We start from the raw sequence: 144,179 nt of genomic DNA, 5'->3' as shown, positions 1-144,179 counted from the left end.
TCGGGCAGCACATCCGGTTTGTCGAAACCAATGCAAGTTTCAGACGATCCAACAATGAAACACCACAGAGTCAAGGTGTGGTTCTGCCTTTTTCCAAGTAATCCATGAGTATTATTCTTTGGGAATCCCAAGAAACAGTGATGACCATCTCCTTACCGGCCTACAAAATGGTCCTTGCCTTCTTTGGTGCACTTTCAGCAGCTTTGTTCATTGCTTTGACAGCCATTTTGACTCTGGTGTATAATGATGGATCCAGGTTTCATCAACAGCCACAAATCGGAGGAAACAGTCTTGCCAGATACCCTACTGAAGTGGTGTGTCTGATACACTTTTGGACGACTAAGAGCAACCGCGGCAGCTTTCCCGCACACAGCTTCTTCATAGCCAATTCACAGAGCACAATATTATACACTCGCTGACTTGAGATGACTACAGTCTCACCAATCTCACAAATTTTTATTTGGTGGTCTTGCATTACCATATCGTGGATTTTGACAGTGGTTTCCTTTGTGGTGACCTCAATTGGACGGCCTGAGCGAGCGTCTTCTTCGGTGCTTGTCCGACCACGTTTGAACACATTAATCCAAAAGTAAATGATCTGCAATGATGGTGCAGCGTCCTCGTCAACTTCATACATTTCTGTTTTGATTCGTGGAGCAGTTCATCTCGTCAAATGAAAATGTTTAATAATAGCACCACACTCGGTTTTCTCCATTTTCAGTCGCATTCGACACACTGACTAATTCATACGGCAGTCCACAATGAAGTCTGCACATTGCTGAAATTCTTCATACGATATCCTTTATGTAATCAAGCTGACTAACGTGGAGGCACAAAAATGTTCCGTTCTGTCTCGAAAATTTACCAGACTTACCGAACCCGCTCGTAGAATCGTAAAAGTCATGTCACGGACTTCCATCTCGGAGTAAATAACAGGTGCTGTTTATTTGTTCCCACGACTGCCAAAGATACGTTCCAAGTCTGTCATTGTACTCTTCGGGGTAAACTTAAATATTCTTTTATATTCTAGCAGTAGAAAAGCTGTTGGTCTTGTAACAAAAAAATTTAATTCGACCATCATATTCCAAATTTAAGGAGTCAGAAATATCGCCAACATTTCGTTTTTCTTAACTTCAAGATACAGTGATAAGAAATACCACTTTATTTTCCCTACGGTTGCGTAGGCCATAAACTACATACACTCCTGGAAATGGAAAAAAGAACACATTGACACCGGTGTGTCAGACCCACCATACTTGCTCCGGACACTGCGAGAGAGCTGTACAAGCAATGATCACACGCACGGCACAGCGGACACACCAGGAACCGCATTTTTTGCCGTCGAATGGCGCTAGCTGCGCAGCATTTGTGCACCGCCGCCGACAGTGTCAGCCAGTTTGCCATGGCATACGGAGCTCCATCGCAGTCTTTAACACTGGTAGCATGCCGCGACAGCGTGGACGTGAACCGTATGTGCAGTTGACGGACTTTGAGCGAGAGCGTATAGTGGGCATGCGGGAGGCCGGGTGGACGTACCGCCGAATTGCTCAACACGTGGGGCGTGAGGTCTCCACAGTACATCGATGTTGTCGCCAGTGGTCGGCGGAAGGTGCACGTGCCCGTCGACCTGGGACCGGACCGCAGCGACGCACGGATGCACGCCAAGACCGTAGGATTCTACGCAGTGCCGTAGAGGACCGCACCGCCACTTCCCAGACCATTCGCAACCGTCTCCATGAAGCTGGGCTACGGTCCCGCACACCGTTAGGCCGTCTTCCGCTCACTCCCCAACATCGTGCAGCCCGCCTCCATTGGTGTCGCGACAGGCGTGAATGGAGGGACGAATGGAGACGTGTCGTCTTCAGCGATGAGAGTCGCTTATGCCTTGGTGCCAATGATGGTCGTATGCGTGTTTGGCGCCGTGCAGGTGAGCGCCACAATCAGGACTGCATACGACCGAGGCACACAGGGCCAACACCCGGCATCATGGTGTGGGGAGCGATCTCCTACACTGGCCGTACACCTCTGGTGATCGTCGAGGGGACACTGAATAGTGCACGGTACATCCAAACCGTCATCGAACCCATCGTTCTACCATTCCTAGACCAGCAAGGGAACTTGCTGTTCCAACAGGACAATGCACGTCCGCATGTATCCCGTGCCACCCAACGTGCTCTAGAAGGCGTAAGTCAACTACCGTGGCCAGCAAGATCTCCGGATCTGTCCCCCATTGAGCATGTTTGGGACTGGATGAAGCGTCGTCTCACGCGGTCTGCACGTCCAGCACGAACGCTGGTCCAACTGAGGTGCCAGGTGGAAATGGCATGGCAAGCCGTTCCACAGGACTACATCCAGCATCTCTACGATCGTCTCCATGGGAGAATAGCAGCCTGCATTGCTGCGAAAGGTGGATATACACTGTACTAGTGCCGACATTGTGCATGATCTGTTGCCTGTGTCTATGTGCCTGTGGTTCTGTCAGTGTGATCATGTGATTTATCTGACCCCAGGAATGTGTCAAAAAAGTTTCCCCTTCCTGGGACAATGAATTCACGGTGTTCTTATTTCAATTTCCAGGAGTGTAGAAGAGTTTCTGTCGACCTTAGTTTTATTGCTAATTATCGCAATAAACATTAATCACATGTTACTGAACACTTCAGATTTGTTTTTATGTCAAACTGAGAAACACAACGAAAACAGTGTCATTGATTTTTGCTAAGCTTACCACAATACGATTGTCTTTACCAACGGCAACAAGCCATCTAGTAATGTCTTTTGGTTGTCAGTTATGAATGGATGCGTCGAACAGTTCAGTATAGTCATCCAGATGAATACTGTAAAAATTTCCAGTTTCTAGTTTTGCTGCTGTTCTCACAAGTGTAAAATCCGAATGTGTCATATTTTATACGACTATCCACTGACGACAGGCATGGAATTCCGGTTGGACCATTCTCGTAACACTTCATAAATGAAGGCCCAAAATGTCCGTTATGATCGGTGTCGACTGATTCTTGTGAATACGACATTAGCTTTCTACAGACTACATTGTCTACCGGTCATAGAAAATTAACAAAACGAAAAGAAAAGAAACAGAACCGCTGCACACTTCACTTTTCTAAAACAGTGGAGCCTATCACTCACAAGTTGGCAGCGTTGGTTTCTCTCTCTCTCTCTCTCTCTCTCTTTCTCTCTCTCTCTCTCTCTCTCTCTCTGTCTATCTATCTCTCCCCTTTATGTCCCCCATCCACTGTGTCTGTGTCTTTAATAAACTCACTATTGAAGATATGGCAAAGCGAAAGCAAATAAGAAAAAGTGGTAAGAAAGACAATTCATTTCTAATATGCACACTGAACAGATAATAAACTTTGTAACTCAATGTCCTTGGTATTGGGAGACGGGTAAATTAAACCTCCTGGGTGGGTCCTGTTATCGAGAGATTCTCTTCCCCAGTTTTTCGTACCACGAGGCCAGCGTTCCAAGGGAGATGCCCGAGAGGATAATAACTTCCTTTTTACTCATAATCTCGTGGAAAATTCAAGCGCTTCTCGATTCGGTCAGCGATATTACAAGAGTACCAGGAGGGTATTGATTTCCATAATGAAGACACTGCTGTTATTGAAATATGTCGACTACTGGAGTAACCTAACGTTCCTATATAACTCAGATTAAGAAAAAAACGATACTTCTCTGTCTCCTCTTAGTAACTGCACAGTGATAGCAAGATAATTACTAATAAAGACAGGTAGTTATTACTTTTCAGATTCCATAAAAATCTGAGAATACACTAATGGTGTCATTCTCAAAAATATTTCCAAACCTGCTATTACAAATAGTTTCATTTTATCCACAATTCAAACGCGCAGACGCTAATGCACTGAAATAAATACAATGAGAAGTCCCTACACTCACAAAGATATGTGTAGTATTATGTGAATCCGCGTTCTTTCGGCCTTATGACAGAGGTTGCATTATGGCATCAAACCAAAAATAAACACACTACAAATCATCCTCAGCAAAGCGGCACGTAAGCCATTTTGTCTATAATTTATTCGTGTCACTAATAGTAATAATTTCCGACCTACTAGTAGCACCTCAACAATTGCCTGTTTTTCCACCGTATCGCAGTACCCAGTACTGGGTTAGTTTGCCATCGACAAATTTACTGCACGGAGAACTGTTAGCGGGGTGGAAGCCTTCCTTGGTCGTTAACAATTAATCTGGCGTAATTACTGTGTTCTGAGTTAACTGCTCCCCAGGGCTGCAGCAGTAACACGGCTGCAGCGTGATTCTTGCAGCGCGATGTTCAAGGACTGTTATAATCCATTCACCGACATCAGTTGTTAAATCTGTTACTTCTTGCTTGCGTATAAATACCTTATTTAGGACTAAACCGTTTATCAGTAACTACGGCGGCAAAGAAAAACGTTCTCGGCCTCCTAAAAACAAGGGGTTGATGTCAATGAAATTAAATTTTTGTTATGGTGATACATGTTGCACACTAAAGCAAACCAAATAACTTGATCTGCGGCTCGTGAAAAATTCTGGATGAGACAGCGTAATTTAAACTTCACTGTACTTCTCCGGGAGGTAATCCGCGTGGAAGACGTTAAAAGTACTAACCAAGAAATATAAATGGAAGTGTTTGTAATATGGTACTGAAGGCTCGACTTTTCTGTTTTTCATCAGTCTGCTGACTGATAAAGATGTGGCTTGCTCCCCGAGAGAATCTCTTCACCTTGACGTAGCACTTACATCCAGTTCTTCAATTATTTGTTGAGTATACTCCAGTCTCCATCTTTCCCTGGGTTTTACCTCTAGCACCAGGGAAGTTATTCCGTGATATCTTAATACAAATCATACGGTCCCTGCTTCTAGTAAGTGTTTCATATTTATTTTTTACCTCCCCTGTGCAGACCTCCCCATTTCTCAGCTTGCGAGTGCACTCAGTTTCCAGCACCCTTCTGAAACGTCACCAATCAAGCATTTCGTTTCTCTTCATTTCTGTTGTTCCCCGTGTCCACGAACTACTTGCATACGACACTGCGTAATATTCTACAAATTTATTGTTTCACAAACTGGTTTCGGCTGTTACGCCCTTGTCAAAGAACAAAGATGAATATGTGGTGTTACGAAACTTTTTATGGGATCAAAGATTTCAAACTAGTGAATGCTCAGACATCTAAATTGGTTTCCAAAGATGACAATTTATAGCATAGTAGGATTATAATGAGAGAAATTATTTCCGTAGAAATGTTATGTGAAGTTATCTGGCTTAGAAAATACGCGTGACACATTAAATAATGAGCTACATGATAGATTACGACGCCGGCCGGGGTGGCCGAGCGGTTCTAGGCGCTACAGTATAGAACCGCGCGATCGCTACGGTCGCAGGTTCAAATCCTGCCCCGGGCATGGATGTATGTGACGTCCTTAGGTTAGTTGCGTTTAAGTTGTTCTAAGTTCTAAGGGACTGATGACCTTAGAAGTTAAGTCCCATAGTGCACAGAGCCATTTGAACCGTTTTTTGAACAGATTACAACAAGTGTTTTCAGAAGACAAGCAGCGCTGTTTTAGGCTCCATGTCAAGGATTGCGCGGCCCCTCCCGCCGGGGGTTCGAGTTCATCCTCGGCCATGGGTGTGTGTCTTGTTCGTAGCATAAGTTTGTTTAAGTAGTGTGTAAGTTTAGGGACCGATGGCCTCAGCAGTTTGGTCATTTAAATTCACGTACATATTTTTAGAAGAAAAAAATATACTAAAGAAACAAGGACTCAGCATACAGAACCAACAGCACAAGCAGACTTGGAAGAAACACCACCAACACTGACAAACACAGCCAGTACGGCATATACCAGCTTACTTGTAACTGCTGTAAATCTGCATATGTGGGCCAACTATGCAGGAATTTCATAACCAGATATACAGAACACCTCAGAGCACTGAAAATCAGTAGCTCACACTCGACATTTGCAGACCACATGATAGCACACAATCACCACCCAACAAACATAGAAACTGACTTACACATCCTTAAAACTAGTAGCAGCTTATACCAAAAATTAACCATAGAGGAAAACTATCACATCCAAAAATTAATAGCCCAAGGAAAGAAAGTACTCAATGAATATACATCTCTGTGCAATGAAACCCTCTTCGCCACAACAGAAGAACTATGCAAGTAACACCCAAACCAAAACTACTCGTGGGGAAAAAATCTTTCTCTCTTTCTCTCTCTCTCTCTCTCTCTCTCTCTCTCTCTCTCTCTCTCTCTCTCTCTCTGACCAGTCACAAACACACCCACACACATACACACACACACACACACACACACACACACACACACAAATGAATACACTTCAAACGTGCCCGCCTCATCCAGCCAAACACACTACCAAATAAATGAATACCACACAGACATAACAACATGTAATGACGGCGAAAACTCTGCCTATGTTTTGAAAAAGTGCAGTGTTAAGCAACCATAGGTAACGAAAGCAGCCTATTCACTTCGCCAACAACATATGAGGAAATACCACAATATCAAAATCGTAAGTTACACACAGAAAACGTGATATATACTCATTTCTGTTCGTAAATGCATAATAAACAGAAAAACAAAAAAAATTGTGTTTTGCTGTTTGCAGATGAGAAGTTGTAGACTATGCAGCAGAATAGCTACCAAAATAAACGGGCAATAGCATTATGTAAGGTATGTTAACTAATGCATACATCCACTTTTCGCCACTTAAGCTATAAATAGAACTTTAACATATGTTATAAACAATAAACAGCGCATCAGGTCATTAATACATATCTCAACTGACAACTATGAACAAATGATGTATAATATTTTTTACATCAATTATTCATTCACAGTTGTAAATAATATGTAACAAAAGTTTCGCTAAATGTTAATATGTAACAACAATTTTTCAGTTGTACCCACTGAAGTTAGCCCAAAAAAGGGCCGAAACATGTCTGGGTGAATCAAAACAGAAAAAAGATGTCTTGCATAAGGCTGAATTCATTATTGGCTCTGAGCATTATGGGACTCAACTGCTGTGGTCATCAGTGCCCTAGAACTTAGAACTACTTAAACCTAACTAACCTAAGGACTTCACACACATCCATGCCCGAGGCAGGATTCGAACCTGCTACCGTAGCAGTCGCACGGTTCCGGACTGCGCGCCTAGAACCGCGAGACCACCGCGGCCGGCAATTCCTTATTTTTGTAACAAGCACGGACATAACAAGAAGAACTGCAACACCACAAATTAAGAAAAAATAAGTTGAATAATAAGAACTTCAGTGGCAGTTTGTAAGGGGCTGTCTGAACAAGAGTAATACCGTCCTTAGCTGGTCCATTATTAAAGATTAGAAAAATATTGCAAGTGAGACCAAAGAGATAAGTGAGATAATTGTAATTATACAAAGTAAAATAGTAACCGGGCAAGTGAAACTACAGGAAGAGGAATAAAGGGTAACTGGGACATTTCTACTGCAAGCTCTTTGTTTTTCATACTTTTGGAGGAGATACTACGGAGCAAAACAAGAAAAAGCTGTTTAGTAAACATGGGCTCTAAAATGCATACCTTAAGACCAGTGAGCACTGGTTCTGTAGAAGATACGTGTCTCACAATAGTGTAGGTGACCAAGTGCTCATGGCTCTTGAGGTATGCATTTGAGAGCCCATGGTTAATACACTTTTTTTTATTATTTTGGTCCATACTACAATCTCTGGAAGTTTGTCGGGAAGTTATGGTTCACCCTATGTAGTCACATTTTCTGTGTTATGTTTATTGTTAATCTCACTTCCGTTGCTTCAAAATGCCTCTTCGTTCTTTGGGAAAATTTCAGCCCATATTCTTTTCTTCAGCAGACAATTCTATTCAACTAGAATGGAAATCTTCCGTTGATACTCTTTCATCATAAACTTTAATTTCAGTTTCGTTTTGATTCCACCGCCATATCAGAAGCAACGGACGATAAATTTTACATGTAGAATTAACTACCAGCTCAGAAATGCTTCTGTCAGGCAGCAAAAACCCGATATGCTGCTCTTTAAAAGTCTTTTGGCGTGCGAAAATGTTCGCACTCTTGTACCATATCTCCCTTTCACTGCCACTGTCTCCTTTTTCTCCCACTGACACCTTCTCCTGTCTGTCTCTCCCACTGTCACTGTATTCATCCCTTTCTGTTTCTCTTCCTTACCACTGTCTTCTTCTCTGCAACTTTCATTGTCTCTCTGTCCCACTTATATAGGACCCAGTCTTTTTATCCCGTATTGCCACTGTCTCACTGTGTCTAGCTTATAGTCTGCTATTTTTCTCTTCAACCACCATTATATCATCTTCACACACCAGTCTGTAGGGATGGTTTCCTCAGGGTTTTGGCCTGAGGACCGTGAAACTTTAACGTGTAGGTATAGAGGGATGGAAGAAACTGGGCGAATTTTTTCGTGGTAAAGATCGCTGGTCGAGGGGAGGGGGGAGGTGTCCAGAACCCCCCAATCCTATGTTTGGTCTACACTCACGTCCCTTTTTCATTTCCATTGGCTTCTCTCTCTTTTTCTCCCACTGCCACTATCTTCATCCTCATTGCCACATTCTCTCTCCTACCATCACTGCCTCCTCTCGCTTTCTCTCTCACTGGCACTGTATCCGCTCTCTTCTACCGTTACTAACTCTCTTCTACTCTCCTGCAGCACAAAAGAGCGCGAATATGTTCTCACGTCAAAAGTTTTGATGAGAAATGCGGAATGAGGCATCTGGTTCCTCACTTTCCTGCCAGATCATTTTAAAGAGAAGCATAGTCACCTTTTTCGTGCTCTGACAGAAGCATTTTTCAGCTATTTGTGGTCCGCAGCTCGTGGTCTAGTAGCTAGCGTTGCTGCTTCTGGATCACGGGGTCCCCCTTTCGATTCCCGGTCGGGCTTGGGGCTTTCTCTGCCCGGGGACTGGGTGTTTCTGCTGTCCTCATCCTTTCATCATCATCATTATCATCATTCGTGACATTGGCTGGATGGGACTGTCTAAAAAAATAATGGACTATATAAACATTGAGATTTTTTATGGGCGCTGATGACCACGCAGTCGATCGCCCCACAATCCAAACATCATCATCAGCTATTTCCTTCCTTTTCCCTGTTGCAGAGGGGTGTGCTGCAAATACAAAACGAATTTGTCAGTTAAGTTTTGGTAGTTTATTTATATACTGTGACACATGTATATGCCTTGATACATATAAACAACAAGTAAGTGCGCTTAATATAAAATTAACATAAGGTTTTCAGGCTACACCTACGGTGTACACTAAACCAAAAAATACGGTATTTGATTTGCAAGTACAAAGATTTTTGTATGACGAAATAATTATTTGTGAAGTGTTTATGTGGCCAGGTGGTACCATCGAATAATTTCCAATTCAAGACAGGCTGCATAGGCAGGAAGTGGTCGTTATAAAGAGACAGTGCAACATGAAATTTTATTGCTGAAAAATCGGCGACCAGAAACGTATTTTGGTTGCGATGACCCCAGAATCTTTTTCATGTGTTCACTAGGTCAGTTAAAACTACATTGACGCTTCAAAACGGATTGTACGTGCATATTTTAAGTGCTTAAGCACGATAACTTTGAACCTCTGTATCTCGGTAAAGTATACAGACACCGAAAAATGTTTCTAGTCTTCCCAGGAACAACGTCTTAAGAACATATTGAAAAAATGTCGACGATTTATTATGAATAGAAATTACAGAAGTTGCAAACACCCGCAATGGTGCTTTTGGTACCCAAAAATCATGGTTTTTCGGGGTTTTCTCAGGAACCTCGCAAATGGAGCTTTGAGACGCTGCTTAAGGTCTGTCCTTGACCACACCTAATGCAAAAAATTGACCGGTTTGCTCAATTTGCCTGTGCTGGAGGAAGTGTGTAATGTTTAAATTTTGACCCTGTACTTGAGGATAACCCCATGATGTCCCAGTCTTCCGACAGGTAAACAATATGCTGGTAGCCCAAGGGCTATCCAAAATACTTGAACCTTTATCTCTGTGAACCCGAGAAATGACCTCCCGAAAAATCGCACTTTAGCGCGTTGATTTGTGGAACATATTGGTATAAAATAGGTATTGCATTTATTAAATACTGGCTGGAATTAAACGCAATAACGAGTGGCTGAACCGTTTTAAAAACTGTTCAACCGATTTTGGGCGCCACTTTGTTTTTGTATAACACACAAATCTGCCACTTAACGTCAAACACTAAAGACTAGTCAAACCAATCGGTGGAATGCTGTGACCCGCTCCAGTGACGGATACAGGATTTTGGTGTGGAAGAGGTTTGACCCAGCCGAGAGTAGCCTTTATCAGGGTAAACACTGAAACACTATAAAAGCACACATAATTTTATTTTGCTCATTTACCATATGGCGAGACTGCTAGGATAACTTTTCCAAATTCTTCAGTTACCTCGACAGATTGTAGGCTGTCAGAAGTATCGGTGAATACACACGGCAGCCAAACTTTTCATCCCGCCTTTCGTCATTGTCGTACGGGGATACTGTTTTATTAGTTTACGCGAAAAGAAGCCGCGCTCCTTGCCACAGGTAATGTAGCGAGAATTTGTAAAGTAATTTTCATATTTGGGCAAAAACACATTTGTCTCTTCATGCTCCTCTGCTGCTCTGCACCTTCCTAAGAGTTATTTCTCCCGATAAGGAGAGAGGATGAAGCAAGTCGCTGCTGTAGACACGTGGAGCTCCCACTACGGAGCTGAGTTGTTCTGTTTTTACGATAGCACTTACTATAAGGCTCAGCAGGTCCACAATTGAAGAGTGCTCTGCTCTCGAAAAGCGACTCTTGAACTGTCCCAATACAAAAGCGACCAAAAGAAGGAATAGATCCAATTTGGAAGTTACATACGTACTAACCTACTCGACCAAAATGTACGGGCGGCCGCTGTGGCCGAGCTGTTCTAGGCGCTGCAGTCCGGAACCGCGCTGTTGCTACGGTCGCAGGTTCGAATCCTGCCTCAGGCATGGATGTGTGTGATGTCCTTAGATTAGTTAGGTTTAAGTAGCTGTAAGTCTAGGGGACTGATGACCTCAGATGTTAAGTCTCATAGGGCTCAGAACCAAAATGTATGAAACTGTGGATTTCTGTTCGCGATTTCGAAGGTCTCATAGTAAAAGTCGTTCTTATCAATCGGTACTTTAGACCCTTGAAAGGTTATTGGTAATTTTAGGTAAATAAAGTGGTATAAAAGCATGGAATTCACTTAGGTGGGCGCACGAAGAAAGTTTAAAAATAATTCAGAACCGAATCTACCCGGTGATAGATACTATATTGCATTAATTACGTTAACTATTACTTCACGATGTCCCTTGTAGAGCAGGCAGAGAGAATCGAGTGCCCAGTGTCCATTCCACAGCTACCCACACCACAGCGAGCGAAAGTATCACAATTGGTTTCTATGATAGTTATCAATATTTAAAAAGTCTACTACATGTATTTTACCTAACGTGTTTTATCACATAATGTTTTTTTGTGTAAATGATGACTACGTCTAAGCCCACAGTAGCGACATCGAGGTAGGATGCAGGCAAACAGATTTCTGGTAGCTACTCTACTTGAGTAGCCAGTAGCAAATAATGACTGTGTGGACGATGTGGCCTATTATACACCTTATTGTAGATCTACAGGGTCTTACAAAAAGGTACGGCCAAACTTTCAGGAAACATTCCTCACACACAAATAAAGAAAATATGTTATGTGGGTATGTATCCGGAAAAGCTTAATTTCCATGTTAGAGGTTATTTTAGTTTCGTCAGTGTACTTCCACCTACGCTCAATGGAGCACATTATCATGATTTCATACGGCATACTCAACCTGTGCTGCTAGAACACGTGTCTTTACAAGTACGACACAACGTTCATGCACGATGGAGCTCCTGCACATTTCAGTCGAAGTGTTCGTACGCTTCTCAACAACAGATTCGGTGAGCGATGGATTGGTAGAGGCGGACCAATTCCATGGCCTCCACGCTCTCCTGACCTCAACCCTCTTGACTTTCATTTATGGGGGCATTTGAAAGCTCTTGTCTACGCAACCTCGGTACCAAATGTAGAGACTCTTCGTGCTCGTATTGTGGACGGCTGTGATACAATACGCCATTCTCCAGGGCTGCATCAGCGCATCAGGGAGTCCATGCGACGGAGGGTGGATGCATGTATCCTCGCTAACGGAGGACATTTTGAACATTTCCTGTAACAAAGTGTTTGAAGTCACGCAGGTACGTTCTGTTGCTGTGTGTTTCCATTCCATGATTAATGTGATTTGAAGAGAAGTAATAAAATGAGCTCTAACATTGAAAGTAAGCGTTTCCGGACTCTTGTCCACATAACATATTTTCTTTCTTTGTGTGTGAGGAATGTTTCCTGAAAGTTTGGCCGTACCTTTTTGTAACACCCTGTATGTGACGATGCTGTGCTGACTATATCAGTCGTCCTTTGGAATTTTTATTGACAGATCTAGATTTCAGCTAACAACTAGCCATTTTTCAATGCACTGTCCATTTTTTGGTCAATGCACGTAATGCCTGTTGGTCTGGCTTTGTGCACAGTTCATGGAATACCATTATGGCCTTATCACTTTAGGACATGGTGCAGAAAAGGAACGTTTTACCGTATTTTATCTGTACATTCCCCTCGTTTTATGGCATTATATATTGTGATATGTATCGCTGTTTTGTGTTGAAAGACACACTGCTCACTAGGTGTATATATTTGTATATAGTAGATCTGAGGATGGTCATTACGGACTGAAACCGGTCATCGTCAAAATAATTGATATTGTGATATAAAACTGGAATAAACAACATTTGAAAGATCAATGAACTTAGCCCAATGAAAAATCGCAAACACAACCAATACTGTTTACTTAACTTCATTTAAATATATACAGTATTATAAGAAGGATGTATCTCATCAACTTGGAGTCGAGAACGATAAGTCACCGAAATTGTTTCCAGGTAATTTTGGTTCATTTTCGCTCGATCCGTCCTCTTCTTTCTCACATTTCAGTAAAGAAAAAAAAAAAGTATGAAGACCTTGTTTACGTTTTGGTGTCACTTTTTTTTTAATTTAATAAAAGCAAACAAAAGCACACCATGCTAATAACAACAAACACGTAAATAGCGCATTCTGTTGTGTTTGATTGCAAAAACCATAGTTTAGGGCAGCACGCCGCGTGGCCTCGCAAACGGCACACCGTTATCTCAAGACACACGCGCGATCCCGGCGCTGGAGGGTGGGTGACAGTGGTGGGTGGAGTGCATGTGGCTGCATCTCGAATAAGGCGCACAGGCACGTGAACACCTTCTTGTAGAAATTTAAAATTTGAAAACATACTGCAGCTTCTCAAATGGATTGACTAAGTGATAAAAAAAATTCTGGAAATAGTACAGTACTAAGAAGGGTAAGATAATATCAAGTTTCAGATTTGTCAGGTATGGATACAGATACTATTTTTGGGGGGGGGAGGCTGTGGGGGGGGGGCTTGAGCCCGTTGGCCTATCTCTGTACTCGCCACAGACCTGCACCAACCCAGAAGAAGTCGATTTGCTTTCAAGTACCTGCCACTGACAGACAGCCTGACACCAAATGAAAGAATAAGAAGCACAGAAATAAGCAATATCAAGTATGAATATTACGTGTAAGGGTACGCGATCGTTACAAGCAGGAAGTTGCGAATAACTTGGTGAGCGTGAAGGGGGACGCGAGAAGACAAGCACGTAAAGCTCCTTCGCTCTGTCTGCAGAGCTGGTCGCTTACGGGCGCCATGCCGAGTTTCACGGCAGTCGCCGTGTCAACAAAAGTAGAGAGTGAAACCGTTCCCAGACAGATCAGCAGCTTTGTTGCAAATTGCAGAGGGGTGGTAACATCTGTATTAAATGAGAGTATTCTTACCGGAAGTCGGAAAGTTACGAGAGAACTGCCGGTGTTCGCAAATAAAACTTAATGAGGAAATGAAGGAGATGAAAGCGTCCCGAGGAAGGAGCCGCGGCTTTTCATATTTCTCAAGCACCTGCTCAAGCGTATCATCTTTAATGCAAACATGCCGGCGTGATTGGAAAAGTTGGCGGCGGCAGAACCCGATGGTGGAGGGGATGGCTGGTGCGGGGAGCGCCGATCGAGAGCTTGCCTGCCCTTGGATCTGGCTCCGCCAGTGAGGGAGGACAGACAGTGGGCTCCACGACGAATGCTTAGGGAGCCACTACTGGTTGCTGACCCACCTGTTAAGCTCGTCTCACACGGAGTAAGATGCGCAGCAAGTTTGTTATGTGGCGCACATGACTGCCGGCTAGCAGGATGGAGTGACGTCTACATCGCGTGCTGTACCTCTCACACGGTGTTTGATTCGGCGCGGAAGCTAATCATCTGGCTTGACTACGTGAATGGCAAGGAGCAAAAGCTCCCGCAATCTTTCTCAGACGAGTTTAAAGAAACTATTTGATGAAAAACTTGATATTCGCGCATCGTATAGCTACAGTCGTCAGCTTCATGACAACTGCCTATCATTTCCTTGTTGCCAATATTTATTGAGATACTTTTTCTACAACATATCAGTGTCTGTAAAAATTCCAATGCAGATGAAATTGCAACAGAATCATAAAACTAAAATTGATGGAAAGACAAGACAATAGTTGATGAAATGCCCGTACTCAATACTAAAATAAACTTCACACATCAAAAAAAGTTTTGCCATACCTCGGTTCCGAGAGTTCCGGAACCTGTACAGAAAATTGGAATAGAGGTCAAAAACATCATTTCTGCCCTTTTTATTGCTCATGGAAACCACACAATGCATGTTGTACCACCATACAGCGCGACCTTCAAAGGTGGTGGTCCAGATTGCTGTACACTCCAGTACACCTAATACCCAGTAGCACATCCTCTAGCAATGATGCATGCCTGTATTCGTCGTGGCATACTATCCACAAGTTCATTATGACGCTGTTGGTCAAGATTGTCACACTCTTCAACGGCTATTCGGCGTAGATCACTCAGAGTGGTTGTGGGTCACGTCGTCCATAAACAGCGCTTTTCAATCTGTTTCAGGCATGTTCGATACGGTTCATGTCTGGAGAACATGCTGGCCACTCTAGTCGAGCGATGTCGTTTTCCTGAAGGAAGTCATTCACCTCCGCAACCGCGCTGCTGCTACGGTCGCAGGTTCGAATCCTGCCTCGGGCATGGTTGGCGTTATGTCCTTAGGTTGGTTAGGTTTAAGTAGTTCTATGGCACTGGCTCCCAGAACCAAAGTACAGGCATGTCCAGAAGGCTATCGTTCGAGCCCATCTGTCAGTTTGAAGTGCATCTGAATACGTGATGCATTATTTTGTTCTTCCGTTTTTTTCATCGTTAGTTCAAATCGTTAACACAGGTGTATTCTAGAAGGCACTGACTCCCGGAAGCCGGCTGGTGTGGCCGAGAGGTCCTAGGCACTTCAATCTGGAACCGCGCAACCACTACAGTCGCAGGTTCGAATCCTGTCTCGGGCATGGATGTGTGTGATGTCCTTAGGTTAGTTACGTTTAAGTAGTTCTAAGTTCTAGGTGACTGATGACCTCAGATGTTAAGTCCCATAGTGCTTAGAGCCATTTGAACCATTTTGAAGACGATTCGTTGCCAATATGCTGCCGATATGGTTGCACTATCGGTCGGAGGATGGTATTCACGTATCGTACAGCCGTTACGGCGCCTTCCATGACCACCAGCGGCGTACCTCGGCACCACATAATACCACCCCAAAACAGCAGGGAACCTCCACCTTGCTGCACTCGCTGGACAGTGTGTTTAAGGCGTTCAGTCTGACATGTTGCCGCCAAACACGTCTCCGACCATTGTCTGATTGAAAGCATATGCGACACTCATCGGTGAAAAGAACGCGATGCCAATCTTATGCGGTCCTTTCGGCATGTTATTGTACCCATTATTACTGCGCTGCGTTGTGTCGTGATTGCAAAAATGGACATCGCCATGGACGTCGGGAGCGAAGTTGCGCATCATGCAGCCTATTGCGCACAGTTTGAGTCTTAACACGACGTCCTGTGGCTGCAAGAAAAGCATTATTCAACATTGTGGCGTTGCTGTCAGGGTTCCACCGAGCCATAATCCGCAGGTAGCGGTCATCCACTGCAGTAGTAGACCTTGGGCGGCATGAGCGAGGCACGTCATCGACAGTTCCTGTTTTGCTGTATCTCCTCCATGTCTGAACAACATCGCTTTGGTTCACTCCGAGACGCCTGGACACTTTCCTTGTTCAGAGCCCTTCCTGGCACAAAGTAACGACCCGGACGCGAACGAACCGCGGTATTGACGGTCTAGGCATAGTTGAACTACAGACAACATGAGCCGTGTACCTCCTTCCTGGTAGAATGACTGGAATTAATCGGCTGTCAGACCCCCCGTCGTCTAATAGGCGCTGCTCATTCATGGTTGTTTACATCTTTGGGCGGGTTTAGTCTCTGAACAGTCAAAGGGACTGAGTCCGTGATACAATATCCACAGTCAACGTCCATCTTCAGCAGTTCTGGGAACTGGGGTGATGCAAAACTTTTTCTGATGAGTGTATAATTTCTTCACATATATTGTTCCAAACGCACAGTAATTCTAGTTTAATCAGCTATCGATGGCGCTTAAATACTACATTATTTCATTGAAAAAATCTGCAGCCGTTTCAATATCACAGTAGATATGGAAGTTTCGTATATGAGTTATATGGCGAAATAATCTCCTCTATGCGTACTATCATTTGCCAAAATCTTGTTTCGATATCTGAAATCGTTTAAGAGATAAGAGGAATTTTGTGACTATTTCACTCTGCCTTTTCGGTTGCACGTGAATTTGGAACGAAGCGCTGTACGTAAGATCCATTTTCTCGAAATTGGCGATAGAAAGCAATATCCTTCAAAGCTTAAAGAAAAATGCAATACGTTAAATACATTTCATGTGCAGAAACAAATGACCTAACATGAGCCAGACGAAAATTCATAGCGACCTTCATCATCTTTCACTAAAAACTTTCCGGAATTCTTGCAGTAGTTACGTTAATCCTGAAATATCACAGTAACTATCACCATTAACGAAATGATAGGTAGTTTATCATGAATCTGATTAGTGAAGCTGCAAGATGTGCTAAAATCAAATTTTTTATCTAATAGTTTCTTTACAATCGTTTGAGAAAGATAGCAGATCACCCAGTGGGCGCATGACGTCCTGCTTGGTATCGAGGATTAGCTGGCGTTGTCACAGTTCGCGCCCTGTAGGATGTGATGTCAGTCGTACAAGCAGGACTCCTGATTGGGCAGGGCAGGTAACATTCATAGAAAACGCACAGCTCCCTCCAAGGCAGTCGCCTAGCAGATGACAATCCTCAAGGGAGCTGTAGAGCGAGTCACCTAAGTAAGCTTCAGTGAATCTTGCTCCGTGAGACGACCTTTCTGCCGATTTACACTATAAGACGATTGGCTACATTTCAGATACTAAAACGACACAACACACTGCCACAAACTTTTCCAAACACATAGCTGTGGTACAAATGTATCCAGAGTGTTCAAACTGTTTCGAGACTAGGTTAAATAAAAAGTAGAGAAACGTTAATATGTGGTGTTCATGCTACAGGTATTCTGCTGGGTCACCCTCCATATGAGTACAACGCACAGAATGTTCAAACAACAATGTGAAACTGTCAGAAAACTCTTTCTTTCGGATGTTGTTCAGCTCCCGTGTCACATTGGCTTGAATTCCGATTATGTAGTCTCAGATTCTTTATGGGAATTTCTGCACTTTCTCGTGAAGTCTGCTATTGATAACACCAAATCTCATCAGCCCTGATGATTATTCCGAGAAAATAACTGTCTGCGTTTTTTTTTTTTTTTCATTTCAGTCACTTGATGTCCATGATACAATCTCTTTCAGAAGAATGAAAAGAATTAGAAAATCTTTTTCTTTGTATAAAAGTTCAACTACTGTATACTGAAAGACGTAAAAAAATCTTGGAAAATTCTGAATGGTTGTAGTTAGCGTAGTAGCTTTTCTTCTTGAGAATGGCGTACAGTTCTTTAGTACTTTGAATAACGCAGTGGCTGTACAGCATGCTGGGAAATCCAGATGGCTGCTCGTTGATGAAACTGCAATTACTTGGCGAAAGCCGAACCCTCACGGAAAGTCATTACTTTCTTACTACAGATCGATGGAATCCATAGATGTGTCATGACAGCAAATTAAATGAAAAAGATGAGTGTTAGATACGCAAACAAATTTTGCTAATTAGTTTAGAAAAGAACAACAGTCTTTTTCCAAATAAACTTGACCTTGTCTGCAGATTCATATCATCAATCCTCTTTCCTTTATTCCGGACGACCTATAGGACGCCGTAGTACTTCATAACATGTAATCCAGACTTCGATGAAAGTAATCACCAACACGTACTGTTTTGATTATAAAGCAGCTTGAATTCTTCAGACAAATTCTAGTAATGATTCTTTAGTATCCATGATTCAGACTTCCTTGAGATCAAAATTTCCATAATGGCGACTTACAATAATGTCTAGAATTTATAAAGAATATCTCTTTGACAGATCCGCTCAATTCTTCGATGTCTCACTCAAAAGCGTCTGCTGCGTTCCAGCGTGCTGTCAACGTCTATAATTCAGAATAATGCTACGAGTCTAAGATCACTGAAAGTACTCGCCGGCTTTTCTCTTAGCTCGTTACACCTCTCTGCCGCACTTCAGGTCCTACGGATCACTGTACACGTCAGCAAAGGCTTCAACACCGCCAATTCGACTGCTGCCGTTTTTCTGACTTGCAGAGCGCCTACGACAAGATCTGGCAAGATAACCTGGTAGACAAAATGCAGGCACAGACCCCTATACCGGATATTTATGTCAAGATCGTGTATGAACTTCTTCGCAGTAGTGGCTCAACGGGGAATGCATTCGCCAATTGTCGGCTGGCATTCCACAAGGATCAATGTTATCTCCCATCCTTTTTAATAACTATTTGCATGATATGTCAGTCATCCCCGAATGCCACCTAGCACAATATGCTGACGACACAGCACTATATACCACCGGTCACATTACTGACACCGTAGTCGTCTGCCTCCAGCGAAAGGTCACCTGGTGACAAACAAAATAGCTCTCAATGACGCCAAAACTACGGCAGTGTGTTTCACCATACGGCGCCCAGTCCTCCACCGCAATATTTCGATTGCAGGCGTGCAGGTGCCCTGGTCCCCAACAGACACCTATCTCGGAGTCCAGATGGACCACAAGTTGCTCTTCCATTCTCATGTAGAGTATGTTGCCAACAAGGGGCAAAAGCTGACCAGGGCTTTGTACCCACTCTTCCGCAGTAGGGAACCTAACCTGCATACCAAGCTCCGCATGTGCTGAACAGTTATCCTGCCTGCCCTCACGTATGGCTTTGCTGCGTGGGCCACAGTTAGTGTCACCAGGATGCGGACATTGCAGCGCCTGCAGAACAAGGTGCTCAGGTGGAGCCTGCACGCCCCGCCACTCACCAGAATTGTCACTCTCCACGAGGAAGCGGATATCGTGCCCCTCAAGACGACCATACGCAACAACGCGCGGCGGCTCTGTGAGAAAGTGGATGCCCTGCAGGACACTGTCCATGGGTTACGCCACGCTGGGACCACAATTACACGCCGCTGGCATCGATACCCGGTTCCCCTAACCATCCTAGAGGAATCGGATTCTGAGCATGGCTAACGATAGGCCTAGCACACCCACCATGGGTGCATCCTTTGGCGGGACTAGCCCACCATTCTGCGTCCCACCCTATCTGCCAACGTTGGTCTAAGTTTTTCTGTCTGACTGCTGTAGTACTGTCACCGTCGGAGGGTGGTACGGGACTCCAAGTCCCACCACCATACCAAATGCTGCTCCATTACAGTTGGTGACAGAACAACGTTAAGGGGACATGCTTGTGCAAATGACCAAAAATTTGAAAAGAGCATTTCATGCTGATTTCAAAAATGTATAGTTTATGGGCATATCATTTTCCATTCGTTCTAAAATTGAGGTTGAACGTAATGTTGCACAAGGGCCACGCCCATCTGCCAGTCTGAAGTGCGTCAGAATACGAGATGCATTATTTTGTTCTTCCGTTTTTTTCGTCGTTAGTTACGAATCGTTAACACAGGTGTATTCGAGAAGGCACTGACTCCCGGAACCAAAGTACAGGCATATCTAGAAGACTATCGTTCGAGCCCATCTGTCAGTTTGAAGTGCGCCAGAATACGTGATGCATTATTTTTTTCTTTCGTTTTTTCGTCGTTAGTTACAGATCGTTAACACAGGTGTATTCTAGAAGGCATTGACTCCCGGAAGCAGGCCGCTGTGGCCGAGCGGTTCTAGGTGCTTCAGTTTGGAAGCGTGCGACCGCTACGGTCTTCTCGGGCATGGATGTGATTTTCCTTTAAGACCCATAGTCAGTGCCATCAATTCTCCCACTCATGAAATAGCAAGATATTTAACAACTTGTTTACAACCATTTATTGGAAAAACGGACTCATATATCAAAGACTCGCGTCATTTTATTGAAAAACTAGAGGGACTAACTCTGGCCCCTGAAGATATTCTTGTAAGTTTTGACATTGTTTTCTTATTCACAATGATTCCTGTTAACAAAGTTATGATTTACATAGCGGATATTTTTCCAGAAGACTTGACTGTTCTTTTTAGACATTGTCTCACATCAAGTCAGTTCCAGTGGGATAATGAATTTTATGAACAACTTGATGGAGTAGCAATGGGTAATCCATTAGGCCCTGCGATTGCCAATCTTTACATGGAGAGATTTGAACAATCAGCTCTAGAAAAAGCTACTAACAAACCATCTCGTTGGTATCGATATGTAGATGACACATTTGTGGTTTGGCCCCATGGCAGAAAGGCCTTGGACGATTTCTTTGATTATTTAAATAAAATTCACCCAAAAATACAGTTTACCATGGAAATAGAAAAGGATAACAGAATATCTTTCTTTGATGTCTTATTTATGAGACGGCCCGATAGAAGCTTGGAATATAAAGTTTTTCGGAAGGCAACACATACGGACAGATATTTACATAAAAATTCTAATCATCATCCACAACAAAAAAGGGGTGTCATAAAAAGTCTTGTCGATCGAGGGCAACGGATATGTATACCTGAATATTTGGATGCTGAAGTGAAACATCTGAAGCAGGCTTTTGAAAAAAACGGCTAAAAAAAAGAGATAAATAGAATTTTGCGTCCAAGGAACAGAAGACCAAAAGATAAGAATGAACCACAACGACAGAAAAATACAGTAGTTCTCCCTTTTATTAAAAAAGTAACAGATCGGATCGGTAAGATTTTACGAAAACATGACATAACACCGGTCTTTAAACCAACAAAGAAAATAAGTCAAGTACTACGATCTGTGAAGGATAAACGCCCTCCTCTGTCGACATGGGGTGTGTATAAAATTCCATGTACCTGTGGGAAAGTTTATATTGGTACTACCAAAAGAAGCGTAAATACGCGACTGAAAGAGCATAAAAGTCTTTGTCGACTTGGAAAAATAGAAAAATCAGCTGTAGCGGAACATGCTCTTCAACCAGGAAACCACCAAGTGAAGTTTTCGGATACCGAAGTTTTATCTACAACGTTAAATAACTATCCACGCCTATACAGAGAAGCTATTGAAATTTATAAACATCACGATAATTTTAATAGGAAAGAGGAGGCTATGAAACTCAGCAATATATGGACAGTGGCTCTTCAAAATTGCTAACAATTTTTATCTTGACAAGGTGGTAATCGACAGTCAACCTTATCTTTGCTATGGATTATCACTGCTCATCACGTGTCACCTGAACCACGCCCCCCTTTCTCACAATATATAAGTCGCTCTCAGACACCCGACCAGTCAGTCGGCAAGACTCAGCGGAGCAGCGCCTCTGAGGAAGTCCAGCGCAGTCCTGGACGAAACGTAAGGAGCAGAAAAAGTTCTTGGACCACGACCTCACATCCCGGAAAGTATATCAACAGCCATTTTCCATGCAAGCTTGTTAAGTATGATTTCATTGAATACAACATCTTTATTCGCTCTTCGTTTGTATACAGTGTTGCCTGTTGCACTATATACTAGAATCATCCTTGTTTTAAATTTACAAACACTCTTTTCATGTCTTCAGAACACCCCATTAACATTTTTAGTGGCAAGCATCCACTACCAAGCTTTTATTCACGCATAGATCGCATTTCAGTTTCATTAGAGGTCTAGCCAGCATTTCCTAACTCATTTAGGTTGGATTTAGATGCAGGAACGTAAGTTTTTAAGGTTGATGTGATTCCTACCTTACTCTTTCGATCGATCTCGTCTGCTCTCTCTACCCGGCCTCCCGCATGCCCACTATACGCCCTCATTCAAAGTCCGTCAATTGCACATACGGTTCACGTCCACGCTGGCGCGGCATGCTACCAGTGTTAAAGACTGCGATGGAGCTCCGTATGCCACGGCAAACTGGCTGACACTGACGGCGGCGGTGCACAAATGCTGCGCAGCTAGCGCCATTCGACGGCCAACACCGCGGTTCCTGGTGTGTCCGCTGTGCCGTGCGTGTGATCATTGCTTGTACAGCCCTCTCGCAGTGTCCGGAGCAAGTATGGTGGGTCTGACACACCGGTGTCAATGTGTTCTTTTTTCCATTTCCAGGAGTGTATATTCGAAATTCTGAGAAAAATAGGGGTAAGCTACAGAGAGAGAGACGGGTCATATACAATATGTACAAGAGCCAAGAGGGAATAATAAGAGTGGACGGTCAAGAACGAAGTGCTTGTATTAAACAGGGTGTAAGACGAGCATCTAGTCTTTCGCCCCTACTGTTCAATCTGTACATCAAAGAACCAATGACAGAAATAAAAGAAAGGTTCAGGAGTGGAATTAAAATTCAAGGTGAAACGATATTAAATGATATGATTCGCTGACGGCATTGCATCCTGAGTGAATTACATGATCTGCTGAACGGAATGAACAATCATTAGATTGAGTACAGACAGACATGAGTACAGAATATGGTCTGAGAGTAAATCGAAGAAAGATGAAAGTAATGAGAGGCAGCAGAAATGAGAACAGTGATATTCTTAACATCAGGATTGATGGTCACGAAGTAGATGAAGTTAAGGAATTCTGCTACCTAGGCAGTAAATTAACAATGACGGACGGAGGAAGGAGGATATCAAAAGCAGACTAACAATGGCAAAAAGGGCATTCCTGGCCAAGAGAAGTCTAGTAGTATCAAACATAGGCCTAAGAACGTACATCTGGAGTATAGCATGGTATGGTAGTGAAACATGGATTGCGGTAAAACTGGAACAGAAGAGAATCGAAGCATTTGAGATGTGGTGGTACAGACGAATGTTGAATATTAGTTGGATTGATAACGTAAGGAATGAGGAGGTTCTGTGCAGAATCGGAGAGGAAAGGAAAATGTGGGAAACACTGATAAGGAGAAGGGACGGGATGATTGGACATCTGTTAAGACATGAGGGCATGACTTTCATGATACTATAGGGAACTGTAGAGGGCAAACACTGTAGAGGAAGACAGAGATTGGAATACATCCACCAAATAATTGAGAACGTGGGTTGCAAATGGTACTCTGAGATGAAAAGGTTGGCACAGGAGAGGAATTCATGATGGGCAGCATCAAACCAGTCACAAAACTGTTTACCCAAAAAACAAGAACTGCAGATGGACGATCTGAGCCTAATAACTTTCCAGAGCATGGGATACATTCCTCCACACAGCCCTTCTGCACATCCAACTGCGGATCTTGTCTGGCCTACCAGTGAAGTATCGTTGTTGGCAGCAGTACCACATGTACAAGTAGACAGTTGCGGAAATGACAGGCATGGTGCTTGCATAAGGCAAAGCGGATTTCAGTGGGAGAGTTGCTTCAAGATCGTATACGGAACGTTTTCCAAACAGATGTACCCCACATCATTCCACGTTCGTGACCATAAAAAGATGCCCCAGAGATGCCGGGAAGTTGCTGTGTCGTTTCTATAGTAAAGTAGTAGCATTTTCTGCTTAGTACTTGTGAATACTATCCCCGTTCTATTGATTGTCCTGTGGTATGTGCCGAAACGTGAGGCACATCGTCCACGCTCAGCTTGAATACTACAGTTGAAGTAGGACGTGCTGACGATGTTTGAAGGGGACCTAGCCGCCAGCACTCGATACGTGGCACAGGTGCTGCACACGGGTAAAAGTGCCGAGTAGCATGTTCTCCATGGAAAGCGACTCCAACCGTACCGTCTGCAGGAAGTCCAGGCATTACGGAAGGAGGACTATCCACGACGGGTACAGTTTGCACAGTAGTATTTACAATAATGACCACCAACACAGGGTCGGCATTAATGTCGGGGCCGGGATAATGGGTGAGAATATCTACTACCAAACCAACTGCATTAATGTCAGGGCCGGGATAATTGGTGAGCATATCTACTGCCTAACAAACTGACAGGACCGATCTACCACCCATTTGTTAGTGATGTTTTGCCTGTTAGGCATAGTGCCATTATATGTTCGGATGGATATGTGGCTACAATACAATGGAGCTCCAGCGCACTTTCTTGTCGACATGCGGAATCACCTTGTGGACCACTACCGCGGCCATCACAGTCACCAGATTTGACACATCTTGACTATTTTCTGTGGGGTAGTATTAAGAGAATGGTGTACAATCTGCCTATAACATCAGCAGAGAACCTTATTGTTCAAGTCCATGGAGCGATTGAAATGCTTCGAAGACAACCGCACGTATTGGCTCACGTGCGCGAGGTTCAAGTGTGAATCCCTAGGTTTATTGATGTAACGTCGAATGCACACCCATCTCAGACTTCGCAGTTCTCCAGCCCCCAAGCCGCGAATTTTCGGATATGGGTTCCATCTTGAAGATCGATCAGTCTGCCTTGCTACACGACATTCTAAGCGTTGTCGGTGTTTCTCGCACACCCTGTATATAATCCTCCTCCATTCCGTGAGTTGTCAGGAGAAACATTAGACATAAATGCTCAAATACATACATACCAAAGTTTCTACAGCGCTGAAAATGATAAAATATGTGGTTGTTGTTTGTGAAACAATAATGTAAATCCCGAGGCGGTATCAAATCTCCAAATCAATCATAGTACAGACTTTATTTCGATTTTTCTTCGCTCATGCCACTGAGTGAAACCCATGGCCTCCCTCAACGTCTAAAATCACAATTTCACATTCTTCCGTTTTCTGTTATAGGGCTCGATAATGCATTGTGCATGAACACTCCACGAAATCTTGAGAAGTGGAACTTCGTGAAGTATTTAAGCACATCTGCATTTGTGAGAGGCCTGGAGCATTTATTTTATTAATGAACAACCCCAGCCCATGTCAGTACGGTTTTAAATAGAGGCGATTCCCAAAACCTACAGTATCTGTGTCTCTGTTCGGTCTTTTAGACTTGTCAAGCTCTTCTTCTTTGCTTTTGATGTTTTTTACTGTCGGTTAAGGCATCTCCCTCCCCCCCCCCCCCATCCCTTAGACCCTCCACCCCCCTCACCGCACGCACACACACACGCAACGACCCGATGCCTGCAAGGCCTACCAATCCGGGTATTAGGAATATGAGAAATCAAAAAATGTTCAAACGTGGGTGAAATCTTATGGGACTTAACTAATAAGGTCATCAGTCCCTAAGCTTACTCGCTACTTAGCCTAAATCATCCTAATGACATACACACACACCCATGCCCGAGAGAAGACTCGTACCTCCGCCGGGACCAGCCGCACAGTACATGACTACAGCGCCTTTAGACCGCTCAGCTAATCCCGCGCGGCTATGAGAAATCCTCGAAAGTTTTGGCTTGCTTTTTTAATGCTTTAAGGAATAGTTTAGCTGCTGCCAAAGATGAGCATACTGTTAAACACCCTTTGGGGTGTGTTTGACAATGAGCGACACTCATAACTCGTCAAGAATATATCTCAACGCCCAATTAAGTTTGGCATACGTTATTTTTTACATAAAAGAAATGAATTTCCGATATGAGTCCATGATAACTGTGGATATTTTGTAAATAAAACTGCCTAGACATCTATAAAAATTTTCTTTCTCTATTATGCCATTTTGGCTACTCCGATCATCAGATATCTGCAGTTAACATTAGAGGAACATAAACAGCGATTGGTATTTGTCACACAAAGGCAAGGTACAAAAGATGAAAAAACAAAAAATTAAAAAAGTTAAAAATATTTTTAAAAGTGCACTCACCAGTAAAGTTAGTATTTGGAGAAAAAGGTTCAGCGTCAATATTAAAACGTATGCCTAATTGGGGCATCAGCTAACAGTTAGCACTAAAACTTGGACAAAAAATGTAAGTTCAAGCCACCAAATGGCGCAAGGCAATCTATCTTTTTATGTGAAAAGACATAAAAGTAATAAAATGAACTTTGAAGGCCATGTCTTACGCACTAATGCCACTTGGTGGATAGAACTAACGTCAATGTACAAATTTTTGAGCCAGTTGTTAGGTGATACAGAATCTTGTTCTGCAAGTTGTGAGCTTTCTGGTGAGTGTATTTTTTTTAAAAAAAAACGTAACTTCTTTAATTGTTAATCTTTTTACCTTGTATAATAAATGCCTGTTACTCATATGTTCCTCTAATCTTAATATGAAGATATCTGATGTTGGCAGTGGCAAAACCGCGAAAGAAGCAAAGAAAATTTTAATAGCGATCCAGATGGTTTTATTCAGAAAATTCAGTATTTTATGAATATCTAATACCGCAGGATGCTATTCAATGCCAATATTCCTTCTTTTGCGTATCTTCTTTGCTTTATCAGCTGAAATTCGATCTGCTATCTTCAGTTACGGTCTATGCTATGTCACACTGTGTACAAGCCTTATCCAAAGGATTAATCCCATCATCACCTCGCGCCGATCGTATCTGTAGCTTTTTTCTTGTTCCACAATAGTTATATGCTGGAAAATGTAATTCTACTGCTAGTTTGTCAAGTACTTATACATTGCCGGTATTCTATTCGATGCACTTCGTTTGACTCATGCTAAGCATCGGCCCAGTTCGCAGTTTTAGTTTTCTTGTTTCGTATAAGGTCCTCGACATCAGCCCAGCTCTTGTGCGGTGATGGAAAGCCAAGTCATTTAACCAACACCCTTTTTCGTTTTCGCCTAATGAGGTACTCTACAAAAAACATCTCTATTTCGCTAATATTCATTAGTTCTTATATGTAGGAACTGCTTCTTATTTCACTTTCTCTGCTGTCTAAATATGACCAAAATGACTCACATAAGTTTGCCGTTTGCAAGGCTCTGTCTTTTTAATGTGGCTGTATAGTGTATTTAGAAACTTAATAGCACTAAAGTCAATTGGTTTCAAATTTATTGTTGGACGTATGGTTCGATTATCTAGATCAGTTATTTGTGGAAGAATGCCAGTCCATTTACATGATCTGCAAATACTGAATTGCTTCAGCATGTAATTTTTTGTTGCTCTGTTAGCTCACCCCACGATTGATGCTTTCAGTTATGAGAATGTGGAGTATGGTTCTCGTCCGATCCATTAAGGCCTCAAGTACTCATTATAAAACTCTCCACCACGATCAGCCTGCAGGTTCAATGGTGACCGATTCATATGAGTTTGGGTCAACTGTTTAATCACCAATGCAACAGCCTTCCCCATTTTTGTTTAGACAGGTAATGCCCAAGCAAATTTTGAGTATTTATCTATGATCATAAATATATATTTGAAACCTTCATCCTCAAATGCATACAGCACCACACCTATAACATCTGCCTACCATAAATCGACCAAACGTAGAATCATAACACGTCTACGCATGAATCTTTTTGGTGTAATTTTGTGAAATTCTTCAAGAACTTTTTTCATAATTACTCAATAATGTGTTTTACACGAAGTTTAGAAATAATTAAAATGATTTCTTTCATATTTCCCACAGATGTTGATGCAATCTAGATTATCGTAATAGTGTCCTTAGGATTGTCATAATTATTTACTGCGAAAATCGATTGTTTAAAATCGATTATTCATTTTCTTATGCTGAAAGTCGATTCCGGTACCCTTACTACAAGTACCATCCAAAGTAGGTTTAATAATGCGAATTTATTTCTTAGCTGTGATTGTTTTTCCTGTTCCTCTCACTTCTCTCATTTCCCTTAGACATCCATAGTATTTCTACATACGCCTTTACATCTTCTGGTGAATAGTTACTAAGGTCAATTTTTTTTTAAGAAATTAGGCCTAGTAAACCATGTGTTCATTCTGACTCTCTGTCTCCAATATGTACTGCAGTTCCAGTATATATAACATTTTATTGGACATGTACCTAATCTATATGGTCATGGGCTACTAATGCCATATGTCATACCTAAACTGGTATTTCTGTGTCATTTGATGAAATCGTCTGTAATATCAAAACCTTCTTGACCATTCGCTTTATTAACTGTTTGCCAGATTTGTTAGATAGATTCAGTGACTTGTCAAAAAGTCTCTTTGAGGTTCTGCACCTGAGTCAATTGTCTGGCTCTTAGAAATCTTAATTTTGTGCCTCTGTAACTTTCTATTTTGTTGCCATGTTTCTGTGTACTAAACAGATTTTGAGCCTGCATGCAGCTTATACACGCGCCTTCAGACTAATTTCGGGAGTTTTTTTCTCTTTTCCTTTTCAATGTGGATTCAGTTTCATCAATCCTTGTACTCAGCGTATTGGTTGTCCTCTCAGTTTCATCAAAATTTGCGGCCAAGTATTTTGCAGCCTCAAAATAAATTTATTATGTGTATTGACCTCTTTCAGGCTTTTATTAAACCACTGAATTCTTACATCTACATACAGATAAATATTCTATTTCTGCACAAACTTGTCCGTTGTATGATGTCTAATGATGTATTTGCCTTAGTGTTTTGATATTTATACCGAAGCGTATCATATCTACTCTATCAAGAACCTCTGGAAGTTTGCCGCTGATGACACATCAGAAATCGCCCTATTTCTCTAGCGAATATTCTTAACATAGCACACTGGACAGATCCACATTGTTACAAGACTCTGGAAGCAACGAAGCCTCTCGGGGTAGCAACACGGTCTAATGTCAAGGTTCGTGTGGCTCTCCCCGCCGGAGGTTCGAGTCCTCCCTCGGGCATGGGTGTGTGTGTTGTCCTTAGCGTAAGTTAAGTTACATTAGATTAATTAGTGTATAAGCCTAGGGACCGATGACCTCAGCAGTTTGGTCCCATAATCCTTACCACAAATTTCCGAATTAGGAAGCAACGAGTTAGAGTTCACAGACCTTCTCTAGCGAATATTCATAATTGGGAATCACATGGAAAGTTCTTGCACATTGGGCATATCCACAATGTTGTGAGACTCTGGAAGTGACACGACAGAACTCGCCACTTTCTCTAGCAAATGTTCTTAACGGTCTATCGTACAAAATGGGGTGTGTCACCAGTTCACTTCGGCACTTTAAGAATAATCATAACTCAGCTCCGATTTGTTTAAATCACTGAGTTATTTATCCATACTTATTCCTGGTGTACTATTTTCTCACATGCTTATATAGTCTTTTGTTTTAAATGCTCTTGTAAAATTCGCCTGTTTCAGGCTCTAAAGTGGTTTGAGAAAAACATCTGTGCATATAATTTGGAAAATACTTCGAGATTGTATGAAGTTTTAGAGAAAACGGAAATGTATATTTCACTTTCAGACATTTTAATGTGGCCTTTATATTTTACGACTGCACAACGAGAATTAACTGCTTCTTTCTCACCCTGTGTAGTACTATCATCAAATGTTTTAGAATACACTACTTTCTTTAAATTTTGATGAACATCTTTGTTAAATTCATTGTCATATTAAAGCATAAAAAATGTCCACTGTCATTATATGCAGCAGTAATGTTCGTTAGTATAACACATCACACGTTCTCATTAACGGATTCAATGCTGGTGCCACAGGATTTAATTCATCATCGCCTCCTCTGTGAAGTGCAGCCGCAGCAACAACGTCAGTCCTGTTATTTCACTGATGGATTACCCAGAAAGGCATAACGATTACAGTGAAATTTCCAGGCTCGTGTTGCCTTTCGCTGTAATTGGTTCAATCGATCCTGTGATCTAATATTTTTCTGGCAACGAAATTTATGATCGTATCACAAATTGGCGAATCAATAACCACGTTTTCCCTCTCTGCTGCAGAGTACGTAAACCTATACTTACAACCAAAGGGATGAGAATCCCTTTATCAGATTACTGAAGTAGTTATAGTGCAGCGTCACCGTTTCAAAAAGTTCACATTTCAATCAATTCTCTTTGACATCTGATGAATTATTCCTAATTTAGAGACACCGTTTATCAGATAGTGCTACCTTCATGTGAAATAAAGTGTTTACTGAGCAGCAGTTGGCACTTGGTGTACGAGAACAAAACCCACACTTTCAGTGAAATCATATTAAGCAAGATACAGTTTTCCAGTTCTCTGTATAAAAGAGATTACCATGTATGTAGGGAGCCAGCACGTCTTTCGACACGTTCCTCCCATATGGAAGTCTATTGAAACAATCTGGAACTCTAGGTCATATTTCGAGGTGTACTGATAAATCTCAAATTCCATTCTTCGGGAACTTTTTACATTGTTACGAAATTCTGTAATTTCTTTTCCGTGATCGCATGAAATATTGGGGCTTTGAAAGTGGCACCATGTGTCTCATGTGCTGTTTCTTCTCAAAAAAATGGTTCAAATGGCTCTGAACACTATGGGACTTAACTTCTGAGGTCATCAGTCCCCTAGAACTTAGAACTACTTAAACCTAATTAACCTAAGGACGGCACATACATCCATGCCCGAGGCAGGATTCGAACCTGCGACCGTAGCGGTCACACGATTCCAGACTGTAGCGCCTAGAACCGCTCGGCCACACCGGCCGGCGTTTCTTCTCATTTCTGTTTATAGGTAACTGCTTCAGTTGCTTCGGATTCATACCAACCCACTGAACTAATTCTGTAGTGTCAGTGAAGTAGCTGTAGTTGATTTTGAGCGTAGTTGAACGATAATAAGTGTAATTACATATATACTAGGATTCGGTTACCAGTTATTCACATTATTTTTACATAGTTACGACATATCTGTTTGTTCTCAAACCTTGCCTTGTCGCATTGTTCCAGTAACAATGTGCAAGACGTTCCATAGGCACATAAATATTATAAGATTAACAGTTACGAACAGCAATATGCTCATGTTCTAGAGCACTCCAATCAGACAGAGTCGGCGGACTAAATACATTGACGGAAAAAAACAACACCAAAACAGATTAATGTAGAATAATGAAATTTTGGGAGTACGTTTGTCTAAGTAACATGTTTAAATGATTAACATTGTAAGATCACAATTCAGTGTCAGCGCGAAATAAGCCATTGCAAATTTGAAATGCTGGACAACAATAGCCAGTCTAACCTCCAGAATGTTGTTGGATGTCAGTTTGAGGAATGGAGTTCCATTCCTATTGCACTTGTCAGTCAATACAGGGACGGTTAATACTATTATTGGGTGACGCTGGAAATGTCTCCCGATGACGTTCAATAAGTGCTCGACTGGAGACAGATTTGGTGACTGCAGGCCAAGGCAACGTGTCGACATTCTGTAGAGCTTGTTGTCAACAGCGGTATGTGGACGAGCGTTATCCTGTTGGAATAAATCCACTGGAATTCTGTTCATGAATGGCGGCAATCATCAGATTGAAGTACAAACTTGCAGTCAACGAGATTACTAAATGACAGGTAGAGGTCCAAAGTGTCTGGCATGCAAGCAGGTTTGTTGCAGGCTCTCAAGTGGCCTCTTCTAACGAAAACACGGCCATCACTGGCACCGAGGCAGAACTAACTTTCATCAGAAGACACAACAGACCTCCATTCTGTCCTCCACTGAGCTCTCGCTTAATACCACTGAAGTTGCAGATGACGGTGGTTTTGGATTCAGTGGAATGCACGCTATAGGGCGTCTGGCTCAGAGCTGTCGTTGAAGTAATCGATTTGAAACAGTTCGAAGTGTCACAGTGGTGCCATCTGCTGCTCCAATTGCTGTTGCACGTCCAGTGCGATGCGCCAGAACCAAACGCCGAAGACGTTGTCTTCCCTCTTGGTACTGTCACGTGGCCGTCTGCAGCCTGGTTTTCTTGCGACTGTACATTTCCGTGGTCACTACTGCGAGCAATAATGTGCAGTGGCTACATTCCTGTCAAGCCTTTCCTCCATATCGCAGAAGGTACATTCATCTTCTCGTAGCCCTATTAGACGGACCCATTCAAACTCACTGAGGTGTTGCTAAGGGCGTCTTTGTCGCCATGAAGGCTTTCTTGACTAACGTCGACTCAGCATGTCCAGTCTCAAATATTACAGCATGTTTTTGGAGGATGCTTGATTTGCATCCCCATAGTGGCTCTACTAGCGCCACTCTCATGTGGCTGGCGCAAAATCTGAGTAGACATCATCTTTAAGATGTAGAGACGCACCTACCGACTTGCGTTTATGTCGCACAACTTCTTCTTGATGTTGTGATTTTTTTTCTGTAAGTGTATTAATCGCCCCCTTCAGACAGCACACTGGACGCTTTGAAGCGCATTAGATGTACAAGTGGTACCAGACTGTCATGCGGCACTAGAACATTGACATAAGTTGTGGCTCTGAAGAAGTGTGTATGGGCCAGTTGCTTGCATAAAATTAGTCCAGTGAGGTGGGTCGAAGTGAAGACTTAAAAAATTGCTGTTGTGTATGGACTTAGTCGTCATTACTCTGTGAATAATAACGATAGTAATTTCGTGTCGCTCAGTGGCTTAGTGCAAGTCTTTCAATCGCGCGTCGCTTCGGGGACTTACTTTATTGTGAACGGCAGAGTAATCACGTACGCTGCTGGTCATTAAAATTGCAACACCACGAAGATGACGTGCTACAGACGCGAAATTTAACCGAAAGCAAAAAGATGCTGTGATATGCAAATGATTAGCTTTTCAGAGCATTCACACAAGGTTGGCGCCAGTGGATGACACTTAGGCGTGCTGACTTGAGGAATGTTTCCAACCGATTTCTCATACACAAACAGCAGTTGACCGTCGGTGCCTGGTGAAACGTTGTTGTGATGCCTCCTGTAAGGAGGAGAATTGCGTACCATCATATTTCCGACTTTGATAAAGTTTGAACTGTAGCCTATCGCAATTGCGGTTTATCGTATCGCGACATTGCTGCTCGCGTTGGTCGAGATCTAATGACTATTATCAGAATATGGAATCAGTGGGTTCCGGAGGGTGTTACGGAACGCCGTGCTGGATCACAACGGCGTCGTATCACTAGCAGTCGAGATGACAGGCATCTTATCCGCATGGCTGTAACGGATCGTGCAGCCGCGTCTCGATCACTGAGTCAACAGATGGGGACGTTTGAAGGACAACAACCATCTGCACGAACAGTTCGACGACGTTTGCTGCAGCATGGACTATCAGCTCAGAGACCATGGCTGCAGTTACCCTTGACGCTGCATCACAGACAGGAACTCCTGCGATGGTGTTCTCAACGATGAACCTGGGTGCACGAATGGCAAAACGTCATTTTTTCGGATGAATCCAGGTTCTGTTTACAACGCATATTGGAAGCGTGTATCAACCGACGTGATGATATGGAGTGCCATTGGTTACACGTCTCGGTCACCACTTGTTCGCATTGACGGCACTTTGAAGATTGGACGTTGCATTTCAGTTGTGTTACGGCCCGTGGCTCTACCCTTCATTCGATCCCTGCGAAACCCTACATGTCAGCAGGATAATGCACGACCGCATGTTGCAGGTCCTGTATGGCCCTTTCTGGATACAGAAAATGTTGGACTGATGCCCTGGCCAGCAGATTCTCCAGATTTCTCACCAACTGAAAACGTCTGGTCAATGGTGGACGAGCAACTCGTCACAATACGCCAGTCACTACTCTTAAACTGTGGTATCGTGTTGAAGCTGCATGGGCAGCTGTACCTGTACACGCCATCCAAGCTCTGTTTGACTCAATGCACGGGAGTATCAAGACTGTTATTACTGCCAGAGGTGGTTGTTCTGGGTACTGATTCCTCAGGATTTATGCACCCAAATTGTGTGAAAATGTAATCACATAGTAGTTCTAGTATAATATATTTGTCCAATGAATACCCGTTTATCATCTGCATTTCTTCTTGGTGTAGCAATTTTAATGGCCAGTAGTATAACCTCCATCTTTACAAATTTCCTTTTTCTGGCTGACACACGTCCAGATCGTCCGCTTATAGCAACCTCTCAAAGCTCTGGTATCTCTCCACATCCACTACTGCTGGCGGCTCATCTCCAACTGCGCAACGCTACGTGCTGTTCACATCCAACTGCCCAACACTACAATAGCGAATATTCCAACAATGCCAACCAGTCACAGACTGCACACAGCACAGTCAGTGATTTTCATACTAAGCGCTACGTGGCGTTACCAACATAAAAACCTAAACAGCCTACTTACACACCACTTCCGCCAACAGCCTTTATGTACTGTGGATACCCGCAGAACGGATGGACAGGCGTCATTGATGCCTTCCTTAGCCACAACTTGAAGACGACCGCACTCTGCACCCTGCTTAGCCACAGGCAGGGTCTCCTTCACATCTGGGATGAGGTCCCCAGTCGACATACCGAGCGCACATTAGACTTCTTTCCAGCCCTGTGCGCTGTATCACTAAGGTGCTCCACAATGCGACTAACATTGGAGATCTTAGTATCTAGGAATTTACCCTTAACAGCAATTCATTTGGTGGGAAAATCAACTAAGGTAACTGTATTCACAAAACGTTTGGTCTGAACTGTAAAACGCGTGTTTCATACTATCTCCAAATATCTTAAGTTTAACGATTTTTGCATTGCAGACATCATGCTTAGCAGAAAAGTCTCAACATTAGTTTCACCTGTTCTCCATTTATTAACCTCTTATGTCATAATATTCGGGGACAACTTTTCTCCAAGAGAGAAGACGTCATGAGGCTAGATGTGCGTATGAGAGATACAGGAACTCTACGTGAGATCAAGCTGATGACTAATCTCACTTACGTACACTGCGGCCAGATAATATGGGCGATCATTGTGGTCTCAGCAGTTGGAGACAATCTTAAGATCCACAACAACATAAAACACATGACGGTATTTTTTTTTTTTTGATCAAATGTTTGACTGAAGCGAAAACAAGACTCTCTATGAATTACACAACGGTTATTGTCTGAATTTTCACATTCAAATGAAGAGTCAAAATGGACAAACAGAGTATGAAATTGATCATTGTCAGGTCTAGTTTCGCAAAAAAGAGTTTAATTCGTTGAAAGTTATCAGAGTAATTAAGAAAAAGGTAATTAGTGATTTGGGAAAACATTTTGTTCGTATTTTCGGAGATTAAGTCATAAATAGGCAAATGTGGTATCAAATTCACGAGCATGAGATCTAGGTTGCTTGAAAGTACTGTAATCGGCGTAATTAAGAAAAACATAATTAATGATTTGAGGGAAACTTTTGTCTGAATAATCGCAGCCAAACGAATGATCGTAAATGAACAAATTGACAAGCGAGAGGTCTAGGTCAGCAAAAAACAAACTTAATTGCTTGGAAGTAGATTAATTAAGGAAAACGTAATTAATAGTTTGAGCGAAAATTTAAATACTTCAGAAGTAGCTGCTGCCAGCTAGTAAATGGTCCATAATTTCATCTCTTCAAGGCCTAACTACTTGTCTTCAAGGCTTAACTACTTGGAGCATGAAAAGCTACATTGCTATAGTAATTGTTGAATTCTTTCTTTCGTTTTGAAAAAATAAACTAAATATCAAATTCAACGAAAATTGAAACTTGTCTGCTGTCTCTTTATCTATAAACCTTTAACAGTTATGGAACATCGATCGATTCTAATATATGTTATACATCATGCCTTCTGAACAAACCTTTAAAGTAGAGAGAAGTTTTGAAAGAAAAAGGTGAAGTATTTCATGAAATGATTTTTCTAAAAGTAAGAAATAACATTGATTAGAGAAATGTTTGATTTGTCTCATTTGCTGTATACGGTCTCAAGCATGATTCAAAGGTGCATCAAATATTCCTCATATGTATTATATTTCTTACTTTTCGACAAATCATTTCACGAAATGTTTGACTGGTTTTCAAAACATTTTTTAGCAAATTTTGTAAGTGTCCTACTGTATGATTAAATCTATACGATTGTCATCTAATAATTGCGTAAAAGACTCCTCCAGACCTCTCCACTCATTAGGGTCTACTGGCATATGATCATGAATGTTGCTCTGTCATGTTTTTTACTGCCATCCAACCACTTTCCGTTAGGTCCTCTAGTTGGATTTTTCTTATCACGTTCATTCATCCTTGGGTTATCTAGCGCCTGTTCATTACTGTGCCCTGCCCACTTCTATTCCATATCCATTTCACTTCAATCTTCAAACCCACTTTGTTCCCTAATCCATTTGTTTGTTTGTATTGTCTTTCCCATAAATTTTCAACGTGATTTCTCCATTGACTTTTGAGCAACGTTTAGTTTTTTTACTGGTTTGTGCTTTCAGATCTCACACTTTACTGACGTAATTCAAAGCTGAGTGTAAAATCATTACAGCTTATCGCTTTGGAGCTTAGCTCTGGAATCTCAAAGTTATCACTTTTCTCTTTAGCCATACATTGGCAAGCTATTCGATGTAATGAGCAACTTGTTACGGCCACACTGGAAGTTAATTAAGAGGTGATGGATTTACTTTGTTGCAGTTTGACAAGCTAATTTATGTTAATTAAAGTTATATATTATAAACAATTGAACTTGGGCGCAACGTTCGCTGTCAAAATCAGATTAAAAGATCAGATGCGCCAGCTGCAGAAAAACAGTTAAAATACTACACATTTGCTTGTATTTCTACAAAAATCTCTCTGTTTTGGACAATAGTTAAAATACTTGGAGTCACACTGTACGAAATTCATTTTCAAATGGACAGCGTCTCCCCAGTATACAATAATATATGAATAAAACAGTAATATGCTCAGTACGTTAATAGTTATCTCATGGTCTCTTTCCTGGATTTTGGTTACGAATTTTTAAAAAATAGAACGTCGGCTGGTGACTTTACTTGCTGCTTATCATTACCCAGAGCATGGATAGTGAGTTGATGTCGTTTGTTTCAGGCACTGCACACACGGGTTGCCAGTATCTCCAGGTGGTAGGTGTGAATCCGGTGCCCATGAATGTCAGCAGTTGCACCCCAGGCTGGACGAGACTTCCTGAGCTTGCAGCAGAGACTCTAACTGGCTAGCACTGCTTGTGCCCACAGTCAAAGGGCTGGGACCTCTCGACAGGCGTTACGTTCCTCACGTAAGACCTCACAGTGGTGTGCCCCTCATTAGGAGGGTCTCTTCATATAGTCCTGCAAAATTTTCTCTGGATGTATCAGTATGTGTGACCGGCCTTCTCTGTTATTTATGCTCACGAATCAAATTATTTTTTATTCACTTACGTTGCCGTCGTGTAACGTCCTTCCACCCCCTCCCTGCCCACCCCCTCCCAGCTCGCAATACCTGCAAAACTCTGTGCCTCACTGTGTCATAAACCTTGTCAGACACATTTTGTACAAGAAAAACATCCACCGAATAGCTACAATTTCATTTTTAACTTGAACCGCAACATTTTCTTTCATTGTAAATGCAGGAAGGCTAAATTTATCTTGACACTTTTTCACAAAGTGGACTATGTGGATGTGGTCCACAGATGTATAATTTACACTACTGTCCATTAAAATTTCTACACCAAGAAGAAATACAGATGATAAACGGGTATTCATTGGACAAATATGTTATACTGGAACTGACATGTGATTATATTTTCATGCAAATTTGGTGCAAAGGTTCTGAGAAATCAGTACTCAGAACAACCACCTCTGGCCGTAATAACGGCCTTGATACGACTGGGCATTGAGTCAAACAGAGCTTGGATGGCGTGTCCAGGTACAGCTGCCCATGCAGCTTCAATACGATACCATAGTTCATAAACTGTAGTGACTGGCGTATTGGGACGAGCCAGTTGCTCGGCCACCATTGACCAGACGTTTTCAAATGGTGAAAGACCGGGAGAATGTGCTGGCCAGGACAGCAGTCGAACATTTTCTGTATCCAGAAAGGCCCATACAGGACCTGTAACATGCTGTCGTGCATTATCCTGCTGAAATGTAGCGTTTCGCAGGGATCGAATGAAGGGTAGGGCCACGGGTCGCAAAACATCTGAAATGTAACGTCCACTGTTCAAAGTGCCGTCAATGCGAACAAGAGGTGACCGAGACGTGTAAACAATGGCACCCCATACCATCACGCCGGGTGATACGCCAGTATGGCGATGACGAATACATGCTTCCAATGTGCGTTCACCGCGATGTCGCCAAACAAGGATGCGACCACCAAGATGCTGTAAACAGAACCTGCAGTCATCTAAAAAATGACTTTTTGCCATTCGTGCACCCAGGTTCGTCGTTGAGTACACCATGGCAGGCGCTCCTGTCTGTGATGCAGCGTCTAGGGTAACCGCAGCCATGGTCTCCGAGCTGGTAGTCCATGCTGCTGCAAACGTCGTTGAACTCTTTGTGCAGATGGTTATTGTCTTGTAAACCTCCCCATCTGTTGACTCAGGGATCGCGATAGGATATAATCCGACCTTTATCAAAGTCGGAAACGTGATGGTACGCATTTCTCCTCCTTATACGAGGCATCACAACAACGTTTCACAAGGCAACGCCGGTCAACTGCTATTTGTGTATGAGAAATCGGTTGGAAACTTTCCTCATGTCAGCACGTTGTAGGTGTGTGAATGCTCTGAAAAGCTAATCATTTACATATCACAACATCTTCTTCCTGTCGCTTAAATTTCGCGCCTATAGCACGTCATCTTCGTGGTGTATCACTTTTAATGGCCACCTTTGAACATTATTAAGGTAAATACATTGTTTGTTCTCTATCAAAATCTTTTATTTGCTATCTATGACTATCATTAGTTAGTGCCTTCAGTAGTTAGAATCTTTTATTTAGCTGGCAGTATTGGCGCTTGCTGTATTGGAGTTGTTCGAGTAACGAAGATTTTTGTGAGGTAAGTGATTGATGGAGGTATATGTTATTGTTAGTCAGGGCCATTTTTTTGTGGGCATTATTGAAAGTCAGACTGCGTTGCGCTAAAAATATTGTGTGTCAGTTTAGTGATGATCAGAATAAGTAAAGAGAGAAATGTCTGAGTACGTTCAGTTTTGCTCAGCTGTTTGAAAATCAAATAACGTAGGAGGTTTTCCAGCACTGTAATTTTTAATTTTTTCTGAGGGGACGTTTCAGGCGAAGGCTGCCAGCCTCGCTCGCGAGGTGCAAGCAGAGCTCGCGATCTGTGCCACCGTACCCAGAACTGATCGGTGCCCTTGGATTGGGAATCGAGTAGTGGGCCTGATCCAGAGCGTACGTCGATTCTGTGTCGGCCTTGATTGTAGTTTTCTGTGCGTGCGTTATGGGATGGAGAATACTAGGGTTCTCCTCGATAGGTCAGGGGTACACTAAACAAAGAAAGAAGGTACTCGGCTAGTAGAGTACTTGTGGAGGGCACAGGAGGCTTCTCTAAGCTAGGCAATACTTTCTAGTTTATAGACTACTGCTGGGGTGTCGGCGTTTCCCATCATGTCGGTTTAAAGGAAGACATCCAAGCAATTGAGAGACGTTTTGCAATGGGTGTGTGTAACACAGTGGTAAGTTCGACCAACACTCGAGTATTAAGAAATTGCTTTGTGAACTCAAATGGAAATCCGTGTAGGTAAGACAACGTTCTTTCCATAAACTACCGCTGAGAAAATTTAGAGAACTGTCATTTACGGCTGAATGCAGAAGTATTCTACTACCACCAACTCACATTTCGCGTAAGGACTGCGAGGATAATTTAAGAGAAATTAAGGCTCGTACTGAAGCATATAGACGGTACCTTTTTCCTCGCACCATTCGTGAGTGGAACAGGAAAGGAAATGACTCGTAGTAGTACAAGGTACGCTCTACCATGCACCATGTATTAGCTTACGGAATATGTATGTAATTGAAGTAGATGTATTGCTGTCTTGAAAGGCTTGAGCGTGCTTTCACAATAGTTTTTGACACTCGTCTGAGCGTGTGTTAGCAAGGTTGTGAGCAACTCCGATTTGCACATACATATCATACATTTATTTTTCAAGAAAATGCACTCATATTGCTAGGGCGCCACCAAAGGAAAAGCTCAATTGTATGGAATCTGTTCACATCCATACACACGCGCTAGTCATTTGTTCTTACGTTACTGTGACGTATCGCTCGACATAGCCAACTACGCTGCTGAGAACCGACTAGGTCGCTTAACAACGGACAGCTACGCTTCAGTACAGAGTGTGCATTCTGTTACCTCTGAATGCAAGCACTAAAATTTATAACCTGTAGTTACTCGTACCTAAGAGTTTGAGCGCGGAGCGATTTAAAGCGGAAAACGAGAACCTAATTGCGCAGAAAGCGGATGACAGGCCTAGATGCAATGGAAGAACCCCAGTAGGATAAAACTCAGCGAAGAAGGAGTTAGCTTAGGAAACAGTCTGTTGTATCGGCTAAACGCCGAGACCATTTTCCACAAGACAGTGGTTCTCGAAGGAGACCAAAAACAAGTGCAACGGAAATCTAACATAATTATGTACTTCATTTTTTGAACAATGGGGCTGCAAGCTTAAATTATGTCTGTAGGGAGAATTTGTGCTAGAAGCAACTAGGCAAATTTAGATTCTAATATGAAAATATACGAGTATGTTGCAAACATTTAGATTGTAAGGGGAAACTTTTGTTAAGCTGACAGCAAATAGTTTACAGACGAGGGTTATAATGCTGCAGCCAATGGAAGTAAGAAAAATCCACGAGCTTCGCGGTTGATCGAAAGGATCTGCTGACTTGTCGGCATTTGACAAAACATTGAAGGATTTATCTACAAATAACGCAGCCTGCATCAATGCGATACGTGAGGATTTGCTGAGTTATGGAAATATAAGATTACTCAGTGCAGCAACAACAGGATTATTCAGTTTAACTGTTATCAATGTGATCGGTTAAAATCACTGGGTATTTCTGCAAATAGAGGATTATTAAATCTGGTGTTCAAAATCAATTAAACGCAGGACTTAGCATCGGAGATCCAATGACAGAATTTCAATCGTCCAACCCATGTGGCAGTACAGCTTCCCGCTGATGAAAAACATACAAACTCTGTTAACGTAACGCCGGCGTACTTTGGCATGTGGAAGCGCGTTGATATATTACTATTTCTCCATGTAGGGTTGGTGGATAGCGTCTGCCCCGTTTGTGTTTACTTCAGCCTCACCTTCGAAGAGCTACGTCTACTGGAACTGAACCGTATCATCCTAATGAATTTTGTGATTAAAACGACTTAAACGATCTTGACCCCAATACAGTGATTGCAAAACCTTAAACTAATAGTATGTTGAGATATTCAGCATATGTTAAGATACGATATAGTGTTTTGAACACCTGAACAAGATCCAGGAAGTGAAAGCACTTATGTTTAGAAGTGTTCATATTGTCCGATGAACTTTGTGCAACGTGGTGCTAGGGAGAACTGGAGATTTTCTTTTGCGGTTCAGGTCACCTCTAGCATATTTTCGATCCCAATGGTCTAGAAGAGTTTGACATTATCCACTAATTTTTTATTCAAGTTCTGGAAGTAAGTGGAAAAGAATCATAAATTTTTCATCAAAACACTGACATAAGGGCACTGGCTTCCATCATCCATGACCTTCTTTTCTTTTTGGGGATGGGGGGGGGGGAGGAGTACGATGAATAAATATTGTTTTCGCTTCTTTGGTTTCAACTGCAGTTTCCTTCAAGCCCACATTTCTTTCATCTTTCGAGAACGCTGTTCTTTCTCTCCTTGCACCCACTTTCTTCCAGTTTTTGATTTTTTTTCCTGTCTTAAAAGCCCACCTTTTCTACTGCATCTATGAAAAATGTTCTGTTTCTCATTGCGTCTATGTCGACTCCCACATTTTCGATATTTTATCCTACTTCTCCCAGCCATACGAGTTTGTATTTGTACTCGTTTCTTTACATAAAATAGTTCGCCCTCTTTCTTTAGATATGGAAATTTGTGGTAAGGTCTTATGGGACCAAGGTCATCGGTCCCTAAGCCTACATACTACTTAATGTAACTTATACTAACTTACGCTATGGACAACACGTACACCCATGCCCGAGGGAGGATTCGAACCTCCGACGGTGGGACTTTAGATAAGGTTATGGCATCAGCTATTATTACACCTTTAACTACCGATAATCCAACATTACATGGAGGAATTCCACTATATTTCGATCTGTACTATCAATTTTGAGACATCCTTTACATCGACCATCTTCATGATAAATACGACTATGTCTGTATTCAGTAGCTCATTTATAAACTTACGAAATGAAGGATCTGGCTGGTTGTATAACTTCGACAACTTTGGCTGAATTTTCATTGGCGAAATGCCGTCCAAAACGAAGACTCTTCGACGGTATAGTAGCCGCATTTATAATTTGAACGAGACACACAACAATGCGACTACTTTAGAAACCCAAACGGAAAAGCTATGCTGCAAATGAAGTCTATTCATGACTTCTATTTTTCAACGCGTATCAGAATTTTACAGCTTGCCTCCGTATTTGGTTCAGACAAAAGAACCTTGATAACCACCTTAATTAGGCGAGGAAGACGGTCCACAGGTTTCTTCAGATACGCCATATTCAGCCGCAGTGACTCGTTGATAATCAGATTCTGAAGGGCCATTAAACTGAGCGGTATTCAGCGGGGCAGTGGGTGTGTTATAAAAGTCTGAGTCTTCGTCAAACCAGGGACATAGGCGTGCAGCTCTGTGAAGATGGCTGTTCTATTTTGGAAGAGCAGTGTCCACAGCGTACTCATCATGAAAGGGTAGAAGAAAGGACAATGTTTGGCCGCCGAAAATGTTGACATATACAGATTCATGTTCACGGTAACCTTTATGAGCAAGCTCGAGTACCAAGAACACACCGACACACTGAAAAAGTGAAAGAGCCTGCAGTTGAACTCTATCCACCTTGCATAATTTGTAAACATACTTAATCGACACTCCTCAAACAACACTACGCTCCTCTAGTTAGGTACTGGCTATTTTTGTGTTGTTTGGGCCGTTGCACACGTGCAGTCTTATGTACCGCTGCGGGTAATGGCATCTTGTGAAGTACCGGACTCCAAATGTCCGTTACAAGCAATTTCTTGCGCAACGTTCGCTCGGAAACTGGTTGAGATGAGCCTGCACTCACTGACTGCGGCAACCGATTGAGAAGGCGTGATTCTGTTCTGCTGTCCCTGTCGGTTACGATCTTTTTACGATCGCGTTTCTTACGCTGTATTTCACAGCTGCGAGTGGTGGGCCATTGTTTGTACACTCGTTAGATCAGGGGTGGCCAAGATTACGACTCGCAGGCCTGGGCACGAGTGCCAAAGCACTCAACCTCCCTGAACATTTCCCCCACCGCCACGCAACGCTGTCTGAGCGCGAAGAGGGGGAAACGGCGAATGCATCGCATTTCAACGGCTGTGCAGTCACGCAGCCTACGGTTTGCTTTTAATTTCACGTTTCTCAACAACACAGATCACAAACAAAACAAATTTTCAGTGGCGCGCTGAAGACATAATACAATTTTTATCTGGCACAAACTGTTGGCTTACGGACAGACACGGACAGTTTCAGAGTTTTGTACTCAAGTTCTCATGTAATTGTGACTTACTTGGGTTTACACTTGCAGAAAAGATCTTTCACGCACATATGTCGATCGAAATATTTTAGCACTGTTGCTACCTCGTTATGGAGAGATAGAAACTCTTATGTGAGGAAATTATGTAGAGATCTTGGACAGTTTTGATATGAAAATATTGTAACATTCATTCAATTATTCAAATACTTAAATGAATGCCTGAACTGGGAATGCATACAAAACTGGAGTTAACGTGTAGCGTGTTGTAACTACAAGTGATGGGCTTACTCTGTGTTATTGTTATCAAAACTATATACGAACTGATAGGGCAATGCAACTCCCAACACCACCTAAAGAAAAGCAGTCACTGCAAAATACATTCAGCCCTTTGGGTACTGAAGCCACTGTCCCTGTTCAGAACTGATAACTTTGGTCCCTGTACACATAACAAATAAATAAAATCGTCTTACCTCCAAAGCAGCAACGGTGAATCGTATTATATACTGCTCTCTAGCTACATGCTCAGCGGTGTGCAATGCTGGCCGTAATATTTTGAAATATACATGAAATTATTTTGGCTGATACATGAAAACGTTTAAGAAAAATTCAATGTCTTTAAAAAACATATGACCTGGACAGGGAGGAGTGTCGCAACACGAAATGGGATGGACTCGACTAATGTCTGAAGTAGGGCTGGGGGGGGGGACGGAACCATGAATCTTTCAGTGCTGTCCATAAATCCGTAAGAGTATGAGGGGGCTGAGATCTCTTCTGAACAGTATGTTGCAGGACATCCCAGATATGCTCAATAATGTTCATGTCTGGTGAGTTTGGTGACAAGCGGAAGCGTTTAAACTCAGAAGAGTGTTCCTGGAGTCACTCTGTAGCAAATCTAGACATAGAGGGTGTCACATTGTACTGCTGGAATTGCTCAAGTCCGTCGGAATGCACAATGGACATGAATGAACAGAGGTGATCAGACAGGATGCTTACGTACGAGTCACCTGTCAGAGTCGTATCTACATGTATCAGGGTCCCACATCACTCCAACTGCACACGCCCCATACCATTGCAGAGGCTCTACCAGCTAAAACAGTTCCCTGCTCACATGCAAGGTCCGTGGATTCATGAGGTTGTCTCCATACCCGTACAGGTCCATCCGCTCGATACAATTTGAAAGGAGACTCTGCGATCAGGCAACATGTTTACAGTCATCAATAGTGCAATGTCGGTGTAGAAGGGCCCAGACGAGGCGTAAGGCTTTGTGTTGTGCAGTCAGCTAGGGTACACGAGTGGGCCTTCGGCTCCGTGATGTCCGGATGATGTTTCGTTGAATGGGTCGCACTCGGAGACACTTGTTCTCTTATATGGGCGTTGCCGACTGCAGCAACTTATTCTGACTGTTTACATATCTTTGTATTTGAATACGCATGCCTATACCATTTTGTTTGCCGCTTCAGTGTATTTCTTGCTGTACGAGTTGCAGCTTTCACTGAGTCAGTGCGATTCGCACACTTTTATATGTGTTTCACGATAACTCACGTCTGTTGGTAACGTATTAACGCATGGAATGCAAAAATATAACTACTATTCTGTTAGTTAAGCAGAAAATAATTAAAAACAAAGATTATTCTTATGACGCACGTAACAGTCTGCTTTCTGCTAGAGTCGCTCCAACTGTTAAAACTATGACAACTTTCGCGCCACAGAGTGTCGTGACTGTATTTATTAGACTTTGGTAAAGGTGAATTATTTACAATGGCAAAAACATCTGAAAACGTTAGAATATCGACTGCTACGACGTACTTGAATAGAAGAAGATCACACGACCGTCTGGTAGAAGCTCTAAACGATCTACAGCGCGCCGTACCTACGAATGTGCCGTTTTAAGTGAGTGATTGATATTTAGTTTCACAGGATTAGTCACGACTACGCATCATAGCTGAACGCTGCAGCGTCAACTAGGTCACACCCACGGGAAACCGGACACGTTTCTGCATCTCTTCGACCGGAAATTTCCGCACGGCCTCGTCCGGAAATACACTACTGGCCATTAAAATTGCTACACCATGAAGATGACGTGCTAGAGACGCGAAATTTAACCGACAGGAAGAAGATGGTATGATATGAAAATGATTAGGTCTTGACAGCATTCACACAAGGTTGGCGCCGGTGGCGACACCTACAACGTGCTGACATGAGGAAAGTTTCCAATCGATTTCTCATACACCAACTGCTGTTGACCGGCGTTGCCTGGTGAAACGTGGTTGTGATGCCTCGTGTAAGGAGGAGAAATGCGTACCATCACGTTTCCGACTTTGATAAAGGTAGGATTGTAGCCTATCGCGATTGCGGTTTATCGTATCGCGACATTGCTGCTCGCGTTCGTCGACATCCAATGACTGTTAGCAGAATATTGACTCGGTGGGTTCACGAGCGTAAAACGGAACGCCGTACTGGACGCCAACGGCCTCGTATCAGTAGCAGTCGAGATGACAGGCATCTTATGCGCATGGCTGTAACGGATTGTGCAGCCACGTCTCGATCTCTGAGTCAACAGATGGGTACCTTTGCAAGAGAACAACCATCTGTACTGACAGTTCGACGACGTTTGCAGCAGCATGGACTATCAGCTCGGAGACCATTGCTGCAGTTACCCGTAACGCTGTATCACAGACAGGAGCGCCTGCGATTGTGTACTCAATGACGAACCTGGATGCACGAATGGCAAAACGTCATTTTTTCGGATGAATCCAGATTCTGTTTACAGCATCATGTTGGTCGCATCCATGTTTGGCGACATCGCGGTGAACGCACATTGAAAGCGTGTATTCGTCTTCGCCATACTGGCGTATCAGCCGGCGTGACGGTATGGGGTGCCATTGGTTACACGTCTCGGTGACTTCTTGTTCGCACTGACGGCACTTTGAACAGTGGACGTTGCATTTCAGTTGTGTTACGACCCGTGGCTCTACCCTTCATTCGATTCCTGCGAAACCCTATATTCCAGCAGGATAATGGACGACCGCATGTTGCAGGTCCTGTACGGGCCTTTCTGGATACAGAAAATGTTGGACTGCTGCCCTGGCCAGCACATTCTGCAGATCTCTGACCAACTGAAAACGTCTGGTCAATGGTGGCCGAGCAACTGGCTCGTGACAATACGCCAATCACTACTCTTGCTGAACTGTGGTATCGTGTAAAAGCTGCATGGGCAGCTGTACCTGTACACGCCATCCGAGCTCTGTTTGACTCAACGCCCAGGCGTATCAAGGCCGTTATTACGGCCAGAGTTGGTTGCTCTGGGTACTCATTTCTCAGAATCTATGCACCCAAATTGCGTGAAAATGTAATGACAAGTCAGTTCTAGTATATTTGGATAATGAATACCCGTTTATCATCTGCACATCTTCTTGGTGTAGCTAGTAGTGTATTAACCTTCGCTGTCGTAGCACTGTGTGTACCGAAGGCAGCGGGAGTCCCCCGCGAAGTCCAAACAGGCGGCGCGGCGCCCGATCGATAGCGGCTGCACGGCGCGCGGCAGGGAGCGCCGCCGGCATTGTTCGCGGCCGTGACCCGCGCGCCATCATTATTGCATCGGCCGTCTCGCCGCTGCATCGACTCAGCTGTCTGCTGGGCTCCCCTGGGCTGCGTGCTGTCCGGGCAGGCCGGCCGGCCAGCTGCGCGCAGCACCAGACACACCCACGCGTGTCCTCACGGCGGGCGCTGGGCTGCGTTGGCGCCGTTTGCAAGGGGCAAGGGGCCCAAAAAAATGCATCCACTGTTTAAACGTCCATAACTGGCAAACTAATTAAAGGAGTTGTCTCATCTTTGGTAGTGTCATAGTTTGTAGTTCCGACAATCGCCACACAACCGTTGCATTGCGTTGTTTTGTTTTGTCAGATGACAGTCGCCAGATAGTCAGTATTTTGTTCTTGGTTCCACCTAGTTACTCGAGTAAACATGGCTGGCGCAAGGCTTACACTCGATGAAACGAAGTCAGTTTTGAAGTGGTATTTTAAGTACGAAAACATTAATGAGGTTCAACGGCAATGGCGAAACAGAGCCACCGACACATTTAACGATTCGTCGCATTCGAGAGAAATTTGAAGCCGAAGGCTGTGTTAGAGGTGTACACAAACAACGATCTGGACGACCTGTAACAGTAACAAGTCCAGCTAACTCCCGTCGTGTGATACAACAATTCACTCGCTCACCACAGAAGTCTGTGAGAGAGTGTGCCCGTGAGACTGGAGTCGCTCAAGTGTTTGGCAAATTTTGAAGACAGCAAAGTGGAAGTGCTACATCCCACGACTGTTACACGCAATGAACGAGGACGAACCAGATCGTAGAATGGAGTACTGCGAGTGGTTTACTAACATGGTGCGCATCGTTGAAGAGTTTTCAGAGATGATTGTGTGGTCTGATGAGGTACGGTTCAAACTCAATGGCACAGTAAATCGCCACAGTTGCATCTGCTGGACGCCGAAAATCCGAACGTCCATGTAGACAAAGCCGTGAATTTGCCAGGAGTAGCCGGCCGATGTGGCCGTGCAGTTCTAGACGCTTCAGTCTGGACCCGCGTGACCGCTACGGCCGCAGGTTCGAATGCTGCCTCGGGCATGGATGTGTGTGATGTCCTTAGGTTAGTTAGGTTTAAGTAGCTGTAGGGGACTGATGACCACAGATGTTAAGTCCCACAGTGCTCAGAGCCATTTGAACCATTTTGCCAGGAGTAAATGTGTGGTGTGGGTTGTCTTACCGGGGCTTGATGGGGCCATTCTTCTTTGACGGCACAGTTACCGGTGAGGTGTACCTGCAGAAGCTTCAGACATCCATTTTGCCTGCCATCCGAGACTTGTATGGAGACGGAAGATTTACTTTCAACAAGATGATGCCCCAGCCCACTACCAAAATCGTGTTAGGACGTATCTCAACGAAAATCTACCAGGAAATTTGTATAGGCCGTAGAGGTGCTGTGGAGTATCCACCGCGTTCTCCAGACCTAACTCCTCTGGACTTTTACCTGTGGGGAACACTAAAGGACGTCGTTTATCGACAAAAGCCAGGCACACTCGATGAACTTCGAGAATCCATCGTACATTCATGTGCAAATATCCCACTGAACACGCTGCAGTCAGTAGTTCGTGCTGCAGTTCGGCCTCATCGTTTGTGTGTGGATGTTAATGGCGACCATTTCGAACACCTACAGTGATATCTTTAAGTTGGATTTTAAGCTACACATTCACCAAATATGAAACTACTCCGTCAATTAGTTTGCAAGTTATGGACTTTTAAACAGTGGATACACTTTTTTGGACCCCTCTGCATATTTTTTTTAAAATTAGTGACAAACATAAAAAATGCACCAAAATTCATAGAAACACAAATCGGTAAAAAGAGTCATCCATTTCCAAAACCCATTAAACACCTTTCTTCGTATGTCAAAAGAACACACTTGATACAAGTTCCAGACTCCGTAACATTCACGATGGCGGCAGTTCTAATAAGACAATGAATCCTGAAAATAATACTGGACCTAAAAACCGTTACGTTCAGTGCATATTTAATGCTCTGAAGGAGATACTTTTCTCAGACCCGTTATTTCATATTTTATACACTTATCAAGCCGTGTTTGGAATACATTTTTAACATTATATTAATATATTTTGTGAGCTAAATTTATTTTCTTTATGTTTCTGTATTTTATATTTTCGTATTGGTATACCTGTAAGGTTGGCTTTTGACGGAAATTCATATTATTGAGTAAATCTGGTTGGCAGAAATTAAAACGAATTATTTTCAAAAATCACTATCTTGAACCCCAGTGATTATTATGACATTATCGGAAACTTAGGACTATCTGCAAACCTGCAAAAGATGTATATGTTTCTGACTGTAACACATCTCTTAAATATAATGTGAAACCTCACTTCTACCCTTCAAAGAAGATGTTAATAAAAAAATGTCTGAGCCACGTTACTATTCAAGGGGAACAAAGCTATAACTCTGCTCTAGGATGTCGTAAAAATAAAGTACATGCAAGAAGGGTAACTTCCGGATGGGAGTAAAACCACCGGCGATAGGTAAAGGTGTTACGGTAAAATGAGAAAAAATCGAAGACATGACAGTCCTTCTACATAACCACTTGGACGAGGTTAGGAGGACATTAACAAACTTTTATTCTACAAGAATATTATCAAGGAGCTGTCTGGAACGAAATTGCATGAAGAATCTGACGTCGGAGAGCTACCCGGCGAGACTGAAGAGAAGATCAAATGGTTCAAATGGCTCTTTTACTTTGGTACTTAACTGCTAAGTTTATCAGTCCCCTAGAACTTAGAACTACTTAAACCTAACCAACCTAAGGACATCACACACATCCATGCGCGAGGCAGGATTCGAACCTGCGACCGTAGCGGTCGCGCGGTTCCAGACTGTAGCGTCTAGAGCTGTTCGGCCACTTCCGCGGGCAGGTGATCAGTATCTGATTTAAAAACCATTTAACTCATAATAAGTTGTTTAAACACAAAGTTGATGGCAATTGTTCAAAAAAATTAATTAGTAGGTATGTACTACGTTATTCTTTCTAGTGGTCACTAATAATTTTGTAGCAGGAATAAATGGAGTATAATGAAATGTTTATGTTATTTTCATTTGTTCCCGTCATTTTAAAACCAAAACATTTCCAGAAACAATTATGTCGAGATTTGCAGTTCTAAAAGTCGCTCTATTCAAAGCAAAATATTTATTTTAGTTGAATACATTTGGTGTAATGAATGAAAAGTACAAATATTAATTCATAAAACAAATGAAAACTGTAATAAAAAAGAATAACAATGAAAACGAAATAATAACAGTCACACTCTTTCTCGTGTCTGAAAACTTCTGTCACATGGCGATAACGGACTTTGGAAACGGTCAACAATAATAGAGCGAGTAGGTAAATTCAAATATCTTGGAGAAACTATACAACAGAGTAGACTGGACAAATTTGCAGTATGTATAAGAGTTAACAAAATGGTGAGAGCATATGGTTTGACAAATAATATTCACAAAAAGAAATGCGTATCTAGAAAAACAAAACTAAAACACTATATCACAGTGATACGACCATAATGTTTATATGTATGTGGATGCCTAAGAACTGAACACGATAGAAATACTTGAAAGAGAGATAATCACAAAATAAAGAGTGAAATACGAACTACAGATGGCTCAAAAATGCGAAATAGTTAGGAGATCTACAAAAATGTAAAGAAAATATCAAAGTAATGGCTAAAACAAGAGTAGTCCTTTTTGGACACCTCTACCGAATGAATGAGAACATGGTTTCGAAACAAATATTCTTTCATTTTTTTTTTTAAAGAAGAAGTCGACAATAGCATGGATTACAGAAATGAAGAAAGATAGAATCGGAAATAACAGACAGAAATATTTTGAGGAATATTAAATTTAGAAGGCTTTCAATGCAGAAGAAATAAGAAAACGGTAACAATATGGAGAGAAGAAAGGAAAAGACAACATGGGGAGAAGATGAATGAACACTGGAAAAATAGAAAACAACAAGAATAGAAGAGCGACTGAAGTTGCTACATGGTCCTAGTTGCTCAAAATCAGCTACCTTTTGGGGACTAGCATGAAATTAAGTCTCCAGAAAAGTAAAGAAATGTAGAAATTGCAAGTCATGTTTAGCACAGAATACTTTTCACTTATTTGGTTTAAAGGCTAGTATACGTCTATGGGTTATGCAGAAAGCACTCCAGTCAGGTAAAGGCTGACCGAACCTGCTGTCCAATAAGAGAAAATAACAGAAAAGGTGAGTCCTCGAAAGTTGGCGGAAATAACAAAGAAACAGAAATCCCCTCATTTAGATAGCCATTGTCCGCAGAAAATTGTACACAATTCCACTGGTTGAAAACTGATAGTAAACTTCGATTTCATATTGTCAAAGGTGTGAGACCTCTCAAATTTTCCGACAAATGCCTTTCAGATACTTTTTTTCTCTGAACAACTGTTTCTGATCTAAGCAAAACGTTCTTAATATCATTATCATATTTCGTCATTTTATTAAAAATTATTACTAAGATTTTTAAAGGATTTTATATAGTTTATTGTTATTATTATTAAAACTTAGGCACCTATGGCACATCAAGAACTGCAGCCGGGATGTTACACTTCCATGGAAGGGGAGGGAGCTGGGAAGGGGGGGGGGAAGATCCAGCAATAAATTGTGAATCCCCAGAATAAAACCCTGGATCGATGCTGGGTTCATAGCATGAGGGAACTTAAAACAGATTCATTAATAAACTTATCATTAAATAAGATCTGGTTTCGAACACAAATTTACCTTAATTGCTGACAAGTATGTGGATGATACAATGTTAGGGCTCTTAACAGCACTATTATTAAGTTTTTCATAACAATTTCTATGGGAATTTTATGAAAAAGTTTCCGTTTTTCAAATGCCGAATGCACACAATCCCTAAAATCGCATGTCTCTTTCAAAATTACTAGTTTATATGTTAATGACAAGTTGAAAATATTTATATAAATGCAGTACTATTTTCTAAGAATATTGTCTGACGTATTATTAGACACTTCATTCAGCACAGTTCCGAAGGGTGGAACAATACACAGACACACAGTGTGACAGAAGCGTACAGAGGCCTACGTGTTATTCTCACTAACCAGAAAGTAAAGAATGGGAATACTCTAGTTGAAATCACTTATCAACCATAAAAAAGGATATATGTCTGTGTATCTTCAACGTTTCCTCCTAGCCAATGGGTCGATTTCAACCATTGATAAAAGTACCACTTATTGTCTAGAAAGAAGTATTGTGGAGGTAAGAACTACCTAGCTCTCATGGGTGGGAGTGAAAATGATATCTCAGCTGGCCTGCAGCACCAGTGTGTTGTGCAGTTAGTATAGGAATGTGTTCCTCACGCTACATGCTCACACATTAGAGTGTGGGAGGAGGAAAATGTCAGAGGTACAGGGGAAGAGAAGATGGACAGAAAGAGGGGAGGGGGAGGAGAAGAGAAGCAGACAGAGGTGGAAGAGGATGATGGATAGAGAGAGGAAGTAAGAGATTGACATAGAGAGATGGGAGGAAGGACAAGCAAGAGAGAGAGTGGCGAGGAAGAGATGATTAGAGAGAGGGGGAGGAGGAGATGGACAGAGAGAGAGAGAGAGAGAAAGAGAGAGAGAGAGAGAGAGAGTAGGAAATCGATGTAGAGAAGTTGAAGATGTAGTGGAAAGAGACAGGCAGAAGGAGGATAAGTACAAAGAGAGGGGGGGAGTAATGAGTAGAGAGGGGGAAATGGTGATGGAGAGACGGGTGGGGGAGGGGGGTGGGCAAGGAGGAGGTGGATAGAAGGTGAAGCGAATAGGAGATGGTCAGAGAGACAGGGCTAAAGGAGATGAACACAGAGTAGGGGCCAGAGGCGATGGACAGAGAAGGAGGAAAGGGACAGAGAGAAGGAGGCGGAGAAGATGGACATAGAGAAGGGAGAGGAGGTGACAGATAGTGAGAGGTCGGAAGAAAAAATGGTTCAAATGGCTCTGAGCACTATGGGACTTAACTACTGTGGTCATCAGTCCCCTAGAACTTAGAACTACTTAAACCTAACTAACCTAAGGACGTCACACACGTCCATGGCTGAGGTAGCGGTCGCGCGGTTCCAGACTGCAGAGCCTAGAACCGCTCGGCCACTTCGGCCGGCTGGTGGGAAGAGGTAATGGCCAGAAAGAGGGGGGGAGAAGATGGTCGCAATATGCGACACACGTGTGCGCGGTCTAAGCCCCAGGTAAGAATCTAATTATTTCGTATATGTGCATTGTGTTGTTTCTGAGTATCACCGACGAAGAAAGCTGAAACTATTTTTAAATAATAGTTTATTATTCTGTAAAAATAAATCATTATGCGGATTATTGTTGTTTTTTCTCATTGCTACTTTCATTGAACTGCCAATTGGATGTTATAAGTGAATGTTGCTTACGTGAGAAAAGCCTTACAACATTTGCTCGTATCTAGGTTGGCCCCTGTACATAACTGCCGTCACGCAACAAGAGGAAGTTGGCTGATAATGTGACAACGCATTACAATTCGCATTATGACCGGTTAGTCAGAAACGTGTGCGCTCCAAAAAAGTGCTTGCATACATTAAAATGTATTGCTTTCACTATACTAATGTCTCTACAAAAGCATCAGCATAGTTTTGCAAATATGAGCACTTCCAATACGCTGCTGGTTTTAACGCGTCTCATACTAATTTTATTCACAAAAATCTCACAATTTTAAGGGACACACAAATGTCTTAAATTGTGGGGGTTTAGAAGTCTAAACACCTCTACCACCTACCAAGATGACATGCGACTCAGCCGTTAGTAATACAGTTCACCACGTCTCGTAGTAAGTTATAGAGAATCCTGGGCAAATGGCGCCTTCCGCCATGTCATCACTTCTTTAAGCCAAATTCTCATTCAAAATGGTCGAAAATTCGACTTTTTTAATTGCATTTTCTGAAAGGTATGTGTGTCTAGAAAGTTGGGAGAAGATCTGTACTTCCCGAACAGCATCACCCACCTCAGTGTGACCTTGGTCAAATTGTTGGCACAGTTTCACTACGGTTGGACTCGATATTGCATTTAGCAGATATATCGCCAATAATTCACGTTTTGTTCACAAGAATAGTACTATCCTGAGTACTTTAACTTTGGAGAACGTTTCCAGGTGTAGCGGCATTTTACTTGTACGTTGTCATGAACCTATTTCCAGAACTGCAGCAGATCTGGGTCTGCAGGAAACCTGAGACATGTACTGACAGCTGGCAATTTTTTGTTCCGCAATGCTCTTAGTGTGGGACGACGTTTGTATCTTACTTTCTGAAGTCCTTACTAAATTTGTCTCCTCACCTAGCAAAATAAGACACTGCAAAGTTTGATTACTAATGGTTCCATGGTTCCATTTAGTAGTTCAATTAAATAGTTGCCTCCTATCGAATCTAGGACGCCTCTCTTCAGTCTAAGACAAGTTGCAGTACCAATACTGCCTAGATGTTTAACAAACTCTAATTGATCTGCCTGGATTTCAGCTTTTATCAATCTTTCAGTTCTTCTGTAAATAATTCGTGTCAGTATTTTGTAATAATGACTTACTAAACTTATCTGCATACATATTCCGCAAGCCACCGTACGGTGCGTGGCAGGTGGTACCTTGTACAAGTACTAATTATTTCCTTTCCAGTTCCAGTCACAAATAGACCGAGAAAAGAACGGCTACTTGTATGCCTCCGTATGGGCCCTAATTTTTCTTCTCTTCGTGACCCTTAACGCGAACTTTACGTTGGTAGCAGTAGAATCGTTCTCAAACAACATAAAATGCTGGTTCTCTAAATTTGCTCAACAGTGTTTCCTCGAAAAGCTCTCAGTCTTCCTTCCTAGCATCCCCATTTGAGTTCCCAAAGCATGTCCATAATACTTGCATGTTGATCTAGCAGTCCGCCTCTGAATTGCTTCTATGTCTCCCTTTAATCTGAACTGGTGGGGATCCATACAGTCGAGCAGTACTCAAGAATCGGTCGCACTAGTGTTCTATACCACGCTCCTTTACAGATTAAACTCACTTTTCCAAAATTCTCCTAATAAACCGAGGCCGACAATTCACCTTCCCTACTGCAGTCCTTACATGCTCGTTCCATTTCAGTCGCCTTGTGACGTCACGCCTGGACACTTACCTGACATGGCTGTGCCAAGCAGGACGCCACTAGTGTTGTATTCGAACATTACAGGTTTGTTTTTCCTGCTCATCTTCACTGACTTACATTTTTGTACACTCAGCACTAGCTGCCGTTCATCATACAACTGGAAACGGCGAGACGTTCACGTACGCCACAGCATCATCAGCAAAACCAGCCGCAGATCGCTGCTCAACCAGTCCTCCAAATCACTTATGCATTTAGAGAATAATAAGGCGGCCCTATCACGCTTTACTGGGGCACTCCTGACGATATTCTTGTCTGTGATGAACACTTCCCGTCTAGGGCAACGTAGGGGGTTATATTGCTTAAGAAGTCTTCGAGCCAGTTCCGAATCTGGGACCCTATACCGGATGCAAGTATCTTCGTAAACTTATGCTTCTGTGATATTCACTCCTGTCAGCTCTTGTCTTCCTTGGAATAGGAATTATTACATTCTTCTTGAATTCGAGGGTATTTCGGCTCTCTCATATATCTGCATATCATAGTTTTGCCGTGGTATGTTCTCCCAACGATTTCAATAATTGTTTAGGATTGTCGTCTACGTCAGGTGCCTTGTTTCGACTTTGGTCTTCCAGTATTCTATCAAATTCTTCTCGCAGTATCGCATCTCGTCTCTTGTATCATCTTCTTCCCCTTCCATTCCCATAATATTTTCTTCATATCCAGTTTCCTTTGTGTAGCCCTTTTATGCACTCTTTCAACGTTCAACCTTGCCTTCTTTACATAGTACTAGCTGATCACCAAACTTCTTCATGTTCATATGGCAGGTTCTCTTTCCTCCATTATTTATTTCTCCATTATTTATCCAATATGCCGCACCTACATTTCCCATAGTCTGGCATGCTTCAACGTATTTGCACATCTCGTCAAGCTATTCCTGATTTGCCCACTTGAACTTCCCGTCAATCCCATTTTTAGACCTTTTTATTCCCTTTTGCTGTTACAATTGGTTGCTTTTTACATTTGCTGCTTTTGTCAATTAAATTCAGCATCCTCAATCCATTCCTGCATTGCTCATATGCAGTTCCTGTCAAAGCCATTTTTGTTTATCTGTTTTCCCTTTCGCCTGCTTCATTTGTTACATTTTTATAATTTATCTTTTCGGCAGTGATAAAATATATGCAAAAAATACATACACACATCAAAAAAAGCTTTGCATCACCTCGGTTCAGAGACTTCTGAAACATGTACATAAAATTGGAGTTCAACATAAACATCATTTCCGGCCTTTTTATTGCTCACGAAAACCACACATTGCATGTTGTACCACCATACAGCGAGACCTTTCAGAGGTGGTGGTCAATGTTGCTGTGCACGCCAGTACCTCTGATACCCAGTAGCATGTCCTCTTGCATTTATGCACACCTGTATTCATCGTGGCATACTATCCAGAAGTTTATCATGGCACTGCTGGTCCAAATTGTCCCACTCCTCAACGGCGATTCGGCGTAGATCTCTCAGAGTTGTTGCTGGGTCACTTCATCCATAAACAGCCCTATTCAATCTATTTCAGTCATGTTCGATACGGTTCATGTCAGAAGAACGTGCTGGCCACTCTAGTCGAGTGATGTCGTTATCCTGAAGGAAATCATTCACAAGATGTGCACGATGGAGGCGGGAATTGTCGTCCTTGAAGACGAATGCCTCGCCTATATGCAGCCAATATGGTTGCACTATCGGTCTGAAGATGGCATTCATGTCCATACAGCTGTTACGGCGCCTTCCATGACCAGAAGTGGCGTACGTCGGGCCCACATAATGCCACCCCAAAACATCAGGGAATCTCCACCTTGCTGCACTCGCTGGACAATGTGTCTAGGGTGTTCGGCCTGACCGGCTTGCCTCCAAACACATCTCCGACGATTGTCTGGTTGAAGGCATATGCGACACTCATCAGTGAAGAGAATGCGATGCCAGTCCTGAGCAGTCCATTCAGCATCTTGTTGGGACCATCTGTACCACGCTGCATGGTGTCGTGGTTGCAAAGATGGACCTCGCCATGGAAATCGGGAGTGAAGTTACGCATCATGCAGCCTATTGCACACAGTTTGAATCGTACCACGTCCAGTGGCTGCATGAAAAGCATTTTGCAATATGGTGGCGCTGCTGTCAGGGTTCCTCCGAGCCATAATCCGCAGATAGCAGTCATCCACTGCAGTAATGGCCCTTGGATGGCCTGAGCGAGGCATGTCATCGACAGTTCCTGTCTCTCTGCATCTCCTCCATGTCCAAACAACATCGCTTTCGTTCACTCCGAGACGCCTGGACACTTCCCTTGTTGAGAGCCCTTCCTGGTACAAAGTAACAATACGGATACGATCGAACTGCGGTAATGAGCATATTGAATTACATACAACATGAGCCGTGAGTACTGGGACAAAAAGAATACAAGCCCACTCTGCATCATTGCCAGATGTATTCAAGATGGCGGCGATGACGTAATCCAAGGTGGCGTCATGTAGATTTGGCAACAGCGCATGACGTCATCCTAGATGGCGGCTGTGACGTCATTAAAGATGGCGGATTTTGGCAGGAAGTTTGAATTTTGGCGGGAAAGTGCCATGGCCCCCTCTCCTAGAAGAAATGGCGGGAAGTTCAAATTCAAACAGTATATTGCATCACACCCCAGTTATATCTACTAAGCAAAGAAAATCATGGGAAGATAGCTCACTTGGCCTCTCTCCACTTACCTAAGTCACCCAAGTGCTACTTACTTCTAAGAACTGGCGCCAAGTTTGAATTATGCCGGTGAACAAAGATCACTTGGGGTTTTGCTACTAAACTAAGAAAATCGTGGGAAGATAGGTCACTTGGCCTACCTCCACAAACCTCAGTCGCCCAACTGCCACCCAGAAAAATGGTAGAGAGTTCAAATTCCAGCAGGATAATCACCACACTGCGATTATCTCTACTAAGCTAAGAAAAACCTGGAAAGATGGCTCACTTGGCCTACCTCCACTAACCTAAGGCACCCGACTGCCACTTCTTCCTATGAACAGGCACCAAGTTTAAATTTGGTAGTAAACAAAGGTCTATATGCATATGTCTACTAAGCTAAGAAAGGATACGTGTACTAACCTCAGTCTCCCGACCGCCACCTCCTCCTAGGATTTCATGGGGAAAGGACTTGGACATAAGTCTTTATTTAATCATTTTCATGCTGTACAGCCATCCAGTGTGTTCAACACGGGTTCCAGACGCCAACTGACTTAGTACACATCGCACCACCAGAGGCCACTCTCATCTGTGACGTAATCCAAGATGGCGGCAAACAGTGTGTTCACCATGCAGTTTGCACTCAAAGTGACATAGTACACAGTACTGGTACCAGAGGGCCCTACTGTGACATCAGGTGATGACGCAAGTGCCGTTATCCAAGATAGGGGCATACATGTGTTCGCCGGCCGGAGTTGCCGTGCAGTTCTAGGCAATACAGTCTGGAGCCGAGCAACCGCTCCGGTTGCAGGTTCGAATCCTGCCTCAGGCATGGATGTGTGCGATGTCCTTAGGTTAGTTAGGTTTAATTAGTTCTAGGTTCTAGGCGACTGATGACCTCAGAAGTTGTCGCATAGTGCTCAGATCCATTTGAACCATACATGTGTTCACCACGAGGCCTAGTACATATTGATACCACTAAAGTGCACTACTGTGGACTTGGAATGAATTTTCGCGAATACCCCCCCACCTGGACTTGGAAGGAAATAGTTAAAGTCTCCACCACGATCCTCAAGCGACCACCACGTCCTCTTACCAACCTATGTTGTCAGGCTAACGTGTAGTAACGTGTACTGAAGTGTACTAACGTGACATAATTGAAGATGGGTCGAAATAACGGGAAAACGACTCAGCCTATGATGGACATAGTTTTTATTTTGCAAGCATTGTCTCCATCACGAGAGCTAGACTCACTGACCTAATACACATTACTGCCACCAGACGGTACTGTCATCCCTCCTGACACCTAATTCCAGATGGTGGTCTGTAGGGGGAAAATGGCGCGAAAATGACTCAAGCTATGCTGGGCTGCTGGTGAGAGTAAGGAAGGAGTGCACTCTATTCATTTTGGAACATTTTTATAGGTATGGCGTATATTTATCACACTGACACAAAACACACTGATGTCCTTGGGGTTACAATACACAGTCAGCAAACACGAAAACAACTCCTAATTTTCCGAAATAATTTTAGTACAGACCTGCAAACTGCACCTAAATAATGCAGCACAGTGCTGTGCAGACACGCTCTGTACTCGTACGCTCTCCAAATAGTGCATGGCACAGCCTACAGGCCCGCTCGCAAAATAATGCAATCAATGCGCGCAAGCACCGCTCCCCAACACCCTGTCCACTAGAGCGCAAAGCTGTCAAACTATGCACAGATGTCCACTCACATGAGACGGGGACATCCCTTTCGTACTTGACACCAGAGAAATTCCTATCCAAATACATAATCACCTAGGCGCCGTTGATGACATGATTGGACGGGAGCAAAGACTTATTTACAGAGCGCAGACGCTCCAATCTGGGCCACGGGCTTGGTTTCATCGCTACCCTCCTTCTAACTTCGATCCGGCGAAGATGCTGCAGAAATCCATTCCAGAACAGCACAAGCGTGACAAGTGGCTGAAGCATCGCCACGAGTACCTACTTACCATCGCAAGCGCATCTAGCAATGTTCTCAACGTTATACTGAAGCCACTTTGCTATCTAAAATAATAAACAAGTCGAACTCTAGTAACTTGCGTAGTGTCCCAGAAATACTTAACGTGCACTTTTGTAGGAGTTTTCGTGATGTCTCAGCTTGTATGCACGCAAATTCTTGTCCTAACAGAACCAGTTTACGAAAATAGTGCAGAATAACACCGAATGCACTCTTCCCAGCGGTCCTAACGTGATACCTCAGTCCTTCTGGTGTTACCCTCCCTGCTTTCAACACACAAAACCGTTCCCACCGATATGTAGAGGCTTCTATATCACAGCACAATGAATGTGAATGAATCGAGCATTGTGATTGGCTCTTATGGAATTTACCTGTGGAATTACTGGCACTGCCGATATTGTAGCACTGTCCACCTTTTCTCAGTCTGCAGATCAGACTTTCAGAGGTTATTTTACACAGATAGCCATATTGCACTGACAATTAAAATATACAAACTACCAAACATATTGTCAAATGCTGTAACACTCTTATGATAGAACACACAGTCATCCTCTCTAGGCATGTCATAACATAAACCATAGTAACTTTACAATGCTATATATATACATTTTACACAACCTAAGCCACAGTAACTGTACAATACAATATATACACATTTTACACAGACAGCGTAGTTACCTTTTATATTTGTACAGCACCCAAAAAAATTATGGTATGCATACCCTCGCACAGGCTATACGTCACTGTGTTCCCAAGTCCTACGAAAGCACCATCAGCCTTTTCTTTCTTTCTACAGATGTGACATTCAGCGCCATACAAAATCATCCCTTTTATATCAGTTCACCCTTAGCGGAACGAAGTCGCTCTCAGAACTCTTCTACAATTTCGAGATCGTTTCCCCTCGGCTTAAACGCATTACTGTTTCTGCTCCGAACCTGCTCGCTTTTATACAGACAACTCCAGACTCGGGGATTACAAGAACATATGTATTTTCGCATGGTTTACCATAATATTATACCATTTTCGCGGTACTTCTCGATATCAAGCACTAGGCAGCATCCTACCGATCGCTAGCGCAACATAATTCCCAAGATATGGAATGGAAATAATTTCTCTACAAACCCCAAATTTTAAGCGAGGTGCAGCATGCTGTAAATCACTGAGTAACTAGAAACAAATAAACTGATATTTCTACTCTCAAATACCGATCTCGGTGATATAACAGATTCCAAACCACTCTTATAATCCACAAGCCAAGTAAGATCTTACCGATTTCTAGATAACAGGCAAACCTGTCTTCCACATGCTAGAAGCACACACCACAATCGATCTTCACTCAACTAAATAAAGGCATCAAATGTGCAGAAAGCAGTCAACCGAACAATTTATATGGGAGGGAATAGCAGTCCAGAGCAAATGCACTTCCATACACAATCTCAAATTTCAACTTGATCACTAGAGCCTCCCAACACACACTAAGTATTACACTCCTGGAAATGGAAAAAAGGACACATTGACACCGGTGTGTCAGACCCACCATACTTGCTCCGGACACTGAGAGAGGGCTGTACAAGCAATGATCACACGCACGGCACAGCGGACACACCAGGAACCGCGGTGTCGGCCGTCGAATGGCGCTAGCTGCGCAGCATTTGTGCACCGCCGCCGTCAGTGTCAGCCAGTTTGCCGTGGCATACGGAGCTCCATCGCAGTCTTTAACACTGGTAGCATGCCGCGACAGCGTTGATGTGAACCGTATGTGCAGTTGACGGACTTTGAGCGAGGGCGTATAGTGGGCATGCGGGAGGCCGGGTGGACGTACCGCCGAATTGCTCAACACGTGGGGCGTGAGGTCTCCACAGTACATCGATGTTGTCGCCAGTGGTCGGCGGAAGGTGCACGTGCCCGTCGACCTGGGACCGGACCGCAGCGACGCACGGATGCACGCCAAGACCGTAGGATCCTACGCAGTGCCGTACGGGACCGCACCGCCACTTCCCAGCAAATTAGGGACTCTGTTGCTCCTGGGGTATCGGCGAGGACCATTCGCAACCGTCTCCATGAAGCTGGGCTACGGTCCCGCACACCGTTAGGCCGTCTTCCGCTCATGCCCCAACATCGTGCAGCCCGCCTCCAGTGGTGTCGCGACAGGCGTGAATGGAGGGACGAATGGAGACGTGTCGTCTTCAGCGATGAGAGTCGCTTCTGCCTTGGTGCCAATGATGGTCGTATGCGTGTTTGGCGCCGTGCAGGTGAGCGCCACAATCAGGACTGCATACGACCGAGGCACACAGGGCCAACACCCGGCATCATGGTGTGGGGAGCGATCTCCTACACTGGCCGTACACCTTTGGTGATCGTCGAGGGGACACTGAATAGTGCACGGTACATCCAAACCGCCATCGAACCCATCGTTCTACCATTCCTAGACCGGCAAGGGAACTTGCTGTTCCAACAGGACAATGCACGTCCGCATGTATCCCGTGCCACCCAACGTGTTGTAGAAGGTGTAAGTCAACTACCCTGGCCAGCAAGATCTCCGGATCTGTCCCCCATTGAGCATGTTTGGGACTGGATGAAGCGTCGTCTCACGCGGTCTGCACGTCCAGCACGAACGCTGGTCCAACTGAGGCGCCAGGTGGAAATGGCATGGCAAGCCGTTCCACAGGACTACATCCAGCATCTCTACGATCGTCTCCATGGGAGAATAGCAGCCTGCATTGCTGCGAAAGGTGGATATACACTGTACTAGTGCCGACATTGTGCATGCTCTGTTGCCTGTGTCTATGTGCCTGTGGTTCTGTCAGTGTGATCATGTGATGTATCTGACCCCAGGAATGTGTCAATAAAGTTTCCCCTTCCTGGGACAATGAATTCACGGTGTTCTTATTTCAATTTCCAGGAGTGTAGTTCACTATTTGGTAGTCTAGAGAACGGCAAAGTCAACTCAGATACATTCCTACACTCAAACAGGCCTCTGCATTCAGACAGCTGCTGCCATTAACGGGAAACGTGAATCATTCCCACCACAGGCCATGCATACACAGAGTTATTCCAGAAAACTGGTCACATATATGTTTTATCATTATAGTTACAGTTAAATGTTATGATCGCAGTCTCAGTTGGATGGCATTCGACATTAAGTAAAGTATCGGAAATACACCCTGCTGTCGGTAGTGGCTCTGGAAATAGAAATATCATTACCCTTCTTATGACTTGACATACTCTTCCCTTTGCTATCACAGTACTCCAAGTCAAATCCATACCCTCCTTATGGCTGGGCATAGTCATTTCCGTTCCACAAACACATACTTTATAAATCTGGTGCTCAAATGTGAACATTTCACGCACCCACCACTACTACTAAGTATAATACTTCGCCAATAACTGATTGCCTACGATACGAAATAATACTGAGCGAAAATCAACGAAGGGTGGGCATGTCTCATGTTTTTCTTGCAATTGCTACCACTGTGTCCTAGAAAGAGAGACGTAATTGGCCAGATGTTAAAGAAAAACCCAATTGAAGCAACTACCATATGTTACTGTCACAAGCGATCTTGGTTCTAGAGGTTATCCAGGTTAAAAGCTATACTCGCTTTACGAATCGAGATACGACATAACCACTGAATGAGGTGGCTTTTTCCGGACAAATATCGTGATGGTGATCGCAGGAGTGTGTAAGCCCATGATGCACTCTCGCGATAAAATTACCGCATTTTGAAAATGATTCGGCTAAGGAACGTAGTATGTAAACGCTATCTGCGACTCCCTCACACCGCCCCAGCTAGATAATTCTGTAGTATTTCTAGAACATTCTGTCTCGATACCATGTCAGACCTTCTGCTATATATCCACTGAGTTATAGGCGATGACTGATTGAGCAGGAAGACAAACAGTAGTATCAGATGATGTGCTGATTGAGGCTGTATGAAATGTACACTAGCTTTTTCAGATCTCTAGTGTTACGCTATCCACTATAAATGATGTCCATGAATTGGAAACGGGGCTTTCCACTCAAGCACATACCTGCATCAGGTCACACCCACAACTGAATCATATTTCTGGCACTCTCATATCTCAAAACGAGTCACCTTCCTCGAACCTGTGTGCTACAGTAAAATTACAACCTGGTTTTAGTCACCACCTACATATCTTGCAACTGCTCCTATTTATACAGCTTTCCACACGTGATCGTTCCAATTTAAGTCGGAACTGAGCAGAAGTCGGAGAAACCATACCCACCGCCTTCTGCAACCCGTTTACAAACACAACGGCCTGAGTTAGTGCAAGAGCACAAAGTTTTGCCCACTCGGCAGAAATGCGCGCAATGTGGTACATCCCCAAACTGCATACAAGTACTACAGATCGGCGTCCATTCAAATCAATCAGCCCAACATTCTATCGTCGTTAATTTATAACCTCCAACAGAAAAAAATTACGAACTATAAAAACTCATCCGATTTAGAAGTCACATAGGCACCGATGCTGGTGTAATGACGTAAAGCTGCCGTGCAGTCCAGCAAGGAGAAAGAGATTTTTGCAATACACACCCCAGAATACCGCAGCCTGCAGCCATCCAAGCATTCCTAACGGTATACCAAGTCCCTCACCGAATTTACACATCAAACTGCTACTGCTACTGCTGCTGACTGTGTGGCACGATCGTATTAAATATACAGGCACTGCAGAGACCACTTTAAAATTTGATCACCCATACTCTAGCCGAATGATCGTATCCCACAGACTGTAGTACATCGCATTAGACGCTCCCTCTAGTCCTGTTTAGTTGTTTCAAACACTGTTTTCTAACATGCTTTTGTACAATGCCAAACATTTCGTTTTTCTGCCACGACTTCGAGGCCAGTGACAGGTTCTAAACTGGCATTAAGAAGTTCTGATACAGGAAACTAGACACTGCACGGCGTAAATCATATTCTTATGGTGGATAGCATAACACGCCATTCATCGATTGAATTTTAAAAAAAGGACAGATACAACATAAGCAAACTGGAAGAGTATTTCAGCGGTGGCATAGGTTTCCAAACTACAGTCCGAAGGTGATTCATAAGCTCTACATTTTGAGTCGTCTCTCACACTCACACGATAGCCGATGACTCTGCATTCCCTTTTGACTGATTCCTCATACTGCACTCATGTACGCGACAGTGTTTCACAGCTACCAACCCCAGAAGATGTCACCCATAAACAAAACTCGTTCCCCAACTCAAACAAGCGTTGTCAGTCAATCATTATGTGGTAACCAACAGCACACCAACGCACAGGTGGGATGGAAAAGACAACGCCAATGTACTGTAACAATAAGCAACACATCTGACAGTGCGAAGAATTTTAGCAATTTTACAGTAACTCCAACACTGACCAATTATGTGACAGCATGTCTCCCCAAGTTTCAGTATCATAGCTAAACCAACCCTTCTCTACTTTGCGAGTATCATTGCGAATGTAGATAGATGACTGCTCAGTACATCCATTCAGTGTTAATTCTCGAAACATAATTGATCAAAGTATTCCCCCCATGAACCATGGACCTTGCCGTTGGTGGGGAGGCATGCGTGCCTCAGCGATATAAATGACCGTACCGTAGGTGCAAACACACCGGAAGGGTATCTGTTGAGAGACCAGACAAACGTGTGGTTCCTGAATAGGGGCAGCACCCTTTTCAGTAGTTGCAGGGGCAACAGTCTGAATGATTGACTGATATCGCCCTGTAACACTAACCAAAACGGCCTTGCTGTGCTGGTACTGCGAACCGCTGAAAGCAAGGGGAAACTACAGCCGTGATTTTTGCCGAGGGCATGCAGCTTTACTGTACGGTTAAATGACATCCTCTTGGGTAAAATATCACAGAGGTAAAATAGTGGGCCATTCGGATCTCCGGGAGGGGACTTCTCAAGATGACGTCGATATCAGAAGAAAGAAAACTGGCGTTCTACGGATCGGAGCGTGGAATGTCAAATCCCTTAATCGGGCAGGTAGGTTAGAAAATTTAAAAAGGGAAATGGATAAAGTGAGATATAGTGGGAATTAGAGAAGTTCGGTGGCAGGAGGAACAAGACTTTCGGTCAGTTGAATACAGGGTTATAAATACACTCCTGGAAATGGAAAAAAGAACACATTGACACCGGTGTGTCAGACCCACCATACTTGCTCCGGACACTGAGAGAGGGCTGTACAAGCAATGATCACACGCACGGCACAGCGGACACACCAGGAACCGCGGTGTTGGCCGTCGAATGGCGCTAGCTGCGCAGCATTTGTGCACCGCCGCCGTCAGTGTCAGCCAGTTTGCCGTGGCATACGGAGCTCCATCGCAGTCTTTAACACTGGTAGCATGCCGCGACAGCGTTGATGTGAACCGTATGTGCAGTTGACGGACTTTGAGCGAGGGCGTATAGTGGGCATGCGGGAGGCCGGGTGGACGTACCGCCGAATTGCTCAACACGTGGGGCGTGAGGTCTCCACAGTACATCGATGTTGTCGCCAGTGGTCGGCGGAAGGTGCACGTGCCCGTCGACCTGGGACCGGACCGCAGCGACGCACGGATGCACGCCAAGACCGTAGGATCCTACGCAGTGCCGTACGGGACCGCACCGCCACTTCCCAGCAAATTAGGGACTCTGTTGCTCCTGGGGTATCGGCGAGGACCATTCGCAACCGTCTCCATGAAGCTGTGCTACGGTCCCGCACACCGTTAGGCCGTCTTCCGCTCACGCCCCAACATCGTGCAGCCCGCCTCCAGTGGTGTCGCGACAGGCGTGAATGGAGGGACGAATGGAGACGTGTCGTCTTCAGCGATGAGAGTCGCTTCTGCCTTGGTGCCAATGATGGTCGTATGCGTGTTTGGCGCCGTGCAGGTGAGCGCCACAATCAGGACTGCATACGACCGAGGCACACAGGGCCAACACCCGGCATCATGGTGTGGGGAGCGATCTCCTACACTGGCCGTACACCTTTGGTGATCGTCGAGGGGACACTGAATAGTGCACGGTACATCCAAACCGCCATCGAACCCATCGTTCTACCATTCCTAGACCGGCAAGGGAACTTGCTGTTCCAACAGGACAATGCACGTCCGCATGTATCCCGTGCCACCGAACGTGCTGTAGAAGGTGTAAGTCAACTACCCTGGCCAGCGAGATCTCCGGATCTGTCCCCCATTGAGCATGTTTGGGACTGGATGAAGCGTCGTCTCACGCGGTCTGCACGTCCAGCACGAACGCTGGTCCAACTGAGGCGCCAGGTGGAAATGGAATGGCAAGCCGTTCCACAGGACTACATCCAGCATCTCTACGATCGTCTCCATGGGAGAATAGCAGCCTGCATTGCTGCGAAAGGTGGATATACACTGTACTAGTGCCGACATTGTGCATGCTCTGTTGCCTGTGTCTATGTGCCTGTGGTTCTGTCAGTGTGATCATGTGATGTATCTGACCCCAGGAATGTGTCAATAAAGTTTCCCCTTCCTGGGACAATGAATTCACGGTGTTCTTATTTCAATTTCCAGGAGTGTAGTTCACTATTTGGTAGTCTAGAGAACGGCAAAGTCAACTCAGATACATTCCTACACTCAAACAGGCCTCTGCATTCAGACAGCTGCTGCCATTAACGGGAAACGTGAATCATTCCCACCACAGGCCATGCATACACAGAGTTATTCCAGAAAACTGGTCACATATATGTTTTATCATTATAGTTACAGTTAAATGTTATGATCGCAGTCTCAGTTGGATGGCATTCGACATTAAGTAAAGTATCGGAAATACACCCTGCTGTCGGTAGTGGCTCTGGAAATAGAAATATCATTACCCTTCTTATGACTTGACATACTCTTCCCTTTGCTATCACAGTACTCCAAGTCAAATCCATACCCTCCTTATGGCTGGGCATAGTCATTTCCGTTCCACAAACACATACTTTATAAATCTGGTGCTCAAATGTGAACATTTCACGCACCCACCACTACTACTAAGTATAATACTTCGCCAATAACTGATTGCCTACGATACGAAATAATACTGAGCGAAAATCAACGAAGGGTGGGCATGTCTCATGTTTTTCTTGCAATTGCTACCACTGTGTCCTAGAAAGAGAGACGTAATTGGCCAGATGTTAAAGAAAAACCCAATTGAAGCAACTACCATATGTTACTGTCACAAGCGATCTTGGTTCTAGAGGTTATCCAGGTTAAAAGCTATACTCGCTTTACGAATCGAGATACGACATAACCACTGAATGAGGTGGCTTTTTCCGGACAAATATCGTGATGGTGATCGCAGGAGTGTGTAAGCCCATGATGCACTCTCGCGATAAAATTACCGCATTTTGAAAATGATTCGGCTAAGGAACGTAGTATGTAAACGCTATCTGCGACTCCCTCACACCGCCCCAGCTAGATAATTCTGTAGTATTTCTAGAACATTCTGTCTCGATACCATGTCAGACCTTCTGCTATATATCCACTGAGTTATAGGCGATGACTGATTGAGCAGGAAGACAAACAATAGTATCAGATGATGTGCTGATTGAGGCTGTATGAAATGTACACTAGCTTTTTCAGATCTCTAGTGTTACGCTATCCACTATAAATGATGTCCATGAATTGGAAACGGGGCTTTCCACTCAAGCACATACCTGCATCAGATCACACCCACAACTGAATCATATTTCTGGCACTCTCATATCTCAAAACGAGTCACCTTCCTCGAACCTGTGTGCTACAGTAAAATTACAACCTGGTTTTAGTCACCACCTACATATCTTGCAACTGCTCCTATTTATACAGCTTTCCACACGTGATCGTTCCAATTTAAGTCGGAACTGAGCAGAAGTCGGAGAAACCATACCCACCGCCTTCTGCAACCCGTTTACAAACACAACGGCCTGAGTTAGTGCAAGAGCACAAAGTTTTGCCCACTCGGCAGAAATGCGCGCAATGTGGTACATCCCCAAACTGCATACAAGTACTACAGATCGGCGTCCATTCAAATCAATCAGCCCAACATTCTATCGTCGTTAATTTATAACCTCCAACAGAAAAAAATTACGAACTATAAAAACTCATCCGATTTAGAAGTCACATAGGCACCGATGCTGGTGTAATGACGTAAAGCTGCCGTGCAGTCCAGCAAGGAGAAAGAGATTTTTGCAATACACACCCCATAATACCGCAGCCTGCAGCCATCCAAGCATTCCTAACGGTATACCAAGTCCCTCACCGAATTTACACATCAAACTGCTACTGCTACTGCTGCTGACTGTGTGGCACGATCGTATTAAATATACAGGCACTGCAGAGACCACTTTAAAATTTGATCACCCATACTCTAGCCGAATGATCGTATCCCACAGACTGTAGTACATCGCATTAGACGCTCCCTCTAGTCCTGTTTAGTTGTTTCAAACACTGTTTTCTAACATGCTTTTGTACAATGCCAAACATTTCGTTTTTCTGCCACGACTTCGAGGCCAGTGACAGGTTCTAAACTGGCATTAAGAAGTTCTGATACAGGAAACTAGACACTGCACGGCGTAAATCATATTCTTATGGTGGATAGCATAACACGCCATTCATCGATTGAATTTTAAAAAAAGGACAGATACAACATAAGCAAACTGGAAGAGTATTTCAGCGGTGGCATAGGTCTCCAAACTACAGTCCGAAGGTGATTCATGAGCTCTACATTTTGAGTCGTCTCTCACACTCACACGATAGCCGATGACTCTGCATTCCCTTTTGACTGATTCCTCATACTGCACTCATGTACGCGACAGTGTTTCACAGCTACCAACCCCAGAAGATGTCACCCATAAACAAAACTCGTTCCCCAACTCAAACAAATGGTTCAAATGGCTCTGAGCACTATGGGACTCAACTGCTGTGGTCATTAGTCCCCTAGAACTTAGAACTACTTAAACCTAACTAACCTAAGGACATCACACACATCCATGCCCGAGGCAGGATTCGAACCTGCGACCGTAGCAGTCCCACGGTTCCGGACTGCGCGCCTAGAACCGCGAGACCACCGCGGCCGTCAACTCAAACAAGCGTTGTCAGTCAATCATTATGTGGTAACCAACAGCACACCAACGCACAGGTGGGATGGAAAAGACAACGTCAATGTACTGTAACAATAAGCAACACATCTGACAGTGCGAAGAATTTTAGCAATTTTACAGTAACTCCAACACTGACCAATTATGTGACAGCATGTCTCCCCAAGTTTCAGTATCATAGCTAAACCAACCCTTCTCTACTTTGCGAGTATCATTGCGAATGTAGATAGATGACTGCTCAGTACATCCATTCAGTGTTAATTCTCGAAACATAATTGATCAAAGTATTCCCCCCATGAACCATGGACCTTGCCGTTGGTGGGGAGGCATGCGTGCCTCAGCGATATAAATGACCGTACCGTAGGTGCAAACACACCGGAAGGGTATCTGTTGAGAGACCAGACAAACGTGTGGTTCCTGAATAGGGGCAGCACCCTTTTCAGTAGTTGCAGGGGCAACAGTCTGAATGATTGACTGATATCGCCCTGTAACACTAACCAAAACGGCCTTGCTGTGCTGGTACTGCGAACCGCTGAAAGCAAGGGGAAACTACAGCCGTGATTTTTGCCGAGGGCATGCAGCTTTACTGTACGGTTAAATGACATCCTCTTGGGTAAAATATCACAGAGGTAAAATAGTGGGCCATTCGGATCTCCGGGAGGGGACTTCTCAAGATGACGTCGATATCAGAAGAAAGAAAACTGGCGTTCTACGGATCGGAGCGTGGAATGTCAAATCCCTTAATCGGGCAGGTAGGTTAGAAAATTTAAAAAGGGAAATGGATAAAGTGAGATATAGTGGGAATTAGAGAAGTTCGGTGGCAGGAGGAACAAGACTTTCGGTCAGTTGAATACAGGGTTATAAATACACTCCTGGAAATGGAAAAAAGAACACATTGACACCGGTGTGTCAGACCCACCATACTTGCTCCGGACACTGAGAGAGGGCTGTACAAGCAATGATCACACGCACGGCACAGCGGACACACCAGGAACCGCGGTGTTGGCCGTCGAATGGCGCTAGCTGCGCAGCATTTGTGCACCGCCGCCGTCAGTGTCAGCCAGTTTGCCGTGGCATACGGAGCTCCTTCGCAGTCTTTAACACTGGTAGCATGCCGCGACAGCGTTGACGTGAACCGTATGTGCAGTTGACGGACTTTGAGCGAGGGCGTATAGTGGGCATGCGGGAGGCCGGGTGGACGTACCGCCTGAATTGCTCAACACGTGGGGCGTGAGGTCTCCACAGTACATCGATGTTGTCGCCAATGGTCGGCGGAAGGTCCACGTGCCCGTCGACCTGGGACCGGACCGCAGCGACGCACGGATGCACGCCAAGACTGTAGGATCCTACGCAGTGCCGTAGGGGACCGCACCGCCACTTCCCAGCAAATTAGGGACACTGTTGCTCCTGGGGTATCGGCGAGGACCATTCGCAACCGTCTCCATGAAGCTGGGCTACGGTCCCGCACACCGTTAGGCCGTCTTCCGCTCACGCCCCAACATCGTGCAGCCCGCCTCCAGTGGTGTCGCGACAGGCGTGAATGGAGGGACGAATGGAGACGTGTCGTCTTCAGCGATGAGAGTCGCTTCTGCCTTGGTGCCAATGATGGTCGTATGCGTGTTTGGCGCCGTGCAGGTGAGCGCCACAATCAGGACTGCATACGACCGAGGCACACAGGGCCAACACCCGGCATCATGGTGTGGGGAGCGATCTCCTACACTGGCCGTACACCTTTGGTGATCGTCGAGGGGACACTGAATAGTGCACGGTACATCCAAACCGTCATCGAACCCATCGTTCTACCATTCCTAGACCGGCAAGGGAACTTGCTGTTCCAAAAGGACAATGCACGTCCACATGTATCCCGTGCCACCCAACGTGCTGTAGAAGGTGTAAGTCAACTACCCTGGCCAGCAAGATCTCCGGATCTGTCCCCCATTGAGCATGTTTGGGACTGGATGAAGCGTCGTCTCACGCGGTCTGCACGTCCAGCACGAACGCTGGTCCAACTGACGCGCCAGGTGGAAATGGCATGGCAAGCCGTTCCACAGGACTACATCCAGCATCTCTACGATCGTCTCCATGGGAGAACAGCAGCCTGCATTGCTGCGAAAGGTGGATATACACTGTACTAGTGCATGCTCTGTTGCCTGTGTCTATGTGCCTGTGGTTCTGTCAGTGTGATCAAGTGATGTATCTGACCCCAGGAATGTGTCAATAAAGTTTCCCCTTCCTGGGACAATGAATTCACGGTGTTCTTATTTCAATTTCCAGGAGTGTACAAAATCAAATAGGGGTAATGCAGGAGTAGATTTAGTAATGAATAAAAAAATAGGAGTGCAGGTAAGCTACAACAAACAGCTTAGTGAACGCATTATTGTGGCCAAGATAGAGTCAAAGCCCACGCCTACTACAGTAGTAGAAGTTTACAGTGTGTCCAGAAAAGGGCTCCCTGATTTCAAAATTAAATATCTCCAAAACAAAGTTCGATAGACGAATCCAGTAAACGGTATGTTTATTGTGAAAGCTGTAAGAAGTTTATACAGCAGTTTTAAATAATAGTTACAAAAGCTGCTAACAAATGGCGCTGTATGCTGTACAGCTCATATCAGCATACATAAGTGAAATAATCGTATGTAAACAATCTTTGCAAACAATCACATCACAATGTTTTCAAAATGTTCACCATTGGCACTACAGAGGTGGCGCAAACGAAAAATGAAATTCGCCATCACATTTCGTAGTGTCTCAACCGAAATGGATTCACATGCCACAGAGATCGCCGATTCAAGCTCGTCCAGCGTGGCGGGATGCTTCGGGTAGACCATGTCTGTCACTGTGCCCCACAAAAAAAAGTCACACGGAGTCAAATCCGGCGAATATGGAGGCCAATCCATGCCTGCACCTGTAAATTTGGGATATTCCAAAGCAATGACTCGATTCCCGAAGTATTCCTCAACAAAGCGAAACACTTGCTCGGTCTGATGTGATCGGGCTCCATCTTGCATAAACCATTTAGTACCTGGTCGATCCTCTAACGCTTGCTGTGTGGCGACAAATTGTTCCAAAATTGCAACTTAACGTGCACCAGTGACCGTTTCTCGAATGAAAAAAAGGCCAATTATGCCTCTGCTGCATACTGTAGCCTACACAGTAACTTTAGGAGAATACAGGGGTTTCGCTTCACACCAATATGGCTTTTCGGAGCCCCAAAATCGCCAGTTCAGCTTATTCACATATCCATTGAGGTGGAAGTGTGCTTCATCTGTAAACCAGATGCAGCCAACATCAAATCCTTCACTAACAATAATTGTGAGCATCTGATTAGCAAAGGCAATCCTTTGTTGCACAGCTCGTACGGGTATGGCCTGGTGCGCTTGAATTTAGAATGGAAACACGTGTAGGCTCTTTCTCAGTATTTTCTGCGTGCTGGAACACTTCAAACCAGTCTCAGATGCAATTCTACAGACAGATGACATTGTATTTCGCTGAATAATTCCAGAAACTGTGGCGATATTTTCAGGCGTAACTGCGGTTTGCTAGATCATCAGTTACGCTGCCTGTTCGTTGAAATTTTGCGAATAGCGTGCGAATGGTTTTCGCATCGGGTCCTTTTGGAACATTTATTCGTGCTTGAAAATTTCACCTTGTTGCCGTAGGACTCTCTTCTAACCTGTGGTACTCTAGCACCAGAAAAACGCGTTGTTCAATGGAGTACATGGTTTTAATCTCTGCCTTCGGTACGCTAATCTCCTTTCACGTTTCAATAGTGAAACTGATCGCTCTGGCCTTCGGATCACTATTTATACTAGGCATTACGTATGGCGATTACAGCGCCATTTGTTAGCACCTTTTGTAACTATTATTTCAAACTGCTGTATAAACTTCTTACAGCTTTCACAATAAACATACTGTTTACTGCATTCCTCTACCGATCGTTGTCTTCGAGATATTTAATTTTGGAATCAGGGAGTCCTTTTCTGGACACCCTGTATATGCCAACTAGCTCTGCATATGATGAAGAAATTGATGAAATGTATGATGAGATAAAACAAATTATTCAGGTAGTGAAGGGAGACGAAAATTTAATAGTCATGGGTGACTGGAATTCGACAGTAGGAAAAGGAAGGAAACGGTGAATATGGAGTCGGGCTAAGAAATGAAAGAGGAAGCCGCCTGGTAGAATTTTGCACAGAGCATAACTTAATCATAGTTATCACTTGGTTCAAGAATCATGAAAGAAGGTTGCATACATGGAAAAACCCTGGATATACTAAAAGGTTTCAGATAGATTGTATAATGGTAAGACAGAGATTTAGGAACCAGATTTTAAACTGTAAGACATTTCCAGTGGCAGATGTGGACTCTGACCACAATCTATTTGTTATGAACTGTTGATTGAAACTGAAGAAACTGCAAAAATGTGGGAATTTAAGGAGATGGGAACTGGATAAACTGACTAAACCAGAGGTTGTAGAGAGTTTCAAGGAGAGCGTAAGGGAACAATTGACAGGAATGGGGGGAAAGAAATACAGTAGAAGATCTTAGGGATGAAGTAGTGAAGGCAGCAGAGGATCAAGTAGGTAAAAAGACGAAGGCTAGTAGAAATCCTTGGGTAACAGAAGAAATACTGAATTTAATTGATGAAAGGAGAAAATATAAAAATACAGTAAATGAAGCAGGCAAAAAAGAATACAAACGTCTCAAAAATGAGATCGACAGGTAGTGCAAAATGGCTAAGCAGGGATGGCTAGAGGACAAATGTAAGGATGTAGAGGCTTAGATCACTAGGGGTAAGATAAATACTACCTACAGGAAAATTAAAGAGACCTTTGGAGAAGAGAACCACTTGTATGAACATCAAGAGCTCAGATGGAAACCCAGTTCTAAGCAAAGAAGGGAAAGCAGAAAGGTGGAAGAGTGTATAGAGGGTCTATACAGGGGAGATGTACTTGAGGACAATATTATGGAAATGGAAGAGGATGTAGATGAAGATGAAATGGAAGATACGATACTGCGTGAAGAGTTTGACAGAGCACTGAAAGACCTGAGTCGAAACAAGGCCGCGGGAGTAGACAAATTTCCATTAGAACTACTGACGGCCTGGGGAGAGCCAGTCCTGATAAAACCCAACCATCTGGTGAGCAAAATGTATGAGACAGGAGAAATACCCTCAGACTTTAAGAAGAATGTAAGAATTCCAACCCCAAAGAAAGCAGGTGTGAACAGGCGTGAAAATTACCGAACTATCAGTTTAATAAGCCACAGCTGCAAAATTCTAACACAAATTCCTTAGAGACGAATGGAAAAACTGGTAGACGCCAACCTTGGGGAAGATCAGTTAGGATTCCGTAGAAATATTGGAACACGTGAGGCAATACTGACCTTACGACTTATCTCAGAAGAATGGTTAAGGAAAGGCAAACCTACGTTTCTAGAATTTGTAGACTTAGAGAAAGCTTTTGATAATATTGACTGTAATACTCTCTTCCAAATTCTAAAGGTGGCAGGGATAAATACAGGGAGCGAAAGGCTATTTACAATTTTTACAGAAACGAGATGGAAGTTATAAGAGTCGAGGGGCATGGAAGGGAAACAGTGGTTGGGAAGGGAGTGAAACAGGGTTGTAGCCTCTCCCCGATGTTATTCAATCTGTATATTGAGCAACCAGTAAAGGAAACAAAAGAAAAATTCGGAGTAGGTATTAATATACATGGGAACAAATAAAAACGTTCTGCACTTAAATGTATATAATGTTAGATCGCATGCATTTCAGACCTATCAGATGCATGGAATGTAGCATTGTTAAAATGCTATTGGAAGAAATATATTTCAAGTGCATGACATACATCCTTCTTCCCAGTTTCTCTACGATAAACTATGCTATCGAACAGTAAGACGAAAAACAAACCACTTCCGTAAAACACTTGCTCTGTGTGATATGAGCACAATATAGTTTTCCGGAGACGTATAGTGTCCACTTTTCACAACCCATCATGGTACAGAAATTATATGATGCCTGCATCAGGCCTACATAGAATGATCGTCAATAGGGGGGGGGGGGGGAATACATCCTACAAGGAACAGATAAACGCATAGCAGCAGCGTCCGACATGTGAAAATTACAAGTCATTCCCTCACTAACTATGTAAACAGCACATCTGTCGGGCAATTGTGTACACGGAGATTGCAGCGCCTCGCAAGCTCCTATCGCTAACTTTGTTATGACACTCAAGTCTCGATTTTACATCCAAGATGCGACAGGGCGGGGGGGGGGGGGGGGAGGAGGGGGAATCGAGTACCTCGCATATATCAAAGTTAGTTTAGAGGAATGTGTCAAGTTTCATCACACATGAGATGGAAGTCCTCTGATGACCGACCGGTTTAGCAGTAACGATCGCAAGTAGACAGCGCTTTAAACCACATACAGGACAGGGCTGTATCCCAGTAGAATGCAGGCTATGTCACACGACTGATGCATCCGGGCAGAACACTATAATAAAATTGACCTGCAGCAACTTCTCCTTCTCCAGAATGAATAAATCAACCATTAAATGGTACTTCGTTTCAGCTCTATCTCAGTTGATCACCCTGTCCACTCTCTGTTATCCTTTAACGCAGATGCAAGTAAGTTTAGAGGTGAATGGTTCTCTGTCCTTCTGAAAAGCGTCAAATACAGTAATCAACTCGCGTGTGTCACTGGTATCTGAATAGGCACACAGTATAATACTGCCTCAACATAAAAAAAATTGACTACCTCCCTGGTTCCCTTCATTTCGATGGCGACATTTTGCCGGATTCCTCTTGTTGCTGCGTACTTGTTCCCATGTTCAAATTGTTCAGTGTGAACCAGAAGACATGCGAGTACTTCCTCAATTTCCCCACATTTCAATGTATGTTGGGTCAATTTATACCTATTCCCACATCATGTTTCGCACTTCTATCGATTTTAGGTCCGATCTATCCATGCGATCATTGCATAACATCTCGTTCTGTGTTCTAAAATTGCCTGTAAATGTAGCACAGCTGCCAACACCTAGCCCAAATACACTGATCGGGAGGTATAATATAGCACTGTACTCGACTGTATTCAGTCACCTCCCCATTTGGAGAGCGTTTTTTCTGTGGGAGAGGGGCGTGGCACTTTCCTACCAAAATTCAAACTTCCCGCCAAATTAGCCATCTTGGATGACGTCATCGCCGCCATCTTGGATATATCTGGCAACAATGCAGTGTGGGCTAGTACTTTCTTTCCCCCAATACTGCTGTGTACCTCCTTCCTGGTGGAATGATCAACTGTCGGATCCCCTCCATCCAATAGGCGCTGCTCATGCATGGTTGTTTACATCTATGGGCGGTTTACGAACAGGAGCGTCCCAGAAACATCACATACTGACGAGTTCTGTCGATGGAGGGCAGCCTAAAACTCCTCATGTTTGTTCTCTGTTCACAGTCGAGTTACGCTTGTACTGGACATCAGAGCGGGATGATGGGTGCATGGTGGACTTAATCAACTGTAGTTTGACCATCACCCACAGCTTAAATGAGATATGTGCCACGTTATACCGTGGACGACACTGTGTATCATTATAGACAAAGAATCTTGAAAACGATTATATTCGGCCTGCCTTACGGAAGTATAGCAGGATTACCGACTTCCGTAAAATACATAAACGATATTGCATGATGGTACAACTGCCATTTGACTATAAACAATTCATTATGGTGCGCTTAAAAACTGTGTGATAAAGAAAAGTGCATACTAGTAAACAGCAGAACACTGTGCCATTTTGTGGTTCGTACTGATACAGGTAATCATAAGCTCTGTAGAAATGAAAAATGGAGAACTGAGTGTAATCTTTTGCAGCTCGTATCATTCTCGTCTGTTCATGATGAATGCAAAACAACAGGAAAGAAAAGGCAGTGCGTGTACTGTGCTCCAGGTAGTCCTAAATTACTGCGTTTTGCTACCAAGTATACATATAATTTTTTTGGACTGCAAGTGAAGATCCTTCCCCAACACAAAGTTTGATATAGCTTTAGCATCAGATCGGTGGATAGTCAGTGACATCGATATATTTTGCGTAAGTGCTCTAAACATGGAATAAAAAATAATTTTGGATTGTTGCATATTGTGAAGGTCCCGAGAAGAAAGCTACTTACGAAACATTGCTGTTGCACACTCTTGAGTATTAGTTGATCTATCTCGTACGTACAGCTGTTATTTCAAACGATGCGTTATATGCCTAAAAACTAGACTCCACAGAAAACTATCACAAGCAATTACGCAGTCGTACCTAGAAACCGACAAGGGTCACAGCGATCAAAATAAGAATTTAGTAAGATACTCTTCTGTCGAAAGAGCGTGTGTGTCTAGTAACGTCCGATCGGCTTTTTATATATTTCTGTTAATTCTTGGCGCACTTTCTCGATCTAATATCGGTTGTAAACACTCGAACGACAGCTAATATATTGCTTCTGGCAAAGTGCAATTTGTTCACAGTTACTGAAGTTCTTATGTTATAGAGCTGATCGTAATGTAACACAACCGACATTCTCGGCTTCTACACAGGTCTGCAGGTAAATGTCCATGTCTTTTCACACCAACAATTTTACCGATTTCTATTCAAATAAAATTTTAATGTTCGTTTATTCAAAATCCTAAATTCAGAAGTTCTTCACCTATTGCTGTGAAATTTTGACGGAATATTGTCAGCAGAAATCTCGGAAAGTTCTTGACCTACTTACTTCAAATTTTTACACAATAATCTAATAAACATTAAGACGAACATAAGATATATATTTTTTAAACAACAATGTACAGGTTAAGCCAGACTGCCAGAAAGAAAATGCCATGATATGCAGAACTGTGAAAATGTGTGGTTTCGTTTTCATTGTCGTAGTCAGTTTAAACTATGATAGCAGGGCAAGTAGACCATTGGACAAATTGCTTCTCTCGTGTATATTCTTTTTCCTTATACATAATCTTAAACAAAAAGTATATCCACTACTATCTGCTGTTATGTTTTCTTCCTCGGAGTCGATTTTCCTAGTAAACGTGGAATTAGTGTTTAAGACTTATCTGCCTATGAACAGATACTACTGTGGAATCGGAATTGACTAAAACTTTGTAATACCGGTACATACCGTTCGCAGACTAAAGCAATGCTAGGTACTGTCATTGAAGCTACTGTGCTCACAGATACAGCACCTGGAGAGGTCTGTCATACCGCGTATACCACTGATTCCAACCTATTTATTTTAAGATATTTCAACTCCCAATCAAGTTTTGTTGGTGATAACTAGACTCAGCCAAGATCATGAAAGGGAGTGAGGGAAAGAGATAGACAGAGGGAGGCGGGAGTAAATGGACACAGACTGGGTGAAGGAGGAGACGTATAGAGAGAGAGGAACGAAGAGGTGGAGAGAGATAGAATGAAGAGAACGACAGAGAGAGAGGCCATTAGGTAATGAATAAAGAGAGTGGAGGAGACATAGACAAAGAGAGGCGAGAGGAGGAGATGAGTAAAGAGTAGGGGGAGAAGGAGATTAGAACGTATATCCAGTTTCATACATATTTAGGAATTGCGAAGCATTGCGGGTTTTTCTTGTATTTACGCAGATTTCATGGTGTGATTCAAATGCTTGTGCTTGGATGGCCAGCATTACTAATATTTCTTGGAAGTAAGACCACCTCTTATTCAGTGACATAATGAATGAATGAATCCCACCAAGGATTATACGGAAGCACTACTCAACATTCTTTTACACTTCCTCTAAAAAGCATATTGGTGCAATTGATGAATCTCAGTCGAAATGCTTTGATTCATATAACTAATTTCATAAAAAAAGACGACGTTTAAATTGATATTAATTGAAGATCGACAAAACTGCATCGATATCAGATTTGCATTCTTCTAATTAAATACAGTCATTTGATATACTGTGCATAACAGTAACTTTCTATTTATTTATTTATTTTGGAATTTTTTGAGTGATTTTTATTTTTCTGAATGTTTTAGCTTTTGTTCTTTAAGCCTGGTTCAATCGATACATTACAAACATGATTTACTTCGAACATAACCGGCAGTTTGTGAGGGACCCTGAGTTTTATGTTGACCCACTGAATATTGCTTAAAATTGTCCATCAGCATAATTTGAAATCACAGGGAAGATCATTCGAATTAAAAGACTTTTGTAACTCTTTCCTGGCCGGTGCCCTGTATTCGGGTAATGCCAGGTCGGGATTGGTATAGTACGTCTCCTTATTCGCGATCATACCCGTGTATAGGCTACTATTACGATGGGGTTGTCATTCTGAAAGGTACTGCCAGCTTTTACTGGGCAGCAATCAGCCTAATCCTTCTGCATGCGTCTAGTGCACTCGCATAGTCAAAAGAGGGATCGTGTTACAAAGTGTTCGAGCATAGTGTACATGAAACGGGACGTGGGAACCAACCCGGTATTCCCTTAACCACCTAAAAACAACACACAGTCCAGCCAGCTTACCGGGATCCGTTCGTTAAATTTCTATTTTTTTTTTTTTTTTTCTCCTCGGCATTTTGTCTGGGCGGACGTCACGTGGCACCTCTTCAAGGTCATCGTTGTATACTTCACTAAGTTTTTTTTTCTTATTGCAGAGGGCAGCCAACCCTCTGACAGAAGACGCAAAGCTACCGTGCCGACGTACTAGGTTATCAGGGTGGATACATTTTGCAGTTAAGACTTATAACGTGGTTGACGCCATTACAAATTAAGGTGCACCAGCTGAATTGCGGGCAGAGTTTGCCAGACTGTCAGAGAGTACTGGTAGTGACGATCAGTAGTGGCTAATCCCACAGCGTCACTTCAGGTAAACTTCAGTTTTGGGCAACTGTATGGTGGCAAAGTGAGGACAGCCATGTTGGAGCGGTTGAGATATGTTTTGTTGGTGCTGGACGTCGATGATAAACAAAAATTCCATAAAGTTTTTGTTTGTTAAATGAGATTTTCTGCAGCAGAGTGCGCGTTGATAGGAAACTTCCTCGTGGGTTACAACTGTGTGCCGAACCGAGACTCGAACTCAGAATCTTTATTGTCCCGCGGGCAAGCGCCCTGCGTTTTTTTTAGGGACGCAAGTTTCTCAGGGGAACTTCTGTAAAGTTTGAAAGGTAGGAGACGAGGTACTGGCGGAAGTAAAACTGTGGCGAGGGGTTATGATTCGTGCTGGGATAGATCAGTTGGTAGAGCATTTGCTCGTGAAAGGCAAAGTTCCCCACTTTGTGTCTCAGTCTGGCATACAGTTTCAATCCGCCAGGAAGTTATTGTTTTTATTCACTCCCCAGTATCACCTCAGACGCCAAATGAAGCCATGGACCTGTAGCCAAGCATAAAATTACACCAGCTGAGATAAGTATATCCACGCGCGTTGATAATGATATTTGACTTATGGGGTGCTCAACTGCGCGGTTATCAGCGCCCGTACTAATTCCTAATCTTTTCACAGTCCAGTCATGCCACTGTTTCCGAATGAGTATGAAATGATGAGGACAACACTCAGTCCTCGGGTGGAGAAAATCCTCGACCCGGCTGGGAATCGAACCTGGGACCCGTGTTCTAGGGACAGCAACGCTAACTATTAGACGCGAGTTGTAGATTTAGTTATCTCTTTATGGGGGCTTAAATAAATGCGTTATAAAAGATACATGGGTCCATCTCAAGCTCATTGTTTGTAACTAGTTTCCGAAGTTTCAAAATCTTAACAAACTCTCACATGTGCCCAAATGACTATCGGACTAATTCATCATGTTACTAAGTTAACTCTAGCCAGAAGGAAGCGTCTCACACTAGCAAATGTGCCTCAGTGTTACTCATAAGCGTTCATATAAAACACTAAATAATGCAGTTGGTTCAGTAACCTTTTTTAGCCGGATCTAATTAATCGTTGTATCTGAATACTGAAGAAATGTTTTCAAATCAGTACAGGTACTGTTAAAATAGGAAGGAAGGAAAATTGGGTTTAACGTCCTGCCGACACCAAGATCGTTAGAGATGGAACACAAGGTCGCATTGTGTCAAGGATGGGAAGAAAAATGGGCGTGTCCTTTTACAGGAACCGTCGCCGCATTTGCCTGGAGAGATTTAGGGAAATCCCCGAAAACCTAAATCTGGACGGCTGGACGCGAATTTGAGCCGTCGTCCTCCCGAATGCGAGTCCAGTGTGGTAACCATTGCGCCAGCTCGTTCGGTTAAATAGTGATGGCAGCGTGCGGACGCTATCATGACAATAAAGTAAAATGCATGTATGTTCAGATAAGATTAATACAAAGCATTGATAATTCGAAAATATGCAAGCAATGTTTTTCACCTCTACGGCAGAACAGCACTCAACGACAATGTGTTGGGGCTTTGGTTTTGCATTAATCAGTTCTGATCCTTGTCAGACAGATGCCGAAATAGAAATTTTGTAATCTTAAACATATTAACAATACATGTTTCATCAAAGAGGAGAGGTTGTAGTAGAACCATTAAATTGTTATCGTAGTATTCTTGTACTGCATTTCGACTGCCAGCCTTAATTACTGGGCATATATTTACTGCATCCCTAAAGAACTGTATTCTCGGTCTCCTTACAAGTTTGTTACTGCTGTTGTTTGCTTAGCAAAAGCATTCGCGGTCGTTAATCATTCTCTCAGTCATATACTTCTTTAGAACTATCTGACACTGATAAACCCTTTCGTAGGCTGGAAATACAAGAAATATTTGGGGTTTGTGTTTGGGCTGAGACTTTAAAATGCCCGTGAGTCTACCATCCTGTAATTTGGAAACGGCTCTTGCTGCAAGTAACGTATGAGGCTATTTGAATCGAATATAACTCCTCAAAACAATAAATTAATTAGAAACAGGAACCAAAAACTCATACGACACTTATGATACCAGTGTTTTACTCCTTTTCTACACTTTAGGACGACTCTTCACAATTGCTTTGTTGACACGTTTTTGTTTCGTTCTAAGCGTACAAAAATGGTTCAAATGGCTCTGAGCACTGTGGGACAACTTCTGAGGTCATCAGTCCCCTAGAACTTAGAACTACTTAAACCTAACTAACCTAAGAACATCACACACATCCATGCCCGAGGCAGGATTCGAACCTGCGACTCTAGCGGTAGCGCGGTTCCAGAATGTAGCACCTAGAACCGTTCGGCCACTCATGCCAGCTCAAAGCATACAGTACCAAGTTATAGATGAGTGTAGAAATCTGAATGAAATGGATCTTATATGGCGGACTGGAATATATTCGTGTCCTACCACAGTGATTTTCGCTGTCGCAAATAAGTCTCGGTTAACAACGAGAAGTTCGTTCAGCGAAAGAATACCACATTTCTAGATGGCGGAACTTTCAAGGTTTCGAGACGTTTCACATCAACTTGCACATCACAGAATAAAAGGAGATTGAGGGTTGAAAATCTCTGCGTGCCGCAGGTAGCGCCGTTACAGCGACCACTAATGCACCTGCGTGCACATTTCCCAGGAGCCATCTGACAGCTTGCAAAGGGGCCCTGCTGCCTGCATCCAACGACTACTACAGGTGAATTCCGTGCACTGTAGGTTGCAAGAACGGCAGGGGCAGAGCGTTTCGAACATACCTTCACTTCGAAAGAACAAACCATTTCCAAAGGGCTTAGAGTTTTAAGTCATTTCAGTAGACAGCCAGTTAGAATTTAGTAACTGGCTGTCTACTGAATTACGTGTTGTGCACACGTCTAATGCGAAGGTGAAATACTTTCATCATTTTTACGCCTTTCTCTTCCCGCAATATTTTTCCTTCTAACCTATGGCCAGATGGGGAGGAAACACAAACTGTAAGTAACATTTTAGTCACGTAAAAATTAGCAGGTGAACCGCTTGTATTCTAAAAATTTGCCATTTTGAAACTATGAAACGTTCCAGAACAAGATCCATTGAAGAGGCCTTTAATGTAAAGGCGAAAAGAGTCCGAAACGTAATGAAATATATAGGAAAAGGGGCTTGCGCCTAGGGAACGAACAATTATGTACTTGCTGGCCACACCATCCAACGTTTCAATATGATCGTGTTATTTCACATATCGATTACTTTCTAATTGAATGAATGAGTCAAGGAAACTTTATTTCTCGTCTAAATTATTTCATGATGGCAACAACTGCAATGAACACTGCCAACAGCTCTGGTCATGAACATAACCGTATTTGTCTACAAGATATATATTCTTCAATGCCTATGGAAGGAAGGAACGTTAGAACTTAACGTTTCACCGGCAGTGAGGACATTAGCGACTTATTACAGTTTTATGTGGGCAAAAACGAGACTGTTTCTAAGAAGGAGAGGCCAAACACTGGCACCAACGGATTTGGGCGAAATCCAGAATGAATTTTTCACTCTGCAGCAGACTGTGCGCTGATATGAAACTTCCTAACAGATTAAAGCTGTTTGCCGCACCGGGACTCGAACCCGGGAATTTTACCTTTCGCTACCTTCCATACTTGGCAGAATTTCTACGGTGTAAATTACTATCACTTCTGGGAGAAAGGAGTGCTAGTCTCGCAGAACTTCTGTCAAATTTGGAACGTAGGAGACGCGGTCCGGCGGAAGTAAAGATGCGAAAAATTGTCGAAGGGACGTCCTCGGTGGCTCCGTTGGTAGCGCACTTACCTGCGAAAGGAAAAGCTCGACGGTTAGAGTCCTGATCCGACACATGGTTTTAATCTTCCAGGCAGTTTAAATTTCGGCGAAGTTGAAGTAGAGCAGCTGCTCTGTGGTGTCGGACGCAGCACAGGCCTTACCCCACTCGCCCCAAAGAGCTTCCCATCCAAAGTATATCCCCCATGGATCGAAATTATTCATTCTCCGATTTCTGGGAGACTATTACGTCTTAGTGCTGCCAGCTATTTAAATAATTCGTTATTTTGTAGGGTTCGAGCGATTACATTCGGTCCAAACCGGCTGCTACGTCATGATATCTGACCTTGAGTTTGACGAGAACGTAACTGAAGTTAACTAGAATTCTTTCCCAGGATTACTTTCGGGTATCCCCCAACTGGTGTACCGAAGCTCCTCAGATCACTGGGTTGCATGGACTTGGCTCTGTATCTTTTTCATAGGTCGGGCTGCAACAGGGATTTGCAATGGTTCAACTTCCAGTCCAGTTATCACGTTTCGTGTCTCTGTAAACTACTTTAGGCTGATTCCAGGAAGCTTCTTTCCATTTCTCTCTTTCTGCATCTACACTCTTAAAGACACCGTAAGGCGTGTGGTGGAGTGCATTCTGGTACCACTATCTATTGCCACCTTCCCTATTCTGTCCCTGAATGTTGAGTAGGAACAACGACTGTCGCTAAACCTCTTTGTTGCTCTAAATTATCAGTTTTTTTTTTTTTTTTTTTTTTTTTTTTCTTTGGCGTTGTCACTTCACGAACGAGAAGTACCTGGGAGGAAGTAATACACTCCTCGATTGTATTTCGAACGTATATTCTATGAATTTTAACATTCTACTCTGCGCCGTCATTGCAGCATCTACCACTGGAGTTTCTTGAACACGCTGTCAGGATTACTTAATGATTCTGCGACAAGACATTTCTTTTTGTTGGATAATCTCCAACTCATGTATCAATTCAACCAATATGGGTGGCAGACGGGCGAGCAATACTCAAGAGCAATCCTACAACTGTTTTATAAGCCACATCTTTCATGGGCGAACTACATTTCTTAATATCCTTCCAGTAGTTCTCAGCCTGAATTCTACACTTACGACAATTATTGCTTTATATGGTCATTCCACTTCACATCGCTACAGATGGTTAGTCCTAGGTATTTTACTGATTCTTGTTTCTAGCGACATTTCGCCATTAGTACAACCAAACAGATTTACGTTCAGGCTTGACTCGCATCATTACTGAAACGGCAACGTAATATCTCAAGATACAACCAGTTGTGACACCAGACCAAAAGCGATGACCTGGCCAGAAAAACAGTATGGTACTCTGGATAGCGGGCCAGTTCTTACAGTACATGATAGATCACAGTTTAAAGGAATTTCATTATTTATTAACTACATAAAAACCTTCAACGGTAGAAAAAACAGAAGTAGCAAAAGTGTTTTTCAAACTACGCAAGAGCGTGGCATCTGACAGATTATAATCAGTGAATAGAATTGAGTCCACTACTTTTTATTTTCTATTTATGATTAAATCTTTTACCCAATGTGTTACTTGTCTTTTAAATGTAACACACTCACTCGAAGTACGATTAAAGTTGTAAAAAGGAAAAATGCTATCGCTATCCGTATTTTGAGCACCTCGTTTCTTGCTTACAACGCAACTTGTTCATATGGCTCTTAGCCCTATGCGACTTAACTTCTGAGGTCATCAGTCGCCTAGAACTTAGAACTAATTAAACTAACTAACCTAAGGACATCACACACATCCATACCCGAGGCAGGATTCGAACCTGCGACCGTAGCGGTCGCTCGGCTCCAGACTGTAGCGCCTAGAACCGCACGGCCACTCCGGCCGGCACGCAACTTGTGTTGTTCAGCTTCGTTATAACTTGTGGCTTATTGTTGCATTGTTAACTTTTATTTCGCAATCTGCCCAGATGTGAAGATCTTGCTGAGCCTTCTCAGCTCAGTCCACACTTTTTGGTACCTGCCCGCAGTGTTAGCGTCATACTGTTATTTGATTTGAGTTTGAAAGTACTTTCTTCTCTGTTGGTTGTATTGTGATTCGTGTCAGTCATCAGAGTAAAAAATGTGTGGTAATTTCAGTCTTCACTTAGGTTCAAGATACCTTACCATCGTACAATTTTTCCATGGCCAGACAATCCAAACAATAAATGTGTATAGTCATCAGGAGGGACTTTACTATATTACTTCTTTTTTGCAGTTCCATTTAATGGAAAAATTTCCTTACCGTTTAATTTACAATTGACGCGAAATTTAGTTTCAATAAAAATAAAAAAGAAGGTTCCTCATCAAAAGAAATAGTTACATTGATGAATTGTTTTCATCATCCAGGTGAATTATTATATTTTAACAAACATGATAGGAAAGCACAGATCTCACGCTGAGATGGCCTCTTATGAGAGAGAATGAAAAAAATAAAATAAAATAAAATAAAATAAAATAAAGCAAAAAAGAAAAGGAGTGCTTGTAAACCGGAACGTGGTGGTATCGAATCCTGGAACCACGGAAATTTTTCAGTCTCTCTTTAATTTAGCCCTCACGTCTAAATTACTTATAGGTTAGCTAGAAACAACACTTGGATCGAATACTACATTAAACTGTAGGGGCTCTTTCCCTGATAGGTTAGGTGCACACAAGTCACGCAAGTGGCGTCCAGTTGAGAGACTTTTACCAGGGCGTTGAGTCATACGAACTTTTTATTATTGTTATTATTATTATTATTATTATTATTATTATACAGCGCCGAAACTTTAGCTCCTGGGGCATTAGCACAACGTCCGATGAGTAGGGACGGGATGTGGGCGTCAGAACTGTCGCTTGAGCTTGAACACTAGAAGTTTGAGGTGCAGAAACAACAAAAATTACGTCCAAGAATTACGTTCATGTATTCGCTCCAGCCCTCTAAAATCCGGACTGAGCAGTGGATCCAGACGCATCAAAGATTATTGTGGAGATCTTCACATCCTATTTGCTGCGTTTTACTGCACCGATATAGTTGAGAGGATAAACGGTGCCATTTGATATCATCAGCGACAAATAGTTTTAATTTTCAAGTACTCTAAAAAAAAGCACCATCAGTAAAATAACAGAACAGAATCATATCTGGCCCTGAGCTTTCTGTCGGTACTTGCGCTCTAGACAGCACGTTTCCTTCAGCTTCTGGTTACTGCTACTGTGCAATAGGCGAAGTCCTGTGATACGTGCTTTCGAGAAACACATTGCAGCCTGAATTTCTGTGGAGTGTTATATTCACAAATTCCTCGGCCAGGAACTTCGAGAAATCTGTGTTATGTAAACTTGGAAGCGATGATGGTAAACTACTTGGAAACTTGGCAGATTGTAACTCACCACTGATTTTCTTACTATTCACTGAGTGGCAGCCTATGGAGGGTTACTTACTTTCACTAGCAGGAGCTTCTTTTGATTATTATTATTTATTTTGTTCCAGCCTGCTACGATGGCATATCTTGTCCACATTATCTCTTACTTTTCTTTGGCCAAGTAACCTTCTCTGAATAGTTTTGCCCGTTATTTGAAATAGATTTAGGCACACCTGAACTTTAGTAACAGTTCCTTCACTGATTGAATTTATTAAGGTAGCAACAGATAACGCAATTGTATTCTATGGGGCAGTCAGAGAAACCTACCTACCTTTAGCTTAACTTGAGCCAAGTACTTTGGATTTTAGGAGCGTAATCATCAATACTACAAATGTGACTCTATTTTCAGATGTACTGAAAATAAATTAACGATCACGGAAATACCTTCAAATGATAAAACATTTATTTTTTACTAATATTGTTCATGTTAACATTAATCTTTTTTTATTTAATAGATGAACAAAACATTCCTGGTACATTTATATATGATCCTATGGCTTTCTCATACGAGAATAACAAGCCAAATTCGCCTTAATCTGTAGAGTCCTGTGGGGTGGGAAAATCTGGGGAACACGTGGTCACTGCTCAAGTTTGTAACACAGACATTCACATCACTAATTCACACAGCATTTATTAGTGGGAAGCATTGTATGCATGTAGTGGTTGGCATCGAGCAGGATTTTGGTGGCTCCATATCATTGAGTGAAGCGCTTGAAATCAAATCGATTCATCTTGCCAAATATACGATCGGTACAGTTTTATTCATAATTTAAAATGTCCTGCACAAATAAAATAAAATGGCAGACAGTAACTTTTAAGGCTTGGGATGCGCTTCCAATCTATAGACCGCGTGGTCGCGCCTAACGGAAATTACACTATTGTGACACTGATTAATTGAACCAAAAATTGTAACCAGAACCTAAATGGTAATTCAGAAAATGGCTACGAGAAAAAATTGTTGAGATTAACAAATTATTATTAACAGATTCAAATACCTTTTGTCTCTTGTTAGACACAGACGTTCTGAGGGAACGTCTGGTCGCTTACCTGTCTTCAGAACAAATCACCCTATAACCGCCCGAGATGGTAGGGGAGGCCCATGACCAACCTCTGCTAGAAAAAGGTTTTGCTTTACTCATCTTAGGTCAAGCCCTCCTGTTCTTGCTCTCTGCCTTCCACCGACACCGTTTATGTTGGTAGAAGATTAAGAAACCCACCACTTCTCTGGTTCGTCTGCTACTGCATTCAAATCATTCACACTTGACCACACACTTTCAAGAAGGGTCAAAAATGGAAATCAGGACACAGGGAGTTCACATAACAATGGAAAAAAATAGAAATGTGTAGATCCATATTGCTTCTACAGGCATGCGGTTGTTGGGGCTGAGATTAATTAGTTGCATCACTCATTTTTTTAATGATGTAACGACACCTATTGTGATGTTACAAGATGACTAAACAGATGACGGTTGTTACCCTGTAATTGTCAAGCGATACAGTCCGAACATCCGTGCTGGACATTCGCTGATAGAATCAATTGTAACTGTTTTAGTTCTCACTGGAAAAAATGAAATGGTCGTGTGACATTGTTGACCGGGATGTCCCAGTCGGGTTCTGTCGCCAGGTGCAAGTCTTATCACAGGCGGCGCCACATTGGGCGACTGTGGCCGATGAAGAGGACATCACAACACGCAGTCCCCGAGCAGAGGAAATCTCCAGCTCGGCCGGGAATCGAACCCGGGCCCAGTCCACGTTACCACCCAGCTATGCAGGCGGACAGCTTCTCATTAATTAGTGCCTCTTTAGTGAATGTTGACCATGCTTTGACATCAGACTGTTCCACTTGTGTAGCCTTGTAAGTTCTGGTTTCCCGAAAGTTGTTGCGTGTGTAGGTATAAGGTTAGACAAATTTTCAAAATATGATAACATATTGTTCTGAGTGTTTTTCTGTATTAGGTCATCGGAGTGCTCAACTAATTCAGTTCGACTTGACAGCAAGGATGACTTCTACTGCTTATGTTTTCCACAAATATTCGTTAAATACATAACATCATTTACAAATCGTCACTAGAGACGTTATTATCGGCATGCATGTGACAGCAGGCTTACCGATGTGTTCCTGAACTCAGTCCACAAAAACGGGGTTTTCCAGTGCTCGTAGCTCGGATTCTATTGCTGATAAAAAGGTACGCCCAAGTGTTTTGGATAGCGTTCGGGCTAGAGACCATTTGCATACCCAATGGAAGAATCGTCTTTGTGTCACTGTCCTACAGTTCAGGGTCAAAGCATGGCTACTACATACTTCCTCCTGCTTAGGCATTTTATGTAGCCTACGGTGGGCTTGATACAATTTGTGGAGGCAACATTAGTTCGTGGATGGTTCCTTGGAAAACCCCAAATAAGAGTATTTCTACTGTATTTTTGCCATCACCAGCGGACCAAAACCCAGCCCAAGAGTCAACAATGACTATGTATAGCAAATAGCTGAAACTTTTACAGAATATTTCAAAGATCCCGATTTCGAACAATACAGAAGTTCAAAATTACCCTACTCTTGCACGTAAGACATGCACGTAAAAATTAAATAGATTGATTGATGGGGGATAACAGGTGTACTCGTGATTTAATTAAACTGACAGGTTTACCCCTGAGCGAACGAATGAATTAATGATGCGTTTGTGTAAATTCACGGGCGTTTTTCATCATTTTCTCGTCGACAGCAGCAGATCAAAGCCCTGACAAAAAACAGAAACATATACCAAACAGCAGGTATATATCATTTACAGTGTAACATTTTTCTTGGCAGATACATAGGACAAACGGGCAGAACATCTGATATAAGATAAAAAGAACTCATGCGAGCCTGGAAGTATGGGACAGACTTTTGCAGAACACCTAAGAGAACACAATCACAAACTAACCACTAAGGAAGTAGACATGAAAATAATTAGAATCAATAAATAAAAACACCTCCTAACCTTGCAAGAAAATTACCACATACAGAAAACCAAAATAGAAAAGAAAACCCTGTTGAATAATCAACCACAATACCAAACAACTCCACTAACATATAAAATAATAGAGTACCACTACAACAGAGTATAATAATAATAATAATAATAATAATAATAATAATAATAATAATAATAATACCACCCACTCACTTGATTCATGAACCTCTCCACAAAACATTTAAACCAAAACTCAAATCAGCTGAACACCAAAACATTCAACTATTCTCTGAAGCTACTAAATTCATGTGCAACGTCTTGCAATTTGCACTGAGTAACAGCCAACACTCCCACCCCACAAAAAAATTCATGTTTGTATGCTCTCTCTCTCTCTCTCTCACACACACACACACACACACACACACACACACATACACTCCTGGAAATGGAAAAAAGAACACATTGACACCGGTGTGTCAGACCCACCATACTTGCTCCGGACACTGCGAGAGGGCTGTACAAACAATGATCACACGCACGGCACAGCGGACACACCAGGAACCGCGGTGTTGGCCGTCGAATGGCGCCAGCTGCGCAGCATTTGTGCACCGCCACCGTCAGTGTCAGCCAGTTTGCCGTGGCATACGGAGCTCCATCGCAGTCTTTAACACTGGTAGCATGCCGCGCCAGCGTGGATGTGAACCGTATGTGCAGTTGACGGACTTTGAGCGAGGGCGTATAGTGGGCATGCGGGAGGCCGGGTGGACGTACCGCCGAATTGCTCAACACGTGGGGCGTGAGAACTCCACAGTACATCGATGTTGTCGCCAGTGGTCGGTGGAAGGTGCACGTGCCCGTCGACCTGGGACCGGACCGCAGCGACGCACGGATGCATGCCAAGACTGTAGGATCCTACGCAGTGCCGTAGGGGACCGCACCGCCACTTCCCAGCAAATTAGGGACACTGTTGCTCCAGGGATATCGGCGAGGACCATTCGCAACCGTCTCCATGAAGCTGGGCTACGGTCCAGCACACCGTTAGGCGGTCTTCCGCTCACGCCCCAACATCGTGCAGCCCGCCTCCAGTGGTGTCGCGACAGGCGTGAATGGAGGGACGAATGGAGACGTTTCGTCTTCAGCGATGAGAGTTGCTTCTGCCTTGGTGCCAATGATGGTCGTATGCGTGTTTGGCGCCGTGCAGGTGAGCGTCACAATCAGGCACACAGGGCCAACACCCGGCATCATGGTGTGGGGAGCGACCTCCTACACTGGCCGTACACCTCTGGTGATCGTCGAGGTGACACTGAATAGTGCACGGTACATCCAAACCGTCATCGAACCCATTGTTCTACCATTCCTAGACCGGCAAGGGAACTTGCTGTTCCAACAGGACAATGCACGTCCGCATGTATCCCGTGCCACCCAACGTGCTCTAGAAGGTGTAAGTCAACTACCCTGGCCAGCAAGATCTCCGGATCTGTCCCCCATTGAGCATGTTTGGGACTGGATGAAGCGTCGTCTCACGCGGTCTGCACGTCCAGCACGAACGCTTGTCCAACTGAGGCGCCAGGCGGAAATGGCATGGCAAGCCGTTCCACAGGACTACATCCAGCATCTCTACAATCGTCTCCATGGGAGAATAGCAGCCTGCATTGCTGCGAAAGGTGGATATACACTATACTAGTGCCGACATTGTGCATGCTCTGTTGCCTGTGTCTATGTGCCTGTGGTTCTGTCAGTGTGATCATGAGATGTATCTGACCCCAGGAATGTGTCAATAAAGTTTCCCCTTCCTGGGACAATGAATTCACGGTGTTCTTATTTCAGTTTCCAGGAGTCTACATACACATACATATATACAAACACATAGGTATAAACATAATAGAAATGAATAGGCGTCAGTTTCAGTATATACATCGTTAGGTTGGCAACATGTACCTAAAAAAACCAGAAAGGATGAGACACATATTGAACTCACAGTAGATAATATTGAAATTACTGTTTTCGATCAAACATCTATAATTAGTGACAGAAGATTGACAGTAAATCAAAACATTAAGGGCAAACAAGATGAAAAATGGGAAGAAAAAAGATGGGAAGATAAAAACATGCTTATGTTTCGTAAATGGAGCTGTACTGCGAACTCTAGCATGTGACCAGATGAAAGCAAACGATGACGCCAACCAAAAACAGGAAGAACTGTAAGTAGTCTCTTATTTACATAAAAAAGAGACGTGTACTGTTTTGTAATCTACAAATAATACGTACCAAACAAAACTTTATCATTCTAAATCCCATTGATGATGCCTTAAAGTGAAAAAGGCGAAACGCGTCTGGGACAAATAAAATACAATGCAGCAAAAAAAGGTGATTTTTATTTGCAAAATTAAAATTATTTAATACTGGTTGATGTTTGATTATGGTGCCTATATCCTCGATATTACCTGATTTAAAATGTCGGATATGCACCTGAATGAATGAATGAATTATGCTTTTGCTTTAATTCATTAGCGGTTCCTGAAGAACCCGGAAAAAAGCGTTTTTCAAGAGTTTTTCGTCATCAGCAGTGGCCAAAACCCTAGTCGCAGATTACAAAATGGCCATGCGCAGCAAATGGGTGTAATTTTTACGATATATTCTTAAGGTTCCTATCTCGAACCACGTTGAAAATTTCTACATATTTTTATCCGTTTCCGAGACACATACGTTCAAAATTATACTACTTTTACACATAAAACGTGGCATGAGGTGAAAACGTATTTTATAAACTGACGTAGCGTGAAGAAATAAACTGTGATGTAAAGCGTCTCCGTTATCACCAGAAGGGTACTGGGAACCCCATGTTGTACTACTGAAGGACATACAAAATTTTTATGCACGTAAAATCCGGTCAGACGTGTAACATTAGAAGTCTAACATTAGTTTTGAAGCGTAATATTAGTTTTGCTCTATTTCAGTTTTACATCAGCAAACTATCAAAATTTTACTGACCCATCAAGTTCTTTTCGTATGGGTAACTGGCCCTGCCTGTGGCAGGGAAAATAATGGAACCAGCGGAGAACAAGAAAAGCGAATATGCTCCTCTTTATTAAAAGACTCTGACGAAAAGTGAGGTAGTAGCTGCCTCATTCTATCTTCCTCAGCACCCTTAAAATTTTTCGTAAAAATGTTGGCCCCTTTTTATGCTGAGAGAGAAGAACACAGTGGCAGCAGGAAAGAGACGGAGAAGCAAGAAGATAGCAGACAGTGGTTGTGGTGCAGTAAGAGTGAAGGAGACAATGACAATGTGAGAGAAAGAGAGGGACACAGTGGCAGTGCAAGCTAGTAGAGACAGAGAGAACCGTGCTGGGAAAAGAGTGAAGGAGACAGTGCCAAAGGGAGAGGAATAAATGGAGAAAGCAGAAGTAGGTAATGAGAGATAGAGTCAGTGACACTAACAATGAGGAGAGAGATATAGGGATAGTAAGAAGAGACATCAGCAGTGGGAAGGAATGAATGAAATAGTAGCAATAAGAGAGCGAGAGGAAGGCAGTGACAGAACAGAATGAAGAAGACTGTGGTTATGAGACATGACACAGTGACAGCTAGAAAGCCATAAAGAGATAATGGCACTGAGTTGGGCTGAATGACTGAATGAGAATGGGCAAGTGGAAGTGAGTGAATATGAGCGACTTACAGCGATGGACTAAAGCGTGTGAGCGAGTTAAAATTTTGGCAGTTTGTGGGAGTGAGACATGAGTTGCATGTTAACAAGAGCGTGAATATGTTCGCATGCCAAAATTGTTGTGAAAAAATTTATAGGTGCTGAGAAAGAATGAGGCAGCTGGCATCCAACTTATATCAACCTTTTAAAGAGGAGCATATCTGCATTTTTCCCAGGTTATACTATCTGTTCGATTATTCTCCCAGATTCCTTAAAGGAATTCTTTTTCTCGTACGGGCTTTCTTTTTATTTTCGAACTGAAGATGAAGGGACAGATACGGAGGATACAAGTGAGAAGCATGAAATATAAACTAATCGTGAAAAGATAAGGTTGCGTTGAGCGTCATATTGATGGCGATTTGCAGCCAGCTAGCAAAATTAGGTGTGAGAAAACTGAGAAGAATTGTGGCTGAGAGTCGATTGGGACCGCCAGACGGCAAGTTGCAGCACCATATCACATGATCTGGGTCGCCACCCGATATCAAGCTGGGAACCACGTGTGGTTTCGAACTCAATACCGCTGCCCGCTTGTGAGTGACGTGCTAACAAGGAGAAAGTTTGACTGGGCCAGTATAGGCAAGCTACAATATATGTGAATACAGCTCTGAATTCTTGATAAAAACACGTTCCAATAAAATTTTCACCATACTTATTCAGCCAAGATTGGCAAAGTAATTAATTTTTATATAAAAGTTGTTTAGAGTAAAAGCAACAAATAATAAAGATTACATATAAATATGACACACAGTTGGATAGGTCTTAAAGTCAGTTACAAAATAAGTAAATTTAACACACTGGTAAACAGACCAACAATTTGTTATAAATAAATTATTGTACATTTGTTACTATGTGCCAAAACAAGGAGTTTTCCACACTTACATGAAAGACTTGACTACTATCTCAGATTGTTTTTGTTTATTTAATAACAATGAAACGTGCCCTTATAAAATTTGTACACGATTGTGCTTAAACTACGTCCCTTTAGAAAAATTATACATGACTGTGCTTAAACTGACACACAATATTTTTTAGCGTTTTAGCGCAACGCAATCTGACTTTCAATAATCCCTACAAAAGAATGGCCCTGACTAACATTAACCTATACCTTTCACATATCACTTACCTCACAAAAATCTTGGTTACTCGAACTACTGCAATACAGCGAGCACCACTACTGCCAGCTAAATAAAAGATTCAAACTACTGAAGGCACTAACTACTGATAGGCATAGTTAGCAAATGAAAGATTTTAATAGAGAACAAACAATGTATTTACCTTAATAGTCATAATATATACAGCAGTGCACACTGCACAGTCAGTGATTTTTCATACAGAGCGCTATGTGGAGTTACCAATAAAAGAACCTAAACAGCCTACTTACATAGCCCCCATGCTCCCCACAAAAAATTTACAAATTGTTTTGGGCAGTGGCCAAAACAGATTTGAAAATTTTGAATAATTGCAATAACAAAGAAATGAAATACACACACTTATCGATACAATGTTGGTCAAAAGCTAAATTTTTCTCACAGTCCATAAAGACAGTCCTGATCGATCATCACAGTAAAATAGCAGTGTTTTTGCTGAATGTCTGAGCAGTAAAAGAAAATGCACATGGAAGTAGTGGATTTCCATGCAGCCTTGAAGAGGTAGTGTTGTCCTTCCAACGGTAAAACGGTAAGACAGTGCTTACTCTTGACATGAAGACAGGTAATGGGCCACAACAGCGCAAACCCAAAGCAGAGTCAGTATAAGTTTTGAAGAATATTGGAAGGTTGGTCATCACAGAGCACACCCACTGTAGTCCTAGTAGAAATTATGCTATCAGTGGGCCACCAGAGGTGCAGACCCACTGCAGTCCTTGTAGAAATAATGGTATTGGTGAGTCATCAAAGGTGTAGACCCACTGTAGTCCTTGTAGAGATGGCTAGCAGAAAACTGTTGCGACTGTGCAGGTGCACAATCACCATCGAAGAGTCTTGTGGACAATATAGCAAGTCTATAAACCACCACTTGTCCACTCACAATTTTTTTTGGAAATGTCCTTAGAATGAGCAATGCTGTTAACCAGTCCCTTGCTGAATTATTAACACACGTGCAAACACTATCAGTCCCTACCTCTCACATATTGTCCATATACTATGACCAACAGAAACGTGTGCAGTGAAATGTAACTTACAAGTTACTTAATTTGATGAACTGGTGTCAATTACAATTTTATAACATAAGAATACAATAACAAAGGTATAAAAATTATCATTAAAGAACATAATAGTACAGATAACTTTTGTAGTAAAACAGGCTTTACAAAAGAATAGAAATAAACATGCACATCAGTGTTACAAGAATTATGACATAAGTACATACATAAAGATCTGAATAACTTTTGAAACATAAACTTCACACATGAGCATTAAAACAGAGCAGAAAATGTCTAACATCTTTACAAAGTAAATAACATATAATTAATGCAAATTATATTTGAGGATAACAGTATTCCTCATCATAGTTCATGTAGCTGAGTATTAGAAAAATTCTGCAACATAAGTCTTATCAGATAAACATATAAAGACCGGAAGAACAAAAATACACAAGGGTACACAAACACATAGTGGGATAACACAAGGAAAGGACAGGGTTTGTTTTCAGTGTAACATTTGGTACTGCAGTCCAACCCAAAACTTCAATCCATAGACCTTTCATCTTATTTCAACATTTGTTTCCACCAAAAAAATCCTATCCAAGCATGCTTTCTGTATTTATATGTTCACATATTTCTTACCTCATTATTTATTTTCGATTATCTTACCACATCATTTATTTCCAAGAAAATCCTACCTAACCTGTTGTCCCTAAACCCTACTTTTTTTCCTATCCTCTTTCAAAATACTTTTTTGGCCAAACCATTTTCTTATAGCTTCTCAATGCATTCCTTCCAATTCATCACAACTCATTCTCTTATATAGTCTACCCCCTGTTAAGCTAACTTAAATCTACTGAGCTCAGATGCTTAACTAAGGGACGAGGCAATGCAGCAGCACAAAGCAATTAATACAAACAGCAATGACAAAAAAATGCAAGTAAGCTAAGCAAGTAGCAATAAATGTAATAACTTATACCTAAACATGACAAACCCACAAGCAGGAAAAACAGTACTCTAAAGACAACAACGCAGATAAGGGAAATGTATATTCACATCTTAATGTCTATATAATTAAAGTGGTGCACCACAAAAACTTATTCTATGAAATAAATTACCAAGAACTTAAAAAGAAAATTATGTATGCAGTTCCTGTGAAGGGAAATGTCTTTTTGTGCTCCCTCATTTTTTTGGAAGTATATCACATTATTATTATATACTGGATCCGTAGACAGAAAATATTTATATTAGTACATCTCTGAAATTTTATTTTAACCAATGCTGCAGTGCAGCTAGAAACTAGATATTAAACAAAATAGGCAAAGCAAGGCGTGAAACGTCATTCGCTAGCCATAAGGCATTTCATAATGCAGTAAACAATCTTCCAACTAGCAAGACAATAGACATGAAATGTTTCTCATCATTTCATTTCAGTAAATATCATAAATTAAAAACTCTACAGCGTAATCATGTTTTCAAGTTTGAGGGTGTGGTATTTACGATGCTTTCTACAAAGGAATGTCAATAGCGAGGATAATTTTATCCACCTGTGCCTCTGACAGGCACACACTAACGGCTTTTTTCCAGGTGGCTGTCGCGCAGCTGGGTGCCCACGACGCATTACGTGCAGGTGGTTACTTAACTTTCTTACCGAAATATTTGAGACAGCAGTATCCGCTACAGTGACAGTCTCATATAAAAATATTTCACAGGTCAAGAATTTGCGTTACAAATCTATTGAAACAAAATCCTTTAAATATAATAGTGTCCAAAAAATTTTCGCCAGCATAGTGATACATTCACGCATATACATACATTTCATAACTCTTAAAGTACAATTCTCGGTTTCCAACATCCTTTTTCACAAACCAGAGTCCCTAACCACTACTCATTATTCCTTACCTTATTACACATATACATATTCTTCGACACTTCTTCAATATTTCATCATAACAGATATGTAGCATAACCAAATAACTCATATCGCATCAGCTTATTGGTCATAAACATACTGCAACAGCGTAATACACATCGTCATCATAACATCATAAAACCACAGCCGGATCTCAAAATCGTCGTAGCTTCCTTCAATAATTTCAAAACCCAAAAAAAAGTTCTCTGCTCATTTCAATAGTGTCATCTATCTCAAACGTACTTTTAAAATCATGATCCCATACCAAATACATCATTCAAAGCTCTCATAGTATCACAATGGTTCCGAAAAAATATGAACAGTTCACAAAGTACAGACAAAATACAATTTCGTAAGTGTGAAGTTATCCAACTGTGTAATTACGTAAACATCTGTCACTGACGTAGTAAAATAAATATTTGTCTCTCTCAGTTAAATGATCAGATAGCTGTGTAATTCTGTGTTAGAGAAATATGGTACCGGTGTGTAAAGTTGTATGAGCCAATACCATATTACCTAGGGCTCCTTGTGCTTGCCATACACATGGTACACTAAGTACGCGTGTACCCCCTGAGGATTAATGTAATTATATCCTCAGGTGTTGCAGATTACAGCAATGGAAAGAAATGTATCACGGAAAACCTTTTATCATTGTACTTCAAATGTCTTTAAAAATAAATGTTTTAAGTACAAAATTAGTCACTCAAATACGTGCACTGTAGCGCTAAACTGTGCGTCGTGTTGTAAGATAATCTCTGTGGAAGTGTCGTAGTTATCGTCCTCCGAAAGCTAAGTTCTTCAGAAGTCAATGTACTTACCTCATGATAAACAAAAGTGAAATGCTATGCGTATAGATATCTTAGTTATTACGCTTATTGCCGTGATGAAGAAAGTACTGTGCTGTAATGTATTGTTGTGGTACGGTAAAGGCTGTCTCGTTATAGCTATACCACAAAAGTTACTACTAAAATATGTTTTACTTTACAGAGGAATTCAGAAAAACTGTGCAGATATAAAACAGATACACCGCAAAAGCAACATTGTAAATTGTCAGTCATTAGTAGCGTCGTGATATAATCGTGTTGCTTTCACAAATACTAACCACTGTGTCATCTGGTATCTCAGAGAAAGTACTTTAAATCCAGAATGTATTTTCAAGTAAACCAAAATGTTGCATTAAAATCTCATTAGCAGTACTGGTAAATGTTTTAAGTATGTGAGCCTTATGGTCGTTACGTAATCGTGCCACTAACAAGCAAGAATGTACACACACAATAACACTGTGTCGTCTGTTCATTATAACAATGCATTCGTAATTTTAGTTTAAATAAGTTCTCTTGGTTCTTGACTGGATATTTAACTTCAAACATTGTTGCATGTTACCAATTTCTTAAGTCTGACAAAGCATACTAGTAATGTAAAGTGAAAAGTTATAGGGCAAAGACAAAGTTAAAAAGCAGATTTTCTTTCAATAAACGATTTTACATGTGAAATGTAGTACAATCCTTTACTCTTCCTAGTGCTCAGAGTTAACTTGAACGCAATTATCATGCGGTATACGTCGGTAAAGAATACTGGAATTTTTCTCAAGGTTAGCGTCTATGTTATTTTTCTCTGAGCCGGCGCACGTGGCTGCCTGCGCTGTGTCTGTTTCTTTGTTGGCACGCGTCGTTATTGGGATTTGGAGACCTAACTTCTACAAATTCACCTTGACGAGAAGGCCCTGCCCTGTTTGAAGCTCGCCAGTTCTGATGGAATTCAGGTCAGTCGATTTGGCGGTAGTTTACATAGTTTCTTGTTTGTCGGTCATGTGGTGGAGAATTTCTCCCTGAATCTTAACTGCGCGCTGGACCGTTGCGTATGAAGTTATTCTGTCTCCCTTGATAATAATTGTTTTTGTTCCCATATTGTCTGTTTCTATGGTTATCTCTATCTATTATTACCTGCCAGTGGTTGTCATATGGGTGGTGTCTGTTTTGGTCACGATTTGCGTTGTAAGAATAGACTTGTCATGTCCAGTTATTATTTCTTTCATCGCGGAATTGCGACGGATGTGACCTGTAATTGTTGTGTTCCTGTTTTCGCGTTCCGCGATTGTCAGTGTCAATTTCCAATTCTTGTAACAGTCTCTGAAAAGCTTCAGTGTCCTCTTTGCAACGTCCTGCCAAAACAATATGTCGTAAATGTTCAGGCAATTTGATTAAGAAAATGCGGATGAGTTCTGAGGGGCTGTATGGGTTTGAAAGATAGTGATTCTTATGTAACATGTCTTCAAAATATTTCTCAAGACTGGAAAATTCAGATTGTTCGAAATGTTTCATCATAATGATGCTATGTTTTACTCGGTTTGTGTAGCTTAAGACCAATATGCTGAGAGGAATGCATGATCTCCTTCACTGTGACAGATCGCATTCTTACAGCTGGTTGATTCTCTAAGTAGCCACAAATAAATTCTAATCTGTGCTCTAATGATCAGTTAGGAGGAAAACAATGAGAGAATTGATGTTGCCAGAATTCTTAAATGTTTTGAATTTACGTGTAGTAATGAACAGCTTATAGTCAAAATCATCGTGTCGGCGGGTAGCATATCGGTCATTGTTACGTCGTGTCGGCGGTTCCATCACAAAATTCGGTGCACCTTCCCAATTTCTTTCATAATTTCCGAAATGCCCTGTGTTATTATTTTGTGGCTTTTCCGTATTTCTAAGTCCCTCTTCCCGTGTTGGAGCGCGAGTGTCTTCTGAAATACGTAATTCTTGTATTACCTGTGTCATCTGATCTTGTACTTCCCAGATTTCTCTTTGGTGTTGCGTATTAATTTGATTCTGATTTTGTTTGAATTTCCTAACTTGTTCGCACTCTTCTGTGTCATTCAGATCATCATCTACTTTTGCAGATAAGTTAATGAACTGATCCGAAAGTTCGGCTACTTTCTCCGATAGTGTACTTATTTCCTCAGTGTGTTTTTCTGAACCAAATTTCATATTGTCCATTTGTGTTGAAATCGTATCTACTAGGTCCTCACCACCTCCCCCCATGAACCATGGACCTTGCCGTTGGTGGGGAGGCTTGCGTGCCTCAGCGATACAGATGGCCGTACCGTAGGTGCAACCACAACGGAGGGGTATCTGTTGAGAGGCCAGACAAACGTGTGGTTCCTGAAGAGGGGCAGCAGCCTTTTCAGTAGTTGCAGGGGCAACAGTCTGGATGATTGACTGATCTGGCCTTGCAACATTAACCAAAACGGCCTTGCTGTGCTGGTACTGCGAACGGCTGAAAGCAAGGGGAAACTACAGCCGTAATTTTTCCCGAGGACATGCAGCTTTACTGTATGATTAAATGATGATGGCATCCTCTTGGGTAAAATATTCCGGAGGTAAAATAGTCCCCCATTCGGATCTCCGGGCGGGGACTACTCAGGAGGATGTCGTTATCAGGAGAAAGAACACTGGCGTTCTACGGATCGGAGCGTGGAATGTCAGATCCCTTAATCGGGCAGGTAGGTTAGAAAATTTAAAAAGGGAAATGGATAAGTTAAAGTTAGATATAGTGGGAATTAGTGAAGTTCGGTGGCAGGAGGAACAAGACTTCTGGTCAGGTGACTACAGGGTTATAAACACAAAATCAAACAGGGGTAATGCAGGAGTAGGTTTAATAATGAATAGGAAAATAGGAATGCGGGTAAGCTACTACAAACAGCATAGTGAACGCATTATTGTGGCCAAGATAGATACGAAGCCCACACCTACTACAGTAGTACAAGTTTATATGCCAACTACCTCTGCAGATGATGAAGAAATTGAAGAAATGTACGATGAAATAAAAGAAATTATTCAGATAGTGAAGGGAGACGAAAATTTAATAGTAATGGGTGACTGGAATTCGAGTGTAGGAAAACGGAGAGAAGGAAACATAGTAGGTGAATATGGATTGGGGCTAAGAAATGAAAGAGGAAGCCGCCTAGTAGAATTTTGCACAGAGCACAACTTAATCATAGCTAACACTTGGTTTAAGAATCATGAAAGAAGGTTGTATACGTGGAAGAACCCTGGAGATACTAAAAGGTATCAGATAGATTATATAATGGTAAGACAGAGATTTAGGAACCAGGTTTTAAGTTGTAAGACATTTCCAGGGGCAGATGTGGACTCTGACCACAATCTATTGGTTATGACCTGTAGATTAAAACTGAAGAAACTGCAAAAATGTGAGAAATTAAGGAGATGGGACCTGGATAAACTGAAAGAACCAGAGGTTGTACAGAGTTTCAAAGAGAGCACAAGGGAACAATTGACAGGAATAGGGGAAAGAAATACAGTAGAAGAAGAATGGGTAGCTCTGAGGGATGTAGTAGTGAAGGCAGCAGAGGATAAAGTAGGTACAAAGACGAGGGCTGCTAGAAATCCTTGGGTAACAGAAGAAATATTGAATTTAATTGATGAAAGGAGAAAATATAAAAATGCAGTAAATGAAGCAGGCAAAAAGGAATACAAACGTCTCAAAAATGAGATCGACAGGAAGTGCAAAATGGCTAAACAGGGATGGCTAGAGGACAAATGTAAGGATGTAGAAGCTTATCTCACTAGGGGTAAGATAGATACGGCCTACAGGAAAATTAAAGAGACCTTTGGAGAGAAGAGAACCACGTGTATGAATATCAAGAGCTCAGATGGCAGCCCAGTTCTAAGCAAAGAAGGGAAGGCAGAAAGGTGGAAGGAGTATATAGAAGGTTTATACAAGGGCGATGTACTTGAGGACAATATTATGGAAATAGAAGAGGATGTAGATGAAGACGAAATGGGAGATACGATACTGCGTGAAGAGTTTGACAGAGCACTGAAAGACCTGAGTCGAAACAAGGCCCCCGGAGTAGACAACATTCCATTAGAACTACTGACGGCCTTGGGAGAGCCAGTCATGACAAAACTCTACCAGCTGGTGAGCAAGATGTATGAGACAGGCGAAATACCCTCAGACTTCAAGAAGAATATAATAATTCCAATCCCAAAGAAAGCAGGTGCTGACAGATGTGAAAATTACCGAACTATCAGTTTAATAAGCCACGGCTGCAAAATACTAACGCGAATTCTTTACAGACGAATGGAAAAACTGGTAGATGCAGACCTCGGGGAGGATCAGTTTGGATTCCGTCGAAATGTTGGAACACGTGAGGCAATAATGACCTTACGACTTATCTTAGAAGAAAGATTGAGAAAAGGCAAACCTACGTTTCTAGCATTTGTAGACTTAGAGAAAGCTTTTGACAATGTTGACTGGAATACTCTCTTTCAAATTCTAAAGGTGGCAGGGGTAAAATACAGGGAGCGAAAGGCTATTTATAATTTGTACAGAAACCAGATGGCAGTAATAAGAGTCGAGGGGCATGAAAGGGAAGCAGTGGTTGGGAAAGGAGTGAGACAGGGTTGTAGCCTCTCCCCGATGTTATTCAATCTGTATATTGAGCAAGCAGTAAAGGAAACAAAAGAAAAATTTGGAGTAGGTATTAAAATTCATGGAGACGAATTAAAAACTTTGAGGTTCGCCGATGACATTGTAATTCTGTCAGAGACGGCAAAGGACTTGGAAGAGCAGTTGAACGGAATGGACAGTGTCTTGAAAGGAGGATATAAGATGAACATTAACAAAAGCAAAACGAGGATAATGGAATGTAGTCAAATTAAATCGGGTGATGCTGAGGGAATTAGATTAGGAAATGAGACACTTAAAGTAGTAAAGGAGTTTTGCTATTTAGGAAGTAAAATAACTGATGATGGTCGAAGTAGGGAGGATATAAAATGTAGACTGGCAATGGTAAGGAAAGCGTTTCTGAAGAAGAGAAATTTGTTAACATCGAATATAGATTTATGTATCAGGAAGTCGTTTCTGAAAGTATTTGTTTGGAGTGTAGCCATGTATGGAAGTGAAACATGGACGATAACTAGTTTGGACAAGAAGAGAATAGAAGCTTTCGAAATGTGGTGCTACAGAAGAATACTGAAGATAAGGTGGATAGATCACGTAACTAATGAGGAGGTATTGAATAGGATTGGGGAGAAGAGAAGTTTGTGGCACAACTTGACTAGAAGAAGGGATCGGTTGGTAGGACATGTTTTGAGGCATCAAGGGATCACAAATTTAGCATTGGAGGGCAGCGTGGAGGGTAAAAATCGTAGAGGGAGACCGAGAGATGAGTACACTAAGCAGATTCAGAAGGATGTAGGTTGCAGTAGGTACTGGGAGATGAAGCAGCTTGCACAGGATAGAGTAGCATGGAGAGCTGCATCAAACCAGTCTCAGGACTGAAGACAACAACAACAACAACAAGGTCCTTTAAGTTTTGCTAAGTTTTTGCAAGTTGCGTAACTGAATCGGTAGATGTAACTGAGTCAATTTGGGCTCGTAAGGTCTCATGATTTTCATGAACAATAGTTTGCAGTTCTTTTATGGCTGATTCGTGATTCTGTAATGCATTTTCATGCCGCGAAAAAATAGGTTGAAAATGCTCACAAATTTGTGTTTTTACATCATTACAGAATTTTTGACATTTCGATTCGATTTTATGTAACTCAGTAGTTAAATCTTCACGTGTTTGTTCAAGCGTATGTTCCACTGAGTCTAACTTTTGAAGCTTTTGTTCCATTTGTGGGGCGGCGAAGAAGTTGTCGAATGAGTTGTTTGAATGTTCATTTCACGTAACAGACTATTGCCGATGCAACATATGTGGGACGGCGAAGAAGTCGTTGTTTAATGTTGAATGAAAGTTGAACATTGCCACCTTAAATCACGCGAGCCTGGCAACTAATTTGGTGGCCAGTCAGAAAGCGAAGGGAAACTTACTGACCTTAGTTCCCAGTCTGCACGGCCACATTCCTGTACAGCCCAGCTAAACGAAAAAATATCCATAGTTCTTCACGGGATTAGGGCTGCTTCAATAAAATTTAAAGTTCCAAACAAGATTTTATTATCTTAAAGGCTCACACAAATTTCTCGAAACTTCTGAAAATGCTAAAGACATTAAATATTGTTAATTCAGCCAATCGTTTAATAGTTCAGAGGCGACTTCTACAGCAAGTTCCTCCCGAATAGTTCATTACTCTAACTAACGGTGCTCTATTAATAGTTCGCAATAATGTTAAAAAAAAAATTAATGCTCGCCTTAAAAGTGGAGTTAGTCACCACTTGCCACGCGGAATTATACTTCACACGGACGGCACAATAACAGTTTGTTACCGAAGTCTAAACGATCCAGGACGGTGTACAGTCCTCGCGATTTTCAATGTCCGTTTACATTGCTAAGTACGCGCATGTCACAGCCCGCTATGACGTCACCCGAGGCGAGGCGCGATCGGACGTTAAGCTCGCGTGGACTAGGCGTTGGTCTAATGCGGAGTGAGCTTACTACTGCCTCTGCCGCTCTTTTTATATAGCTCCGGCGCGTACCGCCAAGAGAGCATCTGTTCTTTCCGTTCCTATGCAGATGCCTGTGCCTCCAAATGATCGCTATCTCAGGCACATAATCTTAAATATCACATTTAATAATAGCTTTACAAACTTCTCAATTTTTGTATACATACATCTGAGCAGTACAGAAGCACGTAGAAAATCTCAGCCCGCTAAAATTAAAACTTTACTCTCTAGAATTTTTACAATGGAACTAACGGTAGATTGTTACCTCTGAACCATAGCTTTATCAAGACTTGTATCAGCTGTTAATTATGCTACAAGACTAAAACTTGGTGTAGCTTTGTTAATTGTCCTATCTGATCATTGGTCTTAAAGAATTTGTTTTATCATTAAAATTTAAAGTACTTAATCTATAATGCTTATGTACATTTTACTCACAAAAGTAGTTTTTACTAAATTACTAAAAAACTAGAAGAGGTAACTGATTGTGGTATTTCCATTAATATTATTAGGGTGAACTGAAGCATCCTACCAATTTTCAATATTGTAGCTCTATTATTTCGCGCCTCTGATTTTTCCGAAAAACGCGGATTCTGGAGTCAATTTTAGTTTTATGGTTTTGGAAACCAGCACCACTCATTAATGACTTCTTACTGCACCTTCTCACCAAATTTTGGCTTCCTAGCGTCATTATTTAGCGCCTCCTATTTTTCTTTCAAAACGTGAATTTTATAACATTAAGATTTGTTACCTGAAACATTATTACATAGAACTATACTTTAACAAAGTTTTACACACAAATCTTAATTTTTACTTTTATGTTAAATGTGGTGCAATACTATATGCAGGCGCGTTACGATGACGTGACGCTACTAGCAGTGAACTAGGGTAAGTCCCGTGCACTCGCTCGCCTCTGTATCTTATACATGATACAGCGCTTGCTTTGCTTCACATTGTGTCTAACTTTTGAAGATTTTGTTCCATTGTGTCTAACTTTTGAAGCTTTTGCTGTGTTTGTCTCTGATTTTGTTCCATTGTGTCTAACTTTTGAAGATTTTGTCCCATTTGTTTCTGATTTTGTTCAAGCGTTGTGTCTAACTTTTGTAGCCTTTGTCCCATTTGTTGCATTAACTGTAATAACAGTGCACTGGTGTCTGAAACATGTTCCTCAGTGCTATTCGGCAGTGCATTTGAACCGGCAATATTCGCATTTTGAAAAGCAGAAAATGTGTCTTGATTTATTTGAGAAAACGGTGAGGACGCAAAATCTGAATCTACAGTATTTGCAAGGTTGTGTCCTGTCATTTCGGAATCCTGAGGCGAGCTGTTGCCGACCGATCGATCGATAATGCTTCCCTGTTCACTAATTATTTCACTGCCTACACCATTATTTGCAGCCCACTCCATTTCCCTATGCACAGTTACCAAATTACTACTTTGAACATTAGTTAATTCATTACATGGTGGCGCTAACACACTGCTTTCGTCTTCACTGTCATTTCTCAGTTTACTTTGGAGCCTAGTATTAAGTTCTTCACACGCTATTATTGTCACAATATTTCACACGATAACACAGAAAAGCACAATTTGAAGAGCAAAAATAAGAGAACACATTAACGTAGCACTGAAAATAATATCTAGTTAATTGCAAGCGCAGCTGCGAAATGCCACAACTGTTTTACTGTACAACAATGAAAAACTACAACTACAGAGGAAATTCTCTCTACAATTACGCGCTAGCAATAAACAAAGGTTACACTAAGAACACAAACTACAAGAAAAAATCAGAAGATTCCAGTGAGGTATCCTCGGCTAAGGGTCGACATATGAAACGTCCCCTTATAAAATTTGTACACGATTGTGCTTAAACTACGTCCCCTTAGAAAAATTATACATGACTGTGCTTAAACTGACACACAATATTTTTTAGCGTTTAAGCGCAACGCAATCTGACTTTCAATAATCCCTACAAAAGAATGGCTCTGACTAACATTAACCTATACCTTTCACATATCACTTACCTCACAAAAATCTTGGTTACTCGAACAACTGCAATACAGCGAGCACCACTACTGCCAGCTAAATAAAAGATTCAAACTACTGAAGGCACTAACTACTGATAGGCATAGTTAGCAAATGAAAGATTTTAATAGAGAACAAACAATGTACACTCCTGGAAATGGAAAAAAGAACACATTGACACCGGTGTGTCAGACCCACCATACTTGATCCTGACACTGCGAGAGGGCTGTACAAGCAATGATCACACGCACGGCACAGCGGACACACCAGGAACCGCGGTGTTGGCCGTCGAATGGCGCTAGCTGTGCAGCATTTGTGCACCGCCGCCGTCAGTGTCAGCCAGTTTGCCTTGGCATACGGAGCTCCATCGCAGTCTTTAACACTGGTAGCATGCCGCGACATCGTGGACGTGAACCGTATGTGCAGTTGACGGACTTTGAGCGAGGGCGTATAGTGGGCATGCGGGAGGCCGGGTGGACGTACCGCCCAATTGCTCAACACGTGGGGCGTGAGGTCTCCACAGTACATCGATGTTGTCGCCAGTGGTCGGCGGAAGGTGCACGTGCCCGTCGACCTGGGACCGGACCGCAGCGACGTACGGATGCACGCCAAGACCGTAGGATCCTACGCAGTGCCGTAGGGGACCGCACCGCCACTTCCCAGCAAATTAGGGACACTGTTGCTCCTGGGGTATCGGCGAGGACCATTCGCAACCGTCTCCATGAAGCTGGGCTACGGTCCCGCACACCGTTAGGCCGTCTTCCGGTCACGCCCCAACATCGTGCAGCCCGCCTCCAGTGGTGTCGCGACAGGCGTGAATGGAGGGACGAATGGAGACGTGTCGTCTTCAGCGATGAGAGTAGCTTCTGCTTTGGTGCCAATGATGGTCGTATGCGTGTTTGGCGCCGTGCAGGTGAGCGCCACAATCAGGACTGCATACGACCGAGGCACACAGGGCCAACACCCGGCATCATGGTGTGGGGAGCGATGTCCTACACTGGCCGTACACCTCTGGTGATCGTCGAGGGGACACAGAATAGTGCATGGTACATCCAAACCGTCATCGAACCCATCGTTCTACCATTCCTAGACCGGCAAGGGAACTTGCTGTTCCAACAGGACAATGCACGTCCGCATGTATCCCGTGCCACCCAACGTGCTCTAGAAGGTGTAAGTCAACTACCCTGGCCAGCAAGATCTCCGGATCTGTCCCCCATTGAGCATGTTTGGGACTGGATGAAGCGTCGTCTCAAGCGGTCTGCACGTCCAGCACGAATACTGGTCCAACTGAGGCGCCAGGTGGAAATGGCATGGCAAGCCGTTCCACAGGACTACATCCAGCATCTCTACGATCGTCTCCATGGGAGAAAGGCAGCCTGCATTGCTGCGAATGGTGGATATACACTGTAATAGTGCCGACATTGTGCATGCTCTGTTGCCTGTGTCTATGTGCCTGTAGTTCTGTCAGTGTGATCATGTGATATATGTGACACCAGGAATGTGTCAATTAAGTTTCCCCTTCCTGGGACAATGAATTCACGGTGTTCTTATTTCAATTTCCAGGAGTGTATTTACCTTAATAGTCATAATATATATAGCAGTTCATGACATCCATTCTTGTTGTTGTTGTTGTTGTCTTCAGTCCTGAGACTGGTTTGATGCAGCTCTCCATGCTACTCTATCCTGTGCAAGCTGCTTCATCTCCCAGTACCTACTGCAACCTACATCCTTCTGAATCTGCTTAGTGTACTCATCTCTCGGTCTCCCTCTACGATTTTTACCCTCCACGCTGCCCTCCAATGCTAAATTTGTGATCCCTTGATGCCTCAAAACATGTCCTACCAACCGATCCCTTCTTCTAGTCAAGTTGTGCCACAAACTTCTCTTCTCCCCAATCCTATTCAATACCTCCTCATTAGTTACGTGATCTATCCACCTTATCTTCAGTATTCTTCTATAGCACCACATTTCGAAAGCTTCTATTCTCTTCTTGTCCAAACTAGTTATCGTCCATGTTTCACTTCCATACATGGCTACACTCCAAACAAATACTTTCAGAAACGACTTCCTGATACATAAATCTATATTCGATGTTAACAAATTTCTCTTCTTCAGAAACGCTTTCCTTGCCATTGCCAGTCTACATTTTATATCCTCCCTACTTCGACCATCATCAGTTATTTTACTTCCTAAATAGCAAAACTCCTTTACTACTTTAAGTGTCTCATTTCCTAATCTAATTCCCTCAGCATCACCCGATTTAATTTGACTACATTCCATTATCCTCGTTTTGCTTTTGTTAATGTTCATCTTATATCCTCCTTTCAAGACACTGTCCATTCCGTTCAACTGCTCTTCCAAGTCCTTTGCCGTCTCTGACAGAATTACAATGTCATCGGTGAACCTCAAAGTTTTTACTTCGTCTCCATGAATTTTAATACCTACTCCAAATTTTTCTTTTGTTTCCTTTACTGCTTGCTCAATATACAGATTGAATAACATCGGGGAGAGGCTACAACCCTGTCTCACTCCTTTCCCAACCACTGCTTCCCTTTCATGCCCCTCGACTCTTATTACTGCCATCTGGTTTCTGTACAAACTATAAATAGCCTTTCGCTCCCTGTATTTTACCCCTGCCACCTTTAGAATTTGAAAGAGAGTATTCCAGTCAACATTGTCAAAAGCTTTCTCTAAGTCTACAAATGCTAGAAACGTAGGTTTGCCTTTTCTCAATCTTTCTTCTAAGATAAGTCGTAAGGTCATTATTGCCTCACGTGTTCCAACATTTCGACGGAATCCAAACTGATCCTCCCCGAGGTCTGCATCTACCAGTTTTTCCATTCGTCTGTAAAGAATTCGCGTTAGTATTTTGCAGCTGTGGCTTATTAAACTGATAGTTCGGTAATTTTCACATCTGTCAGCACCTGCTTTCTTTGGGATTGGAATTATTATATTCTTCTTGAAGTCTGAGGGTATTTCGCCTGTCTCATACATCTTGCTCACCAGCTGGTAGAGTTTTGTCATGACTGGCTCTCCCAAGCCCGTCAGTAGTTCTAATGGAATGTTGTCTACTCCGGGGGCCTTGTTTCGACTCAGGTCTTTCAGTGCTCTGCCAAACTCTTCACGCAGTATCGTATCTCCCATTTCGTCTTCATCTACATCCTCTTCTATTTCCATAATATTGTCCTCAAGTACATCGCCCTTGTATAAACCTTCTATATACTCCTTCCACCTTTCTGCCTTCCCTTCTTTGCTTAGAACTGGGCTGCCATCTGAGCTCTTGATATTCATACACGTGGTTCTCTTCTCTCCAAAGGTCTCTCTAATTTTCCTGTAGGCAGTATCTATCTTACCCCTAGTGAGATAAGCTTCTACATCCTTACATTTGTCCTCTAGCCATCCCTGTTTAGCCATTTTGCACTTCCTGTCGATCTCATTTTTGAGACGTTTGTATTCCTTTTTGCCTGCTTCATTTACTGCATTTTTATATTTTCTCCTTTCATCAATTAAATTCAATATTTCTTCTGTTACCCAAGGATTTCTAGCAGCCCTCGTCTTTGTACCTACTTTATCCTCTGCTGCCTTCACTACCACATCCCTCAGAGCTACCCATTCTTCTTCTACTGTATTTCTTTCCCCTATTCCTGTCAATTGTTCCCTTATGCTCTCTCTGAAACTCTGTACAACCTCTGGTTCTTTCAGTTTATCCAGGTCCCATCTCCTTAATTTCTCACATTTTTGCAGTTTCTTCAGTTTTAATCTACAGGTCATAACCAATAGATTGTGGTCAGAGTCCACATCTGCCCCTGGAAATGTCTTACAACTTAAAACCTGGTTCCTAAATCTCTGTCTTACCATTATATAATCTATCTGATACCTTTTAGTATCTCCAGGGTTCTTCCACGTATACAACCTTCTTTCATGATTCTTAAACCAAGTGTTAGCTATGATCAAGTTGTGCTCTGTGCAAAATTCTACTAGGCGGCTTCCTCTTTCATTTCTTAGCCCCAATCCATATTCACCTACTATGTTTCCTTCTCTCCGTTTTCCTACACTCGAATTCCAGTCACCCATTACTATTAAATTTTCGTCTCCCTTCACTATCTGAATAATTTCTTTTATTTCATCGTACATTTCTTCAATTTCTTCATCATCTGCAGAGCTAGTTGGCATATAAACTTGTACTACTGTAGTAGGTGTGGGCTTCGTATCTATCTTGGCCACAATAATGCGTTCACTATGCTGTTTGTAGTAGCTTACCCGCATTCCTATTTTCCTATTCATTATTAAACCTACTCCTGCATTACCCCTGTTTGATTTTGTGTTTATAATCCTGTAGTCACCTGACCAGAAGTCTTGTTCCTCCTGCCACCGAACCTCACTAATTCCCACTATATCTAACTTTAACCTATCCATTTCCCTTTTTAAATTTTCTAACCTACCTGCCCGATTAAGCGATCTGACATTCCACGCTCCGATCCGTAGAATGCCAGTTTTCTTTCTTCTGATAACGACATCCTCCTGAGTAGTCCCCGCCCGGAGATCCGAATGGGGGACTATTTTACCTCCGGAATATTTTACCCAAGAGGATGCCATCATCATTTAATCATACAGTAAAGCTGCATGTCCTCGGGAAAAATTACGGCTGTAGTTTCCCCTTGCTTTCAGCCGTTCGCAGTACCAGCACAGCAAGGCCGTTTTGGTTAATGTTGCAAGGCCAGATCAGTCAATCATCCAGACTGTTGCCCCTGCAACTACTGAAAAGGCTGCTGCCCCTCTTCAGGAACCACACGTTTGTCTGGCCTCTCAACAGATACCCCTCCGTTGTGGTTGCACCTACGGTACGGCCATCTGTATCGCTGAGGCACGCAAGCCTCCCCACCAACGTCAAGGTCCATGGTTCATTCTTACAAATTTCAAAACTCCGCCATCTCTCTCCCCACATCCACCACTGCTGGCGGCTCACCTCCAACTGCGCAACGCTACGCGCTGTTCACATCCAACTGCCCAACACTACAATGGCGAGTATTACAACAATGCCAACCAGCCACTGACTGCACACTGCACAGTCAGTGATTTTTCATACAGAGCGCTATGTGGCGTTACCAATAAAAAAACCTAAACAGCCTACTTACAACAAATTTATGAATCAATGCTCCTACAGTAACCATCTGAATAACATAGTGAGGAATCGACGAGTTTCTCACGTGACTAGCGACTGACATTTCCCGAATGCCTTTCCTCGAAGAATAAAAATATAATTCAATGTCAGTCATTTACAAATTTATAAGTAATATGAAATTATTTTTAATTACAATTGTTCACACATGCATTGTGCTCATATTTAAGATATTTCAACAAGTGAAGTATTATATTCGTGAAAATGGTGGTCAGACATGCTGACACTCTTCTGAGTAAGGAAGTCGTACACATTAGAGACATATCAAATAGCCTAGCAGAGCTGTGGTAGGAGTCTTTTTGATGTTCTTGTCTGGTTCGATAGGGCTGGCAAGGTGTTGTGCGGCTTATGAGATATAAGTGTTTAAGTGATAGCATGGCATGCAGTTAGTCTAGAATTAGTCACTTTTTTTAGTGCAACAGTTCGAAGCTTTAGGAATTTGTAATCACTGTGAGTAGTAATAGACATCTGTTACTGAACTGTGCTTTAGCAAACTGGCTATGGTAAATAGAAGAGAGTGAACTGATTTAATATTACGAATTTGTTCAAATTACTGATTTGGTCCACTGCACAATACCCTTGGCATACATTTGCCATTGCCTGCATAAACTTTGCCAGCTCTGCTAAGTCAGTTATCTCAAATCTTATTTGTTTATGTATGTTAGCCTGTGTAAGGCCGCCGTTCAGTATGGCTTGAGGATGAATCTTAATACTGTGTTCTGGATACATTTAGTCCTAAGAGGCTATTCTTATGACTTCTTTATTTAATAATTCCCGTGTATTTGTGCTCTACAGTTTATTCCCTAATATTCTATTCACTAATATTCAGTCTGGGCTTTCATTATTTAAAAGGGCACAAGGCAACAGAGTACAGCCAAGCCCATACGTCAGCGAATGAGTCAATAAATTGATTTATGGCAACAACCAGTTAACATCATCTAACGATTAATTTCACCTCATTGATGTATTTTCATAAACCACAAGTTATGTTGAAAGCCTACACAGAAGAAAGACTTCCTTTAAGAAACTTAAAACAACTGTGGACTCTTTCATAAAAAAAAGGAATTTTAGTTTTGTCGTATTTCTACACATACCTTCCCGCACTGAACTGCACATTCGATTTTCAATAAGTTCCCAGCATTGCTGAAAAATAGAAGCGATAAACCCCGAGATTTTCAAGTCTAAGTAGGAATGGTTGTGTGTGGAGATGCATTCTAACAATAAAATTTCGCAAACACTATAATTTAAATGCAGACTATACAGAAACAAGAGATGCATTTGCAGCTGAGACTCCTCGAAAACCGCCAGCCGCGATGGTCTCGCGGTTCTAGGCGCGCAGTCCGGAACCGTGCGACTGCTACGGTCGCAGGTTCGAATCCTGCCTCGGGCATGGATGTGTGTGATGTCCTTGGGTTAGTTAGGTTTAAGTAGTTCTAAGTTATAGGGGACTGATGACCACAGCAGTTCAGTCCCATAGTGCTCAGAGCCATTTGAACCATCCTCGAAAACCATGTGAATACGTTGTTTCGTCTTCTCTATTATTCGGAATCAGATAAAATTATTTACAGAAGAGAATGTGCGTGGCCTTCCACATAACAGATGTAGTCCAGTATTTTGACGGACAAATCAGAAACTACTTCAGCAATTCAGGAAACGATAGTAAGTGACGCTGAAAAAGCAAAAAGAAAAAGTCTGTAGATGTTTACTATTCGTCGGCCGCCTGAAATCTTCAAAGAACGTAATGCGAATTTCGAAACGTACCGTATAAGCTGAACGTGTCCTCTCGACAAACTTAATGACTAGTTATTATAATCTCTGCACAGTGACTAGCTGACCGTGTCTGTTTACAGTTGTTGAACACCTAATGTATAACAACGCTTAGCCACACAACGGTAGATACCTGTGGCTTTGTGTGTAGAATAATATATAGCATGGAACAGGCGACACAGGAATGCACTCAGGCGGTGGACAGACGCATCAAAATTTAAGGATTACCAGCGCAGTAATCGAATCCTGGACCCTTTGGTAGGCGCCCAGTACACTGCAGTGAAGGAGGAAACCGAACGCTCGTAGTTGGCGTAATTAACTCGGTATATGCATATCCTACAGGTCAAATCGACGATAACCATCATAAAGTATAATGCATCAGTAAAATAACACTTATACACATGCGGGGAAAAATTAAGGACGAAACTTAATTTTACGTGATTTGTCTCTGCCAACTAATAAACCTCGATGAAACTTGGACCATACATGAAAAGAACTCAATGGTATAGTGCAGAATGTAACTGAAAAGAAATATGCAATGAGAGGAACATATTTCTCTGCCTCGTGATGACTGGGTGTTGTGTGCTGTCCTTAGGTTAGTTAGGTTTAAGTAGTTCTAAGTTCTAGGGGACTGATGAGCATAGATGTTAAGTCCCATAGTGCTCAAAGCCATTTGAACCACTTAGAGGAATATAAATAACACGTTTATTCAAAGACAGTAGTTACTATGAAGTCACCTGGACGTAATAAAAGACGGGATATAGTTGTTAACAGGGTGTGTGATCACTAAGGACGGAAGTGCATACTCTGCAACGTGCTGCCATGCTGACTTAGAGGTTGGTAAGGAATACTTGTGATGTTGTTGTAGTAGTTGTTGTTGTTGTTGTTGTGGTCTTCAGTCATGAGACTGGTTTGATGCAGCTCTATATGCTACCCTATCCTGTGCAAGTTTCTTCGTCTCCCAGTACCTACTGCAACTTACATCCTTCTGAATCTGCTTAGTATATTCATCTCTTGGTCTCCCTCTACGATTTTTACCCTCCACGCTGCCCTCCAATGGTAAATTTGTGATCCCTTGATGCCTTAGAACATGTCCTACCAACCGGTCCCTTCTTCTCGTCAACTTGTGCCACAAACTTCTCTTCTCCCAAATTCTATTCAATACCTCCTCATTAGTTACGTGATCTACCCATCTAATCTTCAGCATTCTTCTGCAGCACCACAGTTTGAAAGCTTCTATTCTCTTCTTGTCCAGACTATTTATCGTCCACGTTTCACTTAAATAAATGGCTACACTCCATACGAATACTTTCAGAAACGACTTCCTGACACTTAAATCTATACTCGATGTTAACAAATTTCTCTTCTACAGAAACGCTTTCCTTGCCATTGCCAGTCTACATTTTATATCTACTCTACTTCGACCATCATCAGCTATTTTGCTCCTCAAATAGCAAAACTCCTTTACTGCTTTAAGTGTCTCATTTCCTAATCTAATTCCCTCAGCATCACCCGACTTAATTCGACTACATTTCATTATCCTCGTTTTGCTTTTGTTGATGTTCATCTCATACGCTCCTTTCAAGACACTGTCCGTTCCGTTCAACTGCTCTTCCAAGTCCTTTGCTGTCTCTGACAGAATTACGATGTCATCGGCGAACCTCAAAGTTTTTATTTCTTCTCCATGGATTTTAATACCTACGCCGAATTTTTCTTTTGTTTCCTTTACTGCTTGCTCAATATACAGATTGAATAACATCGGGGAGAGGCTGCAATCCTCTCTCACTCCCTTCCCAACCACTGCTTCCCTTTCATGTCCCTCGACTCATATAACTGCTATCTGGTTTCTGTACAAATTGTAAATAGGCTTTCGCTCCCTGTATTTTACCCCTGCCATCTTTCGAATTTGAAAGAGAGTATTCCAGTCAACATTGTCAAAAGCTTTCTCTAAGTCTACAAATGCTAAAAACGTAGGTTTGCCTTTTCTTAATCTTTATTCTAAGATAAGTCGTAAGGTCAGTATTGCCTCACGTGTTCCAGTATCTCTACGGAATCCTAACTGATCTTCCCCCAGGTCGGCTTCTACCAGTTTTTCCATTCGTCTGTAAAGTATTCGTGTTAGTATTTTGCAGCTGTGACTTATTAAACTGATAGTTCGGTAATTTTCACATCTGTCAACACCTGCTTTCTTTGGGATTGGAATTATTATATTCTTCTTGAAGTCTGAGGGTATTTCGCATGTCTCATACATCTTGCTCATCAGATGGAAGAATTTTGTCAGGACTGGCTCTCCCAAGGCCGTCAGTAGTTCTAATGGAATGTTGTTTACTCCCGGGGCCTTGTTTCGACTCAGGTCTTTCAGTGCTCTGTCAAACTCTTCACGCAGTATCGTATCTCCCATTTCATCTTCATCTATATCCTCTTCCATTTCCATAATATTGTCGTCAAGTACGTCGCCCTTGTATAGACACTCTGTATACTCCTTCCATCTTTCTGCTTTCCCTTCTTTCCTTAGAACTGGATTTCCATCTGAGCTCTTGATATTCATACAAGTTGTTCTCTTTTCTCCAAATGTCTCTTTAATTTTCCCTTAGGCGGTATCTATCTTACACCTAGTGAGATTAGCCTGTACATCCTTACATTTGTGCTCTAGCCATTTTGCACTTCCTGTCAATCTCATTTTTGAGACGTTTGTATTCCTTTTTGCCTGCTTCATTTACTGCATTTTTATATTTTCTCCTTTAATCAATTAAATTCAATATTTCTTCTGTTACCCAAGGATTTCTACTAGCCCTCGTCTTTTTACCTACTTGATCCTGTGCTGCCTTCACTACTTCATCCCTCAGAGCTACCCATTCTTCTTCTACTATACTTCTTCCCCCCATTGCTGTCAATTGTTCCCTTATGCTCTCCCTGAAACTCTGTACAACCTCTGGTTTAGTCAGTTTATCCAGGTCCCTTCTCCTTAAATTCCCACCTTTTTGCAGTTTCTTCTTGTGATAGGACGCTCCATTTCTCCACCAACTCGGTTGCCAAGTCTTGGAGGACTGTCTGGTCTCCTCCCCCAAACAACCCCAACAAGTGTTTGCTGCAGTTGACCGTAGTCGGCCACCTCCTCCCTAATGGGCAGTAGTGCCCGTGCTTTCGAATGGTCCCGATATACATAAAACAATGCTGTGAGCAGTACGAAACTCTTGGACTACACTCGTCAGAATTCGTCCTTCTTCCAGTTTCCCGATGCTTCTTCCCAGTGTGAAGTAATCTGTATGTTGCCTCTGGGTATGTTGTAATGACGAACACCTCCATAGTGCACCGCAGATGCTCACTGATTGACACGCAGTGTTTTCTCGTTTCTTCATCTGCCTCGTGTTGTGGGGTCAGCCTCATTTGGTGCTACACTCACGCTGGCCCCACGCAGCTAACATCCAGCTTCCTGGGCTCACGTAATTTCATTCATTTGCACTGAGTTGTTAATATATTACTTTACTTTATCTACCTCGTCCTTAAGTTTTGCAGAGATTTACTGAGAGATGAGTTTTTATGAGCGCATGCTGGGCGTTTACAGATATGTAACTTAACTGCTCATATCTGTTCAAGAATTTCGCTGTAGTGTACAAAAAATTGTGAAGGAGAAACAGTTTCAGTCCCCATGGAGAATATTTCAGTCGGCACAGAGTGTGTGCTGTTTTTTAAACTTCCTGGCCGATTACATCCGTGTGACGGATAGGATTCTAACCCGGAGCCTTATTCTTTCCTGGCAATGTTCTTATCAACTGTGATATCCAGGTATCATCACAGTTTCACTGTGAAGTATAACTTAAAACTTTTACCCCGTTTATCATTTATCTCTTCACATTATATGAAGAATAGCTGAATATCGCTGTGTATGGAGCCTAGTAACCGAAGATTTAGTTGCGGAAGAAATGAATGAAGGAATGAGACCACGATACTCAGCAGTCAGTAAGCCAAATAATGTTGATGATGATGACCCTTTATCGTTAATATCCTCTGTTTATAGCTGGTGTTATAATTCTGACAAGACAAAATTAGAACACTTGCAATTCGTAATTGTGTAAAGCAACAAAATTTGTGCTATACAAGATAGCAGTTCCTGGAAAGAAAGAAAATGTCTCTGAGCATTATGGGACTTAACTGCTGAGGTCATCAGTCCCCTATAACTTAGAACTACTTAAACCTAACTAACCTAAGGACATCACACACATCCATGCCCGAGGCAGGATTCGAACCTGCGACTGTAGCGGTCGCGCGCTTCCAGACTGTAGCGCCTAGAACCGCTCGGTCACAAAGGCCGGCTCCTGGAAAGAAATCATTCATTGCTTTTCTTGTTGACACTTATCTGCGAAGCTTGACACCAGTATTTCTGTTCACAGTAATGAACTAATATTGCCCCTTGATTCAGATAATTCTCTTAGAGGATCTTTGGAGGACTGGCGTTTACTCAATCATGTTGGCACAAAAGCTTAAGATATCTAATTGTATGTTATGGCTGATACAATCAAAAGACTAAACTCACAACAACGAGATTATCCCATCTATGCTGCTTTACATAGGGAGGTGAACTCGCATCCTGGAGAAGGGGAGGTTATATTTAGTCACCTTGCCCATCCTGGTCTAATCCGACCTCATGGGTTGCCTCAACGTTGACTGGACGTTAAACCACAATTTTCTATCCTTCCTGGCTCAATACGAGACGATGTCACATATTCGTGACGTCATCATAGGCGAGATGTGATCTATACTTTTTTCCGAAATTATTTCCACGTATTGTTCGCTGTTTATCAGTGCACACAAGTGTGAGGTGCGCCATTGTTTGACAGCTGTACTCTTCTGTAATCTGTAAATGAGATGCGTAAATACTTCAATAGCCCTCCAGCGAGCACAATTACTTTTAGTAAATTAATTCAGCTCTTCTACTGGCTGGCAAAAACCTTCTATTTTATGTTGTTTCATGGTATTCCCTTCTTTATTTACTCTGAAATAAGCGCATCGGAAAATAAATTAGTCGCCCCACTAAAAGAACACACTGGTCGCTTTGAAGCGCCCGAGTGCAGCATGGGGTGTAGCTGCAACCTGGCTGTAAGTGAGCCTCCATTGCTGACGTCATTCATGGCAATGAAGCGGTCTCTATTTACCAATACTCCGGAATCAGACTACGTTAAACATGGAAGAATGACAGAGAGTAGCCCGTGGACGAATCACGAATAACACTGCCTGATTTGTTACTGCATCAACGTGGACGGTCCGTCGTGTCTACAAAGAACGGTGTGCCTGTAAGACGGACTATGAACAGTGGTTCTAAAAAGATCCTAAACGACAGGCACCTTTTTAACTTTGCTGTAATGTCCATTCGTGCCGTGAAGACGGTTACTTGACGTGACTGATTGTCTCTCTTACCGTCTCGGCATGTTTTTTAGGGTACGTAATGAACCAAAGCTTAAATTTCCCGATTCCAGAAGCAGCTAATTCGAATTATTTGTTGCGTTAACTGAAGAATCTGCTGCAGAGGGCTGTTAAAACGTTTGGGGATCTAATTATTGCTTGCCAATGTATTTCTTCATTAATGAAATTTGTCACAAACAATATACAGAGTGAGTCACTAACTATTGCCACCAAGAATTACTCCGAAAGTATGACAGTAACTGAAAAGTTTGTGGGACAAATTTTGCATGGGACAACGGGGGTCGTATTATGACGTTGGCTTTTTGTTGCTAGGCGACGTCTCGTCAGAGATATGAAGATCAACTTTGTTTTTGAAAAGGGGTGCTATAGTTTGGTACATATTTTCTGATAGCGGCTTTCGAGACGAATCCAATGACGTGTAACAGTAACGTCTCTGAAAATCAGCGAAGGTCACAAAGGTGGCATGAACGTCCATTTACAGAGGGTGTTCGAAGTGATGACCTTGGTATCAGTGTAGTGCTGCAATCTTCTTATCACGAATTGAGTGGTATTCCTTATGACTTCGGCCCTTATCGAAGCACATGCTCTGACCGTTCTCTCTCGTATATCGTGCAAATAGTAAACAATAATACGGCGTATCCATTTAACGTGCCATTGGCATGTACACACCATTCGACGGTTCCGCAATACAACAGTAATAGGAACTGTAAGAGTAATATCATCGAATCAAGCGAATGTGAATGATGTATTCCTTCGAAGAACGTCGATATGCTTCTCATTTACGGAGAATGCCAACGAAATTCAGTGAGAACTAGAGACTTATACGCTGAAAGATATCCTCAACGTACTCACCCTACACGTCGTACATTTAAAGATCTGTATGATAAATTGAGACCAACTGGATCTTTAACGCATCGGAAACATATTCGGCAAAGGAAAATTCTTAACGAGGAAACGGAAAATGATACTCTCTCCACTTTGGTTCATTATCCTTGTGTTAGTCCGCGTCAAATCGCAAGAGAATCCGGCATGAGCCAGAGAAGTGTTGTTCGCGTTCTGCATCGCCATAAATATCACCCCTACCATATCAGTCTCCACCAAGAATTAACTGGTACGGACTGTATGCGTCGTATTGAATTCTGCCGATAGGCTCAACTTCAGATTCAAAGGGATGACACATTTATTAATTTGATTTTAATTACTGACGAGGCTACATTCTCGAACCATGGAAATGTTAATTTGCATAACATCCATTATTGGGCAACTGAAAATCCATGTTGGCTGCGGCAAGCTGCACACCAAACACAGTGAATGTATTGTGTGGGATTCTGGAGGACAGAATTATAGGCCTATATTTCATCCATACATCGAATGAAATCTTAATGGTAGGAATTACACCACATTCCTGAAAGAAACGTTAGGTCTGTTATTGGAAGAAATACCTTTAGGAACAAGGAACAGAATGTGGGTTCAACACGATGGGTGACCGGCACTTATTTCTCTGATGGCTATAAATGAGTTGCAGAGACAGTTCCCAAATCGTTCATTGACCACGGAGGACATGTGTCGTGGCCGGCTCATCGCCAGACTTGACGCCTTTCGATTTCTTCTTGTGAATATTCGTAAAAGAGATTGTTTGTAAACATGTTCCAACTACACCTGGATATATGCGAGAGAGAATTGTCAGAGCATGTGTTTCGATAAGTTCAAAGTCAAATGGCCCTGAGCCCTGTGGGACTTAACTACTGAGGTCATCAGTTTCCTAGAACTTAGAACTACTTAAACCTAACTAACCTAAGGCCATCACACACAGTCATGCCCGAGGCAGGATTCGAACCTGCGACTGTAGCGGTCGCTCGGTTCCAAACTGTAGCGCCTAGAACCACTCGGCCACACCAGCCGGCCTTCGATAAGTACCGATATGATATGGAATACCAGTCAATCCATGAAAGGAGATTGCAGCAATCCATTGATACCAGTGATCATCACTTCCAACACCTCCTTTAAATGGACGTTCATGTCACCTTTGTGACCTTCGTTGACCTTCAAAGACCTTACTGTTACACATCGTTGGATTCGTCTCGATAGCCACTATCAGAAAATAAGTACCATACTATAGCATCCCATTTAAGAAACAAAGTTAACCATATCTCTGTCACGACGCCACATAGCAACAAAAAACCAACGTCATATTATGGCCCCCGACGTCCCAGCAACAAACTTTTCAGCTCCTATCACACTTTCGGAATTATTCTTGGTGGCAATAGTTAGTGACTCAAACTGATAGCTCTCTTCATGGAATCAACTACGAATGTGAATAACTTTTATGGTAATTTAAAGTGCTGGAAGGTACTCATTATTCAGAAAGTAATAAAACCGACAAACTGCAGGGACGGTCTCTGACTGTAAATGGAGGAAAAAAAGTCATGTGTAGGTGTGTCCAGAAATGCATCGTTGCCGCGGTAAATGGCGATGACGAATGACACTTCCTCTGATGATGTGCCGCGTGTTCTTTGTGTATTGCAGGCTGTGTGACTGATGCAGCATACTGGAAGCAGCAGAATCATCCGGTATTCATGACGGGAACAAGCTGGTATCGTGTCTGTGTGCAGCCAAGCAGATGGAAATGATCGCAGGCCCTTTTTGGGCGTTGGCGTGATCATGTGTCCTTTCACACAGACGAATGTGCAGGGATGCGGCGGACTGTGCATACACCAGATTTGGTGGACCAAAGCCTACAAGATATTGAGATAAACACTAGTAGAAGCTCCAGGCAAGTGGTCCACCAACATGGTGTAAGCCAAAGTAATACTATGTGTATCCTGCATGACAACCACTACTTTCTCTATCACCTGTAGTCCGATGCAGTCCACTTGTAAGGTGGCGGAATAAATGAAGGTCAGATGTGCACCTTACATGAGAGCTTTATACACCGCAATGGGATGGTGAATATGACACCTAATTTAATTTGGCGGTAATGAGCAAATTTGCCAATCAGTATGTAATGCAAAAAGGGATGACACTCAATTGACGGTAGTTAACACACCACTCCTATAATGCATATTTGAGCTGAATGTGAAACAAGCAGTGAGAGGCGTTTTAGTTTGGAGTTCAGAGGGACAAGGGCAGAGGCAAGGCCACACTACAGGGGGTACCACGGAAACCACTTGAACAGGTGTCCCAGGCGGAAAGTCAACGACTAATCTGGTTATTCATACGGGGAGAGCGAATATAACGGCCCATCTGAGGGAGGACAGGAAAGAAAGATTTTAGAAAAATGCGTTTTGGAATTAAAAATGGATACGAAACAAAACCAGGGATGCATTTTCGATCACGTGTCCAGTGAGTGGTACACATGTGAGAGAGTCAATGTACATATTTAGGCGTCTGGAACTGGCAAAAAACGTCCAACTGGCGGAAACGCGCTAGGAAGGAGAAAAGAGCCAAAGTTTCGATGCAATTTTATGGTAGGGACCTTGTGATTGGTAGAGAGTGTTTCCACAAAATAAGAGCAACGCTCCTATTGATTGAGAAAAGCCGTGACGTGAAGAACGAAGGAAGCCAGGTGGGGAGACAGTTAGGCTATGAGTAAGACAAGACGGAAATTTTGGAGGAACTCTTCTCTGAAGTGACGTTAAGTGCAGAACGGAGCGCATAACGCTGTGTACGACGCAGAGGAGTAATTTGTGTGAACCCTGCTTCCACAGGGGCTGATATCCAGCTATAAATCAGCTGTAGCGTCGTTTAGCTCCAACTGTGTAGAAACGAACCAGCCAATTAGTTCAAATGGTTCAAATGGCTCTGAGCTCTAAGGGACTTAACATCTATGGTCATCAGTCCCCTAGAGCTTAGAACTACTTAAACCTAAGTAACCTAAGGACATCACACAACCCCCAGCCATCACGAGGCAGAGAAAATCTCTGATCCCGCTCGGAATCGAACCCGGGAACCCGGGCGTGGGAAGCGACAACGCTACCACACGACCACGAGATGCGGGCGCCAATTAGTTAATTGTTCTTGCGAGAACTGAGAGGGCTTATAAATGCATGCTGCTCCAACCATGCACGAGTATATCGCCACATTCTAAAACTAGGGATGAGTACATGTTCTCTCGCATAACGAGAAACATAGGGAAAGTTTCTGCTGGAAAATTCAGCAAAGGTACAATTAGTTTTACAGGAATTTCAGGGGAAGAGAGCGGCCTAGCAGACGACAGCTCATCGCAGCTTAAGGTAAATACCGTGTGCAGAGACATTAATTTGTTGGTTCACCAGCTTGTGTCCACTGTAAACTCTGTGACCTTGGGTAATGTTTTGCTCAATTTGTCAAATAGCTAACCATCCACCGTAGATTTGATTGTCATCCTAAAAATAGTACCAAACTTTGAACCGGAATCGGACGGGTTTCGTAGTACTGACCAACATTACAACGTAAGTGTAGGAACAATTTTGTAAAGAAATTTGTAATTTAACTTTAATATTGTCGTGTTTAGGATAATTTAACCTTCTGAGAGTTAATATTTAATATTGTTGTGTTTAGGAATATTTCACTTTTTAATGTTGACGAGATGCGTTATCCTGACAACTGTTTTTTATTGTCACACTGAAAACTGTGTAAAAGCGTTTATTTTTGTACTAATATTGCGACATTAAACATGTCATTTCAAGTTACATTGTTGTCGTCAATCCTAGAATAAGTAAACCACAAATACTGCACCTTACACACTTAGTACATCGGTTGTGACGTGGTTGCGGTGCAACTCTGTACTGCATTTTGGAGCTATTTATCGTCGTTGCCCGCAAACTGTTCATTTCTGGACTCGTGTTCATACCAGATTTTCTTTTTAATAGAAGTATCAAATAACATGCCGGCCGGGGTGGCCGAGCGGTTCTAGGCGCTACAGTCTGGACCCGCGCGTCCGCTACGGTCGCAGGTGCGAATCCTGCCTCGGGCATGGATGTGTGTGATGTCCTTAGGTTAGTTAGGTTTAAGTAGTTCTAAGTTCTAGGGGACTGATGACCTCAGAAGTTAAGTCCCATAGTGCTCAGAGCCATCAAATAACATGATTGTTTTATAAAACATTCTTGCAATAATATGATCAATGTAAATAGATGTTATAAAACTATTTTCTGTTTGAAGATGCGTCAGTATTATGTAAAATCATCATTGCAGTAATATGGTCAAGTGTTGCAACTCAGTTTGCTGTCTGAAGATGAGTGACTACAACAGTCTAAGAATTATCATAACTACCTCTGCGCATTCGCATTGCTCGTTCGCAAATATTGTGACAGTTTTCTTGTTCACTCTTAGATGAAAATATGACGTGACGTAATAATTTTTTTGTATTATGTCTTGCACTTTTATGACATGTTCTACATCGTTGAGAATTTCCTCGCTGTGGATCTATGGAATAAACGTTATACCTCCGCTCTAATCTTGGCTCTTCTGGGCTCACCTGAAATGGGACACGAATGGTAGGGTTTGGCAAATATTCCACCACGGAATAAAAGTGAGAGTAATAGGTAGACCGGCCACCTGAAGCCGCCAGCCGAAGACGTTCGTAGCGCTGCTCAAACCTCTTGCGGAGGTAATCCGGCGGAGTCAGCTGCCGAACCGAGACGAGGGCAGCGTCCGGGCGGGCGCCCTGCCAGGTTCGATAAGCCGACGTCCCCAAACCGCCTCGCTTGCAGGAATCTGTTAGGCGCTTTGGAGAACGTCGCGATAAGAGTACGGCCTGCTAAAATAACCCGTGTGCCGGAAAAGCTGTTGCTGTCCCGGAATACTTAAACGTTGTCTACGTGGCATTCTCAGACTACGAATTGCGTTACTCAGTTATTTACGATCAGCAGGCTATACGGCGTCCATAAAGTGTCTATGTAGACTCAAAAATGTATTACACTTGCAAATGAAAAGACATAGATGAGGAAATTATTACAAAATTATGTACGCTTTTTGTTTCATTAAATCACTGACGGAAATATGCCGCAACAACAAAAAATAATTATTGTAGAAAAATGAAATTTAGGGAATACATTTGTCTAGATCAGTGGTTCCCAAAAGGTGATTCCCCAGGGGTCCGCGAGCTATGCCAGAGGAGTCTGCAAGATGCTATTAGAATAAAAAATATATTAAATATATTTCGTATAATAACAGATTTTTTAAGGAGTTTGTTACACTAAACACCCATATATGAAGACAAAGATTATGAGCAATAATCAAAAATTTAACAATAACAATGATGGTTAAATTGAAAAAATTTAAGCTCAATATTTTTTCAATAATGAATATGTCAATGTTTTTTCCAAGTACCAAAAATAGAAAACGTATAAAAAGACTCTTAATTTGGATTTTTTAGGTGCTTGATACTGTGATATGACAAGGCACCGATCATGCTCGATGAGGGGGTCCTCGAGAAAATTTTGTTGGGAGCCCATGGTCTACGTAACATATGTTAGTGATTAACATTGCAAGATCGCAACTTAATGTAAACATGAGATAAGCTGTTATAAATGTGAAATGCTGGGACATTATTTACCAGTGTCACCGCTGACTGTTGAATGTAAGAATGAAATCGTCCATACGATGTGCTGTATAGGTGCCGGATGCTAGTTTGTGGTGTGGAGTTCCATGTCTGTTGCACTTTGTCGGTCACTACAGGGACGGCTAATGCTGGTTGTGGATGAAGTTGCAGGTGTCATCCGATGATGACCCATACGTTCTGGATTGGAGACAGATCTGGTGGTCGAGCAAATCAGGGCAACATGTGGACAATCTGTAGAGTATGTTAGGTTACAACAGTGGTATGTGTGATTGTTGTCCTGTTAGAAAACACCCCCTTGAACGTCCTTCAAGAATGGCAGCACAATAGGTCGAATCACAAAATTGACGTACAAATTTGCAAACAGATTGCCTGGGATAACCACAAGAGTACGCCCGCTGCCCTCTACTGAGATCTCGCTTGACACTGCTGAACTCGCAGATGGCCATGGTCTGGGGACAGTGGAACGCACGCTGCAGGGCGTCTGTCTCGAAACTGTCCTTGAAGTAACCGGATTGTAACAGTTCGTTGTGTCACTCAATGCTGCTCAAACTGCTACTGCAGATGCAGTACTATGCCCCAGAGCCATACTCCCAACACAATGGTCTTCCCTCTCTTAGCGAGCGAGGTGGGGCAGTGGTTAGCACACTGGACTCGCATTCGGGTGGACGACGGTTCAATCCGGCGTCCGGCCATCCTGATTCCCTAAATCACTCCAGGCAAATGTCGGTATGGTTCGTTTGAAAGGGCACTGCCGACTTTCTTCCCCGTCTTTCCCTAATCCAATGAGACCGATGACCTAGCAGTTGGGTGTCTTCCCCCAAACAACCCAACCCCAACCATCTTCCCTCTCGGCAGAGCCCCGTGGCCGTTCACAGCCCGACTTCCTTGCAACCATACCTTCCCGTGGCCGCCGTTGGCATCAATTATGTGCACTGGCTACATTCATGCCACGTTTTTAGCCATATCGCAGAAGGAACATTCAGTTTCTCGTAGCCCTATTACACGCCCCTGTTCAAACTCAGTGAGGTGCTGACAACGGCGTCTTTGTCTCCTTAAAGGCATTCTTAACTAAAATCTTCTCACTTATCTTAAAGGTAATTACTGGTCACAACCGCTACAGCATGTACTTGAAGCAAACCTGGTTTTCATCCTCACATTGGCGCTACTAGCGCCACCATCATGCCAATGGCGCGAAATCTGAATAGGCGTCAATTTTTAGATGTAGAAACACACCGAGCAACTGTCGTTTATGTCACACGACTCATTCTTGGTTTTGTATTTTTTTTCTGTCAGTGTACGTCTCTATAAGGCTTGCGTTAGCTGCACAAAGCACATCAAGACGGTACTCGATTTTTTGCCATACACACATCACTGGTGGCAGTAGCAACGCTAATGTTCTGTCTGCCGTGAGTAATATCCCGAGCTTTTGTTCAATATGTAACATCTTTCACGTTAACCGATAGAAAGAAGTCGAAGGAAGTGATATCTAGAGAACAATGTGGCCATGTGACTGGAGCACCCTTTTCAATGCCCGTGACAATTGTGTTTTGTAAGCGTATAAATGCAGATTTTGGTATCGATTAGATTAGATTAGATTAGTACTTGTTCCATAGATCATGAATACGACAGTTCGTAATGATATGGAACGTGTCAGGTTAATAAAAGGTGTCTATACAAGATATTACATACACTAAATACACTCCTGGAAATGGAAAAAAGAACACATTGACACCGGTGTGTCAGACCCACCATACTTGCTCCGGACACTGCGAGAGGGCTGTACAAGCAATGATCACACGCACGGCACAGCGGACACACCAGGAACCGCGGTGTTGGCCGTCGAATGGCGCCAGCTGCGCAGCATTTGTGCACCGCCGCCGTCAGTGTTGGCCAGTTTGCCGTGGCATACGGAGCTCCATCGCAGTCTTTAACACTGGTAGCATGCCGCGCCAGCGTGGACGTGAACCGTATGTGCAGTTGACGGACTTTGAGCGAGGGCGTATAGTGGGCATGCGGGAGGCCGGGTGGACGTACCGCCGAATTGCTCAACACGTGGGGCGTGAGGTCTCCACAGTACATCGATGTTGTCGCCAGTGGTCGGCGGAAGGTGCACGTGCCCGTCGACCTGGGACCGGACCGCAGCGACGCACGGATGCACGCCAAGACCGTAGGATCCTACGCAGTGCCGTACGGGACCGCACCGCCACTTCCCAGCAAATTAGGGACACTGTTGCTCCTGGGGTATCGGCGAGGACCATTCGCAACCGTCTCCATGAAGCTGGGCTACGGTCCCGCACACCGTTAGGCCGTCTTCCGCTCACGCCCCAACATCGTGCAGCCCGCCTCCAGTGGTGTCGCGACAGGTGTGAATGGAGGGACGAATGGAGACGTGTCGTCTTCAGCGATGAGAGTCGCTTCTGCCTTGGTGCCAATGATGGTCGTATGCGTGTTTGGCGCCGTGCAGGTGAGCGCCACAATCAGGACTGCATACGACCTAGGCACACAGGACCAACACCCGGCATCATGGTGTGGGGAGCGATCTCCTACACTGGCCGTACACCTCTGGTGATCGTCGAGGGGAAACTGAATAGTGCACGGTACATCCAAACCGTCATCGAACCCATCGTTCTACCATTCCTAGACCGGCAAGGGAACTTGCTGTTCCAACAGGACAATGCACGTCCGCATGTATCCCGTGCCACCCAACGTGCTCTAGAAGGTGTAAGTCAACTACCCTGGCCAGCAAGGTCTCCGGATCTGTCCCCCATTGAGCATGTTTGGGACTGGATGAAGCGTCGTCTCAAGCGGTCGGCACGTCCAGCACGAACGCTGGTCCAACTGAGGCGCCAGGTGGAAATGGCATGGCAAGCCGTTCCACAGGACTATATCCAGCATCTCTACGATCGTCTCCATGGTAGAATAGCAGCCTGCATTGCTGCGAAAGGTGGATATACACTGTACTAGTGCCGACATTGTGCATGCTCTGTTGCCTGTGTTTATGTGCCTGTGGTTCTGTCAGTGTGATCATGTGATGTATCTGACCCCAGGAATGTGTCAATAAAGTTTCCCCTTCCTGGGACAATGAATTCATGGTGTTCGTATTTCAATTTCCAGGAGTGTAGTTGAAGGCTTCTGGGAGAATGTTTGAAGGCTTGTGTTACAAAGCAGCTACATACCTTAGACAATAGTACTCAAACACCGCGTGAAACGCGTGCATCTGACGGAGCGCAGCCAGGCAGTACGGTCACGCAGTTATTCCACGAGAAGGCGCATCTGTTGGGTAGCAGCTGAACGCTGTAAACCCCGACAACCTTTTTCTCCCTAAGCTAACAGGCCTAGTAAGTCATCTGCGGGCGTTCCTCCGGCTGGTATTAGAAGTGTTGCTGAGGGCTTCGCCTGTCTACGGTGCGGCCGGATGTGGTTGCAGCCAGCGACGTCTCCGGTGTTCGACTCAGCGTCCTGCCGGCCGCGGTGGTCTCGCGGTTCTAGGCGCGCAGTCCGGAACCGTGCGACTGCTACGGTCGCAGGTTCGAATCCTGCCTCGGGCATGGATGTTGTTATGTCCTTAGGTTAGTTAGGTTTAAGTAGTTCTAAGTTCTAGGGGACTAATGACCACAGCAGTTGAGTCCTATAGTGCTCAGAGCCATTTGAACCATTTGAACTCAGCGTCCTGCCGGTTGGGAAGCGGGGTCGCAGCATCTCAGCGGCTGCATCGACGGCTGTTACTTCTGCAGCCCATAGCAGCAGACTGATCACCGAGAACTACAAACTGCAATATTAGTGGCCGGTGAGTCTGTTTTAAGTTGGAAGTGCAGTGTTGTACATAGGGAGTGTGCTTTTAATAGGATTGTTGATTACAAGCCCTCGTGTCTAACTAGTTAATATTTTACAATAATACCGGGAAGTGAAATGTCAGACGAAGAGCAGTCTGTGTCCGATAGGAGCATGAGATACCTTTTTAGGGCGACTGCTAAATTAAAACAATGTAACGGGGATTTTTTAGCTGAATTAAAACAATCTAACGAAGAATCTACGGCTAGAATAAAAGAGGAACTTAAAGGGGAGCTAAAAAAATCTACAGACAGGTTACAGGAACATCTTAATGAAACCAGTCGAGAATTAAGTGATAAAATAGAGGCTTCTAAAGTTGAAATGCAGGAAAAAGTAGTAGGACTTAGTAATAAGATTGCTGATAACTGTAAAAGGTTAGAAGAACATATCCAGGAATCGCGTGAGAAAAAAGCTCGCATGCGAAATGATATTACTGACTTAACCAAGAGACTAGATAATGTCAATGTCTTAGTTGTAAATGAAATAGATAAAAATAACGATAAGTTACGAGATGAACTTTCTATGCAAACTGAAACTGTTCGTAGAGAGTTATTAGAATCTATTAAAGAGGTTTCTACCAAACCTGTAGAGATTTCTACAATACATAATGTAGAATTAGAGACATTAACTCGTCGAGTAGAAAAAGATCATAGTGAAATAGAAAACATGAAATTTTTAATTACCGAAATATGCAGTAACTTTGAAACTTCCAAAGATAATAACATTGACGAAGGTACAGAGCGTTCACATCATGAACACAGTGAAGAATCGATATTAGCTAACCGTGTATCCAATACAGAAATGCGAATACAAGAAATTGCTAAACGTTTATCGGAATTAGATAATAATGAAAACATTTCAAGTAGTAGAAGTAATAACGTAATCAGGGACAACAGTCGCATCGTGTTGGCTAGCTCGGACGACAACAATACAAATAAAGAAATCACGGCAAGGAAATCCGACGCAACTCCGTCTCTGCAATCTAAGCAAAATCCAACTATGTCTCTCGCAGAATGTTGGGATGATATAACGACAAATTCAAATGTAGCAAATCGATTTCCTGTATTCAAACCAGGAGGCGAACTTCACCCTACAATCTTTATAAAAGCTTTTGAAACTTCATTATCTCCTAAATGGAGTAATGAAAAACGGATTCAGTTTGTAATAGGACATTTAGAAGCAGAAGCTGCGGAATGGGCAGTACTGCATAGAACTGAATTTAGGGACTGGGATGACTTTGTTAAGCAGTTTAAACAAAATTATTGGTCAAGAGGAAAACAACAACAATTCACTTTAGAGTTGTTTGACCCTCCTCCATATTCTAAACGGTGGGGAGGTTACAGGAATTATTTCGAACGGCATTTAAATCGTGCTAAATTAATTGAAGAACCAATTATTGAAAGTCATCTAATACGGGTCCTAATCAGTAGGTTACCGTATTATGTAAAGGAAAGAAAAATGCTATTCTACGAATTGTCTATCCGAACAAGAAAAGGAAGAGTTGGAATGTTTATGGTTAGAATTTAGAGAAGTCTTCTCAGATGAACCGGGGAGAAACAAAGATTACGTTTGTAAACTTAAGATTAAAGATCAAAAACCATTCTTTAAGAAACCTTATCCTATTCCCGTCCAATTCAAAGAACTTACTGTGCATATTACTCGGTGGGCCAAACTAATGCCTGAATTCGAAAAGATATTAAATGAATTGTCTCATCTAACGACGGGATTATCACCTAAAGAAATTTTAGGCAAACGAATTATAGGTGAGCCTTTACTAGCTGCTCTACCTTGGCTACCAGTAAATGAGATCCAACAATGAATTCCAAACGAAACAAATTCGTGAACAGATTGTTAAAAATGCTGAACGGAGAATTAAAAGCTATAGAACCCTCATTTCAGGTAGGAGACCTTGTATTAGTACGATCTCATCCTAAAAGTTCGAAGATCAATAAGGAATGTAGAAAATTCTTCTTTATTTTTTAAGGTCCATATGTTGTTCATAAGATTGTACATCCCACAGCGTTACTTCTTATGGAACCTTCATCAGGTGTAATTAAAGGATTACATAGTGTCGATCAAATTAAACCCTTCATTCCTAAATAAGTTAATATTCAGTATATGTTACATATGGACGAGCGTTCATAGTTTATTAATGTGAAGTTTTTCGTGATAGTTGCGTGTTATTTTTAAAACAAAAATGACAGAAAGTTTAAACACGTGCTCTACAATAATCTACCGGTACTTCAAAAAGGAAAAGATAACTAAAAGGGGATTTATATGGAAGAAATTTTTGTTATAAGGTCAGAAGGAATTTTGTATATTTTATATTTACTCGGATAGTAGGAACCAAAGGGGATGGTTAATGATTTTAGGGACCATGGGCGTCCGGAGCTATATAGCTCACGAGAACATAGCAGAGTGCTTTTAATAGAGATTTGTAATAGTTTTAATATAGAACACACCAAACGGGGCTCTCTCGCTTGTTTCTGCTAAATAAATTGCCATTGCCCAACAAAGTGTCCGAAGGTAAAGAAAGCCGTGCCGAGATTCTAAAGAAAGTTTTGCTTGATTTCTTCTTGACCTCAGACATAAATAAAGCATTATGGAAAAGAACAACGTAAAGTAAATAGTACTATTAGTTATTGTAAGAAACGTATTAGTAATATATATTTTGGAAAGAATAACCCTAGTAAATGAATAAAATCTATCACAATTTGAACGCTCTGTCCTAATGTAACAACGTTAAAGAACGTACCACATTATTATTTACTAGCAACTATTAAATGAAAAGGAGTAATCTCCATATATTGTGTTATGAGTTACCATAATAGCACAATTAAAAGTAAATGACAAATAGTCAACAATATCGTCATAAAAGGATTGAATCTATCTAAGAGCAAGGACTTTAGATTACGGAAAATGTGAAAAAATGTATAATATCAACGGTTAAATATTGTATATAGAAGAAGTTTTGTTTTCGGTTAAAACCTGACAAACTGAGCTTGTGGGTGGGGTATGTAGTGGGACGTGAAATTGAAGCGTCACCCATCCACCAGTGTCAGCCCAGTTTGCAGGTGAATGTAAGTTTAATTTAGCGTTTTGTTTGGGTATTTTGTAATATTTATAATTGTTGTGAATTACCTATAGTTTTGAATTTATTTTTATGTTTCATGTACGGAGAGGGCTGCGCAACGAACGGAGACAGCATCTTCGCTGCCGGATCAGAGAGAAAATTGCTGGCCACTATACGTCGCGGGTCGACAGCCAAACAGCAACAGAAGATCCTGAAACCGAGTTGTTGCGTCGTGCTTCTAAAAACTGAAAAAATAAGAATTTGTAATGTTTCTACATCAATGACGTCATAGAAAGTTTAATCACGTTGTAAATGTTCAGTCCTATCTTGTCAAGGCTCAGGTTCACGTCTATATGTAGTATATAGGAAGATAATAAACTAGTGTATACTAAAAAAGTTTAAATACGTGTTCCGAGAATTTATTTATGAAGAATTATTGATTTATTTGACAACATTATTAATTTTGACAACGTTCATCGCGAGTTTGAGTCTTAAAAGTTCATTCAATGTGATTTTAATATTTATTAAAGCAGATTCTTGCGTTAATATAATGTCTGAGAAAAACATATGACTTCTAAATTGAAAAAAGTTTGCGGAAACCAATTGGACTGAGTGACGTAATTCTGCGCATACGACTCAAATGGTGAGGTTTTAATTACAGTTTCGTTCAAGAACCATTCAGCGACCACTTATAAAAAGAATTTAAATAATTCTGAAGTGTTTTGTAACTGACGTTGGTGACGAAGTCTGCACATGGTCATATGTTAAAAGAAAATCATTTGTACAAAACTTACGTCGTTACACTACACTGCCTCCATAACCGACCATAAGTGCGAACGTGTTGTCGGTGCAGGACTTTTTAAAGCGAACTGACCTCCCAATTATGTCCATAAACGTACGATGGGTGGCCAAATAATTCGCTCGAATTGTGCAGAATCTTCATCAAACCGATCGTGAACAATTGTAGCCCGGTGACAAGGTGCATTGTCATCCGAAAAAATTCCATCGTCGTTTGGGAACATGAAGTTAGTCAGTGGCTCATACGTTCTCCAAGTAGTCGAACATAACAATTTCCAGTCAATGATCGGTTCGGTTGGACCAGAGGACCCAGTGCATTCCATGCAAAAACAGGCTACAGCATTATGCAGCAACCACCAGCTTGCACAGTACCAAGGTGTCAACTTGGCTCCATGATTTCGTGGGATCTGCGCCATACTCGAACCCTACCATCAGCTCCTACCAACTGAAATCGGGACTCAACTGACCAGCCCACGGTTTCCCAGTAGTCTAGGGTGCATCCGAAGAACGAAACGATGCTGGCGTTCCGTGATTATTTGGATAGCCAAATACTGGTATTCCATGATGCCTATGAGTGCTCTACAAAATTACATTACTGCCAAGGGCTACGTGACCATGTTGGTTAGTCAGATCCATTGCATGGTACAATGTTTGTTCACCAATGGCGACGCTGCGATCCTAGACGATAGAGCGACAAGGTTTGCATAGGGACTGGCTATTTTAGCACGAGGATGAATTTTCAAATATCCCCTGATCACCACAATCACCAGATCCCCATGTGATTCAGCCTCGGTAGTCTACTTTTGAGAGAAGGGTGTGATCACTATCCGCTTCCATCATCGTTATCTTAATGTGCCAATATTTTGCAGGAAGAGTGGTATGAGATCCCGTTGAAAGCCATAGCGCAACTGCATTTGACCGTTCCGAGACGACTGGAAGCTGTTTTGAATGCCAGCGCGTTTCTACACAGGAGCAGGTATGGCGATGTGTTGCGTTTTTGGTTCGCATATTTTTGGCCGTCCCGTGTATATAGTAAAACGGAGAAGGTAGCAACTTTCCTCTGAGTATCAGCTTCCTTGGTAATTTCCTCGTTTACATTAAGATGGCATAAACGTGTATATCATTAAGTAGAACAGAGATAGTTTATTGTTACCACAGTATACGGATAAAGCTTCTGTGATGTCTTTATTTCATATTCAGCCGTTCTACATCCCTGAAGGTTCTCCTTCGTGATAGGTTCTACGGAACACAATGAATCAGTTAATGAATGAATGAATGAACTTTACTTTCCTCAGATGTCCTTGGTCGTCCACTTCTTCATTTCCCGAACGATGTCCCTGCGTGAGTAAATTTCTTATGTCCTGCGCGGTGAACCTCTTCATTACTTAGTTCTTTAGTTTTGTTGAGTCAGTTGGTTTAATTTTATCGCAGTAAAGCATGATACTGATTGTGCTTTCTTTTGATGAGTAGCCATCTTGTATGGAGTTCGTTTCACAGTATTTCAGAATCAACTGGATACCTGAAAGATAGAGACGCAATGTGTTTATAAACTGTAATAACTCCTATGCGCACATTTGAAATCTGACGAAGATTTCTCATTTGCATTTGTAACGAATATTTGAAACTGTAAAGAAAATTTACAATAACCTGTGTTTCCTGTTGCGCAAAATCATAGACGGGAACGCAATCACATGTATCTGCTTGGGCTTAGGAAGATTTTTTATCATTAGTAGCCGATATTAAACAAAGACAGGAAAAGAATTTGTAACTCAGATATTTTCCTCTGACGTACTTGAGGCGTGAAGTAGCCAAAACTGCAGCCCAGTACAGTCCCCTGATAAAGAGAGAGCTGCTAATTAAATTAAGTTTACATTTTCACTGGTTTGAGCGAGTTATTAATTTGAATGTCAATAAAATTAACTTAGAGAAATCCTTCGACCATGTAGGTAAGGAAATCTCATGGGACACATTACACAATCAAGGTTATTCTCAGCAGATGATGGAGGTGATAGCCTAGATAGTGGTATAAAATTAAGAATAAAGATTAACCAAGGGGTTGAACAAGGGTGTACCTTATAACTCACACTTTTAACACACAAACTGACGATAGGAGTGAGGTGTACATACAGGAAATTGATCCGGGCTTGAAAATATCACATGACATATATTTATTAATACAATGCTTTTTGCAGACGACCATGCAGTTGTAGAGGACAGCGAAGCTTCGCTACAAAGATTCTGCCATAGACTTAACCAAATTTCTGAATTATATAATATGAAAACATCCAGTCCAAATCAAAAGTGATCGCTTTCAAAGAGATAAAACCGATCAGGATTAAGGCCATAACAAGAAACAAAACTACTGAACAAGTTAGTTACTTCAGTTACTTGGGAAATATTATAAGCTACCAGAATGAACTCGACATTGACAATAATGTGCAGAAATACCACACGCTATGCGGAGCCATCAATAGAAAATTGACAATCAAAGTGAGAAAGGGTACAAAAATCAAGTTTTAAAAGTTAATGGCCGTTCTCAACATTGTTATTTAGAAATGAAATTTGGATAATTACTAAAAAGCAAGAAAGTAGAATCCAAGCGTCAGAAATGAAATTTCTAAGAAGTGTGAAGCGTTGAACAAGAGCAAACAGACTAAGAAACGAACACATATGAACAGAGCTTGGGATATATGCTACAAATGAGGAAATCGAGTCTAATCAACAAAGCTTGCTTGAACATCTACAAAGAATGTCAGATTTCAGGCGGCCAAAACAAGCTTTAAATTTCAGACTTTTAATTACAATGTCCATAGGAAGACCAAGAAAAAGATGGCTTGAAACTTAGAAGACGGAACAGGCCTGTGGCCTAGACCATGAAGAAAGAAGAATAAAATTAACTAATGAAGAAATGGTATTAAATCAGTTTTTACCAGCAATCTGGGACCACTGATGCTACTATGAATAGTGAACCAACGAATGGTGGGGGCGGAAATATTTTCAGGATCACAGATTAATTATTGTTAATTATGAACAAAATGGCGAAATCCCGCAAAGGTTCTGAGCCTTAGATGGACTTCAGGCCGCGACTACTTGACGCGCAGGGATACCAAGCTTGCCTGCTTTCGCGGAACTGGCGCCACTTGAGTCTCCCAAACTCCTGAACTGGGAGGCTGCGCCGTCACCGGCAGGAACACATTGTAGGCGCCACTGCCCGTTAGGTTGGCTGAGGGAGTGTCGTTCTGCTGCCGAACGCTTACTGTGGAGGGGCGTACGAATTGACAGAAAAGCGGAGAGCCGCTCTCAGGGCCCCACATCGCTGCAGTTCCAGGCTGGAGTCACTTTGTTGCCACCAATTTCAGTATCTATGAGCGTGCTTCCGTTACTCGATAGTGGCCAATGACCTAACGGTTCGGTTTACTGCCTCTGTTTCTGACTAATACGCTCGTGGTTCTTTCGCTCGTGGTTTTACGATCTATGCAACCGTTTTGCATGGTGACTTTTTCCTTGCTGACGTGGTAAGTTAGTCATACTGCCCCTCTTTGGGCTACTATTCAAATGCAGATCCCATGAATTCTGATTATTTCCCTTTCGATTTCAAATTCTCAATTTTTTTCGTGATTTTCGTCTAGCACACTCTCTTAAAGTGGCTGGACGAGTTGTTTATGTTTCATTTCTGCATCCAGCGATATTTTGTTGTTTTGTGTTGACCTACAGCAAGGCATTTTTGCCAGGTTGTTTCATTGATTATGGGTGGATTGATTTTTTACAGCATATAAGCTGCCTCTCGTTTCATGTTTTGTTTGCTGAATATATCTAATTTACCGACCAGATCTGCCTGGCTGTTGGTCTGTTGCATTCCTTTGTTGCCCTAAGTATGTAAGTTTTTAGGTAGTCACCGAAACGCCTCTCGGACCCGAAGAAGCCCGAAGCAAGTACGGTCGAGGGAGCAATAAGTTGGTGGGTGGAATTAACGGTGCCAGCCAATGAGGAATCAGCGGCAGGTACTTATTTTAGAATCACGCCATCTCCATTAAACTTCAGCAGCTAAAAACTTACCACTTCGTTTTTGGAGTAATCATTCGTCCAAGCTACCAGGTCGGTTTAGGGTTACTGAGGAAAATGTGAAAATCGTCGTTTCATATCCCAATGTGTGCTGATTATCAATTCTAGAACTATTAACAGTGATGGTTTTGAAGTATCAGGCTCGTGCACGTATTAACTTTGTATAGGCAATGTACAAACCAGATTGTTATCCCCGTGCTATTGTCCTTTATCTACAGGACCCAAATGCGCTTTTTCAGTCGAACAGTGCTGGTACACTTGCGGCTGTTGCGACGCAACGTGTACTTCGTGGTGTACAGTGACTACCTGGCCAGCAAGTTCAGCATACCTCTCGCCAATTGAACACCTATGGGATATGGTGAACCGGGAACTGAATCGTTCTCCAGAGCTTGCAGAAACCGTTGCCAAATTGAAACGAAAGGTGCAATATGCTTGGGACAATCTATCGCAGGGTGGCATTTGTCATCTTAACGATCGTTTCCATGCGAGAATACAATGAGGGAACAAAAGTCATGGGATGCCTCCAAATATCGTATCAGATCTCCTTTTGCCCGGCATAGTGCAGTAGCTAGATGTGGCATGGAGCCAACAAGTCGTTGGAAGTGCCCTTCAGAAATATTGAACCATGCTGCCTCTATAGCCGTCCATAATTGCGGAAGTGTTGCCGGTGCACCATTTTTTCCTCGAACTGACCTCTCGATTATATCCCATAAATGTTTCACGGGATTCATGTCAGGCGATCTGGGTGGCTGAATCATTCGTTGAAATTGTCCAGAATGTTATTCAAACCAATCACGAACAACTATAGCCCGGTGACATGGCACTATGTCATCCATAAAAATCCTATCATTGCTTGGGAACATGAAGTCCATGAATGGCTGCATATGGTCTCCAAGTAGACGAAGAGAACCATTTCCAGTCATTCATCAGTTCAGTTGGACGAGACGACCCACTCGATTCATGTAAACACAGCCCACATCATTATGGAGCCATCACCAGCTTGCCCAGTACCTACTTGTCAACTTGGGTCCATGCCTTCGTGGGATCTGCGACACACTCGAACCCTACCAACAGGTGTCGGGACTCATCCGACCGCGCCACAGTTTTCCAGAAGTCAAGGGTCCAACGATTTGGTCATGAGTCCATGAGAGCCGTTGAATACGTTGTCACGATGTTAACAAAAGCACTCGCGTCGGTCGTCTGTTGCCATAGGGCATTAACGTCAAATTTCGTCGCACGTCTTAACGGACACATTCGTTTTGTACGTCCCACATTAATTTGTAGGGTGACTTACCGCAGCGTTGCTTGCCTATTAGCACTGACAACTCTACTCAAACGCTGCTGCTCTCGGTCAAGTGAACGTCGTAGGCCACTGCGTTGTCCCTCGCGAGAGGTAATGCCTGATATTTGGTATCCTAGGCGCACTTTTGACACGATGGATTTCGGAGTATTGTATGCCCTAACGATTTCCGAAATGGAATGTTCCTTGCGTCTAGAAATAACAACCACTTCTAGTTGAAAGTCTGTTAACTCCCGTCGTGTGGCTATAATCACATCGGAAACCTTTTTACACTACTGGCCATTAAAATTGCAACACCAGGAAGAAATGCAGATGATAAACGGGTATTCATTGGACAAATATATTATACTTGATCTGACATGTGATTACATTTTCACGCAATTGGGATGCATAAATCCTGAGAAATCAGTACCCAGAACAACCACCTCTGGCCGTAATAACGGCCTTGATACGCCTGGGCACTGAGTCAAACGGAGCTTGGATGGCGTGTACAGGTACAGCTAAGCTGCTCAAGCAGTTTCAACACGATACCACAGTTCAGGAAGAGTAGTGACTGGCGTATGGTGACGAGCCAGTTGCTCGGCCACCATTGACCAGACGTTTTAAAATGGTGAGAAAGGCCCGTGCGGTACCTTCAACATGTGGTCGTGCATTGTCCTGCTGAAATGTAGGGGTTCGCAGGGATAGAATGAAGGGCAGAGCCACGGGTCGCAACACATCTGAAATGTAACGTCCACTGTTCAATGTGCCGTCAACGCAAACAAGAGGTGACCGAGACGTGTAACCAATGGCACCCCATACCATCACGCAGGGTGATACGCCAGTATGGCGATGACGAATACACACTTCCAATGTGCGTTCACCGCGATGTCGCGAAATACGGATGCGACCATCATGATGCTGTAAAGAGAACCTGGATTCATCCAGAAAAATGACGTTTTGCCATTCGTACACCCAAGTTCGTCGTTGAGTACGCCATCGTAGGCGCTTCTGTCTGTAACGCAGCGTCAAGGGTAACCGCTGCCATGGTCTCCGAGCTGATAGTCCATGCTCCTGCAAACGTCGTCGAACTGTTCGTGCAGATGCCTGTTGTCTTGCAAACGTCCCCATCTGTTGACTCAGGGATCGAGACGCGGCTGCACGATCCGTTACAGCCATGCGGATAAGATGCCTGTCATCTCGACTGCTAGTGATACGAGGCCGTTGGGATCCAACACGGCGTTACGTATTACCCTCCTGAACCCACCGATTCCATATTCTGCTAACAGTCATTGGATCTCGACCAACACGAGCAGCAATGTCGCGATACGATAAACCGCAATCACGAGAGGCTACAATCCGACCTTTATAAAAGTAGGAAACGTGACGGTACACATTTCTCCTCCTTACACGAGGTATTACAACAGCGTTTCACCAGGCAACGCCGGTCAACTGCTGTTTGTATATGAGAAATCGGTTGGAAACTTTCCTCATGTCAGCACGTTGTAGGTGTCGCCACCGGTGCCAACCCTGTGTCAATCCTCTGAAAAGCTAATCATTTACATATCACAGTATCTTCTTCCTGTCGGTTAAATTTCGCGTCTGTACACATCATCTTCGTTGTGTAGCAGTTTTAATGGCCAGTAGGGTACATGAATTGTGTGTGTGTGTGTGTGTGTGCGTGTGTGTGTGACAGCTCTGCCAATGCACTGTCCTTTTACAGCTTGTGTACGCGATAATACCGCTTCTGTATACGTGCATATCGCTTTCCATCTTATCTGAAGCATCCTGTAGGCAGGTGTAATACTGATGGGGAGTGACAGGGGCCCCAACTGCAAAATATGAGATGGCGGGGAGGCGCAGTGCTGGCCGTGATACGGAGTGCAGCGCGCGCCGCGGCGCGTGGGCGGTAAGCCTAGCTGGCAGGTGGATGCAGGCTGGAGCCGAGCGGAGCGACTGGGCGTGGTGGCGGCGGCTATCGACCGGCCCGGGGCTCTGCGCAACAATACAGCGGGGGGCGGCGCGGCGAGGCGACGCCCAGCCGCCAACACTTGTCGCGCGCGCCTGCCGCGCTGCCGGGGCCTGGTCGCTCAGCGGCGCGGCTACACGTCCCAGCAGGGAGCGCCACAGCACACGCCGTTACTGGACGTGTCGCTGTTGCTAGCATCGCCAGTAAAGCTGGTCAATATCAAACTCACAAGCTACCTCACGTTTCTAGCATTTGTAGCCTTAGAGAAAGTCCGGGTTCCCGAGTTCGATTCCCGTCGGGGTCAGGGATTTTCTGTGCCTCGTGATGACTGGGTTCTGTGTGATGTCCTTAGGTTAGTTAGGTTTAAGTAGTTCTAAGTTCTAGGGGACTGATGACCATAGATGTTAAGTCCCATAGTGCTCAGAGCCATATTTTTTCTTAGAGTAGGCTTTTGGCAATGTTGACTTTAATACTCTCTTTCAAATTCTGAAGGTGGCAGGGGTAAAATACAGGAAGCAGAAGGCTATTTACAATTTGTACAGAAACCAGATGGCTGTTATAAAAGTCGAGGGGCACGAAAGGGAAGCAGTGGTTGCGAAGGGAGTGAGACAGGGTTGTAGCCTGCCCCCGATGCTATTCAATCTGTATATTGAGCAAGCAGTAAAGGAAAGAAAAGAAAAATACGGAGTAGGAATTAAAATCCATGGGGAAGAAATAAAAACTTTGAGGTTCGCCGATGACATTGTAATTCTGTCAGAGACAGCAAAGGACTTGGAAGAGCAGTTGAACGGAATGGACAGTGTCTTGAAAGGAGGATATAAGATGAACATCAACAAAAGCAAAAAGAGTATAATGGAATGCAGTAGAATTAAATCTCGTGATGCTGAGGGAATTACATTAGGAAATGAGAAGCTTTAAGCAGTAAAGGAGTTTTGCTATTTGGAGAGCAAAATAACTGATGATGGTCGAAGTAGAGGGGATATAAAATGTAGACTGGCAAGGAAAGCGTTTCTGAAAAAGAGAAATTTGTTAACATCGAGTACTGATGTAAGTATCAGGAAGTCGTTTCTGAAAGTATTTGTATGGAGTGTACCCATATATGGAAGTGAAACGTGGACGACAAATTGTTTAGACAAGAGGAGAATAGAAGCTTTCGAAATGTGGTGCTACAGAACAATGCTGAAGATTAGATGGGTAGATCACATAACTAATGTGGAGGTATTGAATAGAATTTCGGAGAAGAGGAGCTTGTGGCACAACTTGACTAGAAGAAGGGATCGGTTGGTAGGGCATATTCTGAGTCATCAGGGATCACCAATTTAGTACTGGACGGCAGCGTGGAGGGTAAAAATCGTAGAGGGAGACCAAGAGATGAATACACTAAACAGATTCAGAAGGATGTAGGTTGCAGTATGTACTGGGAGATGAAGAAGCTTGCACAGGATAGAGTAGCATGGAGAGCTGCATCAAACCAGTCTCAGGACTGAAGACCACAGCAACAACAAGCTACCTCAACGCCTTCAGTCTTCTGATTTGTAATCAGTACGGCTTTCGTACAGCTTACAGTGCAGAAACAGCTATACAGTTC

This window comes from Schistocerca gregaria, chromosome 1 (assembly GCF_023897955.1).
Source record: "Schistocerca gregaria isolate iqSchGreg1 chromosome 1, iqSchGreg1.2, whole genome shotgun sequence".
Lineage (NCBI taxonomy): Eukaryota > Metazoa > Arthropoda > Insecta > Orthoptera > Acrididae > Schistocerca > Schistocerca gregaria.
This window is presented reverse-complemented; position numbering follows the sequence as displayed.